This window comes from Canis lupus, chromosome 20 (genome assembly GCF_003254725.2).
Source record: "Canis lupus dingo isolate Sandy chromosome 20, ASM325472v2, whole genome shotgun sequence".
NCBI lineage: Eukaryota > Metazoa > Chordata > Mammalia > Carnivora > Canidae > Canis > Canis lupus.
This window is the reverse complement of record NC_064262.1, coordinates 12,628,196-12,746,754: the sequence shown is the minus strand read 5'-3', so window position 1 is coordinate 12,746,754 and position 118,559 is coordinate 12,628,196. Positions and strand designations below refer to the sequence as shown.

At 41.7% G+C, this 118,559-nt stretch overlaps 2 protein-coding genes, 1 long non-coding RNA gene and 1 pseudogene across 3 annotated transcripts; 3 read left to right on the top strand and 1 right to left on the bottom strand.

The window, feature by feature from the left end:
• Nucleotides 1-19,421: 19,421 nt before the first annotated feature.
• Nucleotides 19,422-65,237, top strand: ARL8B (ADP ribosylation factor like GTPase 8B). Its single transcript, XM_025451105.3, has 7 exons — nucleotides 19,422-19,749; nucleotides 51,486-51,566; nucleotides 52,761-52,834; nucleotides 53,359-53,452; nucleotides 57,271-57,338; nucleotides 57,736-57,806; nucleotides 62,917-65,237. The coding sequence occupies exons 1-7, from the start codon at nucleotides 19,627-19,629 to the stop codon at nucleotides 62,964-62,966; spliced, it is 561 nt and encodes a 186-aa protein (XP_025306890.1). The 5' UTR covers nucleotides 19,422-19,626; the 3' UTR covers nucleotides 62,967-65,237.
• Nucleotides 49,384-49,471, top strand: LOC112663000 (U6 spliceosomal RNA; annotated as a pseudogene).
• A 7,198-nt stretch (nucleotides 65,238-72,435) lies between the features above and the next one.
• On the top strand, nucleotides 72,436-100,763 carry EDEM1 (ER degradation enhancing alpha-mannosidase like protein 1). Its single transcript, XM_025451103.3, is given in 13 exon segments — nucleotides 72,436-73,046; nucleotides 79,185-79,257; nucleotides 82,143-82,246; nucleotides 83,495-83,666; nucleotides 84,863-85,046; nucleotides 86,699-86,873; nucleotides 88,437-88,557; nucleotides 89,062-89,103; nucleotides 89,105-89,233; nucleotides 91,053-91,126; nucleotides 91,998-92,094; nucleotides 94,082-94,285; nucleotides 96,841-100,763. Coding segments are annotated over 13 exon segments (1,974 nt in total). The 5' UTR covers nucleotides 72,436-72,537; the 3' UTR covers nucleotides 96,931-100,763.
• Nucleotides 75,723-77,992, bottom strand: LOC125753192 (uncharacterized). The gene is made up of 2 exons (XR_007404382.1): nucleotides 76,006-77,992; nucleotides 75,723-75,966 (listed from the first exon to the last, which is right to left on the bottom strand). It is a non-coding gene; the product is annotated as an uncharacterized LOC125753192 (long non-coding RNA).
• Nucleotides 100,764-118,559: the final 17,796 nt, after the last annotated feature.

Sequence of the window (118,559 nt, the reverse complement as noted above, 5' to 3'; positions counted from 1 at the left end):
TAAAAAAAAAAAAAAAAAACACCTTTAAAGGTTGATTTAAATGCTTCTGACGGGCACTGAGGGGTGCACTTGATGGGATGAGCACTGGGTGTTATGCTATATGTTGGCAAATTGAACTCCAATAAAAAATAAAATAAAATAATAATAAATAAATAAATAAATAAATAAATAAATGCATGCATCCATGCATGCTTCTGTTCCTTAGCCTATTTTTGGTCCCAGAGCAGTGTGCAGAACCCGATGTCATTGGCAGAGTTTCCTTTGGATGCCCCCATCCATCCTCCCAGGCGCAGCGGTGGAGCCGACCACCTGCCTAGGCCTGGTCAACGCCTGGGGTGGTTTGGCCGGCCGCGTCCATCCCGTGCATCCCGAACGCTTGCAGGCCGCCTTTGACCTCGGTTTGGCCACGGATGACGCCCTTCCAGTCCCCGAGCGCCTGCAGCGCGCCCGGCCGCCGGCTGGAGCTAACCGGCTGCGGCGCCCAGGCCCGGGGAGCCGCGCGCCCCTTCCCTGCGGGGGCCGGGTCATCCCCAGCTGATTTAGAGTTGTTTTTTTTTTAAAGATTTTTAAACATTTATTTATTCATAGAATTCATAGAAGATAGAGAGAAAGACACAGGCAGAAAGAGAAGCAGGCTCCATGCAGGGAGCCCAACGTGGGACTCGATCCCGGGTCCCCAGGATCACGCCCTGGGTCGAGGGCGGCGCTAAACCGCTGCGCCACGGGGCTGCCCTGATTTAGGGGTTTAATAAAACCAAACGGGAGCACTGTCGAGGCAGAGAGGCCTGGAAACCGGCTGTTCCTTGGCTCATTGGGCAACGCGCAACAGCCCTCCCTTCCAGATGTCAGACCCGGAGCTAGACGCTGGGATGCCAAGTTGAGTAAGATCATCCCAGCCCCAGTTTGGTTAATAATAGTCGAGTAAAAAGGTGGTGGCAATGAAGCCATTTGGTTCTGCTTTGGGCTGAAGTGCCAAAATAATAGATGTCACATGGCAACGTGGTGCTGCGTGAGGTCGCCTTGCAGTCCTTGCAACAGGAAGGGCTGTGAGATGCGGAGCGCTTCCTCCAGAGAGGGTGGGCCCAGAGGGGGAAATTAAAGGAAAGGACCGAAGTGCCTGGGTGGGTAAGATGGTTTAGCATCTACCTTCAGCTCAGGTCATGATCCCGGGGTTCAGGGATCCATCCCCTACATCTGGCTCCCTGCTCAATGGGGAGTCTGCTTTTCCCTCTCCCTCTGCCTCTCCTGCTTGCTCTCTCTCTCTCTCAAATGAATAAATAAAAAATCTTAAAAAAAAAAGAGAAAGGAATGAATAGAGTTTGGAGACAGCTGTTGGTGAGTTGAGCCCTTCCTCCATCCTCACCCCAGTGAGGGGGTTTGTGAAGGCACCTAATTGTCATCTTAAAGTTGTGGAAAGAGGCTTTAAATGAACCACTCAGAGAGGCTGGGCCATGCAGTGGACTCCTGCTTGTGTCATCTCAAAACATGTGTCACTAGGGTCGGCTAGCTGTTCTAACTAAGGAGCAAAAAGATACTACCACACTAGGGATAGTCTCGTGTCCACGGTTTGTGAGGCCAAGTATGGTGAGTGGTTTCCAGGGAACTAGATCAGGATCATTTGTGAAGAGAACTGGGTTTCATCGTTGGAGGCTTCCTGGTGGTATGAGGAGACCTCAGCAGAAAATAGACTCCTGGATCCTCCGATGCTAAAGAAAGGGATCCTCAGGTCACCTGCTTGAATAGAGAGATGCATTGGCCCTAATCCAGTGAATTGGTGAGATATTGCCAGTGCTCCATGAGTTAAAGAGTCAGTGTGAAATATCTGTCACACCCAGAAAGTGCCAGCATCTATCAGGGTCAACACTTTCTGGCTCACATAACCCACTCCACCTCCATTCCACCTCCACTAGGTCTAATACTTCATAGGTCGGAAGACCATGTGCTTAGTTTGACCAGGAGAGTTCTGATTTACATCTGAGGTTCTGCTATAATTATCAACAGCACCTTCTTTCACTTTCTTTTTTTTTTTTTCTTAAGACTTTTTTTATTTATTTGAGATGGAGATCAAGAGAGAGGGAGCACAGAGGGAGAGGAAGCAGCAGACTCCCTGCTGAGAAGAGAGCCAGACATAGGGCTCCATCCCAGGACCTTGAGACCTTGACCTGAGCTGAAGGCAGCCGCTTAACCAACTGAGACACCCAGGCATCTCCTTCTTTCACTTTCAAAATGGTCTCATTTTGGATAATAAACTCTGTTTCATCCCACTGATGGAAGAATAGGGGTAGCCACTTAGGCAGGTACTATGGATTGAATTGTGTCGTCCCCACCCCCCTCCAAAAAATGTTATGTTGAAGCTCTAATCTCCGGTGCCTCAGAATGTAACCGTATTTGGAAACAAGATATTTACAGAAGCAATCAAGTTAAGATGCAGTCATTAGGGTGGGGTCCTTCTAAAAGGGGGGAATTTGGGCACAGAGACAGACACATACACAGAATGAAGCCATGTGAAGATGAAAGCAAAGATGGGGTAATGCATCTACAAGCCAACCAACATCAAAGATGGCTAGCAAATCCCCAGAAGCTGGGTGGAGGCCTGGAATAGAGCCCCCACCCCCACCCCCCAGTCACAGTCCTCGGGAGTTACCAGCCTGTCAACACTTCTAACCTCCAGGCTGTGAAACTATACATTTCTGCCCAGCCACACAGTCTGTGGTCCTTCATCCTGGCAGTTCTAAGAAGCAAATATATTGGGAAACAGAAGTAGCCAATCTTGTGCTATGTCCCTTCCCAAAGGTCCCATCTGCAGCTAGCACAAACTGAAATAAAGTTTTTGTTTTTGTTTTTCAGTTTCTTAAGACTTTACATATTGGAGTGTGTGCAGTGATTTAAAGGGACAGTGGGATGTTTTTGCTACATAAGAGTGACGGGCAGAGGAAGAATGGGCACATAGACCGATGGCATTCTAAGGGGACACTGGGCACAATAGAAAAGGGATGCATTGTCTGTAAAGAAGGTAAACGCAGGGGCAGCACAGGTGGCTCAGCAGTTTAGTGCTGCCTTCAGCCCGGGGCCTGATCCTGGAGACCCAGGATAGAGTCCCACGTTGGGCTCCCTGCATGGAGCCTGCTTCTCCCTCTACCTGTGTCTCTGCCTCTCTCTCTCTCTCTGTCTCTGTATCTCTCATGAATAAATAAATAAAATCTTTTGAAAAAAAGTAAACGCAATAATAAATCAAGAACAGTTTATTGGGGGCGCCTGTTAAGCATCTGCCTTCGGCTCAGGGCTGGGATGGAGCCCCCTTGGTGGGCTCTCTGCTCAACGGGGAGCCTGCTTCTCCCTCTCCCTCTGCCTGTGGCTCCCCCTGCTTGTGTGCACTCTCTCTGTCAAATAAATATATAACCTATTAAAACAAAACAAAACAAAACAACAATTGATCTGCTTTTTATTACCTCCGTGCTGGCAACATTGAATAATGTCAGTGATGAAACACTCCTTCTTCGTGGGAGGTGGGAGACCACTCCTCCCACCTCTAGAGTGGATTTAAAGGACAAGACAGCAAGAAATAGGGAATACAAAACAAAACAATTATTGAATACAGTGGTTTTCTACTGGAGGCAGTTTTGCCCCTGGAGAATATCTGGTAATGTCTGGAGACATTTTTGGTTGTCACAACCGAGAGCCAGTGTGTACTACTGGCACCTAGTGGATGGAAGCCAGGGATGATGCTAAAGATTCTAAGTGCCCCAAACACAGATGCCAGTAGTACAAGAGGTTGAGAAACCCTGGCCTTAACACAACAACCACAGGATGTATATTCTAAGTGTTCCTAGAGTGATTGTGAGAACAGCCGAGTGAGGACTCCCTGGGTGTGCTGTTACAGAATGTGAACTGTTAGGAGGGGATTATGTCCATCATTTTCTGGATAGCATGCCTGTCACAGGAAAAACCAGGAGGGAATTTCCATGTTAGGCATTGGAATCTTGGATGTGAGAAGTAAGAATAGCGGCATTTAATGAGCGCTTTCTATGGGCAGAGCACTGTGTTAAGAGATTTTATTGTATTATTGCATTTGACTCTCATGACAACCCTGAGAGGTAGATATGTTTTTTTTTAAAGCTTTTATTTATTCATAGAGACAGAGAGAGAGAGAGAGAGAGAGAGAGAGAGAGAGGCAGAGACACAGGCAGAGGGAGAAGCAGGCTCCATACAGGAAGCCTGATGCGGGACTCCATCCTGGGTCCCCAGGATCACACCCCAGTCTGTAGGCGGTGCTAAACCGCTGCGCCACCAGGGCTGCCCCCTGAGAAGTAGATATTATTGGCATTTTAGGCTCAGAGAGGTGAAGTAATTTGCCAAAAGTCAGAAGTGGGAGAATTAGGATGCAAATAAATACCTGCTTGACTTCAAAATGCATACTTTTACCCCTGAAATCATAATATTGAGTAGTAATCAAATCCACCAAAAAGCAATGATGACTTAGATAACAGATTTATTTTCTTTTCTCTTAACAAAACTGCATCATCACATCTCATATTTTTTCTTACCCCAAAACTCATTCTACCTTCCTTGCATACTTATTATTTCTGATAGCTTTAATTATGTATATTAATTATTATTTCTGGTAGCTTTAGTTATGTATGTTAATTAGAAACTTGGAAACTTTACTTTCTAGCAAGAACCAAGAAGAAAGCTTTCGTGTTGGGGTGCCTGGATGGCTCAGTCAGTTAAGCATCTAACTCTTGATTTTGGCTCAGGTCATGATCACAGGGTCCTGAAATTGAGCCTGCCTCGGGCTCCATGCTGGGTGTGGAGCCTGCTTACGATTCTCTCTCCTTCCCTCTGTATCCCCCCTCCAAAGAAGCAAGCTATTGTGAACTGTTACACCAATATTCTTTAAATTGGCAAAGTTATGAGTACAATTTCTAGAAGCCTATGCTTTTTTTTTTTTTTTAAGATTTATTTGAGAGAGCACAGTAGGGAAGGGCAAAGGAAGAAACTCAAGCAGACTCAGCATGGAGCACCACAGGGAGCTCGATCTCATAACCCTGAGATCATGACCTAAGCCAAAACCAAGAGTCAGACACTTAACGAACTACGCCACCCAGGTGCCCCTGGAAGCATATGCTTTTCATCATATTCCATTTCTACATGGCACAAGACATATTTACAAACAGAGTCAAATTTATCTTTAGTTTCTGTGTAATAAGACAAAAGTAGGTAAATCTATGCTTAGTAAATTCATGTTTGATTTGGAAATGATCTAGTCAATGAATTTACATCTTTAACTTAACTTAGCAAAACTCTGAGGTTTCAAGTTACCAGAATGTAGAGGTCACTTTTAGGCAACAGGCTTGAGCACTGAAAACCTGAATAAAGTAAAAGGATCAGCGGTGGACACTGAGCTGAATGCAGGCTCATTAAGCAACCCACCTCAAAATAGCCATAGGCCCTAACTGACGAATTACAATCAAGCACAGTTCCCAATATTATCAAAAAGGAGAAATTCCATATGTTTCCACACCACCACATTCTGCCCCATAACTGTAGTCCCTCATCACCACCCTATGGTAGCCTCTCCTTTGCTGTCCTGCCCACCCCTTCTTGCTCCTGGCTGGTATATTCAATAAACTTCTATTACCTTTGTTCTACCTTGAATGAATTCTTTCACCGCCCGCACCATAGGCCCCCACCCAATTGGGATGCCCCATATTTGATGGCCCCCATCTGATCAGGGCACCCACACAAAAAGATTTTTGGAAGTTAATTTTAAAGACATATACAATAACCATAATTATTGCACCTAAAAACTCCTATCCCACAGACATCTGTCTAAATCATTTGCTCCCAACAATTCTGTTTAGACTACTCAAAAACTTCATGAGGTGTTAGACAAAGTAAGACATCATCTCAAGCTAATTTTCTTGTGGACAAATTTTGCAACAGAGATAACCTGAACTTATTTGACCTCTGAAAATTGGTGATGGGAAAGTCATTAAAATGAAGCTGTGATGTGTGGGCACAGGGAGTTCTCACGCCTTACCACTCATAGTCAATTGGAGACCCAACAGGAAGAGGTGGACTTTACCTTACATGGACTTGATCTTGAACATGGATGCTACTCCAGCCAGAGGAAGAGAGGCTTTCCTCAACCCCCTGTGCAATAGCTCTGCCCATGAGAAGCCACCACATAGTAAACTCCCAGTTTACTCCAATGGATTTTTAGTTCCTAACAGCCTTTCCAACTTACCCCTTTTCTCCTCAAAAAGCATGTCTCTCCTTGGTTCCCTGGATTTGCATGTGGTTTGGCTGCACCTTGTTTATCCCATACTGCAATTCTTTTTTTCCCCCAAATAAACCCATCTTTTGCTGGTAAAATAACTGGCAGTGTCTATTTTTAAGGTTAACAGACTTTAGTAAGCCTATGCGGGACAAAAGTACTCTAATGCTAACTCTCAAGATACACCTTTTTTGGGGTGCCTGGCTGGCTCAGTCGAAAGAGAGTATGACTCCTGATCTCAAGGTCATGAGTTTGAGCCCCATGTTGGGTACAGAGATTATTTACATAAATAAATATATTTTTAAAAAGACATACCTGTTTTAATTAAACCAACCAAGTAGAACTAGCTTTAATATTGAATATTTTCCCAGATCATGTGAATCTGAAATTTATTAGGGTTAGTTCCTATCATATTTTTGAGAATTCAGTTTACTTATTTATTTTTTAAAGATTTTTAAAAAATATACTGCAATTTTTAAAAATTTATTTATTTATTTATGATAGGCACACAGTGAGAGAGAGAGAGGCAGAGACACAGGGAGAGGGAGAAGCAGGCTCCATGCAGACGTGGGACTTGATCCCAGGACTCCAGGATCACGCCCTGAGCCGAAGGCAGGCGCTTTAACTGCTGAGCCACCCAGGCATCCCAAATTCAGTTTATTTAAACACTTAATTTTCTTTAAGCCAACTAAATAGAGCTCTTTTACATATTAATTTCGGCAACACCATCTGGAAATAGATTATACCATGTATCTACAACACATACACATATAGACACCCACAAACAGATGTAAACAGAGGCTTTTTAGCTTCCATTTCAAAATTACTGCCATGAATTAAGTACAATAATACAAAACTCACTAGTTAAAAAAGAAGTTGTATCTAAGTTGTTTTTCTGGGAGATAGACTAGATTAAGTTTACTTGCTTAGATGATTACAGCTTTTTAATATTTGTGGAGAAGACATTTAATTTTTTTTTTTAGAATTTATTTGTTTATGCTAGTTTTGTGCTTCATGTCTGGATGTAACAATAAAGCTCCTGATTAAGCACACACACATACATATTTTTAAATTTTTTTGAGTTAGTGATTTTCTTTCTTTTCTTTAATTTTTTAAATTTAAATTCAACTTGCCAACATATAGTATAACACCCAGTGCTGTGCTCCTCACATCAGGTGTCCTCTGTAATGCCTATCACCCAGTTAGTTACCCCATCCCCCCCCTCCTCTCCTTCCACGCCCCTCAGTTTGTTTCCCAGAGTCAGGAGTCCCTCATGATTTGTCTTCCTCTCTAATTTTTCCCCACTCAGTTTCCCCTTTTCCTTTATAGTCCCATTCACTATTTCTTTTTTTCTTTAAGATTTTTATTTATTTATTTATTCATTCATTCATGAAAGAGAGAGAGAGAGAGAGAGAGGCAGAGACACAGGCAGAGGGAGAAGTAGGCTCCATGCAGGAAGCCCAACATGGGACTCAATCCTGGGTCTCCAGTATCATGCCCTGGGCCAAAGGCAGGCGCTAAACCGCTGAGCCACCCCGGGATCCCCCCTTTCACTATATCTTATATTCCACATATCAGTGAAATTATATAATTGTCTTTCTCCAATTGGCTTACTTCACTCAATGTAATACCCTCTAGTTCCACCCACTTCAATGTAAATGGTAGGTATTCATCCTTTCTGATGGCTGAGTAATATTCCATTGTATACATATACATATACATACACCACATCTTCATTCATCTGTTGAAGGACATCTGGCTTCTTCCACAGTTTTGCTATTGTGGACACTACTGCTATGAACATTGGGGTGCAGGTGTCCTGGCGTTTCACTACATCTGTATCTTTGGGGTAAATCCCCAGTAGTGCAATTGCTGGGTCGTAGGGTAGCTCTATTTTTAACTTCTTGAACCTCCACACTATTCTCCAGGGTGGGTACACCAGCTTGCACTCCCATCAACAGTGTAAGAGGGTTCCCTTTTCTCCACATCCTAGCCAATATTTGTTATTTCTTGTCTTGTTAATTTTAGCCATTCTCACCAGTGTAAAGTGGTATCTCCTTATGGTTTTGACTTGTATTTTCCTGCTGACAAGCGATGTGGAGCTTTTTTTTTTTTTTTTTTTTTGAGATTTTATTTATTTATTCACAAGAGACACAGAAAGAGGCAGAGACACAGGCAGAGGGAGGAGAAGCAGGCTCCATGAAGGGAGCCTGATGTGGGACTCCATCCTGGGACTCTGGGATCATGCCCTGAGCTGAAGGCAGACGCTCAACCACTGAGCCACTCAGGCACCCCTGGAGCATTTTTTATATGCGTCTGTTGTCCATGTGTATCTTCTTTGGAGAAATGAGTGTTCATGTCTTCTGCCTATTTCTTGACTGGGCTACTTACTTTTTGCATGTTTGATAAGTTCTTTATATTTATATTTCTTGGATACTAGCCCTTTATAAGATACATCATTTGCAAATATCTTCTCCCATTCTGTAGGTTGTCTTTTGGTTTTGTTGACTGTTTCCTTTGCTTTTGATCTTGATGAAGTCCCAGTAGTTCATTATTGCTTTTGCTTCCCTTGCCTTTAGAGACGGGTTTTGCAAGACGGGTTTTGAATGGCCTAGTTCAAAAAGGTTGCTGTCTGTGTTCTCCTCTAGGATTTTGATGGATTCTTGTCTCACATTTAGATCTTTCATCCTTTTTGAGTTTATCTTTGTGTATGATGTAAAAGGATGGTCCAGTTTTATTCTTCTGCATGTGGCTGTCCAATTTTCCCAACACCATTTATTGAAGAGACTGTCTTTTTTTCCATTGGATATTCTTTCCTGGTTTGTTGAAGATTTGATCATAGAGTTGAGGGTCCAGCTGGGTTCTCTATTCTGTAGCGTTGATCTATATGTCTGTTTTTGTGCCAGTACCATGCTGTAGAAGACACTTTAGATTTGTCCTCTCCAAGTCAAGTTCCAAACGACCTTTCCCCCTTTTGTTTTTTCTTTTGATAAGAATTACCTCCCTGAAGTTTGGGTATCAAAGAGATGGTCTAGGTAGGAATTCTAGATATGATCTCAGTAGAACATTTACATCACAAAGGCACAGGAAAAAAATAGTTCCTATACACCTTTTGAGATAAATAGGGAAGTTTGAAGGGTTGGTAAAAAGGACAGATAGACTGAAGTGTTTCTAGAGCCACCATCTCTGGTCCTGTAAAGACCAGATTTGTAAAACAAAACAAAACAAAACAAACAAAACAAAACAAAACAAAACAAAACAAAAAACACAAAAAAACAGCTGTCTTTAATTCCTCAAAGAATTGTGTTGCCACCTAAAGGATATGAAGGACTAACATACCCACTTGCTTCTGTTAGAATGTTTTCCTTGCCTGCTAGATACATTTAACTTAGGGGAGAGAAGACGATACAAAATTCCTATCAGGCTCTATATATCAGCTTCCAATTTGGCCAAATTTCTGACATAGAGTTATTAAATCCCTCCAAATATCTTATCAGTTTTTAGCGGGCACAAACAGTAAATATTTCTGGCAGTATTGCACAGCCATTAAATTTAATTTGTTTCCCCCTCACTGTTTAAGGAAATAAACAGCTTACCAGAAAAATCTCTCAGAGTCCCATCAACTTTGGTAAGTGCCCTCATTCCAGCATAGATATGGGGGTATTGAAGTAGATGTTAGGGAATTTGCATAGGACCTTTGAGACAATCTTTTTTCGGGTGTCCCAGTTGATTACAGCTGAGATGTTAATCCTTGGACCTGCATTTTGATGATGGACCCTTAGGTGCAATGGGGGAGGTCCAGGTATTATGCTAAGTGCCTTGGATCTGTGTGGTTCTAAAGCAAATAGCTGGCAGACCTTTGTTTACATTGTTGTTCCAAAGTCCTTTCATTTAAAAAGACTTTTTTTTTTTTTTAAGATTTTGTTTATTTGACAGTGAGAGCAAGAGAACACAGCAAGGAGAGCAGCAGGCAGAAGAGAAGCAGGCTCCTCGCTGAGGGATGCCTTAACCCACTGAGCCATCCAGGTGTCCCTCCAAAGTCCTTTCAAAGTACTCGACTGTGGCCTTGAGAGTTGTGTCAGGCTGATGGCCTCCCATCTTATTTTTTGCCCTTTTTTGCCAACTCACTAATCTCAGGAGATAAGCCATTTAAGAATAGGACAGCTAGAACGTTTGAGTGACCTTCTTTGTTGTATGGAACCAAAATGCCATGGGAAGAGAACTTCCAAACAGATCTTAAAGTCTGCCACAGATTCATCTTCCTTTTGTTTGCATGTTTCGATAATAGACCAATCAGTGCAGTCAGGGAAAACTCTCTGAATGGATTCTAAAAAATCAGCTTCCCCAAAAGCTTTGGCTGGTTCATGAGGGGCATATTAAAGATTAAGAATCTCAAATATCATCCTTGGGGGTTTGCCATTTTTGCTTCCTGTGCCCATTTTGGGGCATCATGCCAATACGCACATGAGTTGATAATGATCTGGGAGCCAGGGAGCATAATCCTGACGATGACTTGAAATTGTTCCAAAAATCAGCTTCCCCAAAAGCTTTGGCTGGTTCATGAGGGACATATTAAAGATTAAGAATCTCAAATATCATCCTTGGGGGTTTCCCATTTTTGCTTCCTGTGCCCATTTTGGGGCATCATGCCAATACGCACATGAGTTGATAAAGATCTGGGAGCCAGGGAGCATAATCCTGATGATGACTTGAAATTGTTCCAAAAACTTCTGGGATCCTCCCTAGGTTTAGGAAATTTTTTGCCTATAGCCCTAAATTTCACCTTTGACCAAGGAGTAAAAGATGCCTAAGGAGGCATCTGAGATTGGACCAAGGTTGCAGGTTGCATCCTGCAAATTTAGGGGGTTTTATTTTAAAAAGTAACTATTTAATAGTCTCTTAGAGTGGAAAGGCAATTCAGAGAGAGAATTAGGAAACTGGGAGCACTCTGGGAAAGGACAGAGGGAGTAGGAGGAGTCACATTAGTCTCAGGTACCTCTTGTGTCTTTAATTTTTCATTAGCCTTTTGTAATGACTCTTCAGTGAAGTGATTTTGAAATCTCGAAGCCTGTGGGAAGCTTCTGCATACCAGTTAAAATAGGTATTCCATTTGGTTTAATTCAGGAACTCTTCCTTTCAAGTGCACATCTCAAACAATCTGGTCCAATTGGCCTGTTCCCTTTAATGCCCATTGTAATTCTATGTTTTTAGATAAGATTTTGCCGTTTTTGTAGGTATCTACAGCTTTCTGGGACTATCATTTTTAGACATAAAATGAGCAGGTAAAACCATAAAATGCTGGAAGTAGTGTGCTTATCTTTTTAAAATTCTATTTATTCGTTCATTTGAGAGAGAGAGAACAAGCAGAGAAAGGGGCAGAAGGAGAAGCAGACTCCCCGCTGAGCAGGGAGTCTGAGTGTGGGGACTCTACCCTAGGACCTTGGGATCTTGACCTGAGCTGAAAGCAGACACACAACCCACTGAGCCACCCAGGCAGCCTGTGCATAACTCTTTAGATTTATTTATTTTTTTAAAGATTTTATTTATTTATTCATTAGAGACACACACAGAAAGAGAGGCAGAGACACAGGCGGAGGGAGAAGCAGGCTCCATGCAGGGAGCCCGATGCGGGACTCCATCCTAGGTCTCCAGGATCGCTCCCTGGGCTGAAGATGTTGCTAAACCGCTGAGCCACCTGGGGCTGCCCAAACTCTTTAGATTTAAAAAATCCCATTCCTTTTACCTACGAGTAAAAGAAGTTTCAGTGTCTCTTGAAGCTAGGCAAATGGATGTGCCTCTGGGTAGGGGATTGTGTGGTGTTTCAGTGTACCTCATTGCACAGAAATTTCCTTGAGGTTAGCAGGTGACCTAGTATCAATCTAACCCATCCCATGACCATCTCATCATAATATGGGACTATTTGGGTTAGGTGGCCAGCACTGTAACAGCTTTTAACTGTTTGATTCATGACCACCAATTTTGTGGCTCTTTTGGCTTCTGAGATTCCCGTTAGCAATAACCTATACTCATCGGACCCAGTTTAAGTCAGACTCAGTCCAATTTCAGATCTGATCTGGCTCTGGTACCTATGTTGGACCCAGACTGGGAAAAGAACTGAATCAGCAGACTCCAAAGAATCAGGATTGCAGTCTGATTAAAATGAAAACAAAACAAAACAAAACAAAACAAAACCCACAATAACAACAAAAACAAATGGAGAACTACAGCAGCCACCAGGAGTACCAATGTGAAATCTGGAATCTGGGGACAAAACCAAGGATTGGAATTTCCAACCAAGTAGGGAACAGTGGAAAGCAAATGAGACAAGGAGCTCAATACAAAGAACAGAGCTGAGAACTGAGAGAACTTAACCTGAGAAACAGGGAGACAGAGAACTCACAGTGTTCACCAGTGCCATGAGTGTGTTTCTCACTGTTTCCAAATGCCATCAGAGGTTCCTTTTGGATCCTACTGCTGCTACAAATCTGTTAAACCCAAACTCAACTGAGTAAATTTAAAGATCTGATTGGCTTTATTCAACAACTCATGAACTGGAAGTATCCCATCCCGCAAGCAGAAAAGAGCTTTGAGGAGCTGTGCAAAAAAGGAAGGCTTTTAAAGGCAGAAACAGGGGCGGGACAAGAGTTATTAGTAAAAGCAAAGATTGTTCCAGGTAAGGTAACCTTCCTTTGGGCCAGGGCCAGGGTCTATCATGCTGATGACCTCACTAGTGCTGATCAGGAAATTCCAGATTGACTGGTCAGTCTGGAGTTGATGACAGGAAAAGTCACATTCCTGCAGTTAAGTCTTGGTTTGCCTAAATGAGGGCAAGGGATTCCATTTTGGGCCTGCTGTCCTCCCCAACCCCCTTTCAAAAACAATCTCAATTGCCCCAAGGACTTTAGTTAGTAAGGTTGCAATATATTTTTTAAAGATTTTATTTATTTATTCATGAGAGAAAGAGAGAGAGAGAGAGAGGCAGAGACACAGGCAGAGACACGCAGGGAACCCGACGTGGGACTCAATCCCAGGTCTCCAGGATCAGGCCCTGGGCTGAAGGCGGCGCTAAACCGCTGAGCCACCCGGGCTGCCCCTAAGGTTGCAATATTGATTCATCAATTGTTAACAGCTGTAAGAAAGTTAACAAATGTAATTGGGGAAGGTGTGACTGAGGAAGGAGGGTTATGGGAACTCTTCGTCCTAGTTGCTCAGTTTTTAGTACACCTAAAACTCTCCTTCCCCAAATAAAGGCTGCTTAAAAAAAAGAATTATTTTCTCTTTCATGTAGGAATCCCTTCCTGAACAGTACAATTAGGCTGCTATGAAATTATAAGGTTTTAGAGGAAAGAGATTCTTAAATTTTATCTTATCCCAAACCTTTACTTCATACTAAGGAAGTAGAAGCCCAGAGGAGAGGTGACTGGCCCGAGATTGCACGGTAATTTAGTTTTTATGGCCAAAATTACAACTTTTATTTTATTGAACACAAGCCTTTTCCTTCCTAGCAGACTGCTCTTTGCACCACCCTACACTGCATTACGTACCTACTTTCTACCTACGGAATTCTCAAATGGTTGGCTTTTCTTAAACTGGGGTTGACTAGCTCAGGTTTAGAATGATGAGGAATGTTTGTTCCTTCTGTAGGGGCAAGGGCAGGCTGCACTGGCGTGATGATTATTCTGAGCTGAAGGCCACCTGGATCCTGCAGGCTCCACAGAAATTTTTGCACCTCTGTTACCTACCTAGAAGAATCAAAACTGGGGGTCTTTCCAAGAATAAGGATTATTAGCAGAGATAAATTTTATCCGAGTGACTCATTTGCATCACAGGGCTAACATCTAATTACCAAACTTCTGGGGTGCTCGACTGGCTCAGCTGGTAGAGCGTGCCACTCGTGGTCTTGGAGTTGTGAGTCAGAGCCCCTATCAAAAAAATGAAGTCTTAAAAAAAACAAAAACAAAACATCTCCTCTTCATATTGCTCTGTGAAGTGCATTCCTTTCCTCTGAAGTCCCAGCCCCCAGCCGCCTTCCACTTATTTCAGGATGACATATATACCTCACTTTGCCAGTCTTTGTGGAGTTTCCACGTCTTTGTGGATTCCCTGTAGATATGCTTTTGAATTTTATTTTCTCCTGTTCATCTGTCTCATGTCAATTTAATTCTGAGTCCAGCTAGAAGGATTTGTGAGAGGACAGGAATTCTTCCCCCCTGACACTTCTAAAGAGAACTCCCTGTTTCTTGCTTCTCTTTTCCTGAGGCCAACAGTTTCCATTTAAAAGGCAGAGCTGACACTCTTCCTCTTGCAGATGGGAGTGGGGGGGGGGGGCATCTATACGGCCTGGAGTGACATCCATGGCTAATGAAAAATTCTTAACTGACTGGGCTAACGTACAGAAATATCCCGTGGATGAGGTTCAGCTGCTGTCATTTTAAGAGGCTATGAGGCTGATAATGAGGTCAGTAGGAACATATGGAATGTGTCACACCCATTTTATTCCTTGGCCAAAGCTATTATCCTGTTAGACAAGTGTGAAGCTAACAAAACAGATGCCTAAGAGACTAGATTTCAGAATCCTCATACTGACTGCTTCATTTGCTCAAAATGACTTTATTGATTTAAGTAGAAATGGTCCCTGTCCTTAGGAGATTACAATTTAAAATCATGTCCCTAACTGTGATATTACCTCATCTGTGCCTCAGTTTTCTGATAGCTGAGACTAAAAGGGTCTTCAAGGATGCATTCAGCTCTGATTGCCTAGATTTTTATGTTTCTTATTACAACAGCCATAAGGCAAACTTATCAGTCCCTCTTATCTCTTATCCCATCCTCACCATCCACACTGCAGGACACTGGGATTCCTGACCTTTACACATGACTTTTGAATGTGTCTGAGCACATGATCCTGCATTCCTATTCTTTTAACTTAATTCTACACAAAGTTCAAAGGCAAGAGTGTACTAAATCCCATAGAATTTAGTACACTACTTGACTGAGTTCAGCAGAGAATGTCTCTTCAATTAAAACAACAAATAAGGGTGGTACCTTTATCCCTATTTTATTTTAATATTTTATTTGTTTATGAGAGAGAGAGAGACACAGAGTGAGAGAGAGGAGGAACAGTGGGGAGAGAGAAATGCAAGCTCCTCGCTGACCAGGAAGCCCCACACGGGGCTCGATTCCAGCATGCTGGGATCACAATCTGAGTGGAAGGCAGACACTCAACCGACTGAGCCACTGAGGCACCCCATCCCTATTTAAAGATGAGAAGCGGAGACCCTGAATTGTTAACAAAATGTCCTAAGATACTATGCCCTAGAAATAGTAACTAGCATTTAGTGAATATTAATAAATAGAGGCACAGAGAGGTTAAGCAACTTCGATAGTTCACACAGCTGATGGGCAGAGGAGCTGATGATCACAATCAGCCCTTCTAAACTATGTAGGCTATATGTAATAAGTATATCATCCTGCCTTTTGCTACCTTACTTAATCTAACTTAATGTAAACTGTTAAAATGAGTTACTTCAAAGATGAGGGGATTGAGGATTACCTTTTTCTTGTCACATTTCTGTATTATTTGATATTACAGCCATAATATTGTGCTTATATGATAAAAAAATCCCCCCATTCTTTTAATGGCAAACTAGAATTAGAAGGTAAGAATGACTTTTTCATTAAATGGTTTTAGAGGTGAAGGGAACTGCAATAATTGTAAAGGTTGAGGAATGTTCAATTTCTCATTTTCATATGTGTGTTTATTTGTTTCTTGTCCTTCCAACCAGAATGAAAGCTCTGGATGGTCAGCACCTAAGTACCTACCAAGTCATGGTTCCAGCCACCATCATTGCTTCCTAAAACTAATACAACAGCTTCCTAACCATCTCACCACTTCTATTCTTTCCCTCTGCATTTGTTTGCTACAGCTCCCATAAGAAAGAACCATAAACTGAGTGCTAAAAACCACAGTTTGTCCCACAGTTCTGGAGGTTGCAAGTGCAAGATAAAGATGTTGGCCAGGTTGGTCCTTTGCTGTAAAAGAGAATCTGTCCCATGCCACTCCTTTTTTAAAATTTTTTTAGAAGATTTATTTATTTATTCATGAGAGAGAGAGAGAGAGAGAGAGAGAGAGAGAGGCAGAGACACAGGAGGAGGGAGAAGCAGGCTCCATGCCGGGAGCCCGACGTGGGACTCGATCCCGGGACTCCAGGATCACACCCTGGGCCAAAGGCAGGCGGTAAACCGCTGAGCCAGCCAGGGATCCCCTCCTATGCCTCTCCTCTTGATCCTGGTGGCTTCCTGGCCATTCCTTGGTGTTCCCTGGCTTGCAGCTGCAACATTTCAGTGTCTGCCTCTGTCATCACATGGTCTTCTCCTCTCCTGTGTATCTTCTGCTATTCTTATAAGGATACCAGTTATTTTGGATTAAGAGTCGACTCTTCTCCAGTATGATCATCTTCACTGATTATGTCTGCAATGGCCCTATTTCCAAACAAGGTCACTGAGGTATTGGGGGTTAGGACTCCAACATACCTTGTGGAGGGACACAATTCAACCCATAATGACAATTCTCCTTGGAGCCACCAGAGTCAACTTTTAAAAATATAAATTGGTTAGCTCACCTGATTCCCCATCATACCAAGAGTAATATCCGAACTAGGGATACCAGGTCCTATTTCCTCTGGTCCCTGCCTATTTCTCCATCCACATCTCTTTCTACTCCCTGCCTTATTAATCTGAGCTAGGCACACTGTTTTTCTGTTTACAGAGCATTCCATGCCCCCTCTCCCACAGGGTCTTTGCTGTTCCTTCTGTTTGGGATGTGCTTCCATCAGATCTGTGCTTGGTTCTCTTTCTCACTTCCTCCCAGTCTTCCCATCCAGGGTTACCTCCTCTGAGAGGTCTATTCTGATTCTAACTAGAACAAGGGGCTACTCTTGTATCCTTCTATTGTTCAGTTTCCTTATAATGCTCAGTACTACATGGCATTATATTTTTAAAAGATTTTATTTATTTATTCATGAGAGAGAGAGAAAGAGAGAGAGAGAGAGAGAGGCAGAGACACAGGCAGAGAGAGAAGCAGGCTCCATGCAGGCAGCCCGATGTGGGACTCAATCCCGGGACTCTGGGATCAGGCCCTGAGCCAAAGGCAGATACTCAACTGCTCGGCCACCGAGGTGTCCCACTACATGGCATTATATCTTCTATTTATTTGTTTCTTATATTACATGTCTCTTCACTAGAATGTAAGCTCCATGAGGGCAAGGACTTTTTTTTTTTAGTATGAAAGACTTGCTGATATTTACATTTATTTTTTAATTAAATTAAACTTTTGAACATGCAACTCATTTCCATAGTGGAAACAGACAAACAAAAGACAGCTAGAGAAGTCTCATTCCCATTCCTGCCTCTGGCCACCCAGTTTCTTCTATCCCATAGGAAACCATTTTTACTGGTCTTCCAGCATTTCTTTATGCAGATACACTGGATACTTGTATATATGTACATACTTTGCATTTACAGTCCTTTAAAACATTTCTTGGACATCATCCCATATCAGTTTATAGAGAATTTCCTCATTTGTTTCTATAGCTGCATAGTATTCCCTTTTGGGGCCACACTATGGTTGTTTTTTGTTTTTCTAATTTTAATTTTTACAAAAGATTTTATTTTTTTATTCCTGAGAGATACAGAGAGAGAGAGAGAGAGAGAGAGGCAGAGACACAGGCAGAGGGAGAAGCAGGCTCCATGCAGGGAGCCCAACGTGGGACTGGATCCAGGGACTCTGGGATCATGCCCTGAGCCAAAGGTGGTGCTACACTGCTGAGCCACGCAGGGATCCCCAATTTAAATTTTTTTGTATATTTTTTATTGGAGTTCAATTTGCCAACATATAGCATAACACCCAGTGCTCATCCTGCCAAGTGCCCCCCTCAATGCCCATCACCCAGTCACCCCAACCGCCTGCCCACCTCCCTTCCACCACCCCTTATTCATTTCCCAGAGTTAGGAGTCTCTCATGTTCTGTATTTCTCACTGATTCTTTCTTTCTTTCTTTCTTTCTTTCTTTCTTTCTTTCTTTCTTTCTTTCTTTCTTTCTTTCTTTCTTCCTTCCTTCCTTCCTTCCTTCCTTCCTTCCTTCCTTTTTCTTTCTTTCTTTCTTTCTTTCTTTCTTTCTTTCTTTCTTTCTTTCTTTCTTTCTTTCTTCTTTTTTAAATATTTATTTATTTATTTATTTATGATAGACATAGAAAGAGAGAGAGAGAGGCAGAGACACAGGAGGATGGAGCAGGCTCCATGCACCGGGAGCCTGATGCGGGACTCGATCCCGGGTCTCCAGGATTGCGCCCTGGGCCAAAGGCAGGCGCTAAAACGCTGAGCCACCCAGGGATCCCCCTCTCACTGATACTTTCACTCATTTTCTCTCCTTTCCCTTTATTCCCTTTCACTAATTTTTATATTCCCCAAATGAATGAGACCATATAATGTTTGTCCTTCTCCGATTGACTTGCTTCACTCAGCATAATACCCTCCAGTTCCATCCACGTCGAAGCAAATGGTGGGTATTCATCCTTTCTCATGGCTGAGTAATATTCCATTGTATACATAGACCACATCTTCTTTATCCATTCATCTTTCGATGGACACCGAGGCTCCTCCCACAGTTTGGCTACTGTGGACATTGCTGCTAGAAACACCGGGGTGCAGGTGTCCTGCCGTTTCCCTGCATCTGCATCTTTGGGGTAAATCCCCAGCAGTGCAATGGCTGGGTCGCACACTCGGGGTTTTTTTAAATCGGTTCCCCCTTGATACAACACTTAGGGCTTCCCATCTTTTGCGACGACCAAAAATGTAGGAAGAGGTCTTCGCTGCATGGCGAGTGGCTCGCGCGTTGAAGACTTTCCGCGGAGAGCCGACTGTCCATAAACGGTTGCAGCAAGAGCGAGCTGACCCCTGTTAGGAGCCAGCCAGCAGCGCAGGTGGGGAGCCCTGGGGCCGCTCCCAGGGCCGCTCCCCGGTACGCGGCGCTTCGCGGAGGCTCCAGCAGGTGGCGCTGCAGGCGGCAGCCGCGCCCGGCCGCCCGGGCCACGTCGCTCTTGCCGTGGGCGCCGCCGGTGGCGCGGGGACGAGCGTGGGGGGCAGGGCGAGTCATATGACCCGCTCGGCTTCCTGGCTCCGGCCGCCGCCGCCCGCCCGTGTCCGCCAGTGGTGCGCCGCGGCCCCGAGGAGCCGTTGAGGGGTCGGGGCTGAGGCCCGCTCGAGTGGAAGCCGCCGCCGCCGCCGCCGCCGCCGCCGCCGCCGCCGCCGCCCGCCCGGCCGCCCGCGCGTTCTCCCTCCCGGCCGCCATCATGCTGGCGCTCATCTCCCGCCTGCTGGACTGGTTTCGCTCGCTCTTCTGGAAGGAGGAGATGGAGCTGACGCTGGTGGGGCTGCAGTACTCGGGCAAGACCACCTTCGTCAATGTCATCGCGGTGAGTGCCGCCGTCCGCGAGTCCGGCCCGGCGCCGGCCCGAAGGCCCGGGCCGGGGCTGCCGTCAGCGCGACGGGGCTAATGGGAGTGGGACGAGGGGAGGAGGTCAGCCGTTCCTGCCCCCTCCGCGGGCTGGGGCCGGGGGCCGGGGGCCGGGGTTCCCGCGTGCTGTGGTGCGCCGCGCCCGGCCGCCGCCTTCTGCAAAGGGCCGGCCGGGTCCTCCTCGCGGGCGGGGGCTTGGAAGGGGCACACGTTGGCCTCGTCGCGCCTGTAGGGATGGGGGTCTGCGCATCGGGTTTGCTCCGGGGCGGGGGTGGGGGGACACCTGAAGGCTTCGCTCCAGCCTGCACTTCCCCGAAGGGTGGGATTTGGCGAGCTGTCAGCCCCGTGAGAAAGCGTGAGGCTCGGAGCGTCCCTCAAGTGGCCGCTCGGGACGGGGAGCGCCGTGGTGCGGGGAGCAGCAGGCCGGCGCGGGGCGCCTTCCCGAGCACCGCGGACGGGATGTCTCCCTGTAACGCAGTTTACTGGTTTTCAGTGGTCCCCCTGGGGGCGGAGAGCAAGTTCAGCGCTGCCTGGGCTCGCCGGTAGGGACTGGGGAGGGGCGCTTCCAGCCCGTCCAGTGCTCGGTGGTCCGCAGCATTTATTAAGCCAAGCAGTTAAGGGGGGGGGGGGGGCTTCTGCTTCTCCAGGGAAAGGGTGTCTAGGAGGGAGCTTGCCCTGGGAACCTGTATTGCACGCAGTGTGGTGCTTATTTAGTCAGCCTCGGTTGAGTGGAAGGATGATGATTGAATTTTGCTTGGGTGGTTAGTTGCGGGGAAGGAATAAGAGAGAAAGATGCTCTTCCATCTCAGTTTAGAGGCCCGGAGTTGATGTGACTCACTTGTAGCTGATAGGTGCTCGTACTTGTCAGGCATGAGCTTTGGAACTGTTTTAAAGAGAGAGGGCAGCAGTTCTTCCATCTTTTAGAGATGGTGGTTGAAATCCTTATTTCATAGACCAGTGGCCCAACTGGTTTGGTTACAGGAATGATTCAAACACAGCTCCCTTGTGGGAGAAAATATGTAACGTGTGACTCTTAGTCCTGCAGTAGTGGAGCAGCAGGAGTGAGTAAGACTTGAAGAAAAAGACGAGCAGAGATCCAGACTTCCTTTGAGGAACGTTGCATATAAGTATAAAAGAAAATTTGCCTACTTGTTTGGCTCCTCTTTGGCTCCTCTAGTGATGTGGTGGTGGTGGTGATGTTTTGGGTTTTGTTTTGGCTTGGGATGACTAACTTTTCAACATATATAGTAGAGTGGAAAGTATATGATAGCACCAAAATTAGTTTGAAATCCCTGTGGAGGGATCCCTGGGTGGCGCAGCGGTTTGGCGCCTGCCTTTGGCCCGGGGCGCGATCCTGGAGACCCGGGATCAAATCCCACGTCGGGCTCCCGGTGCATGGAGCCTGCTTCTCCCTCTGCCTGTGTCTCTGCCTCTCTCCCTCTCTGTGTGACTATCATAAATAAATAAAAATTAAAGAAAAATCCCTGTAGATTAAATATTCATACTAGAGCTTTTATAGGATATGGGAAAGACTTAGTTAACTGTAAATTTTCTGGTGTTCTCTTGAGAGATAAGAATTGGAATCTCCTTGTAAACCTGATTTTTTTTTTTTTACAAGACTGAATTAATATATAGTGTAGATGTAGGTGTATTACTACAATTAATTGTTGTATTTGTTGCAGAGTAGTTATTCTTGGGAAACTTGAAAAAGTTTAGTAAGTCTTTGAAGAATTTCTAAAGGCCTGAGCATGAAAATTATGCTTATTATGTTCTTTTTTTTTTTTTTTTTTTTTAAGATTTTATTTGTTTACCCATGAGAGGCGGAGAGAGAGGCAGAGACACAGGCAGAGGGAGAAGCAGGCTCCATGCACCGGGAGCCTGATGCAGGACTCGATCCCAGGCCCCAGGGATCACCGGCAGAGGCTCAACCACTGAACCACCCAGGCGCCCCTTATTATGTTTTTCATAGATGGTGTAGTTTATTATAATGAGCAAGAACTTTGAAGTCAAGGAACTCTGGGTTTGCAATCTGGCTCTTCCACTCAGCAGCCTTGTATCTTCTTTCAGTCCTCCTTGATTTCTCATCTATTAAATAGAGATAATAATATGTTTCTTAAAGAGTTGTTCTGGGAAGTAAATGAAATGACACATAGTAAGTGACTAGCACCAAGCCTGCCCATAGAAGGGGCTGGGTAAGTGGTAGCTGTTGTTATTTGTAGCCAATACATTGCTTCTTTAATGCAGAAACAGTGTTTTGAAAAATATTCAGAAGGGAATTAGCTGGGTTCATTTCCTTCTTTGAATCTGATTTATCCAAATGTGTGCTCCAAGAGTGGATTTATGGACTGTGGCAAATAATCATATCATGTACTCTCCCCCCCCCCCCGCCCCGATTTAAAAAATATATTAGATTATTTTAACAGCAGAGCTTCTGGAACACTGTTGAACTCAAAGTGAACTAGTGTTTCCACTATTTTTTTTTTTTTTTTTTTTTTTTTACATTAGACAATTCTTTTTGAATTGTAGTGATATGGGTAGGTTTGGCTTAGAAAAAAATCTGGATTGTAATTGGTCATAGCCTTTAAGATCCTGAGAAAAAGAGACCTCAATAAAATTTATACCTTTTTAAAAAGAAATCTCAGACTCTAACTTAATCTGTGATTATTATCGAATATATTGAGGGTGAGGAAAAGTTTAGTAAAGTGATTTTTACAGACTTTTAGATAAAAACTGTTTCCAAGACAGTAATTTTAGCCTTATATTTAAAAAAATTAATTGAAAAAAAAATTAATTGAGCTATTCTTTATATTTTGTATAAGATGTTTGATTTATAGACTCAAAAATACAGATTGGTTGAATTTGATCTCACTTTAGAAAGTTGGCCATTTATTTACTCGCATTCAACAAGTAACTTGCCAGGTATGAAAAGTTTCAGGTGATGCCAGTTTTCTTTTGGTAAAAATCAACTTTTTGCATAAAATGTGTCTCTATATTCTGTCTTAAAAGTTAACACAAATTTCAGAAATGTCATTTAACTTACTCAAAAGGTTTGTGAAACTGAATTATTTATATGTAGGGTTTGGCCTTCTTCTGAAATCGGGCATTTTACTTACAGAGAGTTTCAATCCTAAAATTCATATTCTTGTAGTTTTAAAAATGGGATGATACTTTATTTTATCTAATATTTTTACATAGAGACCCTTAACATACATACTGTTCTCTTTGTTTTTAACATTAAACAAAGAAACCCCTCTAGTCGTTAATTTTCTCATTAGTGTTAAGGAATGAAATAATGCCCATTGCTAAGTATTCTGGCAGTTATTGCATAATAAATCATGTGTCCTATATGTGTAAAGTACATTGAGTAATCTTTATTTTTAACGGAGACTCTTACATGGGTTACAGGAGTTACTAAGAAATGTTTAATAGGATTTAGCAAAGTGTTATAAGCTACCTTTTATAGATAACTTTGTTTTTGAAATGAGTTGTATAAAAGTTTGTCTACATTTTTGTAAAGTATTGATGCTAAATTGGTTATTCCAAGGAAAGTTTATCACTGCTGAGAATTAGAAAAAGGAGATATTTGTAACGATTGTCGGAATTTGAACCTACAATCTTTTTTTTTTTTTTTTTTAATAAGGGAGAGAGGGGAGGGTACTTTTGAACATTGCTTGGGGGAGGGGCAAATGAAGAGAATTTAAAGCAGATTACCTGCTGAGCTTGGAGTCCTGCTGGGGTTTGATCCCAGGACCCTGAGATCATGACCTGAGCCAAAAGCAGGAGTTCAACGTTCAACTGATTGAGGTACCTAGGTGCCCCAAAGTAATTTTTTTTTAGGATTTGTAGAACTTTTAATTAGGTGGTTTAATTTTACTCTCATCTTACAGATGCAGCTAAAGGATCCAGAAAAGTAAGTGAAATTCCTAAGGCAGCTAACTCATAGCACAGATAAAATTAGAACCTAGGGTTAGTTCCCTTTCTACTTTTCTGGTCTACCTCTAAAATCCAGCTGAGATTAGAATCATATAGCTGTGGATTGGCAGGTCGTAATCCTTTAAAAATCTTTAAAAAATATATTTGTTCATAAATATACTCTTATGAATCTGGATAACATTTAAACCAAAGCGTCTTCAGCATGTTGATTAACATTTGAGGACTATTTGTGTGTGTGTGTGTGTGTGTGTGTGTGTGTGTGCGCGCGCGCGCGCACATGCATATCTCTGTATTGAGGATATGAATTAGGGGAAGGAATGATAATTATATAAAGTAGGAGTACTGGAATATTATATCATGTTTGGACATTTAAATAACTGGCTAACAAGCATTGTTGGGTAATTGAGCTATGTTTATTTTCCTTAAAAAGCAGAAATAATTCTGAATTTGATCGGAGTGTTTATTACTTACTCTGGAGTAAGAAAGGGGCAAATAGTTTTTAAAGAAACTATAATGTGGCTCACATCTATAGGTCAGTAAATTTGTAATTTTACTGTAAAAACTAGCCTTCCAATAAGGTAGTCTTCAAATTGACATTAGGAGTAGTAGCACATGAGGCATCCTGCTAGGGAGTTTCTCTTCTAAGTTCTTTACCTTCATCCCCATTCCCATTATTTTTGACATGCAGACCTAGAATATCAAAAGCTGAATGTTCTTGTTAAAAAGCTGTTAGAATGCAATAATATGTTTTAAATTACTGACTTAGAACATATCTCATAACTAAAGCATTTTTTAACTTTCTCAAAGATTAAAGTGGATGGTCACTGAACATAGATACAAAATGCATTGCACCTATAAAAACTAGTTACTTAAGTATTATTTTTAGATTTTTTTCTAATTATCAAGACAATTCAGGGTCATTAGAAATTTGAAAAGAATAAAGTAGGAGAAACCACATGTTACTGTTACCATCCAAGATTAACTGCTGTAAACATTTCAAAATATTTCCTTTTTTGTCCTTTTAGTTTTTTATTTTATTTTTTCTCTTTGTTTTTTTTAAATGAATATATCCAAACACTTTTTAAAAAAGTTTTGAGATATCTAGTTTTTCTGCTAATTATGGAATATGCATTTTTCTTGTGTAAAACTATTTTAATGCCTTTATAATTTATTCTGTTATGGCTTTATCTTGTGGCTGTACCATAATATATTTGATCATTTCCTCATTATTGGACATTTCAGTAGTTTCAGTAGTATACAGATTTGCCTCTCTATATCAATGTGCTCTGCATTTCCTAAGGATGAGTTACATCATTGGGTCAAACGATGGGAACATATTTCATGTCAAATGGCAAAATTGCTTTCCAGAAAATAAAGTATGTGCTCCTACCGAGAATGTCCTCTGAACAGATTTCATGTATAAAGTTGGACTTCAGCTAAGTACTTGTCCTTTGTTATTTTTAGGGCAAAACATATTTAGTTGTTGATAAGTAAACGTATTTTTAAACTATTCTGTTAGGTAATTGCTTGCTTCTGTATTTAATGTTTAAAGAAGTATCTGTTTCAGCAACTAAGACCAAGATTATAGAGAACATAATTCCTTTTCAATTTTCTTTTTTATTGAGTTTTTTAGGCAAGCCATATAAATACAGCTCATCCCCTTTAGCTGTTTTTTGTTTTAATTTGTTTTAAGCTTAATGGTGGTTTGCATTAAGGGTTGTATTCCAGGAATCTGGCATATTTCCATGCAGTCCTTACCTAATCTTGTCCTATTATAGTGTGTTGCTGCTTTTTCTTGCAGGGTTGGGGGGAGTTAAAAAAAATATTATTTTCTAATCAGAATCTAAGAAAGTTTGCCAAGTAGGGACTCCTGGATGGTTGGTTAAGCATCTAGCTTTTGATTTGGACTCTGGTCATGATCTCAGGGTCATGAGATGCAGCCCCTTGTCAGGAGCTTGCTTAAGATCCTTCCTCTCTCCCTTTGTCCCCCCACCTGTCTGTCTAAAAAAAAAAGGAAAGGAATGTTTGCCAAGTAGACCGTTTTTTGAAGCTATAGTATATGAATTTTTAAAATTAATAACTTGTGTATCTTTTATAATAATAAAATTGATTCGTGTCCTTTGTGCTCATATAAGGAAAAAACCAAGGAAAAAATATTAACTTATCTACTGAATAGGTCAAAATTAAATGATAATTTAAGGCATTTAGTTTTTCTAGGATGTGACAAACCAAAGTTGGAATCTCTAATGGAATAATTTAATTTCTTTCTTCAAAGTTAAAATCACAAGGCTTACATTGTATTGTGCTATTATTTTTAAAGGTTACACTGTTTCTTAAATTAGACATTGGATCTTGTATTTGGATCCAGTTTCATAGTTTGTCTAGTTTTATACACTAGAATAACATTCTTATTTCATATCCCAAAAGGCAATTCTTTTTACATTTAAAAAAAATCAAAGCTTTAGAGTTCATTTTAAAATCATCTCTAAAAATACTGTATTTAAAAAAATTGTAATAGTATCTTTAGGTTTCAGGTATCTAAGTTGTGATATTTCTGCTTGAAAATTGGAAGATTTCCCTTTGAAACTGGGTTAGAAAAATAATCATTTGTTATTAAAACAAAAAGCAAACCTTGGATGATGATTGGCAAAATGATCCTAAAAATGTCTTTTTTTTTTTTTTGCCAGTTTACTTGATGATAATTACTTTAGCTCTACCTAAGTAGTAATATTGTAAGAATATATTCTGAGCCTAAATTTGTTGGCATATGAATGTGGTATGAATGAGTTTTTTTGGAATATGTTTAAATGGCTGGTTGCATGAATTAGAATGGAATAGAGGTTAGGTACTGAGAGCCAGACTATTGAGGTTCAAATATTGACTCTTCTTTGACTTGTGTTATTTTTGACAAGTTATTTAACTCCTCAGTGTCTGTTCCCTTACATGTAAAATGGGAATAACAGTAGTTTCTACCTCATCTCATAGAGTTATGAGTTAATCCTTGTAAAACATTTTGAACAGTGTTCAAAGCAAGGCATGCGATATGGAAGTACTTCATAAATGTTAGCTGCTAGATTACTGTAATGTGCTCACCTTCAGGTCAGGGATTTCTGTTGCTTTTGTTCACCGATGTATTCCAGTTCTTACATACTAGGTGCTCAAATATATGTCTTTATGAACCCATATTTCCATTTTCATATTTCAGTATTTAAAGCTTGGAATAGTGTTAAGAATTAAGAATGCATCTTTATGGTAAAAGAGAGGTAGACTGATCCCTATAGGAAGGAAAGAGGGGCACTTGGCAGTAGTGTCTGCCCTTTAGAATTTAGGTGCCCTATACAAGTGTATGCTTAGATTGTAATTTTAAATTTGGATAAAACCATAATATTGGTATCCATTTGGGTGTGTTTGCTTTAATTTTTAAACCAGGATTTAAGATTAGAGTGGGTTTAATCACTCTTGACAACCATGAATTTGTAAGCTGCAAAAGGCAGTATGTTGTGTTTGTGGTAGCCTGTCCTCTCCTAGATGAGAAGTGGGCTCCTGAGACTGTATGCAGGCTGTACCAGAAAGAGCTTTAGGCAGCGTTTCTTCTCTGAAAATGGTTTAAGGTCTGGTTTAGACATTGATTACTAGATCTACTTTTTCTTGAAAGCTTGTTTTGTATGGAGAGTGTTTGAATGCAGATATATAGACTTCATTATTTTTGAATAGTTCTTATCAGAGGAAAAACTAGGAAATGGAAGAAACCTACTTTTTCTGCCTCCAAAATCTAGCTGTTTCACTCCTACCTTTTGGTTTATTTTGATATTACTGTTTTCTTCATTCAATGGCTGAATGTCCGAAAAACTTAAAACTTTATTATTAAAAAGAATACACATAATCCATATTGTTTCAAAAAAGCATTAGATATACAAACAAAAAATATTTTTAATACCATTAGGATTTAATGACTATTAACATTAAGCTGTATGTCCTTCCAATTTTCTCCCTATCCTTTTATATATACACAAATATTTGCTTTTTTTAAACATTGAGCTATAATTGACATACAACATATTAATTTTAGGTGTATAATATAATGATTGCATATTTGTATGTACTGCAAAATGATCATCATAGTCTAACTAGTTAACATCCATCACCATGCATAGTGAAAATTTTTCAAAATCTTGTGACGAGAACTTTTAAGATTTACTTCTTTGACTTTCAAATAGGCAGTATAGTATTATTAATTATGCTGTACATCACCTTTTATTTATTTTATAACTGGAAGGTCATACCTTTACCTGTTTCCTCTACCACCGTCCTATACCCTCTGCCTCTGGCAGCCACCAAGTCTGTTCTCTGTGAACCCCCCCCCCCCCTTTTTTTTTAAAGATCCCACATGTAAGTGTCTTTCTCTTTGGACTTATTTCACTTAACATAATTATGCCCAATATATGCTTTCTTGATAACAGTGACAGGATCATCTTGATTACGTGCTAAGTGGTCTCATGTAGTCTATTTGACTTACCTACTTTGATGGCTAAAAGGCAATTCAAGTTCAGCCAGTTCAAGATGGAGCTTTTGATCCCCTTCTGCCGTAATCCAGGGAACCAACCTCTCTTCTTTTGAACATATGTCATAGGCTTTAATCAATCTGTATATGTATATTTTGGTTGCAGGCATTATTTTCCATTATTGACTGATTGAAATGTTTGTGCCTAATGATTTTGTAATTTTCTTCAGAGTTCTAGAAGATGGTCCAGTTTGACAATCTTTTAACCTTTACATATTCCTCTCTTCCTGTCGAGAGCATGTGTCTTCGCAAGTTAGGATTGATCATATTTCCATTGTAATTTTCACCACACTTGCTCAGGTTTTTTTTGGCAGGGGGTTGAAGTAAGATTTGTTTTCTAAAGGATGAATTTAGTAGCAAATATAGAGACCAATGAAATAGAGCTTGATCACAAGGTTATTACAAAGGTCTGATTAAGAGATCATAAAGGTAAGAGTTAAGGAAAAGATGGCTTTATTATGGCAGTAGAATGAGTGCAATTTAATGGTTGCATCAGATGTGCAGGACAAGGGGGGGTTGTTGTCAAAGACTTTTTTTTTTTTTTTTAAAGATTTTATTTATTTATTCATGATAGTCACACAGAGAGAGAGAGAGGCAGAGACACAGGCAGAGGGAGAAGCAGGCTCCATGCACCGGGAGCCCGACGTGGGATTCGATCCCGAGTCTCCAGGATCGCGCCCTGGGCCAAAGGCAGGCGCCAAACCGCTGCGCCACCCAGGGATCCCGTCAAAGACTTTTTTAAGGAGTTGAATGAATTGAAGAATATGCTTGTACCATCAAGTAGTGGATATGGGATGGATAAGGGGGAATAAGTTGAGAAGAGATAGGTATGAGTTGAGTATAAAATATATGGTTAATGAAATAAAGGGAATTTATATTTAGGAAGGGCATTCATGCTATTATTTTTAGATACAGTGGGACTAAAACTGAGAATTAGAATTTCATCAATTCATATCTTAATCTTAGTAAAAAAAACTTAGGAAGTAGTTGAGAATCCAATCCTGGATTCTCTTCAAAAGAATGTTGTAGAATATTTTCTTTCTTGTGATTTGTGTTATCCTACTCTGCTTATTACTTATTTTGCAAACGTTTTTTTAAGCAAGAAGTCAACAGAATGTTCTCCACTACTCCAGAATTGCAATTGGACTATCTTGATTTGTTTATGGTGCCTGTGTACATGAGTCTGTGCCCAGATTGTAGCTGCCCAGAAGAGGTCCTAATCCACAGACCCTTCAGGCAGCTGAATGAAGGCTGTATATTCAAAGTGGCTCAGGCTCTTGTAGGCTTGGAAGCCTTCACTCTTTAATTTGGAGAGGAATATTTCTATCCCTGGAAAGCATCTGGTTTAGTTTTGTGTATACATACTGTCCTTCTACTGAAGAGAAAAGTTGATCATTGTAATTTGTTTTGCTTTAAACATAAAGGATATTTGATCTCTTGGGCTTTAAGTTGTGATTTTTCTTCGGTACTGGGTAAACATGAAGATAGTTTTAGACTCAGAATATCATTTTTTTTTCTCTTACTGGGTTACATTACTGATTATTTTACCATATGATTGGAAAGATGGTGTGATCCTCAGTCCTTCTATTCCAGTTAGGCTGTTAGATATCTGCTGAGAGATTCATTTAGAATCAGAGGGAGAGGGAGAAGCCGACTCTGTGCCATGTGGAGCCCAGCATGGGGCTCAGTGTCAAACCTTGAGATCATAACCCCTGGAGCTGAAATTAAGAGTTTAATGGTTAAGATGCTTAACCAGTAAGCCATCCAGGCACCTCTATGCTATGTCATTCTTAAGGATAGTTAACACAAAGACTGTTCTCAGACATTCTACTGTTTCTTAATCATACTTTTCTACTATCTCCAACACACAGGGGGTGTTCAATAAAAATGTTTTGGCTTATTTTTTTTATAATGAAACAATTGTCTATTTTACGAAGTGCATTCACATACAAAGCATTGTATGATTCTTTTGGCCCCCTTGTTAAGTAGATACCCACTGGCTTATAAAAGGAAAAAAGAGGTTAAGTGACAGTTTTGAGATGGGCCTGGAATGCAACTGTAACTCAGCCTGAATGTCCTGTTCCGTTGAAAAGATGAGGTATGATGAATCCTTGTTTACAGACAAATCCTTTAGGACCTTGCTTTGCCACTTGATATAATATAGCTCTTCCAAGTCCTGTGACTGAGACTAGTTTGGAAATCGGACATCACCTCTGTGGTGTTTCTTAGCCGTTTTTAGCTTTCTTTGTCAATTTGTTGCCAAATACTTTAAGTCTACTTCACTGGTGGTTTTAATATTTCTCTGTGTTACCCTTTTTAGGAACACTTGTAAATTTTAGTGGTTTTGTTTTGTTTTGACTTGGAGTTGGGCTTAAATTTGCCAGTGACAATTAGCAAGATGGTTGTGGGGAGGAGGAGGAAGGCCATAAAATACGTGTTAGATCGTGTTAATGATGGAGAATGAAACACTCAAGATACCAAGCTATTTTCCTTTGTCTACAATACATTATCTACTGGTGCTCCTTTCCCCTTAGACGACACCGTCTTACATATTGTTTAGATTCCGGATCTATGGAGCCTTTCCTTAACTCTTCTCCAAGGCAAAGTTAATTGCTCTCTGCTCTCTTTTCATAGCACTTTGTCCAAAATTGTATTTATTTGGGTCTGTTATCTATTTATCTGTCTCTACTTCCAGACTGCAGACTTTCTTATTTATGTCCCCTAAACGTAACTCTGTGCCTGACTCAGAAGGTGCTCATAATTATTGACTTATTAGAGTGAAGTAGTGTAGAGCATTGTTTAAGTATGTTGGGTCAGACATAACCTAAATTTGAATTCTAGATCTGTCAGAGCTCTGTGACCCCCTCAAAATTTCAGTTTCTTCATTGGTGGTTTGGATTTGAGAATAGTTGTTCCATGGCTCTTGGTGTGAGGTGAGATAAATCAGCATAGTGCCTGGCATAAATGCTCTGCAGTGGATAATTACTAGTGTGGCTCATGTAGTATTTGGGGGTTAGGACAGGAACATGTGTTCCAGTATTAGAGGGCAGATGAAATGGATCTCCTCTCAGTCCTCATTCAGTGTTAAAGGAGGGTGAAAGGTTTCTGAGTTCCAGAATGGAGGTTATGCTTGCCTCCAGTTTCTGTTCTTGATGAAGGTTCTGTCATTGTGAGAGAGAAGCTAAAATCCCAGACTGTCCTTTGCCATAATCCATTATAGATGTGGTAGGATGTTTGGGGCAATCTACTGAAAAATTTGCTGGTTAATTGGGTTTATCTTCCTGTTGGTAAATTTGGTTGTAGTTGCTAGTTTTGGCTTGGTGGAAGAGATTGTGATTGGTCCTAATTGGTATTTTACTATATATTATTAGTATAGTATCGATTTATAATCTTTCAGCTAACCATTGAGTTTGTATTTTTTGTTCCTGTGGTTGAGCAACCTAAAATAGACTTCAAGCTTCCGTACGAGTAATGACTTTCACTTATTTATCAACAGGTAACTCTCAAATGCCTGAAGCATTATATTCCAGTAGAAAGTAACATTAGGGTTTTGAAATTCAGACCTGGGTCTAAATCCCAGTTTTGCTGTTACGTGTGTGACCTTGTGCTGTTGATCTCAAGCTTCCTTTTCTGTAAAATGAAGCAGGTAAGGTGAATGGTGTCATGTTGCTATTATCATTATTACTATTGTTATTAATAGTGTAAGTCAGTGACACGTGGCCTGGCTAATTAATAACGGTGATATATTCTTGATGCAGGAATCACATATAACGGGAAAACATTCTTGTCACTCTAGCTTTTTTCTGTACTTCTAATTCTCTGCCAAGCTCCCCACCTGGAAAGTAGTAAGTGGGGTTGTAGACAGCTACTGAATAAATAATGATGCTAGCATTTAGAAGACACAGCAATTTGGAATCTGAGCACTGTACAGTGACTCAGTATTTCATGACTGCCCATCATTTAAGAGTTGCGTTTCTGTATGAAGCAATGCTCATAACACTGACTGGGCTAATGGAGTAGCTTTACAATGTTTAGTGTTTCTTCAGGGACACCCAGAGAGAGCCAGAGGGTGAAAAGCAGCCACTGAAAGAGAAATATATTCACACTATGGCATTTTCTGCAGCCACACACTATACTGCTAAACTGAAAAATGTAGAAACAGAGATGTCTCTGTTGATACGTAAGTTAACAGATAGCTAAAAGACTTGATATATCCTGGTTTAAAATGTGTTCAGGAAATTAGTAATTTTAATATTTTAAAAAGTAAGCAGTGTTACCAAAGTTTTTACAGTGGGGAAAAGCATGAGGCAATCCACATGATGTTATTAGTGGAGGAGATAAGGTTGCAAATCTACAAGGCAGGAAAAGGCTACAAGTTGGAGATAAAGAACTAAGAAATTAAAATCCAGATTTTAATGTATCCTAATGATAGGTGCCAAAGTTTGCTTCCTCTAGAGTCTGACATCAGAATTATATTTATAAGTTGATTCCACTACTGCTGTCAAGGATGCCTGGGCTAGTCTTTAAAAGATAAGGAAGGGAGTATTGCCTATCTGTTTTATGATATACCTGTGGAGCAGGGTTTCAACAGTTTCATTTATCTTCTAGTTAGAAAAGAGATCTGATAAGAGGTCATGCATATGCTGTCATCTGGCATGATATGCTCTAATCCTTGGTTACATTTAGAGGCTTTTTCATTCTAACATTTAAAGGTTCTTTTTTTTTTTAATTTTTATTTATTTATGATAGTCACAGAGAGAGAGAGAGAGAGAGAGAGGCAGAGACATAGGCAGAGGGAGAAGCAGGCTCCATGCACCGGGAGCCCGACGTGGGATTCGATCCCGGGTCTCCAGGATCGCGCCCTGGGCCAAAGGCAGGCGCTAAACCGCTGCACCACCCAGGGATCCCACATTTAAAGGTTCTGAGTAGCAGTAGGAGTTATGGGTTAAATTCTAAACTAGGAGCCACTTTCTGGATAACTTCTCTGTAATGTCTCTGACATTTGTTTAATTGCAGATCTATATAGCTACTAATGGATGTTATAGTTTCAGTGAGCAGTGAAGTTTATCATCTTGGAAATAAAAAGAGGTAGATTCAGAAAATTATATAAAATTCTCATCACCAGTTAGATTTCTTAATAGCCCAGAAAAAAACCCTGTATAACTTCTTTTAAAGAAATGGAGCTGAACGGGAAGCAAAAGTAGTTAATGGATGATGTTGGACTTGGGAATTCTGAATGAGTCAGTTCAATCCTACAGGGTGTCCTGTCTCAAAGAAATTAGGGCAATATGTGATATAAAGCTTGCACGGCTCCCAGTGGCCTACCTAGTTGTATTCTTTCAGAGGTAGCAGTGGTCAGGGCATCTTCCCATACAAGATAATGGTTAGCTTTTTTTTTTTTTTTTTCCACTTTGGGGACTCTGCACGGCAGTTTTAAAAATAATGTTCCCTGGTTGGTTCCTCAGGAACTAAGCCTCATGGCTAAATTCCAACACAGACTAATCTTCTAATCTTGTCCTTAATTCTCTATTTAGTGAGTGTTGGAACAGGTTTCCAGACTGCTTAAAATGAATTCAAGGGTACAGTAAGAAAAGACAACCTGAGGGATGCAGCTCTATGTGTAGAAGTGTGGTTTGTTGTGTTCTGAAAATTTTTAGCTACTCCAGCATTCTTTTGGTCAGTGGCAGCATGATGTTACTCTTTCCATGCTTTTACTTTTAACCTTCCTCTATCATTATGCTTACAGTAGGTTTCTTGGAGACAGCATTATGAGTCATCTTATAAAAAAAAAAATTCTGACAATCTTTGTTTAAGTGGTGTGTTTAGATGAGCATTTACTTTTGCTATAGTTATTGACCTGTTTGGATTTAGTTCTACAACTTAAGTATTTGTTTTTATTCCTTTGTTTCTTTTCTATTTTCAATTGGACTGTTTCACTATTTTAATTTATTGCAGTTTTGACTCATCTCTCTTTATGGCTTCTTTCGTGGTTCTAGGGATTACAATATATATACATCTAGCTTACTTAGAATTAATATATTAACACTTCATGTGGAAGTAGAAACCTTGCCACCATTTAGGTCCCTTTGCTTTCTTCCCTATAGGGTGCATTTGTCATATCTACTGAAAATTGTACCAGATAAGATTGTAATTTTTGCTTCAACCATCAAACATTTTAATATTCAAGAGGAAGACAGTAGTTACTTTACTTTTACCCAGATGTTACCATTTCTATTGCTTTCCCTTAATTCCTGAAGTTCTAGGTTCCCCTGTTAGCTTCTTGTATGCCTGCAGGACTTCTTTTAGCCTTTCTTTTAGAGTATATCTACTAATACAAATTCTTTTAGTTTTCCTTCATTTGAGAATGTCTTTATCATCTTCATTCTTAAAGAATGTTTTGCTGGATATAGAATTCTAAGTTGATAGTTTTTTTTTTCCCCCTCAGTACATTTGTAAAGACCTTTATGGTTTCTTTCTTTTTTTTTTTTTTTTTTTTTTTTCAATTTGCTCAGAATTTTATTAGGATTAGGTTCACAAGGAACAAGGAGGGGCTTCTGGGGGAGGGGGGCCTTTATGGTTTCTGATGAGAAATATCATAGTCATTGAAGTTGTTATTCTCATGGGTCATGTGTTGTTTCTGGCAACTTTCAAGTTTTTTTTTTTTTTTTTTTTTTGTAGTTTAATTATGATCTCTCCAGGTGTGGATTTCTTTGAACTTAACACTGCTTTGGGTTTGTTGTCATTCTTGAATCTAAAGTTTATCTTTCCCCAAATTTTGGACATTTTGTTATTCTCTCTTTTTTTTTAAATTGAGGTATAATTCTCATATAACATTAGTTTCAGTAGTACAACATAATGATTTGATATTTGTATACATTATGAAATAATCACCACAAGAAATCTAGTTAACATCTATCATTTAGTGCAGTTACCAAAAAAAATTTTTTTTACTTGTGATGAGGTTTACTCCCTCAGCAACTTCCACATATTCAATACAATATTATTAGTGATAGTCAGCATGATACATTACATCCAATGACTTACTTATTTTAAAACTGAAAATTCGTACCTTTTGATTCCCTTTACCCATTTCTCTAACAACCCCCTCCCCTCTCCATCCCCTGCCTCTGTCAGCCACCAGTCTTTTTCTTTATCTGTGAGCTTAGTTCTTTTTAGATTTCACATGTGAAATCATATGGTATTTGTCTTTCTCTGTCTTATTTCACTTTGTTAAAATAAAAAAAAATTTGTTTGATTAATAGGTCTGTTTTTATGCCATAAATAAATAAATAAATAAATAAATAAAATTAATAAGATAAAGAGTCCATCCATGTTGTCACAAATGGCAAGATTTCATTATTTTTTAATGGTTGAATAGTCATATATATGAATACATATGTGAATTGATATGAATATACGTATATCACATTTTCTTTATTCATTTATCCGTTATTGGTCACTTAAGGTTATTTTTGTATCTTGACTATTATAAATAATACTACAGTGAAAGTCGGGTACATATATTTTTAATATTTTTACTTCCTTAGGTAAATATTCAAAAATGGAATTACTAGATCATATAGTAGTTATGTCTTTAATTCTGAGGAGCCTCCATACTATTTTCCATAGAGGCCAATAGTACCAATTTACATTTCCACCAAGAGTGCACAAGGAATAATAGCATGAGGTTTTGATTTGCACTTGGTTTTGCTTTTGCTTTACATTTCCCTGATGATTAGTGATGTTGAGCTCCTTTTCATATGTGTGATATCCATCTGTAGATCTCTGGAAAAACACCTTTTCAGGTTTTCTGCCATTTTTTTTTTAAACTAGATTGTTTATTATTGAATTGTATAAGTTTTTCATATTTTGGATATCAACCCTTTATCAGATATATGATTTACAAATATTTTCTTTCATTCAGTAAGTTGTCTTTTCGTTTTGATAATTGTTTTCTCTTCTGTGCCGAAGCTTTTTAGTTCAGTGTACTCACAGTTATTTATTTTTGCTTTTGGTGTCAAGATTAAAAAAATCATTCTTAAGATTTGTGTCAAGGAGCTTACCATCTGTTTACTTCTAGGAGTTTTATGGTTTTGGGTCTTATATTCGAATCTTTAATTTGTTTTGAGTTAAATTTTGTGAATGGTATAAGATAGTAGCAGTTTTACCAACACTGTTTATTGAAGAAACTCTTCTTTCTCCATTATAAATTCTAGGTCCTTTGTTGTAAATTTTTATATATATATATATTTTAAGATTTTATTTATTCATGAGAGACACAGAGAGAGAGAGACAGAGACACAGGCCGAGGGGGAAGCAGGTTCCATGTAGGGAGCCTGACGTGGGACTCAATCCTGGGTCTCCAGCATCACTCCCTGGGCTGAAGGCGACACTAAACCGCTGAGCCACCTGGGCTGCCCCCTTTGTTGTAAATTAATTGACCACATATATGTAGGTTTATTTTTGAGTCACTATTATGTTTCATTGTTTGATGGGTCTGTTTTTATGCCAATACCATACTCATTTGACTACTAGAACTTGAAATCAAGGAGTATGTAATTTGTAATAGAACTTGAAATCAAGTTTTGTAATAGAACTTGAAATCAAGGAGTATGAGGCCTTTTCTCACAGGGCCTTTACTTTGACTTTTTGGGGTCCTTTGTGGTTTCATTTTCTCTTATTCTGGGATTTCAATAACATGAATATTAGACCTTTTTATATTGTCCTACAGATTCTTGAGGCTTGGCTCTTTCTTTTTCCTATCTTTCTCTTTTTCAGGTTGGATAATTTCTTTTGCTTTATCTTCAGGTTCATTGACTTTTTCCTCTGTAATCTCTATTCTTCTATTGAGCCCATCTATTGGGCTCCTTCTATTGAGGAAAAAAGCAAAAAACCTTCTATTGAGGTTTGCTTTGCTTTGTTTTTGTTTTGTCATTATATTTTTCAGTTCTAAGATTTAAAAAAATTTTTTTTTTAAAGACTATTTATTCATGAGAGACAGAGAGAGAGAGAGAGAGAGAGAGGCAGAGACACAGGCAGAGGGAGAAGCAGGCTCCATGCAGGGAGCCTGATGTGGGACTTGATCCCAGAACTCCAGGATCATGCCCTGGGCCAAAGGCAGGTGCTCAACCGCTGAGCCACCCAGGCATCCCCAGCTCTAAGATTTTCATTTGGTTCTATTTTATGGCTTATACCTACCTGCTGAAATTTCATGTTATATTCATTCATCCTTGGAGCTGGGTTATGATAGCTAGTCTCTGTCCCGTATTTCCAACATTGGTGTCATCTTGATGTTGGCATCTGTTCAGTGACTTTTTCCCTTGCTAGTTGTTTAGTTTTCTTGAATCTCATATGTTCAGTTATTTTGGACACTTTGGATATTATGAGTCTCCAGGTTTTGTTTACAACCTATGGAGGATAACTTGTTTTATTTTAGTGTGCATTTGACCCAGTTAGGTTTAGGCCAAAAAATCCAACCTGCCTTCTTCTGTGAGCTTTGTTTCTAATGTTTCTAATGTTCTAAGTCCTGTTTTCAAAGCCTCAGTAGTACTGTTTGGATCATTCCCAGCTATATATTGTGGACATTAACTAGAAACCTGGCAAGTGGTCTACTTAATAGTTTAATTCTCAGGGTCTTTTATGTTATTCTTTAGAGTCAGATCCAAATATCACAGTTTAAGGATTAGCCCAGGAGTTCATGTACAACTTTGTGGGATCTGTTTCTCTAGATCTTTCCTTTGCAAATTTCCCCCATACTATGGCTCACAACCCTTTTCCCACTTTCCTGATCCTCTGTCTATAAACCTGGGGCTTCATAATCCCTCCTTTGTTATGTCTTTCCCTCAACTGAATCTATCTCAGGGGCCAAGAGAATAGACAAAAAAATAATCAACAGGGATTCCTCTTTCAATCCTCCCCACACTACCAAGCATTTTTTGGACCAGGGTTCCTATGGTTACAGAGGATCCTTTTCCCTCTGAGGAATACCTGACTGACCATAGCTGCTATAGATGCTCATTGCTTTTGGGCTTGGGTTTGTTTGGAGGCTATAGCAGGAGAAAGGAAAAAAACACGGAGGGGATTTTTCCTAATCTCCCTCTTCTTTCTTCCTCCTGCCATTACCCCCAACACACAGATGTGCTCCTCAGATCCAAAGAGGTGCTTCTGTTGAAGCCTTTTCTGTTCATGCCTGGTATGTGTTTCTGGCAATTGAATCCAGGCTGGGAGATTGGAAGTAAACAACACAACTAGGAAATAGCACCAGATTGCTTGTGCTTCAAGTTTTGATTTCCTTTTTTGTGTGCTACTTACTTTTTAGAGCCCTCAGCTGCTGCTTGCATTCTGTCCACAGTTTTTAGTCAGTGGAACGGATAAGATGCAGTGTGCTTACCTAATCTTAACCCTGTGTGTATTGTTTTTTAACATTACATTACACTTAATGAACTCTGTAATAATGATGGTAGCAAATATTATTGTTATTTTTTAAAATTTTATTTATTTATTCATGAGAGACACAGAGAGAGAGGCAGAGAGACACAGGCAGAGGGACAAGCAGGCTCCATGAAGGGAGCCCAACGCGGGACTCCATCCTGGGTCTCCAAGATCATGCCTTCGGCTGAAGGCGGTGCTGAACCGCTGAGCCACCCAGGCTGCCCGGTAGCAAATATTAAATGCTTTCCCTATACCTGTTTCTGAAGCAGGCATTGTTGTAAATAGTGTATGTGTTTTAATTTTTAAAATTGATTTAATTTTTAAACAACTCTGTGTGATAGACTGTTCTCTCCATTTTATATTTGGGGAAAGTGAGGTGCATTACAAAGTTAAGGAATGTGCAAGGGGGCCATATGGCTAGGCAAGTGGTTAGACCAGAGTTATAACCTAGTATAACTGTCTCCAGAGTCTCAGTCATAACCACCAGACTAACACTGTCTCTGTATTATTGTGTTTTAACATTCATTACCTGAGAAAATGAACAGGACCTCTTAATAGTAATTCCACAGCCTCTTATAGTAACTCCACAGTTATTAAACTGTACTGAAACGCTTATCAGCTCTTTTACTTATTTAGGATGGGCTTTATTAATTACATTAAAATTTTTACTTTTCTGAACGGTGCCTGAATGGCTCCGTCCTTTAAGCATCTGCCTTTGGTTCAGGTCATGATCCCAGTCCCTGGATCCAGCCTGCATTGGGCTCCATGCTCACTGGGGAGTCTACTTCTGCCCCTGCTCTTCCACTGCTCCCCCCTCCATGTTCTCTCAATCTCTTCCTCAAATAAAATCTTTTAAAAAGCTTTAAAATTTTTTTCTGATTCTGGCTTTCATAGATTTGATAAGGAGTAGGCTTCTTATCTTGTTTTAAAGAGTATGAAATGTACTGTTAGCAGATTAAAAATTTGATACATATGATGAAGCTATTCTATAAAGCAGTTTTCTTTATGACGGACTTTTGTTACACATATAACTTATTGATTTGGGTGGTTCTAGGAATCCGCCTTTTAATTTAGCAATAGAAGCCTATTTTGGGATTTGAAAGAAACTTTCTGCTAATTTCTTTTTTGAACAAGCTAAACATGAACACAGAGCAGGTCACGTGCAGCATTAAAAGAGGTCTCCTTCTCATTCTAGTTCTAGTTCCTTTTCCCAGAAAGAGGGAAAGAAATTTTAAATATAGAAAATGGCTTTCTTTATGAACAACTAAGTTAGAAAAGTAAAAATAAAAAAAAAGTAGTTGAAATGTCTAGAGACCAACCAGTAGAATAGTAGTATCAAGGCCTAAAAATGTGATTATATGCTAATTTTTCCCACTCTCACGTTTCTGACTTTAGAACCTGCTTTAGCTCACATGTGAAGATAAGTAGTAGTCTTTTTATATAAAGACACAGATGTTTATTAAAGATTTATGGTACACCCTTGGTGCTTATGGGAAATACATTCAGACATATTAGTGACTTGATTTAGCAAAACTATATTTGCTAAAGGTCTGTAGCACTGATTTCTTTTGGGGTCCATTTTCATGTTATTACTACATTGTGATAATTTCTGAGTAAGTGAGAATGCACTGTGATGTGGTCTCTGCGTGTTTAACTAGGGATGCTCACTAGTAAATTGTTTTACAGACAAGCAAGTTGAGTTTCCCTTCAGCAATTCTTTGGATATATAGATTTAGTAAAAAACCGTTATTAAAGTGCTGTTAATGAAAGCTATAGTGAACACAGAAAATAATCATTAGAGACCTTTTGAAAGGAATTTTCTTCAGGAATAGAGGTTAGCAGAGATGAGAGTTTTCAGGTTCCTAATTGAAACTGATTTTGAGAACATTTTAATCCTCAAGAGTTATCTTTGTAAAGGAGATTGCTGCAAAGTAGCCCTATTGGTGTTAGCAAGCAGTAAGGATTAATTAGTTGTTTAAAATGAGTTGAATTGGAATGACAGGTATTTAATAATTAGTAGTTAGAGAGTTCCCTTTGCCATTATGCTTTTAAAAAGTTTTCATTTGGAAAATTTTTGTCTGTTATGTTTAGTTTTCATAGCCTAGTGTCAAAACATAATGCCTTCCACTCATTGAGTTTAAAAAGAGATATTTTAAAATCCATGTTGCTACTGTTTGGGGTGTTATATATATGCTAATAATGTAAAAACCTACCAGTAATTCACTTGAAAAATAAGCTATTCACTTCCAGTTCTCCCAAGGCAAACTTGATTGCTTGCCAAATTACCATAAATTTAACAACATTAATAAAGGACAAAACAAACCAGACACTAGCAATTTTAATACTAATACCTAGAGACTTGTCTGGACACTTTTAGATTCAGGTGTGGTCCTTGGCGGAGAAGTGTAGTAAGAGCACCTCTGTGGGGCAGAGAGGCAGTGCTTGAGTGGTTTGTGAGGACCTGGACAGCAGTTAAGAGTTAAATATTACATCTTCTGAGTTGGAGTGGATTTATTTGCTTCAGACATGAAAAGAATGCACTTGTTAATAAAGACGTCCTGTTTGGGAGCAGAAACTCCTATCTACAGTAGCCTTTGAGACTAGGGAAAAAAGAAAAGCAAAGGGAAGGGAGTAGTAAACACTTAAGGTAATAGAGGAAGTGAAGTAGCAATAGACACTTAAGAGAAGCAGCTATTAAGGACAGGAGGTAGAACCTTTGCATTCTGAGCAAGAGCGTTCAAAGTTGTGTGTATCTATATGCAATTGAAAGTGTCATAGGTGGGACTGAAATTTACATTTCCTTACTCATATTCAAGTAGCACAATAATAGATTATCTGTAGAAGCTGGCCTATTATCCTATGTAGATTATAAATTATCTTTAGATGCTTAAATGTCTACTTCGGCAGTCTTCCTAGATACCCAGTCATCCATATTATCTTTGTTTTATTATTATTATTTTTTTTTTAGTTTTTTTTTTTTAATTTTTATTTATTTATGATAGTCACACACACAGAGAGAGAGAGAGGCAGAGACACAGGCAGAGGGAGAAGCAGGCTCCATGCACCGGGAGCCCGACGTGGGATTCGATCCCGGGCCCCCAGGATCGTGCCCTGGGCCAAAGGCAGGCACTAAACCGCTGCGCCACCCAGGGATCCCTATCTTTGTTTTAAATGGCATGTGTTTGTCATGCAATATTTTTATATTTGTTTCCTAATTTCTTTGTCTCTGTTATTTGAATAAGTGAGTGAATAAATAAACGAATGAGTAAGAGCAGAGGCAGAGTAGCTTTATGGGTTTATGACCAGAGGAAAGGGTAAACAATAGAGGTGTTTATGAATTGGTACAACACACATTCATTGTCTCTGTATGCTGTTGATGATTGGATCATATGTGAAACAGGCTTTTATCAGTGGCCTCCCTAGTCTAGAGATGATACATGCCAAGCCTGAGAGCTGTAACCACTTTTCCCTCATCTGTACAGACAACACAGACGGAAGAGCACATCCTCACTGAGCCCAGGTGGGAACCCCTGGGCTGATTTGAACTGCCAGACAAGATGAAAAGCATTGGCATCTAGACCGCAGTCTACACAGGGGACGTTTCCATGCAAGAGTCTAAGGATGTTATTTCTTTAGCTAGAGTTAGAAGTTTTTTTTGAGTTGGTATTTCAAGTTGCATCTTTTTTTTTCAAGGTTAATCTTGTGGGGGTGGCTCAGCGGTAGAGCGTCTGCCTTTGGCTCAGGGTGTGATCCTGGAGTCCCGGGATCGAGTCCCACATCGGGCTCCCTGCATAGAGCCTGCTTCTCCCTCTGCCTGTGTCTCTGCCTCTCTCTCTCTCTCTCTCTCTCTCTCATGAATAAATAAATAAAATATTTTTTTAAAAAAGGATAATCTTGGAATTTCATGATTTTGTAGAAAGTTTTTATTATTTGATTTGCTTCAGAGAAATAATTTCTAAGTTTAGTTTATTTAGAACAGTGGCCCATTTTGAGAATTTGGGCCATTTGAAGAAAAGAGGCCTTGATTGATTATGTTCCTGAGGAACCTGAAACTTAAAATTTGGGGATGGTTCTTTATTCTGTATGGTAAGTATTAAAGAGAATCCCTCTCTCTCCAAACAAAATTCAAAAACAAACCCACTGGAATTTTGAGAGAAGTTATTCCTTGGTTAATAAGATTCCAGCTGTCCAAACAAATTTTTTAATGTGTGCTTTCAAACTGGTGTCCTGTTGGAATGATTTATATCTGTAGTTGGAAGTAAGTCCAGATTTACACATAAAACTGAGAACAAATTGTCTTTTGGGAAATTATTAAAGGAGAGATTGTCCATAGTGTTCTAAAATTGGGAGAAAATTGAACGTTATATTAATGACTCTTGAAGGGCTACTGTAGTGAATGATTCTCTTTTCTAGCCCCTTAAAAAGAGTGTTTAGGGGTGTCTGGGTGGCTCAGTCAATTAGGCATCTGCATGTGGCTCAAGTCATGATCCCAGGGTACTGGGGTGGAGCCCTGTCAGGCTCCCAGCTCAGCAGGGAGCCTGCCTTTCCCTCTCCCTGTGCTCCTCTCCCCCACTTGTGCTCTCTCTCTCAAATAAATAAATAAATAAAAATCTTAAAAAAGTGTTGTAAGGGAGATTGCCTTAGACATGATGTCTGTGTTCAGTGATAATTACTGTATTAAGTGCTTAGAAAAGAAAAGGAAAATATGTTTCTCTTAGGAAAACTAAGAGAATCCTAGATGTAGAACACACTATAATTCATTTCCAGGTTGTAAATAAATACTGAAACATTGGAGTAGATTTTAAAATGCCAGTTTTAAAGCCCAGAGGATTTTACTTTATACCAAAATTATAAAATATAAAATATCAATTTTTCTATTAGAAGACATTTGTAGGGGCAGCCCAGGTGGCTCAGCAGTTTAGTGCCGCCTTCAGCCCAGGGTGTGATCCTGGAGACCCGGGATCGAGTCCCACGTCGGGCTCCCTGCATGGAGCCTGTTTCTTTCTCCCTTTGCCTGTGTCTCAGCCATTCTCTCTCTCTCTCTCTCTCTCTCTCTCTCTAATAAATAAAATCTTAAAAAACATTAAAAAAAAGACATCTGTAAATGAATTTCCTTTTAGAACAAGATGAGCAATGACTTGCTTCTCAACTTGTTGGAATTCCTTATGACTGAGTGTATTCATGAGCTTTAATATTGTAGGGAATAGGTAGTAGTGGCATGACTGATAATATCTTCTAAATCCAGTTGTCATTGATGTAGTATAGGAGAAGGTGATATTTGATTATCCTCATTTAAAAATTGTCATTTAAAAAATGAATTGTTTGGAAATAGCTTCAAATTCACAAAAAAGTTGTAGGAATAAAAGCATTACAAGAACATCCATACACCCTTTACAGAGATCAGACTATTAACATTTTATTTCATTTGCTTTGTTATTTGTGTAGTCTGTGTGTCACTTTACATAGGTAAAATACATGTACCATAGCCCTTTATTTCTATTTTTAAAAAGATTTTATTTATTTATTTGAGAGACATCAAGCGAGCATGGGGAAGAAGAGGGGCAGAGAGAGAAACAGACTTCCCACTGAGCAGGGACCCCAACTCTGGGCTTGATCCCAGGACTCTAGGATCATGGCCTGAGCCAAAAAAAAAAAAGAAAAAAAAAAAAAAAAAGAAGCAGCTGCTTAACCCATCGAGCCACCCAGCTGCCCCTTCCTCTCCCATTTAATAGAATGTTTCTCGTTTGGGTTTGTCTGATGTTTCCTCAAGATTAGACTAGATTTAGTTTATGCATTCTCAGCTTAAATAGTGCGACTCGGGGGATATTGTATCCTTCTCATGGTATCACTTCTGTGGGTACGTGATGTCCATCTGAGCCTCATCTCTTGATTTTGATCCCTCAGTCAAGGTGTCTGATTTCTCAATTGTGTCCTTACTAGTTTTTCGTCCTGTAATTAATGAGTGGTTTGTGGGGATATACTTAAAGACCATAGCTTGCTCCTCATCAAGATTTCCCCCTAGATCTACTTTTCATTTTAAGTACTTCACCATCAAAAAATAGGTTGTCGTTCTTCTCACTAATGTAAGTTGAAATCTAAGAGTAATATTACCAGCAATTTGGGCAGCCCCGGTGGCTCAGCAGTTTAGCGCTGCCTTCAGCCCAGGGCAGGCAGGATCCTGGAGACCCAGGATTGAGTCCCACATCGGGCTCCCTGTATGGAGCCTGCTTCTCCCTCTGTCTGCTTCTCTGCCTCTCTCTCTCTCTCTCTCTCTCTCTCTCTCTCTGTGTGTGTGTCTCGTGAATAAATAAATAAAATCTTTAAAAAAAAATATTGCCAGCAATTCCACTTAGTGAAATAAAAGAGGCGTAATAATACTACTAACTAGAAAAATTAGTATTGGTAATAATAATTTTATGTTAAAGGTTCTTGGAAAGAAAAATTACTAACTTGCATATTTATTGGCCATATATTCTCACTTAGCAAATGTGTGAATTTTGGCAATTAAACAATTGAGTCATAGTGTTTGTTGTTTAAAAAACAAAAGACTCCTGTTTAGCCTGTTACCAGTAGTGTCTTCTAGCTAAAAGTAGAAATTTATATTAGGCATTTGTCATGTTGCTTGCTACATTCTGTCTTTACAAAGTAGCTTGATAATCAAATCCTTTAAAAAAATTTTTTTGTTAGAGAATACTCTGAGATTTTGTCAAAGCAGGTATTTTTCCACTTGTCTTTTCAAGTTTATTAGACTGGATTGGATTGCTACTGTAGATGGACAGAACAAGCAAAGAGAAGCTTATTTTCCCATGCTGTTAATAGCTTGCTTTCTGCATTTTTGTGCATTTAAAAGAGCAACTGTAAAATCTAACCTAATTCATTTAGAATCCCTACTTTAAAGCACTGAAATGTTTATCACTGTGTTCTCCCCAGCTCTACATATGAGTTAGCAATAAAGGAAAAGTTTCTGGGACAAGATTTGCTTTTAGCCTTTGACATACCAAAGAATTTTGGGAAAAGAGAGCCACATTTTCCTACTGTTGTAGGCATTCATCTCTTGCTTAACTGTATTTTAAATGAGAGGCATATGAATAAAACAAAACTTTGGACATACTCTTCCAATTTCCTCTTCTAGATAAGGTAGCTTCATTCCAAAAGTAAAATGACTTGCATGTGGTTTGTAAGTTGCAAAACTGGTAATAAGATTCCCAGACTTGGAGGGTAATCTTCTTTTTGCCATCTTATTTGCTTCACATTTATTTTGCCCAGCTAAACAAATATTGCCTTGAGACTTTGGCTTATATGCTGTGTGTAGATGACTATAGTTCTATCCATCGTCACAAAATCAATGAGTGCTGCTTGTATAATATTTATTAAGTGCTGGGACGCCTGGGTGGCTTAGTGGCTGAGCATCTGCCTTCAGCTCAGGATGTGGTCCCGGAGTTCTGGGATCGACACCTGCATCAGGCTCCCTGCATAGAGCCTTCTCCTCCCTCTGCCTATGTCTCTGCATCTTTCTGTGTCTTTCATAAATAAATAAAATCTTAAAAAAAAATTACAAAAAATATTTTTAAGTGCAAAGAATGGTGTTTGGCATTATTTGTTAAATTTGCTAAATAGAATGATACATAATTAAGTTTAAGTAATATTTCTTGGTTCCATTTAAGTAACATCTATTTGGTTCCTAAATTGCTTGTTAGCACTAGCAACCGAATTAGAGAAAGTTATTGTTAGCTTCTATAACCAATAAGAAGTATTGGTGAAGGAAATGAAGAAACAACATCTAAGGAGCACCCTAAATGAATACTATTTTATGTTAGATATAATAATATATATTACAGTATAATGTCATCAAAGATTCATCTGTGTTTTAGCATGAATAAGTTGTTTTTTAAGGCTGAATAGTATTAAATTGTAGGAATAGACCACATATTGTTTATCTGTTCATCTGCCAGTGGCCTTTGGGTTTCTTCTACCTTTTGGCTGTTATGGATAATGCTACTGTGAACATGGGTATACAGCTATCTCTTTGAGTCCCTGCTTTCTGTGCTTTTGGATATATAACTGCAGTCTATTTGCTGGATCATGTGGTAATTCTATTTTTTAACCTTTTCAGGAACTTTCATACTGTTTTTCCTAGCAGCTGCACCATTTTACACCTGCAACCGTGCACCAGGGTTGCAATTTGTCCATTTCCTCACTGCAACTTACTTTGTTTTTTGTTGTTTTCATTTTTGATAATAGCCATCTTAATAGATATGAGGCGGTATCTTCTGTGGTTTTGATTTGCATTTTTCTAATGACTAGTGATATTGAGCATCTTTTCTTGTCCTTATTAGCTATTTGTATATTTCCTTTGGAGAAATGTTCTTCAAGTCCTTTGCCCATTTAAAAAAAAGTTTTTGTTAAGAGTTTTTTAGAGCAGTTTTAGGTTCACAGCATAATCAAGGAGGGGAAGGTACAGATCTTCCCATATACCTCCTGCTCTATACTCACAGCTTCGCCCGTTATCAGCATCTCGCAGCGGAGTGGTACATTTGTTACAAGTGATGCACTTCATTGACATAATCACCCAAAGTCCATAGCTTACATGACTTTTCACTCTTTGTGTTGTACATTCTTAGGTTTGCACAACTGTATAATGACACGAATCCATCATTACGGTATCATGCAGTTTTTCTATTGGCTAAAGATCCGCTCTGCTCTGCCTATTCATTTCCTCCCTGCCCCTCCAACTCCTGTCAACCGCTGATCATCTTACTGTTTCCATAGTTTTGCCTTATTCAGAATATTGCTGAGGTCATGTTTTCAGTCATTTTTTTTGGAATCATAGAGTATGTAGTCCTTCCAGATTGAATCTTCACTTAGATATGTTTTTAAGATTCCTCCGTGTCATTTCATGACTTGGTAACTCATTTCTTTCTAGTATTGAATAATACTCTATTTCCTGGATCTGCCACAGTTTCCTTACTGAAGGACATCTTGGTTGCTTCCAAGTTTTAGCAGTTATGCATAAAGGTGCTGTAAGCATTAATACGCAGATTTTTGTGTGGACTTAAGTTTTCAACTTCTTGGATAAATACTAAGGAGCATGATTGCTGGATTGAATGGTAAGAGTATATTTGGTTTTGTAAGAAACCACCGAACTGTCTTCTGTAATGGCTGTACCATTTTGCATTCCCACTAGTAATGAGTGAGAATTTCTGTTGTTCACATCCTTACCAACATTTGGTATTATTGGTATACCAGATTTCGGCCACTCTAATAACTGTACCATGAAATCCTGTTGTTTTAATTTTCATTTTCCTGATCACATAGGATGTGCAGTGTCTTTCCATATGCTTATTTGCCATCTCTATCTTCTTTGATAAAGTATCAGTTAAAGTCTGTGGTTCATTTTTTAGAGTGTTTCTTTTTATATTGTTGGGATTTTAAGAGTTTTTGTGTATTTTGGATAATAGTCTTATTGGATATCTGTTTTGCAAATATTTTCTCCTACTCTAATGCTTGTTTTCTAACTGTAACTACTCTAAATCTTGTTCATAGGGAAGTTTTTAATTTTAATGAAGTCAGTTTATTGTTGCTTTCATGGATATAGTGTCTTTGGTGATACCTCTGCCCCCCTTTTAATCAATCAGGTTATTTTTTTTGTTGTTTTGTATCATAACTGTTTTGATATATGTAGTTTTGATGTCATGACTAGATTTTCACATATAAATCATGTGAAAGTTTTGAGAATTATAATGTTTAATATAAATGAAAGCAGTGATTGTGGTTAACATCTTTTTTCTGAAATCAGCCTAATGCCTCCAAATGGAGCAGGGTGGGGGGAAGGTAGAACTTTGGAGTTAGTTATGTAGAGGAAATTAATTTGTAAAATTGGAATTCATTATGCTCAGGACTTGCAGACAGTTTTAGAATCATGTGTGGCTAGCATAAGGTCACAGCAAACAATTAGCCAGTGTTAAGGCCTTGAAAATAGTCCTATTTGTTCAACCATTCCTTTGTTGAGAGATTTTATAACCCTGGGCTGTTTACCTAAAAATAAGAGTCAAGTCAACTGAGAAGTTGATATTTGGTAAATAAAATATATAAATATGTAGAATGTATAAAATCAGTATTAGCTGTGACTCATTAGGTATAGTCTGTAATTGTAGTCAAAAAAATATAAAGGATACCTGGGTGGCTCAGTCGGTTGAGCATCCAACTCTGGGTTTCCGCTCGGATCATGATCTCAGGCTTATGGGATTCAGCTCTGCATTGGACTCTGCACTCCGTGCAGAGTCTACTTAAGATTCTCTCCCTCCTCTTCTATCCCTCTCCTTCCACCCCCACCACTTGCTCTTTCTTCCTTTCTCTCAAATAAATAAAATTTAAAAAAATATAAGAAATACAAAAGCAATTATGACACGATACTTTACTGATGGATATAAAAGATTTGAATGTTTATTTTTTTAAGATTCCACTTACTTACTTATGAGAGACACACAGAGAGAGGCAGAGACAGGCAGAGGGAGAAGCAGGCTCCCTGCAGGGAGCCCGATGCAGGACTCCATCCCAGGACCTTGGGATCATGACCCTAGCCAAAGGCAGATGTTTAATCAGTGAGCCACCTAGGCATTCCAGATTTGAATGTTTAAATGAACAAACCATGCGCCTGTGTGGAGAGACTTGATAGTGATTAAATATCAAGAACTGATATTTAGCATGGCCCCTGTGCAAGGATGAAATGCAGATTCATGAAGCATTCCATATTTTTGGAAACCTTCAAATGTGGTGGGAATGCAAGCTGGTGCAGCCACTCTGGAAAACAATATGGAGGTTTCTTAAAAAGTTGAAAATAGAGTTACCCTTTGAACCAGCAATTGCACTACTGGGTATTTACCCCAAGGATATAAATTTAGTCATCCGAAGGGGGCACCTACACCCCAATGTTTATAGCAGCAATGTCCACAATAGTGAGACTATGAAAAGAGCCCAGATATCAATTGACAGATGAATGGATGAAGGATGATGTAGTATATATGTACAACAGACTACTACTCAGCCATCAAAAAAAAAAAAAGAAAATCTTGCCATTTGCAATGACATGGATGGAAATAGAGGATATTATGCTAAGTGAAATAATCAGAGAAAGACAATTATATGATCTCACTCATGTGGAATTAAACAAAACAGGAGGTCATAGGGGAAGAGAGGAAAAAAATACGACGAAATCAGTGAGAGAGACAAACCATAAGTGACTCTTAATCAAAAGAAACAAACAGGGTCGCTGGAGGGGCGGGAATGGGAGGGGGGTAACTGGGTGATGAACATTAAGGAGGCTATGAGACGTGCTGAGCACTGGGTATTGTAAGACTGATGATCACTGACCTCTACATCTGAAACCAATAATATATTACATTGACAATTAATTAGTTGTATTTAAATACAATTTAAAAAACTTGATGGTTAAAAAAATTTGATATAGGACAGTCCTTCTCAAATTAATATAGTTAATATAGTTCTAGTCAATATTTTAACCGAAATAAGAATTTTTAGTTTATTTGGAATGTGTGATGAACCCAGACAACTTTGAAAACATTCCAAATTCTTGATCTTCTATATAAGAATAAGAAACTGTACAAGCTACAGTAATTCATCTAATTCTAATTTAGGAATAAACAGGCTAATGGAGAAGTATTGACTTAGATATAGAACTGTTTCTGTATGGCATTTGGCATATCATTTCAAATAGTTAGGAATGTGTGAATTTTTAAATGAGTGAGATGATTGAAAGAAGTAACTTTCTTGTACTATAAAATCATATTCCAGATGGATGAACATTTTAAATTTTAAAAAGGTTTTCAAAAACTATTATAAAATATTTTAATCTTAATGATAAGGTCATAAGAAAAAACAATTGATTACATAAAAGGAAAACCTATAAAATGACAAAATATTTTATAAGCTTGTAAAAGACAAGCTTGGAAAAGCTATTTAGCTGTAAGTTGTTAACAGTTATTGTCAAAATAATTTAAATCCTAAAAATAGAAAAGTTTGAAGTTTTGCTTCTGATTTCCTATTTTGTGTTAACATTTATGTATAGGTGGGGAAATGAATAAATTGTCATTTATAGTTACAGTATATTTTTTAAATTTAAGGAAATAATGTAAAAAGTTAATTTTTTAAACGGGGGAATATGTGTTTGTATGAACAAAATCATGTATCCCTTTAAGAATTATGGATATAAGGAATATTTTCTTTTCTGTGTTTCTTTTTATTTAAGGGGGGCAGGTAGGAGCAAGGGGAGGAGAGAATCTTAAGCAGGCTCCGCCCAACACCCAAGGGCTTAATTTCACAACCCTGAGATCATGACCTGAGCTGAAAGTGAGAGTTAACTATAAAGAAGCACCTATAAAGAATGTTTTCTTAAGACAGATTGTTACCCCCACTAAAAAGTTAGTTATATACTAAAATGGTTATAGAAGCATGGTTGAGGGCAGCCCCGGTGGCTCAGCGGTTTAGCGCTGCCTTCAGCCCAGGGCAGGATCCTGGAGACCCAGGATCGAGTCCCTCTTCGGGCTCCCTGTATGGAGCCTGCTTCTCCTTCTGCCTGTGTCTCTGCCTCTCTCTCTGCATCTCTCTGTATCTCTCATGGATAAATAAAATCTCTAAAAAAATATATTTTTTTTTAATTAAAAAAAAACATGGTTGATGTCTGAAGCTTATGCCATGTTATATGTCTTAATAAATATTGATTAATCTAACTTCACATGTTTTCTTTTATTCAGTCAGGTCAATTCAGTGAAGATATGATACCCACCGTGGGCTTCAACATGAGGAAAGTAACTAAAGGTAACGTCACAATAAAGGTATGTGATCTTGCACAGCTACAAATTTTTCTGTTTTTTTCTTTGCTTTTTACATATTTATTTGTACTTCTTATGAATATGTTCCAAAAGAATGTAAATCAGTTGTTTTTTTCTTTCTCTCATAAATCAAAATGTTTAAGTTGAAATGTTATTAAGTGCCATGAAAAAACTTAGGATATGGCTTGTCAGAATAAAATTTGGGATGTGGATATTCCTAGGAAATAAAAATCCCATGTTTGAGATCCCATATTTAGAATGTGATTATATTATTTCATGAACAGTATTTTATATTGAAAGGTAACCTATTATTTATAATATTGGCAATTTAGTATTATATTTGTGGTGCATATATGGTAACCTAGTTTTCACTTTCTTTGCTACCAAGCCGTAAAATTAAAACTATAAAATAGGAAAGCTAACTACTTAAACATAATTTTGTTTTTAGAATGAGTTTGATGGGTTTTAAATTATGGACTGTTGAACTGTTTATCAGAGGCCATATTTTTGTGTGTGTGTGTGTGTGTGTATGTTCTGTAGTTAATGGGAGTTTACTTCTAATTGTCTAGACCCTTACAGTGGTTTCACCCAATTTCTGTGGCTCACAGAAGCTGCTTACTGAATTCTTTCTGGAGCTCATCTAATGAAGCATCTCACTTTTCACATATAGGTCTTTTTATGCATAAAAAGGTGTCTATAGTTAAACTGGAAGCCCCTTGAAGGTAAATACCACGACTTAAGACATTTATGTAGCACTGTGTCCAGAATAGTATCTACGGAGTAGACATAATTATGAAATTATTGTGGGTAGTAGCTTTCATATGGATACAATAATTTTGTATCAGAAAAATCATTAGGCATTAATGCATTTCCTGTCAGACAATTAAACTTTAATAGGTTCTGAATGAACTGTTGTTTTCTCTTTTGGTATTCAAATCTGGATGATGTATGATTCTGTAGATGCTACAAGTGTTATCTTAAAGATACATTTTCACTTTGGAAATTTACTGTTTTACAAGCAAAGAAAGTATTGCACAAAATTTTTTTAGTAGAACTTATTAGATCAATTGTAAACATATTAAATACGAACTTCAAGTTTAGAAGTGGACCCCAGAACTACTACTCTTCTTCTGATACTTTTTCTTCAATGTATTACTTAAAATATCTTTATTAAGATTTGTCTGTCTTGATTTAAAGATTTGGGACATAGGAGGACAACCCCGATTCCGGAGCATGTGGGAAAGGTACTGCAGAGGAGTCAATGCCATTGTGTAAGCACTTTTTAAAAAGTCAACTTTGGTTTCCAGGAAAAAAGTTGTTTTTAATACTTCCAAAGGCTCAGTTTTTATTTCATGCAATTAGTAGTCTTTTTATTTTCTTAGGTAATCCCATTAATATGAAACTTTAAAAAATTTAATCATGAATGAGAATTTTATTTATGTTTTTGTTTATGCAGCTAAGAGCTAAGTGATGTAAGTGTTTTATTATCATGTATTTGCACCTAAGTATAGTCTGTTTGAAAGATTTTTGGGTACTGAGCTTTTCTTTATCTAGGTCTTTGTTTTGATTAACGATTTCAGTAGTGTGAGTCATTTTTTAAAAGTTTATTAAGTAATCTTTATACCCAATGTGGGTCTCAAACTCATGACCCCAAGATCAAGAGTTGCATGCTCTTCCAACTGAGCCATCCAGGTGCCCCTTAGTAATGTAAATATGAAAATTAAAAACTCTGTATTTTTAATTGTGGCCATCAGAGGTTTGGAGAAGACATATCAAAATTGCTTTTTTTTTTAAGTTACATGATAGATGCTGCAGATCGTGAAAAGATAGAAGCTTCTCGAAATGAACTACATAATCTTCTAGATAAACCACAGTTACAAGGAATTCCAGTAAGTATGGAGTTCTTATTTTATATTATATGATGGTAATATTTATTATTAAGATTATAATTATATGATTATATTATATTTGAAATCAGCTATTATGTCTTAAAGTCTTAAAACACTTACCTTTACTGAATATTAGCCATATACTGGGCACTGTGCTATTTATTTATTTCTTAGCCAGCTATATATTAGACTATCTGCAATAGAAGCAATGCTCAGTCCTGGGGATACAGTGGTGAACAGAAGTGAATAGAAATATGCTCACTCCCATCATGAAGCTTGTGGTTTAGTAAGAAAGGTAGATGCCATGAAATCATTTGAATAATACAGCTCTGTTAAGTACTATGAAGGAGAGGTACAAGGGGCCGCAAGAGTTGTAAATTAGAAGGGATATTTGATCTAGTTTGAGGGAAGATCTACGAAGGATTCCCTGAGGAAATGATGCTTGAACTGATTTTTTTTTTCTTTAAAGATTTTGTTTATTTATTCATGGAGAGACAGACAGAGGCAGAAACATAGGCAGAGGGAGAAGCAGGCTCCATGCAGGGAGCCTGATGTGGGACTTCATCCCGGGATCACCACCTGAGCCAAAGGCAGACGCTCAGCCACTGAGCCACCTAGGTACTTACTTGAGCTGAATTGTGAGGGATATGTAGACAAAGGCCTTTTGGTAGGAGGAAGCAAGGCACTGAGAGGAGGCCAGTCTCTAGAGCAAACAGCAAAGTAAGAGGGTGGGGAGAGTGGTGAAGCCATGTGGCAGTAAGGATCCTAGAGGAGACTGGGTATGGACTGTGTGGGAAAGCTCTTGTAGTGTTATAAAGCTTTTTTTCTGAAGGATTCCTTCCTTCCTTTTCCTTTTCCTTTTCCTTTTCCTTTTCCTTTTCCTTTTCCTTTTCCTTTTCCTTTTCCTTTTCTTCTTCTTGATTTTATTTATTTCTTAGCACACTTGGGTGGGAGAGGAACAGAGGGAGAGAGAGAAGCAGACTCTGCCCTGAGCTTGGAGCCCCACACAGAGGGGCAGGGAAGGATTGATCTCATGACCCTGAGACCAGGACCTGAGCCAAAATCAAGTCTGACACTCAACCATTCAAACCAACTGAACCACCCAGGCACCTTACTGTTGTAGTGTTTTAAATGATCAGATTTATTATTTAAGTCATTCTGATTTCAGATTAAGAATGGATTAAAGTGGCAAATGGGACTGTAAGATGGCAGTGTTAGGAAGCTGTTGAAGTTATGCTGACAAATTACAGTACCATGGATTAGGGTGTTGGTAGTGGACAAGATGGTGAGAAAAAAACAGATTTTAGGGATATTTAGGAACACTGTCCACCAGACTTGGTGGAAGAGGAGATCTAAAGTATAATTCGTAGTTTTTGGTTCATGAAGTTAGATGGAAGGTGGTGCCGTTTGTTGAGCTGAAGAATGCTGGAAAAGGACCAGTTCATGAATGTCAAATACTTGAGGTGTATTATCACATTTAATTCTTACAGCATAATGAGGTTCGTGGTTATCCCTCCTTTCTAACACTTGTTCTTCAGGGTTACATGGCAACATTAGTATGTTGTGCATCCAGGTTTCGAATCTATGTCTGTCTGACTTCATTTTTTTTTTTTTTTTTTTTTTTAATTTTTTATGATAGGCACACAGTGAGAGAGAGAGAGGCAGAGACACAGGCAGAGGGAGAAGCAGGCTCCATGCACCGGGAGCCCGACGTGGGATTCGATCCCGGGTCTCCAGGATCACGCCCCGGGCCAAAGGCAGGCGCTAAACCGCTGCGCCACCCAGGGATCCCTGTCTGTCTGACTTCAAAGTCTATTCTTTTTCTCCTGTGTTAGGACCTAGTTCCTAGTTCTATATACCTACCATAAGTAAAAATCAGGGATGCCTGTGTAGCTCAGCGGTTGAGCACCTGCCTTCAGCCCAGGGCATGATCCTGGAGTCCTGGGATTGAGTCCCACATCGGGCTTCCTGCAGAGAGCCTGCTTCTCCCTCTGTCAGTGTCTCTGCCTCTCTCTGTGTGTCTCTCATGAATAAATAAATAAAATCTTAAAAAAAAAAAAAGTAAAAATCAGTGGACACCTTATGGACACCGTAAGTCTTTTAGTTGCAAGCAATAGAAAGCTGACTTCAGTAGAAAGGAATTCAATGAAATAATATTGGGTAGCTCCCAGGGTCTCTGAGAAGGCTGCAAATAAGTAGGCTCGAGAAATAGGCTGGAACAAGGAAGCTAAGCAGCTGTCAGGGTCATATCCAAACTCCCACCACAGAGTAAGTCTGGTTACCACATGAAGTTTCTGAACACTAGACACAAATTGTTCTGATTGGAAGGTCATCTAGCTGATTGATTTCCTTTCCCTATCAAAATGGGTTCTCTTGGGAATCCCTGGGTGGCTCAGTGGTTTAGCGCCTGCCTTTGGCCCAGGGTGCGATCCTGGAGTCCCGGGATCGAGTCTCACGGCCGGCATGGAGCCTGCTTCTCCCTCCTCCTGTGTCTCTGCCTCTCTGTCTCTCTGCCTCTCTCTCTCTCTGTGTCATTCAGAAAGAAAGAAAGAAGGAAAGGAAGGAAGGAAGAAAAAAGAAAGAAAAGAAAGAAAAGAAAGAAAGAAAGAAAGAAAGAAAGGGTTCTCTATCCTGCTTTCTTACATCACTGACTCTTCATTGAAAAGTTTGGTTCATTCTAGATTATATGTCCATGCTCTTTTAGAAAGGAAAGCTAGGGAAAAAATTATCCATTGAACCAAGTAGCTTCATTGGGAGGCAGGTTCATAAGGTAGGAGAGTTCTTAAATGTAGTAAGAGGGCTAAAATGCCAGGCAACCCCAAACTGACAGTTGATCATAAATGACCGTGATAATTATTTTTAGAAATTCAGGCAGATCCAGCTTGAGAACCTAGTGTGACTTAAATAAGTATGGAGAGGGTGAAAGTTGGGGAAAGGGAGACAGGCTGTGGTTGAACATTCCCCTGTGAGCTCCCAGTGTCCTCAGCTCTCTGTGCTTCAGTCCTTGTCTCTTTGTCCTTTGTGCAAAGTAAGAATCTAGGTCTTATAAGTAGAATCAGTCAAAGTGTATGGAGTAGGGGTGTATTAAGTGAAAGAAATAGCTGTGGCAAGGTAGACATGACGTACTTTGTTGAGATGGATCAAAGATTACATGTTCTTAGAGAACACTGACCTTAGAGTATGGATATTCTCAAATACATTATATGTACTCATATTCTTTGTTTTCTCTATGGCAGAAAGAACATACCTGAGAAAGAAAGGGTGGTAATTGGGAAGCTGTCTCTGCTTTCCTTTCTTTTCAAATGACATCTCACAACCAGATGATGACATTAATTCATTCCTAGAGTTTATGACTACTATATTTATCCTGATCTCCAGACTTAACCATTGTCTTAGAATATTTATGCATGACATTCTATAGGATGGATCGATTTTAAAAGCATGTTTATGTGTTTGTATGATTAATGGCTAACAAAAAATGATTAAAAAATTATTCCCCCACTTTGGTTGTGTTAAGATCATAATTACATTTTGGTACAGATTTATTTAGAAATTTCAGAATGCATACCATAGACTTAAAATAATTTAAATAGAGGTTGGCAGCCACATTGAATTAAGTCATCTGTGTGGTAGAAGTTAAAATGAACGCTAATTTGAATGATTAAATAAATGAGATAGCCCACCAGTTACACAAATATGCCTCAATATTATGGCATGTGGTAGCATTCCAATTTTAATGTCTACAAATATGACTATCATATGCTTCTGTGACCTTTTCCTACATAAACGTTTATTGTTAATATCTCTTCTTTTTAAAGGTACTAGTACTTGGAAACAAGAGAGATCTTCCTAATGCCTTGGATGAGAAACAGCTAATTGAAAAAATGTATGTCTTAAGAATGATGATATTTTAAAAAACTTTTTTCTAAATTAGACTTTTTTGCCCACTACTTTGCTTAGCAACATTATATTATTATTTTTTAGAGATTTTATTTTTAAGTAATCTCTATACCCAACATGGGGCTCGAATTTACAATCCTGAGATTGAGTCATATACTCTTCTGACTGAGCCAGCCAGGCACTCCTGTTATTTAGTAATGATTACAGCCATGTTTTAAGGTAAACGTGGTAAATTTGGCCTACCAGTGACGTGAATTTCTAAAATTTTAGTAGTAGTAAAATAATTTCTTCAGTGTAAAAATATAAGAAAATTGAACAAAGAGTGATAGGTATGATAGTTGTTTTAAGCACAGACCTTATTCTCTTAATTCTGCTTCTTATAGGAACCTGTCTGCTATTCAGGATAGAGAAATTTGCTGCTATTCAATTTCTTGCAAAGAAAAGGATAATATAGGTAAGAAATGACTGTGGAAAAATGGATATCACTGGAAGGGATATCTTAGTGCTTCTTACTGTTTATTATCCCCATTTCTGTTTAAGTGACTTCCTTTATACAAGACTGTTGTTTTTGCCTTAGGAAAAAGAATAGATATTATATCTTTTGACAGCAAATACAACATCCTGAATGTGCTCTATGTTATTTAAAGTAGTAAGTGAAATAGACATGAAGTTAAACATTATGTGATATCAATTTATTGTATTAATTTTGGCAGAACTAGTATCCAGCTGTGCTTTATAACAAAATTATGTTTTTGAGAAAAGACTTTACAAAAATTGTTCTGTAGGCACTAAAACAATTGTTCATTTATTCAACCAGTATATTACTGCAGTATGTTAGTGCTCTATTGGAAGAATAAGCCAAAAGTATTCTTTATCTATTTAATGTCTGTGTTAATTTCCTAGAATTGCCATAACAAAGTACCAAAACTGGGTGGCTTAAAACAGCAGAAATTTATTTTCTCAAGTTCAGGAAGCTAGGCGTCCAAAATCAAGGTGTCAGCAGGGCCATGAAGGCTGTTGGGGAGTATCCAGCTTTGCCTTTTCCTAGCTTACTTTTTTTTTTTTTTTTTTAAAGATTTTATTTATTTATTTATTCATGAAAGACTGAGAGAGAGAGCCAGAAACAAAGGCAGAGGGAGAAGCAGGCTCCATGCACCGGGAGCCCGATGTGGGATTCGATCCCAGGTCTCCAGGATCGCGCCCTGGGCCAAAGGCAGGCGCCAAACCGCTGCGCCACCCAGGGATCCCCCTAGCTTACTTTTTAACACAGATACTTCACTCCAGTTTCTGCCTCTGGCTTCACATAGCCTTCTCCGTGTGTGTCTGTGTGTGTGTGTGCGTATTTTCTCTTCTCATAAAGATCCATATCATTGGATTAGGTCCTACCTTCATTCAGAGCAACTTTGTCTTTTATCTGTAAAGATAATTTCTGAATAAATTCTGAGATTCTGAGTAGGAGTGAATTTTTAGGAGACACTATCCAATCCAATACAGTGTCCTTAAAGAATTTAAGTATAAGAGCCTTTAGTTTCTTAACTAATTTGTGAGAGATTATTTAATAAAAGTGGATTGGAATGGGTGAGATGGGTCCAAAGGTAAAAAGGAAATATGAATAGAAGCATTTGACAAGATGAAAGGCTATTTAACCTGTTAACTGCTTGAGTGAAAAGACCTATAACAGTGCAAGAAAATATACTCACTGGTAAAGTTTACCTTCATGACAAAAGCTAGTCAGGCTGAGTCACAGTTTTTGTCTGGCATGACAGTCTCAACCAAAATGAGAAAAGAGAGTTTAATGCATGTACCTTGAAGCACCTGCATAGGAGCCTAGAGATTTTCATGGCACCTTTACCTCTCCCAGTTTAGTGGTCACTGGTGAAAAAATTGCTCTGTGGGTCACTATGGAAAAATGAGGCTGTCCATCATTGCTGCATAATGGGCTACAAACAGCATGGGCCTTGGGGTCAGGCAGCCTCAGGCCAGAACACTTGATCCTAAGTTACTTTCTGACTGGCCTTGGACAAAGCAGTTAACCTCCCTGATCTCCAGGTTTTACTCATCTATAAAATGGTAATAGCAGCAGTTTACAAATTATTTTGTGAGAGGGAACCTGAAAATGCATTGCAGCATTTGACATATGATGGACGTCACATGGGTGTATTGGTGTATTAGTTTTCTTTTTTTTTTTTTTTTTTTTTTTTTTTGGGTGTATTAGTTTTCTATTGCTGCTGTCAGTTAGAAGTCTGTCATGGTTCTCACTGAGCTAGAAATTAAGGACTAAGGTGATAGGTTGTGCTCTTTTTGGAGATGCATTTCCTTGTCTTTTTCAGCTTTTAGATACTGCTTGCATTCTTGGCTTATAGCTCCTTCATCCATCTTCAAAGCCAAAAACACCATTCTACCATAGTCATACCTCCAATTAAAAAAAAAAAAAAAACAACAAAAACTTGTATTGGAGTAAAATGTAATAGTGCCAAAACAGTGTGCTTAGAAGGTTGGGTTTTTTTTTTTTTTTTTTTTTCCCTTAATTTTTTTCCCCCATTAGCCTTCATTCAGTGTGTATTGGTTCTGGTCTATCAATTCTTTCCCCACCCCTCCTCAAACATGCTCTGATGGGCTCAGAGTATTGATAGTTTTCTGGCTAATTCTGGGCTTCCTTTATTTATTTTATTTTATTTTATTTTTTTAAGATTTTATTTTTAAGTAATCTCCACACCCAATGTGGGGCTTGAATTTAACAACCTTGAGATCAGAAATCACAATCTCCATTCCCTGAACCAGCCAAGCATCCCTGAGTTCCCTTAAAAGAGCACCCAAAAGCAATCTGAGCCTAGTACTTTGCTTATGGACACAAAATCTTCTCTAAATGAATAGAATAAGTAACTTGTTACATTGTAAGCATTTAGTTAATTTGAGAATAGGCTCTTCAAGCACTAGGGTTACTTAGAATTTATTTAACAAAATTTTCCTTCTGGGACACCTGGGTGGCTCAGTGGTTGAGCGTCTGCCTTCGGCTCAGGGCGTGATCCTAGGATCTGGAATCGAGTCCCATATCGGGCTCCCTGCATGGAGCCTGCTTCTCCTTCTGCCTGTGTCTCTGCCTCTCTCTCTGTGTCCCTCATGAATAAATAAGTAAAATCTTTGAAAATTTCCTTCCTTTGTTAGGAGGAATTCTTGTTAAGTTTTGTGTCTTTGTCTTACTACCTTGACACACTAGCCAGATACTTTCCTGAAAAAATCTTGTGAGCTCATTTAGGAGGTAAATGCAGGAGAGCTGGTGAGGCTGATCTTCATGGTCTGTCATAGGGCTCCATAGTCACCAGTTTGTGATTGTAGAACTCCTGCTTCATTTAGTTTCAAGCCCAAGGAAGTAGATCTACTCTAACTAGATTCAAAATGAGTAGTTTGTAAATCAGAATGCCTATTAATTTGGAGCAAGAAATACAACTAACAGCCAAGATTAGACTTCTTGGGTAATCAAATCAGAATATCCTCCTTAATTTCAGCTTTTACAACATATTTTGGAACTAAATTTATGAATTTACTAAATTGTCCCAAAAGTATCTCCATGCACATGGGTTGTATATTCTTCCAGCTTCCCAGTGTGGTATATGAAATACTTTGGTAATGTGTCCTCAAACCACACATAGAACAGATTACTTCTGTGAACATGATCTTTGCAAAGATGACTCATACTTGTGGCCCTTTATGTCTTGGAAGATGACTGCTTCATCTGAGTATCTTACTTCTTTTCTGCTTTTTAATCTAGTCTTAAGGATCCATCTGTCTTTAGGATGTAACTTCTGTCCAGTGTCCACAAGTTTTGTTTTTGTTTTTGTTTTTTTAAGTGAATTTCTTAAATATTTAAACCTGGGCATTTCACTCTTAGATTTACCTTTCCCCCATTCAATTCTAATGAATGTAGCTTTGCTCTTACTACGTACTGCTGTCCTCCTTTTAAAAGTACACATGATCTGGTTCAGCAAGCAGGTTAATTCATTGCTTCCACAACTCTGAACAGATTGTGTTTGTTCAGATCTCAGCTCTTGGCTGAGACTCTTCATATGTGTGTCTATTTTCTGTAATGTATATTAGCTGGGAAATTGAATTTGCACTCATCTTTCAGGCTTGGAGAATAGAATGCTACTTCTGGTAGATGCTCACATACCCTTTACACGGATGACACATTTTAAAGAACTCAAGGACAGTAATTCAATGTTTTGACTTAGCTTCCTTCTCTTGTCAGTCTAAGTGCTTTTTTTGGCTGATCTCTGCTACGGTAGCTTCAGCTGTCACCTCTTTGGTGACATCTTGCTAGTCCCCATCGCCTTCTGAGATCCATGTAGCTAAAATTACCTGTTGGACATCTCCATACCTGTTACCTTCTGCACCTCAAACTCAGTGTGTTTCACAGCTAAATTCTTAATCTTTTTTTCCTCAAGTCTGTTCTTTCTTTAGCCACTGTGTTTGTCAACATGACCAACGCAGGTCATTGAAGCCAACAGATTCTTTCTTACCCACTACATACTGTCAGTCTCTCTATTCTTTATCTTAGTCAACTCTGCATTTTCCTTCTACCATCGCTACAGCACTTGTTTGCTTCAGGCCTTCATCCATTTCCTATTCTTGTTGTGATAGTGCTACTGATAACTCCAAGTTGTCTTCCTCTATTGCCGTTGTTAATCATACTAACTAAACTAATAATTTCCTTGCTTAAAATTCTCTAGTAACTTCCACTTGAGAATAAAACTCAAATTTAGTAGCATCCTAGAGTGGTATACAGGGTTATTGGCTCTGTCTAGCCCATAGATCTCAGTTAAGGACATTTTTGCTCCTCAGGACATTTGGCAATCCCCTGGAGACATTATTGGTTGTCACAATTGTGGGTGTGTGGGGGAGTTATAGTGGCATCTAGCGGTAGGGGTCACGGATGCCGCAAAATAGTCTGCCATGCACAGGAAAGGCCATCATCCCTGTCCCAGCAAAGAATTACCCGGTCCAAAATGTCAAAAAGGTGAAATTGAGAACCCCTGCCTTAGCAATAAGCAACAGTCCCTTCTCCCATTCCTGTCCTTCATCCATATCTTATCACATATAATCCATCCAGATCTCCACACCATTCATGCCTTTGTTTCTTGTTTTTGTTTCCTTTGCCTGGAAATCTGTGGGGCACCCCTCCACCCAACTGCAAATGAGTTTTAGGTTTTTCAACTTAGATACTAAAAGTTCCTTGAGAGCAGGGGGATTCTCCTGTATCTTTGCATTCCTGGTACTTCACATACAGTACTGATCTTAACAGGCAGTCTGTAAGTTTTTCAATGAAAAAAAGGTGGTACAAGCTGTCCTGAGCATAATTTAACTTTTAGATCAGAGACTCTTTAGTCTCAATTCCTTAGAATGTCCTCTTGAAGTTTAGGTAATGGAGAATAGTAGTTTAGATGCAGAAAAGCAGAAGAGGGCAGACCCAGCATGTACTTTGAAGTAGCTGCATTTTAAATACTATCTCTGTTTAGTGTCTTAACTTGGTATCTTAACGCCTTCAATTTTTTTCCCTCCATCTATAGATATCACACTTCAGTGGCTTATTCAACATTCAAAATCTAGAAGAAGCTGAAGCATCTCCTGAAGTCTTCCAGTCCTTCCTGGCTATAATTCTAGAATTATTGTCCGTTCCTCTGAAGTACTTCCCAGAATACGGTCCTTCCTAAACCCAAGAAATTGCCTTTTTCAGAGTTTATTTCTCTTGTGCACTGCTGAAGATGTGTATCCCTTATCCTTCATAAAGAATCAGCTAGAGTTGTCATGATAAAGTCAGCACACACACAAAAGCTTCTTATACATACTTGTCTTAAACAGTGCGTAGAGCTTTTTTTTTTTTTTTTTTTTTTTTAAAGAAAACACACATTTGACCATCTTAAATCAAGAAAATTGCATATTTCTGTTTTGGTCTTTTTGGGCCAGATTTTTATATTGGTTTTCAGTAAATGTCTATGATATTTCATTATAGAGTCCATTAGCTTAATACTGATACTGACTTGATACAGCATGAAGTTTCTAGTGCCACACACAGTATTTAGAAAACCTTTAGCCTGACTCATGTGGGATATAAGCAAAATGTTTACATATCTCACAAATGCATGTGAAATGTATAATTACACCTTAGGAATTTAAAAAATGGTCTGCAAAGAGCGAGCGGAGGCACCAGATCAGTGTTGTTATTGGTTCTTTAGACTGGCGAGATTATATATGAATTTTAAAAACATTCTGCTTTCTGAGAATTCTTCATCACCAGATAGCAGTTGGGGATATGGGAGGAACTAAGGCATGCTGTTGTGTATCTGTCCAGATCATTATTTCTCTATTTTCCTTCTTTTCTTTTTTTCTTTCTTTCTTTCTTTTTTTTTTTTTTTTTGGTGTGTGGGGGGGCAGGGTTCAACACACTTTTTTAAAGGGTTGGGAAGGAAGATTTTTCTCAAAGGCTTTCATGAATTTAGAGCATTCCAGCCAATATAATAAAATGTGTAAAGGATGTCAGACTTTGTTCAAACACCTGTTCTTTCTATCTCTAGTCCTTAAATCAGTGCTGCTGCATGACACTCTAACTCTTGACTTTTTATATCCAGTCATAGACTTTCAGCACAATAGATACTTAGAAACAAATAAAAATTCTTATTTTTCTCTCTTATTGATGTAAAGTTTGGCACTCTTTTGTCTGGTGCCATTAGACATCTTGATTATTGTGACAACTCTAGACCTGCCTGCTCTATCTAATGTAATCATGCGCAACGTCTACAGGTTGTTTAATAATCAATCACATGGAGAACTGAGGAACTGATGCTGTGTATTGTTTGCTTCTATGATACGGAGATGTATAAAAACTAAAAAACGAACATGTTTTGTAGTTTAGTGATGTCCATATACATAAAGGGACATATTAATACTGGTTCACTTGTAAATTGTTATTCACATAAACCACTGTAGTAGATAAAACTTTATGCTACACCCGCTTATGTGTTGCCTCACACTGTGTGTGATTTTGTTCCTTTTGTTAAGCAGCACTCATGTAGACAGTGCATTTCCAAACATGTTGAGCACTCAAAAGTGCAGTCAACAGTAAGTTCTTTTAATGAATACCAGTTTTAATTTATAGACTGCCATGGCCTTAACAATATTCTGTACAAAATACTGCACTGTGTTGCACAGATACTACTTGGTTTTCCTCCATTCATATTTTTATGAGTAGAATCTCAGCTTTTAAAATTCTGTTCTTATTCTTTGAAGCATGTTGCATACTTCCCTGATGGGATGAATGGTTCTGTAAATGAAGGGATATTTAAACTTGCTACCGTAGTTCAACACCATTAATGGTTACCATGAACCATTACAAATAATGTGGCAATCTGCTCGTGCCTAAAAGGAGGAATTGGAACTAAAATGTGTGACTGTGTGGGGACCGCATAGGTTCATTAATTGACCTATAGCTAAAACTTAATGTGTTTCTCTGTCTGTTCATTGCTTTTAGCATTCAAGACATCCAAACTCTATTACCAACATTTTCCTGTGCATTAACTTCTGCATGTGAAAACCTAACAGTTACTGAACTTTGTAAATACGTGATTTTTTTTTTATTTAGGTGATGCATTTTTTTTGTCTGTTTACTGCTCTTCTCAGCTTTATTCAATAAACTTGCATTTTGAGGGTTGTATTGACAATTTTAACTTAAAATGTGCATCATGATGGAAGGTGCTGACTTTTTTTGGAAGGGGATGGGAAGAAAGTTACCATGAGCAAGGTCCATAGACATTGTGCTAGAAAGAAATCAGCTCATTTCTCAAAGAATTGGGGCTACTGGCTAGTTAAAATAGAAATAAACTTTTAAAATATCCACAGATTGATATTGCGATTTTTTTGGGGGGACAGGGTGGAAGAGATGCTGTTGCTTGCAAGCTGTCATAATACACCAAATTTAGGACTTATAGAAGTGGCAAGAGCTAGTTAGGCATTTTTTATAATCTATTTGTTTTAAAAATTCTAACAAAAATCTAATAAACTGAAAATTGCAAGGCAGGCCTACTTACTGACTTTAGTTCCAGAATGAAAAGATTTTAAATAATTGAACATGGCAGTTTTCCTACAAAAGCATATTTTTAAAGCCATTTGGCCTACTTTACATGTTATCTTTTGCATTATAAAAGTGGACACTTAGTTCATCAGAACTATTGTAGAAATGATTTTATAGTTTTAGTCAGGAAAATTCAACTTGGTTTTCTCTCTATATGCATACTGTTACTGTGTACAGCCAGACCTTGTTGTCCAATTAGATGTATGATTTAGCATTTCTAGGACAGAAGTCCCTAGGATATCCAGTTTCATTTCTTGTATGGAATTAGTGGAGGCATTTAGTCAGACAGTTAACTCGGTTCTCTTCTCCTCACCCTCCTACAAACGACTTTTGAAGGAGTGTGTAAGTCAGGGGAGGGAGTGGGCGGGGTGGATATAAGTTTAGTTTACTGTATCCTTGATTTTAAGTTTATTACTGCTTTCAAAAATGGAGACTTCTAAAATCCCTTTGATTCTGTCAAGTAAATTGGATATATTGAACTGTGGCTACTTTAGTATTCATTGTTTTGACTGAGGAACTAACTGCCTCTTGTAATTCTATCCATACAGGATCCAGTTACACTGAAATCCTGTTGATTCGGTAATTCCAGCCTCATGGTCTGGCAGTGTAAGAACTGGAGGGGAAATCTGAATTCACTGTAGCCAGTATTGTAATGTAACATCCACTTGGCCACATACTTTACTTTAAAAATGCCATCGCGGGGATACCACCATATTGAGTATTTGAAATATTTTATTCTCTCACAAACTTTAACTGTTGTGCCCTCAGCAACGTATATGCCTGCGAAGATACTTGAAAACAGTAAAGCAAACACTAGTCTTCTTGCCAACTTCCCTTAAGCTTGCAGTTCTACAATATGTGGCCCACTGCAGGTGTTTCCTGTTGATTAGTAAATAGCCTCCACATAATTTCTGTTTAACACTCAGCTATTAATAAAAATGGGTGCTTTTTAAATTGCTGCTTCTTGACTGTTCTTAGGGAAATAGAAGCAGGTCATTGACGTGCTAGATAGATTGCAAAGGGAAGTTCCTTAATCTAAGCAATAGCAGTAGTCATTCATTATTCCATTTCATTAACAAGCCCTTTCTTCAGTAAGGTAATTTCTATTTTAAAACTGCAAGGCAGCCGGTAACTTAGGTAATGCAGATATCCTAGTAAGAATTAGAGGGGGAAAGGTATTTAAGTTCTTTTGTTGGGGCTGGTAGGTCTTACATTCATAAAAGGAATGGATGTGGTAGGAAAATAGTTTGTCATTTGAAAATACTAATGTAGTTTGGCTCTGTCGGGAGTGCTGGATTGACATTTGAGAAAATGGGTCCCTTTCTTTGTTATTAACTGATTGTGTGAGGAGTTGCTGAATCCCCTCTGGCTCTGCACTTTTCCTAACTGTAAAATGAAGAGTAGATGATTCCTAATGTAATATCTAACAGACTATGGTGTTAGCAGCCAAGAGATGTGGATGGTGGTAAAACAGCAGAGAAGACAGATGAAAAGGCCCACTTGTCCTAGTGAATATGTTAACTTTGCATGTTTTTCAGCTTGGAAATAATCCAAAAGCAATCCAAAAACGTAATATTTACATTTTATCACTTTAACACAGTTAAGGGCTGGAGATCACAGACATTTTACAGAATGATACAATAACTTAGATTTTGTTTGAAGGAAATGCTGTAATAAATACAGGCTTATATTTTGAAAGGCATTTAACAATTTTAAAGCATTTCTCCCAGACTGCAGAAAAATGTTTATTCTGGTATACAATGTGGAAAAATATGTAACCTACTACCAATTTGGGGGTCAACTAGAGCTAATGTTTAACACTTTATAACTGCCATGTTACTGGGTTCTGCTAGAATTTATTTGGAGCTTGGAGAAAACTTAGAGCAGTTAGAAAATACTGCTTTTCAAAGTAATGAGAGGGAAAGAAAACCCCCTATAAAATCAATGTATTCCCTCTTGAACATGGGAAATAGAACATTAATAGATTGCCAATTATGGTATTTCCTCCAATCAGCTTTTATATAATTTACAGCTTTGGCCTACTCTCAGTTTTTGTTTTCGTTTTTTTAAGATTTTATTTATTAATGAGAGACACAGAGATTGAGGCAGAGATACAGGCAGGAGGAGAAGCAGGTTCCATGCAGGGAGCCCGATGTGGGACTCAATCCTGTGACCCCAAGACCAAGCCCTGGGCCTAAGGCAGGGGCCAAACCGCTGAGCCACCCAGGGATCCCCTACTCTCAGTTTTGTACAGTCTGTATCACACAATTTGATATCTTGTTTCTACATATTAAAAGTCACCATTACTATCTGTTACCCAATATTTGAATTAACTCCTTTTTCCTGTTTGTAATTGAAAAAGAAATTGTTAATATTTATCATACCACTAACTGATTTATGAAAGCACAAGCTGTCCTCACCCTTCAAAGAAGGTTAAGAGTTTTTATGATGCCTACTTTCTCTGAAAACCAGTAACCTAAAGGGTGAGGCACAGCCTATGAATGGTGAATATTAATTCCTGATGGATAATCACTGCATTTCATTTGTGGTTTAGTAGTTAGAACAGGTGGGGAAAAGAAGCTTACCACTTTTCTTTCTGGGTTCCATTTATTTTTTGAATGATTTTTAATAGGTAAGTCACATGATTCAAAAATTGAAAATACCTAAAGAAACATGAATACTTGGTTCAACCCATGACTGAGTAACCACCCTTCCACCACCACTCTGGCCCTACAGGTAATCAATCCTTACATCACTTAATTTGTTTTTCTAGTGTTTATACAAAATAAAAAGCAAATAGAAATACATACACCTTTTTTTAAAAACCACTTTCTTACACAGAAGGTTGCATACTAATTTGAACATGGCTTTTTTCCAGTTACTGTGTCCTAGCGATCTTTCCATATCAACATATAGAGAGTTCTTCATTCTCCTTCATAGGAGCATGGTTCCCATTTCATTGTGTATGTGCTTTTTCGCTGTTTGAGATTCCATAGTTTACCTAACTGGTCCCTTGTTGATAGACATTTGGGTTGCTTATAACCTTTTGCTTTTGTAACCAGTACTGCAGTGGATTACGTTAAGTTTGCCACAATTCACAGAAGCATATCTATGTCAAAGGGTAAATGGCTTTGTACTTAGGCTAGGAGTTGCCAAACTGCCCTTCACAGAGGATGTGCCAATTTTTATTTCTACCAGTTCCTGTCCCCTGTGCCTTGTCAGCAGTGTGTTAACAAGCTTCTGGATTTCTGCCCATTAAAAAGGTGGGAATGATGATTATATAATTTTAAACACATGAAGTTTGGCTTTTCTTAATCAGCTGAGGAGACTATTTAATTCTGCAGTTAGATTTCCACCCAATTAATGTGATTATAGGTAATTTCCTCCTTGTCTCCCCCCCCTTTTTTTTTAATTTTTATTTATTTATGATAGTCACAGAGAGAGAGAGGGAGAGAGACAGAGACATAGGCAGAGGGAGAAGCAGGCTCCATGCACCGGGAGCCCAATGTGGGACTCGATCCCGGGTCTCCAGGATCGCACCCTGGGCCAAAGGCAAGCGCTAAACCGCTGCGCCACCCAGGGATCCCTCGTCTCCCCTTTTTTGCTTCTCCCCCTTTTTTGCTTAAGTCTCCCTCCCCTCGCCTTTTACAAAGCAAGTATATAATGCTTCAGAAAGAAGCAATACTGTTTTAAAAGTCATCATTATGTCATTTGTTTTACATTATTGCTTTGGATAATCAATTTCTTAGAGCAGAAAAATCTTCCTTTTAATAGACTGTTTTAACCCTGATTTAACGTTGGAATCTCTGGGAGTACCCTTATATCCTTTGAGGTCATTATAGGGCCACTGCTATTTTTTGGCTTTGTAGTTTTAGGAACCTAGTGCACTGATTCACTCAGACTCACAAGATTGATTCGGAAAACTGGAATGTCCTATTTATTTACAATGGTGGATCTCTTTTAAAGGCACCAAAATACATCTCCTAGGTCACTTCCTTCAACTATCAAAGTAAGAGGGAGATTGACTTTGGATTGCCTTGTAGGATATAATTCCAAATTACAGAAATTTAGGATCATGAGGTATAGAAGCTGGAACAGGTTAAGTAGAACTGATATTAGACATGAGGATTCAAAGCTCTTTCATCTGGTCTTGGACTGTGGTGAGTTTTAGTCCGTGTCCTGTCTTATATTTGGTTTCTTTAGACATTTTTCTCCTAAAATAGTGCTTTGAAAATAGGAGAGGCTTACTTGTTTAATTCATCCAACAAACCTCTGGTTCAAATGTATCAGGTACTTTGACTAATGCTGGTCAGTTCACAGAGTTCATGAGTAGTTAAGAATAGGGTTCACTATGGAACACTGTTGTAGGTACGCTGTATATATTGAATATTTCAGTTCTCAAAACTGCCATATGCTCTAAGGACTGTTCTTATCACCCTCATTTCACAGATGGGAAAACCAGGTCCAGAAAAGTTACTTCCCAAGGTCACTCAGGCCAGAGCTGTGATTTGAACACCTAGCAATTGGGCTTCTCGGGCTGGGTTCTTAGTTGTCATCTCTTTGGTGTCCCCTAGAGTGAAGCCATTTTTACCATAGAACATGAGACTGTGCAGAAAAGACTATCAGAAAACTGTTTCGTAGTTGATTTTTAAGGTTGAGATTTTCTTATTAGAGGGGGGGTGTTATCCCAATCTTAGCAGCCACATTTACCTTGAGGGGAGTCCTAGGCTAATCTAAAAGGCACAAAATAATCCATTTTCTTTTGGTTCAGTTTAATTCAAGATGAAACACTTTCCGAACCTGGCCTCTAACTCTTCGGCTGTGCCTAGCAGAGGCTAATGTCAATAATGTTGCCTTTGGAGTGGCTTAGGAAGAGTAGGAAAACCAGTCTTCATTTGCTTTGGGGGCTAGCTAGTTTTGATAGATTCTGCTAAAGTTCAGGAGACCTAGGTGATAGCTCTTTTTCTGGCTACAGTAAGTAGCTCAGAGAACCTGAGCCTTCCAACCTGATTTCTTCCCTTAGGGCTTGTGAATAGGCCTCACAATGCTTTCTGTGAAGATTAAACAACGAACACATTTTGAAAACCGTAAGACATATACGATTGGCAGCTATTATCAGTTTTACCAGGAAAAGCATCTTTCAGAAGTTGGATGATTTTCTCTGGTTATGAAAAATTTGTTTTTATTTTGATTAGAACAAATGTCTCCATTTGTGAGAATAGGGGCTGTGTTAATGTGGACTGCCCTTGACCATGGTGCAAGATCAAATTTGAAACTTTAGAAATTTGCATTAAAATAGCTTACGAAGGGGACGACACATACCTTAATATTCGCATTCAGTTTGCAAGTTCTGGGAAGGCCGACCTGAAAGTCCAGGATCAAGCCCTAGGATTGGATTTCTAGCAGAGTTCCTAGCTGCCTGTCACAGAGAAGTAAAAGCAGAATCTTTGTAGGCAAAAGACCTTGGTCCAAGCTCTCTTTATACTCTTTAATGCTTGGGCAGGCCTATCTCTCAGGATTTGGCAGGGAGGAGTAAGTCTCAGCCAACAAAAAGGGCCTTACTAGGTGCCAGTTACCTTGTGTCATAATAAAATGTTTTCTTTGGGCTCCTTCTCAGTCCCTGTTACATACACCTCCTCTATGTTGCAAAAAGTCCCCTGACTCTGAAAATGTGAAGATTTTTGCCACATGACAACTTCATCATCCTCTTAATCACTCCTTTGGTCACCCAGCCAATTTCCGATTTGGGCCATGGCATCAGGCTTTGCTTCCCAAGCTCTTCAGAAACCATGGTGTAACAAACACATGGTCTAAATTTGAGGGAACACGTTAACAGACATCTACAAATGTAGCAAACAAAACCCCTAAACCTTAGCTGAATCGTTACATGAGAGCCATAGCCCTTCAGAGCGGACACCTGCAACTTCCTTAATTATAGGAAGTAGATACAGAATGGGTAAAGTAATTTGACCAGGGATCCGTTCTACACCCCAAAGGTTAGGTCTCTACTGTGTTGCAGAGGAGACACAGTGGGAGTAGGAGGGGCGGGAGGGGACTCTTATTGGTGGTAGCAGCAGCCTTGACTCTCCCTCTTCTCTCTCTCTCTCTCTTTTTTTTTTAAACTCCTATTTCTGAGACAAAAGCAATAGAATTTCCTGAAACTGCCCCGGATGCTAAGAACCGCCCAAGAGCACTTGTTACACACAAATTCCCAGGAACCTCCATTGGCTAGGTCTCGGACAGGATCTGGGAATATGGGTCTTACAAGCACAGTGAGCGATGCTTACAGATTAGGGTGTTCTGGTAAAAAGAGTAGGGTTCAGGATACCTTTTTGCGCCATCCGGAACCACAAGGTAGTATCCCATCCCCGCTGTGAGCAGCGATCTGGTTAAAAACCCTGCCCTTAGCAATGCAAAAGCAGCTCCTGGCCTACGGAATGCCCCTCTCCCTCCTGTCCCTTACGTCTTTTAGCTGGCAGCATCCCTAACCCGGGGCTGGAGGCGCTCTCTCCGGCCCCGGCTAGGCGGGAGACGCGCGCTCCCCAGGGCCCGGCGGCGAGGGGGCCGCGTCGCGGTCGGGTGTCTGCCGGTGCTCCCGTGCCGCGCTCCCATTGGCTGCAAGTTTCCTCGCCAGTAGCCGGAGCGGCCCCTGGTCGCCACGCCAGCCCGTCCGGACTCGGACCGCCCAGGGGGCGGGGCCGGGCCTGGCCTGGGGGCGGGGCCGGGCCTGGGGGGCGGGGCCGGGGCGGAGCCTCGCGGCGCTGCGGAAGTCCCGGCGGCCTATGGCGCAGGAGGGAGTCCCCGGCCGCGCCCCACGAGGCCGGCCCGGGCCGGGCCAATCCCGGGCGATTGGGCGGGCGGACGCGGGGCCGGGCGGGCCGGCCGGCCCGACTCGCCGGGGGTGGGGGACAATGGGCCGGTTCCCGGTGCGTCACGGGGGAGTTCCTTAAAGGGGAAGCGAGCGGGGCTGCGGCGCGGGTGCGGGGCGCGGGGCGCGGGGTGCGGCGGTCCGCGGGGCAGGCCCCCCGCGCTTTAAGAGAATGCCCGCGGCGCCCGCGCGACCATGCAATGGCGAGCGCTCGTCCTGGGGCTGGTGCTCCTGCGGCTCGGCCTCCACGGAGTGCTGTGGCTCGTCTTCGGGCTGGGGCCCAGCATGGGCTTCTACCAGCGCTTTCCGCTCAGCTTCGGCTTCCAGCGCCTGAGGGCCCCCGCCGGCCCCGCGCCGCCCGCCCTGGGGCCCGCCCGCCGGCCCGGGACGCCCGGGGGCCCGTCGGGGCCGTCGTGGCTGCAGGCTCCGGGCCCGGGGGCGGGGGCGGCGGGGCGGGGGCGGCCGGGGCCGGCGGTGTGCGGCCCGGCGCACTGGGGCTACGTGCTGGGCAGCCGCGGCCGCGGCCCGGACGAGTACGAGCGGCGCTACAGCGGCGCCTTCCCTCCGCAGCTGCGCGCCCAGATGCGCGACCTGGCGCGGGGCATGTTCGTCTTCGGCTACGACAACTACATGGCGCACGCCTTCCCCCAGGACGAGCTCAACCCCATCCACTGCCGCGGCCGCGGGCCTGACCGCGGGGACCCGTGAGTAGCCGGCGCTGGCCCGACGGCCCGGCCGCCCCGGGTGGGTGCAGCCTCCCGACCTCCGGGTCCCGGGCCACGCCCGCCCGCCCGAGCCGCGGCCCGAGGACCCCCAGGACCCGAGCTCGGGGGGCGGTGCGTGAGCGGGCGGGGCTGGCCTCCTGCCTCCTCCTCCCGGCGTCTCCCCGTTCCGGGACAGCTGGCCAGCGGGGAAACTGAGGCTCAGACCGGGGGGGGGGGCGGGGGCGGCAGCGGTGCCACGGGGCATCTTCGGGGGCTTTAGACTCTCATCTCCTGCACCCCCTTCCCCAGAGGAACACACGCACACGCACACAATCAAAATGAAGTCCCTTGTAAACGCAGCTTCACAGCAAGCCCTCGTGCCCATCGCTGGCTTTTATACCTAGAAATTGGGGAGTTGATCCCGGGAAAGGACTTCTCCAAAGCCAGCCGGTGACTGACGGAGGCAACGCGGGGCTGCAGTGTCCTGTCCTTCGTTTATAGGCGCTGCCCCCCAGGCTGGGGATACTTACGCGAGACGGAGGGAGGGACAGGCGCCCTGGCCCCGATTTGGGGTCCGGATCCTCAGGGCGTGATTCCTGGGCCGCGGCGTTGACTGTCACCATGATCTGCCCCATAAATTCCTCCACTCTGGTGGCGGGACTGTCCAGTAAGCTGAGCCCGTCCTCCCCTTCCACCGGCCTTGCCCGTGGAGGCCAAGCTTCCAGGGTCACTGCTGTTGACATCAGAGTCCAAGAGGACAGCACACCCAGCTACGGACCTTCCCGCTGGAGGGAATGACCTGTTGGACGGGATGGGGGACTCCCTCCTCTGGGCGGCGGCGGCGGCGCGGGGGGCGCGGGGGGCGCGGGCTGCCCAGGGCCTCGGCCGCACATCCTGTGGGTGCTTTTGGACTTTGGGGGATGTATCTTCCTTCACCTAGCAAAAGGAAGAGTCCGGCCCTTAAATTCTGAAAAGGAAGCCCATTTACATTTACTAAAGGGGCTTGAAGAATTTAGAAAATGGCTTGGCAATCTACAAAATCATATCTTACATGGCAAATTGAGGAGCTTGAGTTTTAGTGAAGCAAGGGGCACAGTCCAAGCTAGTTTCAAGGGACTGGGCCTTTTGTTTTGTTTTTCCTAAAGAATTTTATTTATTTATTCATGAGAGACACAGAGAGAGAGAGAGAGAGAGGCAGAGACAGAGGGAGAAGCAGGCTCCATGCAGGGAGCCCGATGTGGGACTCGATCCCAGGTCTCCAGGATCACACCCCAGGCTTCAGGCTGCGCTAAACCGCTGCGCCACTGGGGCTGCCCAGGACTGGGCCTTTTAAAAAACTGTAGGAAATGAGTTATTTTCTCTTGCTTCACTATATCAAGGCTTTATGCGTGTATTTTCTCAGTTTTTTTTTTCTTTTTGAGGAAAAAATTTATTAAGATATTAGGAAATTAATGAGTTATTTGTTGGTATTTACCTGTACCAGACTTTATGCCTATGTATTTTCTTTTGATCTCATTTTTTGTTGTTACTGTTGGAGGAAAGAAAGATTAAAATTTGGGGGCCCCTGAGTGGCTCAGTGGTTGAGCCATCTGCCTTCGGCTTAGGTCATGGTCCTAAGGTCCTGGGATTCATGTCCCTCACTGGACTCCCCGCAGGGAGCCTGCTTCTCCCTCTGCCTGTGTCTCTACTTCTCTCTCTCTGTCTCTCATGAATAAATAAAATCTTTTTTTTTTAAAAAGAAAGATGAAAATTTGAAAAAATAAAAAAGCCTAAATCCCCACCAGACAGTTATTTTTAATTTATTTTTCCTGCCAGCTCCCGCCCATATGCCTACACATTTTTTACATAGTTGAAAACAAAGTGTGTGTACATATTTTGGATCTTACTTGTATTTTCTCACTAATGCTGATGGCATTACAGGGAGGGAGAGGATACTTTGAGTACGTGTCCTTATTCTCTCAGAGACTTTTACCTCAGATTGCTTTTTATGGCCTGGATCTAACGAAAACAGTTTAATGAGGACTTGTGATAGTGCCTTCAATGGGGAATGTGGTGGTCAGGAGAGTGAGTTGATGACATTTGGATGCTTTTCTTCGTGAACCTTAGGACCTCTTGGGAGAGTTGGAGCCCCTCTGCTGCAGGTGACGTGGCAGTTGACTAACTTGCTTGTCCCTTTTGGTAGTTCCGGGTGGCTTAGACCTTTGTGGCAGGATGAAGTCTGCTGATGAGTGTCGTGGTCTGGTTGATTGTACAGTGGCGGTGTGGGTAAACTGAGGTCAGGTTGCTTTGAGAGAGAGAAATCGCTGTTGGAAAGATGGGGTTTGAAAGATGGCAGGGTCGTGTGAAGCCTTGTGCCCCGAGGTTAATAATCTGTTTGGTGGATAAACCTTTGGTGTCTGTGAGGAGGTGAAAGAACTCAGGTTGGGGTGGCCTTGACTAGACCCTCACACTGGCTGCTTCCAAGAAGTGGAAAGGTTCGTTTTGTTTTGTTGTTTTACTCCCCTTTCTTTAACTTAACTCCTTTCAGAGTAGTATTTTCGAGGAAAGTTTACAACTAGACCTTGGTCATGCTGGCTCTGAAACAATAAGATATGTTTATATCCCCAAAACAAATAACCGGAAATAAAAATTTCTCAGATTTTCTTTTATTTGTTGGATATCTTTTTTTTGGTAAAGATTTTATTTCCTTGAGAGACAGCAAGAGTGAGAGTGAGAGAGCACAGAGGGAGAGGGAGAAGCTGGCTCACCGAGCCTGATATGGGACTTGATCCCAGGACCTTGAGATCCTAAGCTGAAGGCAGACGCTTGACTGGACCACCCAGGCGCCCTATAGTTTTTTAGATTAAAAAAAAAAAATCAAATGTATTTTAATGACAATTGTCAAGTGTATTCTAATGATGCATTTAAAATATAGAGTGACCTAAAAAAAATAAAATAAAAAAATAAAATATAGAGTGACCTAATCATTAGAATATTATATAAAAAGTACAGAAACAAAATATGGGTGCTAGAGCTGTGTATCTTTTTTTAGTCACATTTATTTGAGGCTTGTCTTGCCTGTCTTGTCTGACTGTAGGTATGGTGAGGAGTTCATGTGACGTAAATGAAACCTGAACGCTTCAAAATAGCAAACTTTTCTGTCCAGCTACAGATTACTATGCAAAGTCAGTACTCTCACATCCCTAGTTTGGGTAGGAGGATCCAAGCTCAAAAGTTTCTCAAATGAATTTGGATATTATATTTTTTGTAATCTTGTAAATTAAAACAATAGTTCAAGACTTGGGCGCACGATCCTTCTTTGCTTCCTCCCTAGCCATATTGCTGTTCAGGTAAAAAAGCAAATCTGTGAACAACCCCAGCTGATGACTTGTCAGCAAGTCTACCCATTCATCTTAGCTTAACATGGCTTCCTGTGCATTCTTTCTAACATCCTGTCCCTCTTCAGAGTCAGACCTAAGTCTTTTTCTCCAATGCTATTGAACTTTTGAAGACGATTTTTCGTGGTCTACTTGGTTCTCCTTTCAGTTCCTTTCCTTGGAGCTACTGTTCACATTTCAACATTGCTTGAGAATTGAGTACTGTTGTGTATTCCTTTCCTTTTGTCTTGTCTCCCCAGATTATCAATCCCTTGACACAGAGACTGTTTCTTATATTACGTCTGTGTCTACCCAGTACCAGGTAGATTTCTGAACAGCTGGTACAGGTTAATTGTATGTGGGAGATTTTTTTTTTTTTACCATATGTTTGATTTTGTTAGTTACATAATCAAAAATTATCTCTGTCAAAGGTTGTAGCTTTTTCCAGCTCTGTTTTGGGGTAATAAGAACCTAACAGATTGACACTGGGGCAAATGTCATGAACGGTCACACATGGTAGGTTAAGTGGAAAGTCTAATTCTGGGACATTGTGGTTCAGCCAGCTGGTGATGTGGAAAGATGTGTACTTGTGAGCCTGGCCTTGTACTGGAAGATTAAGTTCTTGGCTTGAGGCACTTAGCAGATACGAAGTCAGGCTGGCCATCCATCAAGAGGAGCTACAAGGAACAAGGCCACAGTCTTACCTACATTGTGGGCTTGTGTCAATGGAATCACAGTAATATGCTGCTGTTAGGCCAAGAGGGTTTTATGGAATCTACATTTCCCTTCACACCCCTCTTTCTTTTCTCCTTTCTATTTTGGCGCATTTTGAAAGAGTATATAGCAATTACTTGGTAGAAGATTATTGTTTTTTTACTGTGACATTTTTTACAATTGTTCATTATGAGTGGCTGCTTGGGCACTGTATTGAGAGGTGTTTTAAAACTGGGTCCATTTTACTTATAGCCTAAAAGGAGAAGTACAATAAAACATGTGAAGGAGTGCAGTGATTAAAATCTGCGTACTACCTTCCAGGGGCCTTTGCAGTGGGAGAGGGTGACCTTGGCCCTGACGAGGTTACAGCTCAGGAGAGGGCAGCTCTGTGTATTTTCCACATCCTCCAGGTTGGATGCGAAGTGGTGGGGGAGCCATTTTTTGATGAGGTGGGTCATTGGAACCCACTTTGCTCTGAGCTGCAGAGCAGTGCAGTTAAATATTTAAACCCAACAGAATGTTCTTGAGTTGGCAGACTTAGCGTGACATCTCTGTGTCTACTTTGACCTCCTTCAACTTCACGCATTTCCTGTATCCTTTCTGGCTGGCATTGCCCTTGACATGCTTATTTTAACTCACAGCTCTCGTCTTTAGAGGACCTTTTGCAATTATACAACTTTATTTAGAAAGAATCTACAAATAGAAGAAGCAGATGCACTTTTCCATGCCTGCTGAGTGCTGGCCTCAAGGCTTGTGAGGGACAAGATAGGCCGGCTTCCTCGATAGCCCCCTTCTGTAGAGCTTTTTTGGGAAAAAAAAAAAAAAAAAAAAGGTCCCTAAAAGTTGGCTCTGAATTCTTTGTCCCAGATCCAGTGGGGTGACACAGCATACGGCCAAGCAACAGGAAGGCTCACGTCAGCCCAGATGTGAAGTGTTGAGCTGGCGTGGGCTGCTTCACGTGAGGCCGTTCACCCACCCGAGGCACTAGGGAGGGGGTACTTTCTGAAGGACACGGGAGGCCAGAGCAGGCCCTATCAGAGGGACTTAGGGAGAAGCTCCAGTGGCCTGGGGCTATGCTGGAAGATGCCATAATGTCAGTGAACCTGCTGTCGGAGATAAAGCTAGGCCCTTCCACTTTGGTCTTTAATAAAAGTAAACAGCTGACCTCTTTCTCTCCTTACTTTCCATCTTTTCAGGCTTTCGCCATTTACTTTCTGGGCTTGTAGGAATGAGACAGGGAAGTAACTGACATCCCCGGGATTTGTCAGGCTGCCCGGTTGCTCCATCCTGGCCCTTCCCGGACCTCATCGTTGTCCTTGTCCATCATTTTTGGGGTTATAAGGAGCTGTGCGAGGGACTGGGGAGCTTTACCCTCACCACAGGCCTGAAGTCGGTGTCTTCAGATTGCTTCAGGGAGGGAAAGCGAGTGCTGACTGTGGGGACAGGAGGTATGGGCAGAAATGTGGATGCAGCTCCAGCACAGAGGAGTCCTGCCTTGGCTCAGCTCTTGAGAGTTGGTAGAGGTGATGGGGATTCTTTGAGATGTGAATGAGAAAATGGGATCAAGAGGTTAATTTATTCCCCCAACCAAAGCACAGCTGAGTGGTAATCAGACCTAACTGAGGTATTTCCTTCTTTTTGTATGGAACCTGCTGGAGTGTCTGATTTCTGTATTAAAGGGTCATGGGTAGGTCACATGACAGGATCTTTCTTTTTTCATTTCTAATGATTTTTGAAATCAGAACTCTTTGGAGCTGGTTAGAGAGGTGATTTGTGGTGATAAAACTACCCCAGAGAGGGCACACGACTCTGGGTCACCATCTCCGGACTTCCTTTTGCATGTCCTTTTGCACAATAGTGTCATCACTGTTGTTGGGTTACTTGGGTCCACTTGTAGACACTATAGAAAGACCACTGCCATAAGACCTATAAGACACACCTATAATTGTCCCTGAATAAATACGAGTTGCCAGCAGTTGTGGTTTCTGATGGGTGTTTAGTTTTACTATCCTTTTTTTCTTTTAAGATAAAGTACCTTTCTTTAATTTTAATTTTATTTCTTTTTCAGTTCAAATCTGAACATCAATGATGTCCTAGGGAATTATTCATTGACTCTTGTTGATGCGTTGGATACTCTTGCAGTAAGTGTTTAGCCTTATTATTATTTTTTTAATTAATTAAGGTATTTTAGAGTTGATTATCCTTAGTTTCTTCCAGGGAAACCTGACACTCAAAATGTATTCATAGCTCTGATAGCCATTGTTTATTTTAATGACCCCAATGCTGAGAATGAGAAGAGCATTCAAGGTTAAAGGAAAAGAAATGTGATCCCCCTAAAAAAATGGAGAAGACAGTATGATTGTTTTGGGAAAACCAATTTCTCTCTCAGTGTCCCACTGTTTTATTCCATAAAGGAATCAGTAGAGCATTGCATTCAAGTTCAGTACCGTAGTTAAGATCTTAGAAGTAAAAGGGGTCACTAGGGCCCCCGAAATAGCATCCAGCTATATGCTCCCCAAGAGTATGTACTGGGCCCTGCTCCCGGGCCCCCACACAAGACCTTCTCTAGAAATGCTCCCTTCTGCGTGCCGCTCCGTGTTCTGTCCACGCTCGGGCTGCCAACTTGGGTGCTGCCTTTTCCTCCATCATCCCATGGTTTCCCTCATGGAGTCTGGGGAGCTGGAGACCTTTGAGCAGATTTGAAGAAGCACATTGCAAGCTGGATGGCACCGTGGCATGGTCCTTACCATCCCACTGTGCGTCACATGTGCTTGGTCTGCTTCTCCTACTCTGCTTCCAAGGGACCGTATTTCAGTGTAGCGTGTTAAAACCTCCTTGATAAAGGTGATTGCACAACCTCTTTGCTCCCCTTCATTGTCCAGTGCCTTTACCATTGGAGAATTCTTACCCGTAGTCGAGCCCAAATCCTGCATTTAATAATGTACTCTTGTCTGTTTTAACTTCCTGAGAAGAGTTTAAAGCTGTCAGGGGCTACAGGTGGGTAATGCTAGCCAAATGTGCATCACAGCTGCCCAGGAGTTTGCTGGAGAAAACTGACTAGGACTTGGAAGTAGCTCGGGCGATAGCTCTGCAACTTCCTAGGCCCGGGGTATGTGGGGCCTTCAGGCTTTCATTCCCCTGTGGTGGCACGATGTTTTACTGGGCCAATTTCTCTTCTGGGGTTCTCGCTGTTCCACTTCAGTCATGTATCATCGGAGATCACAATGTGCCCAGACAAGTCTGTGCAGCCTAATTAGAGCTAACTTGTTGAAGATACCAGAGGCTGACTCAGCCTTACAGGTATTGCTTAAAAAAGAGTCTCCCCAAACTCATATACATTATGGAAGAGCACCACTTGTCCATGCTCTCTCTCTTTTGGCCTCCATTGTGTCTTTGTATCCCTCTGCTGTGCTCATTAAGTATGGAGATCTAATCTCTATTGTTCACTGCATTCTCCACCTAAAAGTGTCTGATACATAGTAGAAGTGCAGATATGTGTTCAAAAAAATGAGTTTCTACAGATTCAGCATTTCCCAACACTATTTCCAAGGTTATATTCCCTAAATGAAGAATTGCGTTCCCAAATGAACTTGAGAAATTCTGCATGCCTGTCCCATTATTAGTGACAGAATACACCAGCATTTTAAAGGCTCTGAGAGGTCCTGCGGTAAAGAAGGCGATTTAACCCTTTTGTCCAATCCAGGTTTTCTTAAGCCTGAGTGAATGATTTCGCAGCCTGCTTACTGTGTTCTCTAGCTGTGTAACTAAAATGGTAAATTAGAATATGTAATTGAAAGTTACTGGCTTCCTTCAGCATCATCCTCCACTTGATCTGAGATCATATCAGCCTCTGCAGCTGCTAACAGATACTGTTGCTGGTAAGCATCTGTAAGGAAACAAAGCTACTTCTGTGGTTTTCATTGTAGAATATCCGGTCTTCAGTGTGCTAGCACTTCAGGCTTATTTTTCAGGTGTTACTTCAGTTGAGGTTTTCTTGTTCTCTTGCTAACATTTTAAACAGGCTTTAACAGATGTGCTGTGGAATCATTCAGAAGATAGCAGTCCCCTGACCACTGGCTGCAACTTGTAGCATTATTGCATAATCTTTTAAAAAGAAAGAACTATAAGTCAGGAAAGAAACGTCTGTACTTGCCCTGCATATTTATGGCAAAATAACAATGAAGAGGGGAAAAAAAAGATGTATTAGACCAATAAATACTAAGAGATAAGGCATACTTGAAATAAATAGTGTCTGGATGAAATTATTTGTTTTTCCTTTGTGTGTGTGTCCTTATGATGTCCTTAAAGTCCCAGGATTGTCCTAGATTTTTGAACAGAATGAAAGCATTTTGGTTCAGTTAATCCATAAAATTTTATACCAAATTTGCACTTCAGATAGGAGAGAGCAGCTTAGTATGAGATCATAGTCATGTACCCAAAATAGGAATCATAATTTTAGATTACTGTTTAAAAAGGACATGGAGCTGATTATTTGTATGTTTTGTTTGTTTGAATGCTGTATTCCAAAAGATCATGCTACTATTTCTCAAAGTGTTAGACATCTGGATAACCAGCAACAAGTCACTTTTACAGATGTTTTGGTCTCCTGGAAGCCCAGCACCCAAGCTGTCGATTTATTTGAGGAGCATAGGGAAAGCTGTATTTTTGTTGCTTTGGCTTTTGGATTTATTTTTACTCATTTCAAGAGTTTTAGGAACTCTGGTGCCTTGCATGTTAAATCATATCAGACCGAAGTTTGAGGGAGAGTCAAGTGGGAAGGTGAGGGGTACTAATGATTCAGGAGGAATTATTTCACAGTTTGACCATTTGGAGACAGGATTCTTGAATTGCAGGAAATGGGCTTGCCATCTGTCCCGAAATATATTCTAAGAGGTAACCATGCCTTTCTACCTTTTGTGTTTCCGGTCCTCCCATGGATGGCAAGACCGCATACAGACATTTAGATGAAGTGGTCCCTCAGTGTCCTTTCAGGCTGTTGTAATGGTTTGTGTTCCTCTTTTTAAAGATAATGGGAAATTCATCTGAGTTCCAGAAAGCAGTCAAGTTAGTGATCAACACAGTTTCATTTGACAAAGATTCCACCGTCCAAGTCTTTGAGGCCACAATAAGGTAAAATAGTACATGAAGTATATTGAAGGCTTTTTTTGTGTGTGTAAGCAGCAGAATTCCTGGGAGGCTGTCCCAGGTAGCGTCTGTGGGGACCTTATGGACGCTGTGTCCATTTTTCCTCTGCCTTGTGGGCTTTATCAACAGTGGAACAATTGTCATTTCAAAGTAATTCATTTTGGGCCAAAAAAGAAAGACTCATGCATTAATAAAGGTGGGAGATAGGTGCCCTTTTAAGGCAGATTTTCTCTGTCACTTTGTGTCTGGTCTCCTTCACTGCGTCCTAGGAAAACCCCTACGTATTTCTGAAGGAAATGAAAGTTTCCCATCTTACCTACCACCCACAGAGAACCCCTTCTTATCATTTGGGTGTATTTCCCCTCTGGAGCCACTCTCTCTTCTCTCCCCACCCCACTGCCCCCACCCTGCCTCCCTCCTCCCCTCCACTCCTACCACCAAGGTATTGGGCACATGTTCCATACCTTGTCTCTTGCCTCTTTAGGTTGTTGTATTGTGACTCTTTTATCATTTCATTTAGAAAACTGTATTCCTGCATACCATTCTAGATGTCATTTATTTAAAATTAAAGTTATGACAACATTTGTACCAACACACTGTCACAGTCCATTTGAGATCATTGAAGTGTCCCATGATTCCTGGCCCATGGAGACATAGATCTGAGCCGGTGGCCTTCTGCTACCTCTCCTCACCTTCTCCATCTCTTCCTCTTCCTCACCTTGCCTCCTCACCAGAAGGTGGAGAATTTCTCAGCTGCTTGGGAGCCCAAACTAGAAAAGCCAGTTAGTATTTGTTCTCTTGACCTTTATTTATTCTCTTGACCTTTCCTGTTTCCGGTATGGTTAAGTGTTTTCCCCGTGTGAGAGAAATCAAGAGTCATTTATGAATACGGAAAGGTAATGTTTATTTTGAGAATGGCTAGGACCCTCCCTTCTGATGAGATGTTGGAGACTGCCAGCCATTAGTTATTACTTTAAGTGAGATTATTCTTGGCAGCCTCAGGTGAATGGTTCTCTTTCTCCTTTCCAGTAATGTGGTTAACTAGAATCGGTCACTTGTTATCAGGGCTGGAAAGACCTTCAAGGAGCCATTCAGTTCAGTTCCTCTGATTCTGGGCAGCTCTGAGTTCAGGGGATTTGAAGCTGTCACTCTAAACTGGTTTGTATGCCCTGACAAACAACATGCTTTTATTATTTTTGTATTCTTGTCATCCTGTCTTTTACTGTCTTTTAGGGTCCTAGGAAGCCTCCTTTCTGCCCACAGAATAATAACTGACTCCAAGCAGCCCTTTGGTGACATGACAATTAAGGATTATGATAACGAATTGTTGCACATGGCTCACGATCTGGCTGTGCGCCTCCTCCCTGCCTTTGAAAACACCAAGACAGGGATCCCCTATCCTCGGGTAGGTAGACCAGTTTGACATTTCTGCATCTTCCTGAATTAAAACTCTTTTTTGATTAATTTATTTGGGGGAAAAGGGGAGGTAATGTGAAAGAGGAAAGCTGTGTCCTTGAGAGAATTTGGCCCTAAATATGATATATTTTTTAATTCCTTTAGCATTTACCAAGCACCTACTGCATGTCAGGCATACAGTGACATATTTTGATTCTTCCCTTTAAGAATCTTTTGTTCCTGTGCTCAGTATTCTGAAGTTCTGCTGCATGTGAGATTTATATCTCCTGCTATAGAATAGCATGGGGAATTTGTCTTTATTTCTGGCTCGAGTACATTTCCCCAAAGACCCTCATGTGTGTACTTTAGGGTCCTGGTGAATGTTCTTGGGAATGCCTCACTGTGGATCTTTCAAGTAAAAGCCTGCACAGCCCAGCCAGTTAGCTGCTGACTTAAATGCAAGATCTGGAATGAGATTATATCTTTGTGGCATGCAATTTGCTGAGCTCAGAACTCCTTTGGGAATTGAGTCAGGCTTTTAGGTAACCAGCAGAGAATTGCCAGCCCACAGAGCCTCAGTGATGAAAGAGGCTGTCACATTCTTCCTGTATCTCCCTTGTCTACTAGTCCATGATTTGTTTATGTTCGCTGAGCAGGGGATGAGTTCCTAGTAGCTCACTTAAAATTTATAAGGGATTCCACAGCTGGCCTTTTTTTTGAATGCCAAAGCCTGGTGCTAGAAAGAGGTAGATTAGCGAATAGCATTGTAACCATTCCCCTGACACTTGCTCTTATTCAAACAAGGTTCTGGTGTCCTTATTGTCTTGTTTGTGTCTTTTATTTTATTTTTTTTTAAAGATTTTATTTATTTACTCATGAGAGAGACAGAGAGAGAGGCAGAAACACTGGCAGAGGGAGAAGCAGGCTCCCTGCAGAGCCTGATGTGGGACTCGATCCCGGTACTCCAGGATCATGCCCTGAGCCAAAGGCAGAGACTCAACTGCTGAGCCACCCAGGTGTCCCATTGTTTGTGTCTTTTAAGCATTAACTCCCTTATCTATCTCAGGTGTGACATGGGAGGCAGTGAGCTGAGTCCACTGTAGTAAGTTTGATTCATTTGTTGAATCTAGTGGCTATGACCTGGCCTTCTAGCCCTGAGGGTTCATCACGCCTTGCCACAAATCCTTTGTCTCTTCCTGTCCCCAGGTGAATCTAAAGACAGGTGTTCCTCCTGACAGCAATAATGAGACGTGCACAGCAGGAGCTGGTTCCCTCCTGGTGGAATTTGGGATTCTGAGCCGACTCCTAGGGGACTCTACATTTGAGTGGGTGGCCAGACGTGCTGTGAAAGCCCTTTGGAACCTGCGGAGCAATGATACGGGATTATTAGGTATGATGGCACCTTCTCAGGCCATTGGGACTGTGTACATTTGGTCCCCTTTCCTTTCCTCTTCTCTAGGGCTCTACGTCCTCTCCACTCTTTCTGTCTGTACTGCTGAACTGGACAGTTGACACCTCAGGAAGAATGGCCCTCAGTGTCTTCATGTCTAGTTTCTGTGGGACTTTCTGCTTAGAGTGAGGCTGTAACATTTGATGGGAAAGAATAATGCTTTTGCCATTTGAGGGTTCCCTCTGATTTGAATCCCCTGGCATATTCTACTTGAAAATAATTGTTAATAGAAGTGCTATAAAAAGAACTGCCTCTAAGGCAGGTTATATTATTTTAACATAAGGCTCTAAATTAGGAATTTAGTGTTACTGGTAGAGTGGCTTTCCCCTTTAAAAAAAAAAAACCCTGGGCGTGTGGTAGTAGGTTGAAAGGCCAGATTAACCTATATTAGGTGGGATTTTTTTTTTTCCTCTTGAGAATGCTAGTCAAGATATTAAACTATTTTGGAATATTTCAAACCTATACACGCAGGGAGAAAGTAGAATAAATACTGGATCCCTATGTACTCCTCATTTATCTTCACTAATTACTAGTTTTTTGCTATTCAAGATGTTATTTTAAACTGTCTTACACTAAGAAAAAACCTATGGCTCTAGGACAACCTGATTGGTTGTCCTAGAGCCATAGAGTGTCACTGCAAGAGCATTGCTTTTTGAAAGTGTTTTTTTTTTTTTTTTTTTTTTAAGTAATGTCTGTGCCCAGTGTAGGGCTTAAGCTTGTGACCTTGAGATCAAGAGTCCCATGCTCCACTGATTGAGCTGGCTAGGGGCCCCACGAGTGATTTTTGATTATGCCTTAAGTTATTAAACTTATTGACATATTTGTTGTGTTTAATAACAGTAGTGGAAATAAAAAAGTTGCCCAAATTGCTACCCTACCACCAAATGGTTTGCCAGTGTCACCACAAATTGTCACCTTTTAAATTTCCATACACTCTGTCAGTCTGGCATGTGCAAGTGTTTATATACCTTCAACCTATAATATAAATAAGCATTTTTATTCTGTCTTACATTTGGCAGTTCAGGTTTTCTGTGTCGTTACCTTGTTTTCAGAGCTATTGGTTTATTTCTTTTCTCATAGCTATTGTTTTTAAAATCTACATATAGTCCATTAACTCTTCCTGTGTTGGACACTTGGATTATTTCTGTTTGTTCTCCCCCCTCCCATTTTACAGATAATATAAATCATACAATTCATAATTCTTGATGAACAGCACAATACTTTTTCTTAAAAACATTTTTTTTTCACAAAGGATAAGTTCCCAGGAATGGCATTACCAAGTCAAAGGTTTGAACACTCAGTTGGCGTTTGAAATGCATTGTTAATCTGGAAAGGCAAAATGACAACTTTACTTTTCTTGTGTCTTAAGTGTTTTTCCCAGTTTTATCCCAGTATTTAAACACCTTATATTCAGAAAGATTTCCTGGCTCTCTGTGCCCCTGATGAGACTGATACAAACGTGAGGGCTAAGCGTTCTCTTTCTGCCTTCACTTTTTTGCTAAGCACAAGGATGTGGAAGAGCAGTGGGGGCTGGAGTAGGAGGGCACCCTGGCGTGTAACTGGGGCCCGACGGGCTCTCTTTGTTTTTGCAGGCAACGTGGTGAACATTCAGACAGGCCGCTGGGTTGGCAAGCAGAGCGGCTTGGGCGCCGGCCTGGACTCCTTCTATGAATACCTCTTGAAATCTTACATTCTCTTTGGAGAAAAGGAAGACCTAGAAATGTTTAATGCAGCATACCGAAGTATTCAGAACTACCTGAGAAGAGGGTGCGTCTCCTCTCTTGCCCTGTAAAACAAACCCCTGTGGCGTTCTCACCATGATTCCACAGCACTGTTTGGTCTCGGCGTTCATCTTCCCATTTCCTAGTTGTTGATTGGACCTTTGGGGGTGAAGAGCTATATTAGCTATATTAGCCTTCCACTGTGGCATTACAAATTACCCTAGCACTGGGTGGATTAAAACAACACACACTATCTCACTCAAGAGAAGGTTCCGGAATCCAAGAGCCACGGAGTGCCCTGAGTCTCACAGGATTGTTACCAGGCTGTTGGCAGGGGCTATGGCCCTGTCAAGGCTTGGTCAGGGCCAGAGGACCCACTTGTAGGCTCATGCCTCTGCTGGTTGGCAGGTTTCAATCCCTTGCCATGTGGACCTTTTTGTAGGCAGGTTATGGTGGCAGCCTTCCCCCAGAGTGGGTGATCTGAGAGAGGTAGAAAGAGAGACCAAAGGGTGCTGTCATGACCTACTGTTGAAATGACAAACCAGCACTTCTGCCTGGCTCTATAGGTCCCACAGACGAACCCTGACACAGTGTGGAAGGGGGCCGTACAAGTCACACCCTTTGTGACTGCCAGAAGTCAGGGATCTTTGGGGCCATGGTGGAGACTGGCTGTCCCAAGGAGTGACATGTGCCTATGTTTCACTGGGGCTTTAATTGCAGATGGAGCTGTAATACAGGACAATTACTGAGTTGTTTTGTTTTTTTTTTTACTTTCAAAGACTTGTTTGGATTGGTCTTTATACCTAATGAGAGGAAGGACAGTTACCACATGTCCCCCCTCTGTTGATTAAAACAGCATTATTTGCTACTACTCATGTACAATCAGGGGGGCAGGAGAGGAGTGCCATTCAAAGCTACAGCGGCTTCTACCCCGATGTCACCTTACTTCCTTGGGCCTTTCTTTCTTCATATGCTTTTATTATTAAATGTCCATTGCAAGTAATAGCTACTGAGTTTCTGCATCTTAGGGTTTTCTTAGACTCATTTCTATGTTAGCTGTTGTAGGAACCCCTTATGTGAGGGCTGTGTTTTAGTAAGAGGCCGTCTGGCCAGGGTTTAGTCATTTTTGCTTTTTAAAGTCCCAAACTAAATTGAGTGATGATCCCTGAGCATCTTGCTTATGCATTCAGTTCCTTTGGGCCCCTGGTATAGGACTTTATCAGAGAAGAGACTCTTGTGTGGAGAAGTAACCAGAGGCTTTTCCACTCCAGTCAAATCCAGCAAAGACCCATGCTAGATACCATATTATGTGGCAGTATTCGTAAGCCTGAACGTCCAAGTGTTTTCTGCAAAAAATATGGTGAAATCCCTGATGAGTTACAACGGCTAAATTAAGAACTTTTATTCTATGGTAGATGTTACCTTATGCTAGAGTCTGGTATCAACAGGTAGAGGCAGTTTATCTCCAAAGGTTTAAAGAGTGAGTTAGGAGAAAGCGTTAATGTTGATTCCACTGAAGTTTAACCGCGAGGAGCTGTGGGAGGAGCTGGGCTGGAGCTCTGTCAGTGATCTTTCTTTTCACCTTTGACCACTCTGCTTGGGTCCTTAGTCGGGAAGCCTGTAATGAAGGAGAAGGAGACCCCCCGCTGTATGTCAATGTGAACATGTTCAGTGGGCAGCTGATGAACACTTGGATCGACTCTCTGCAGGCCTTCTTCCCCGGGCTGCAGGTATCTTGTGATCATGTTTACCAAGAAAAAGCTGTCATTGGAAAGCGTTTGTGTTTTTTTTTCTCTTTTCTTTCTCTGAGACCAGAGCATTCTCTGGCTCCTCCGGATTTGGGAGGTTAGTAGCACAATATATGTCCTGATTATTCTGTTTGTGGGATCAGCCCCAGAATATTGAACAGAGCCATACTAAGTAAGTGTAAAACCATGGCTGGAAAGTGTGATTTTTGAATCATCTGTCTCTTAATTTTGTTTGTTCTTTGCTCATAAGAATGGTAAACCTCTTGTCCCATGCAGTTTGCATCAATTTGGAATTGTGAGTCAGTTAGGGAGGGCATCCTTTTTCCTGGGTTGCTCCTTTTGGGTTGATTTTGTCTCCAACCATGTTTTGTCTCCAGTCAGGTCAGATGAGAACCGGGGGGCAGAGGGACAGCCCAGGGCCTTGCCACTATGTCTTGCCGCTCTGAAAAAAGATTCTTAGCCTGGTGACCTGTGTCTTCTCCGTAGGTTCTGATAGGAGATGTGGAAGATGCCATCTGCCTCCATGCCTTTTTACTACGCCATCTGGAAACGCTACGGGGCCCTCCCTGAGAGGTATAACTGGCAGCTCCAGGCCCCCGATGTGCTCTTCTACCCGCTGAGACCAGAGCTAGTGGAGTCTACATATCTCCTCTACCAGGTACTAGAGTTTGTTGATCAGTAGTTTGTATTTAAATGTTAGCAGCTGGTTTTTAGCAAACATTGGCTGAGTGGTGTAGAGGTGTGTTGTTTCCTAGTGACACGGTTGCCACCTAACCATAGGCTTGTCGGTGTTTAGTGTGATTCATGGTTCCCTGGGACAGAGAAGGTGTCTGCAAGTCTCACACCAAATTGTTGGATCTAATCTTCTCCAAAGCCCATTGTGCCTGTACCATGGGGCTTTTCTCTCCCACCCTGACACATGAAAGAGGACTTAGTACTCAATGTTTTCTAGATCTGTTTGGCCAAAGAACTCTTTTTTGGGATATAGTTCTGTATTCATGTGCTGTGGAACACTGGTCTGTGTAATAATTATTCAGACGAAAGGAATTCTTTTTCTGGGTAAAGGAAATCATCTGGGATTCATCCGAATGCCTATTTTTGTTTAACGCTTAAAAAAACATATAGTGTTCATTTTTCCATGAAATTTAATGCCAGAGAGATTGTCACTTTAACTGTGAAGTCTCCCCCGCAGCCTAAGGCAGATATTTATACTTCTGGGCCTGCCGTCCGTCTATACACACTGGGAGTGTGCATCCATTCACAAACACAGCAGCTTTCTACAAAGCCTGTCTTCAGTGCACCTCAGGGGACCTGTGACAGATGCCTGCAGGGAGCAAGCCTAGACAAGAAGATACTTATTTTTATGAGTTTTGGTAGTAGGATTAGTACTGGGGTTTGGATTTAGCAAAGATAAAATGAACACTGAATCGTGCCATTTGCTTCTAGAGGAAAAAGGGAAAAATCCTATGAAACTGGTCAAAGTCCTCACGTGTAAAGAGAGACCGTGTGAGTCTTAGATGACCTCTCAGAAGAGGGCAAAGATAGCCTCCGGGCTTTCTTCTCTGAGCTGGGTGTACAGTCAGGTTCCATGTGCTCTGAGGATGCCATGCCTGGTGCTACCGGAGTTCTCTTAAGCTTAGGTCTGTTGCCTTTGGGTTTATACCTCTTCATTTCTGTCACTTCTTCTTTCCTATTTTCAGCTTCTTCTCCCTTTGACTATTTTCTTAGAAGGCAGAGAAACCTGCAGCTTTCTGGCTCCACCCTCGGAGGCCACTCCCTGTGCTCTCCTCCCACACAGACTGCTGCCCTTAGACAGAGTAGTTTGCATATGCTGCTGCAGGTTGGCACTAGGCATGAAATAAAGACGATTCCCAGCTTTTGAACTGGATGTGGTGGACAGGTCTCATTTTCTCAGAAAATTGGTTTCCTAATGAAACCATATAAGAGCATGGAGCAGAGTAAGCGACCCTAGGGACTGAGTTCATCAGGCAATTTGAGAGGAAAGTGTGGGGGCCTCCTGTTTGAGAGTCTTGTTCTTCTCAGCTTTTCCTCTAAAGGCTACACATGGAATGGGGGCTGAGTCCTGTGTCCTTAGGCTTGCATCTTATGTTTCTAGGGAGTTCTGAGGCAAGAAAGAATAGATTTGTTCTCACATATGGTACTCTCAGTGAGGCGTTATTTCATTTCTGATTATGGTGGGGAGCTGGAGAGCCAGAGCGGGGTATTGTTCTATCCCGGGGCGGACTGCCTCTGACCTGGTTAAGGTTAAACACACTGTAGATGGACTTTGACGTGAACCAACAGAACATCTTAGTTCTTGAACATTTATGACCCTTCAAGATCAAGAGAGCTGGGCGCTGTGCCTGCCTTTGGCCAGTGACTCACCTCCTCGGGAGATTCCTGCAGTCACCGTAATGTTTATTGATGGCATGTTTTCCAGGCCCTTGCTGGATCACACTCTCTCATGTTCTCTCTAGGCAACCAAGAATCCCTTCTACCTCCATGTAGGAATGGATATTCTGCAGAGTCTGGAAAAGTACACAAAAGTCAAGTTAGTTTCCTAAGTTCCTTCCTTTTTCTGTTGGCCACTTTTGATTTCTTTTCAGTTGTTCTGGGGAAGTATTCTGTTTTGCACTTTAATTTATAGAACAGGTCATTAATGTTTATTCTTTAGGGAATTTGCTTATTTTTTGCATAGCAGGACAGGTCCATTATGTGGGAATTACTTTTAATTTTTTTTCACTTTTTTTTTTTCTGTAAGATTCTAGTAGACTATGTATATTCTTTTTAAGTAACTTATTTTCCCTAGTTTTACAAATAATACATGTACTAAAAATTTAGAGATTACAGAAAATATGGAGGTGTAGACTATTATCACCATAATCTCCATGTTCAGATAACCACAATCAGCATTTAAGTTTATATACTTACAATCATTTTCATATATTTGTATGTATAATGTGTGTATGTATGTATATATTAAAAAAGAACTGTATTTCAATTTTGGGACCTGCTTTTTTTCAACTTAGCAGCATATCTTAATTATTTTATTACAAAATAGTATTTTAGACTACCCATTAAGTCAGTTCTACAGATACTGGGACAAAAAATTTCAATCAGTTCTAAATTTGTTGCCAGTCCTTTTCTTGGTGTCATGTTAACTCTTGGCAGATACCCTCCACCACCTCCACCTTCTTTCCCTCCACAACTAACCTGATGATTTTGCAGCCAAACCACTTTTTAATGAATTTGCAAATAGTCTAGGCTGTAGAAGGATAGCTCTTAAATCTAACCTAATTTGTTTTTCATATGGTATTTGATAATTTGGTTGATTTTTCTGTTAATAGTCTATTTCTGCTTCTTAAATTAATAAGCAAGCAGGAAGGAGCAGAGGTAGGACTAATAGGGCAATTGTTTTGCAGGTGTGGGTATGCTACATTGCATCATGTCATAGACAAATCCAAAGAGGACCGGATGGAGAGCTTCTTTCTCAGTGAGACCTGTAAATACTTGTATCTGGTAAGTGTGTTAGAAGGTTAACCCCAAAAATGTTTATTACTGCTTGGAGCATGCATTATTTGATCTTCCATCTAGCATATATTCGCTGGGCACTTCTCCGTGCTGGACATGTGCTGGCCCAGGGACACAGTACTATCAAAACAAAAGCATATTGCTGTCATCCGCTGTGGTTTCTAACCTCATGGGGGAAGTGTCGTCAAGTAAACAAACAAATGAACTTTCGATTGATCACGACCAACCGATAAGCCATGGTCACGGTTAATAGAGGACCCGCCCACCTGAGTGGTGGCAATCAGGGAAGGCTTCTTTGAGAAAGCGGCAGTATCTACAGCTTTTAAGTCTTTTGATGTGTGTGAGTGTGGCTAAGACCCCAGCCTGGTTGGCTCTCTGTCCAGGCCCACATTTCTCGTGTGTAGAAAGAGACAGAGTCACAGGACCTGAAGGAAACCTTTAAGGTCATTTGTCAGCATTCATTTTTTTTCCCTAATGGGAGCTGCTATCTGCACGGAGTGGTCAGGTGACTTGCCTGGGTTTTTGGGGTGATTGCATGGCAGAGCTAAGGCTTCACTCCCAGTGCTGACTTCTGCAGTGCTCTTGCCTCTTTCCTACTCTGCAGCATGCACACATGGTATGAGTGGCATGTGCATGTGGCTACTCTACTACCTTCTCTACTGCTGTACTTAAGGATACTTCCTCAAGGCACAGAGGGTCAGAAACAGTGTGGAGGCTGAGATTCTAAGGTAAATGAGCTGTAGTGACAGGCCGTGTTATTGAGGTCTCTGGTTCCCAGGCCCAGGAGCCAGCCGGATCAGAAACACCCTAGGCCCTTGTTAAAGTTACAGCCCTGTTGAATCAGAATCTTCAGGAGTAGGCTCAAGAATCTGTAATTTTGACAATGGCTTGTGGTTTGGTACAAAGCCACGGTTTGGAATTACCAGTCTAATCTGGTGTGGCTTTTCAGGGGACACTGCGCAGGAGGTGTGCCCACGGGAAGATGGCCACCCTGCCGTCCCATCCCTGTGGGGGCCTAGGTTTCTCCATCAGTGCATGCGTCAGGGCCAGGTGGGCCACTGCAGGCTGATAGAAGCCCTGCGTGCGTCCCCGTTCTGCAGCCCTCAATGCCTGGAGTGTTCACAGGGCAAGTTCTAGAGCAAATGATGGAGACTCCTTAGGCTGTTCTAGAAGGAAGAACATAGGCTCTGGGGTGAAAAAACCTAGGCCTACCCTATTCTTCTCCTGTGAGCTGTGGAAATGGACAAGTTGTGCTGAGCCTCTTTTTTCCTCATCTGCCAAATGCTTCAGGGGACTGTAAGGTTTCTTCCATCACTGACATTTCCGTTCTAAATGTTTGCTCATTTAACACTTACCTGACACCTGCCTTCTCCACCCACTGACCTGTATTCAGTTAGGTGTTCTTTCTGGATGCTCCTGTCACACGCCTACTGTTGAAGGAAGGCACTGCCCTGTGTGCCTCTGTCCTCACAGCCTGGCCTGTGTTCTGACGGGAATCAATGGGATGGTGGCACAGGTGTCTTGCTCTACCAGGCCCTGGGATGTGGTGAAAGATAAAGTGTATGCTTCTTCCCTTCCAGCATTTTCCAGTTCAGGGCCTACGTGTGTGTGTGAGTTGGAGGTAGTTCTAGAATCCTAGTGCCAGAACTCTCAGGGGAGCATATGGGGGTCATCCAGAGAGCAAGTTTGGGTCTCAGCCCTGGAATTTCTGAATCTTTAGGTTTGAGCAGGGTGGGATGGGATGGGGGAAATTCAGGCATTTGAGTTTAAACAAAACTGGTGATTCTGCTTTGCAGCCACAGTTGGGAATCACCTTTTTACCCATTTGTCCCGGAAAAGCCTGAGGACCCAGTAAATTCTACTCCCTGAGTGGTCTGGGACATACTAGTCTGAATTTGTTACAAATGTGCTACAATTATCAGTTGTATCTTTTTTTTTTCTTTTCTTTTTTTTTTTTTCTTTCCTTTCTTACCAGCTATTTGATGAGGAGAATCCAGTCCACAAATCTGGAACCAAATACATGTTTACAACCGAGGGACACATTGTATCTGTGGACAAACATCTTCGGGAATCTCCTTGGAAGGAATTCTTTTCTGAAGAGGGAGGGCAGGACCCAGAGGGGAAGTCTGTGCACGGGCCAAAATCACCCGAGATAAAAGTCATTAACTCCAGCTCCAATGTAAGTTGCTTTCTCCAGGGGAGGCTTGGCTTGCATGTGGAGGAGGAGAAAATAATACAGACTTGTCATCCAAAGTCCCTGAGAGAAAAATTGGTGGCCTACTCAGACTGGGTCAATTGGAGGGGAGTTTCCCAAAAGGCCATTGACGTGGATCTCGTCAGGATGTGGAGACCCCTGGGGGCAGCACCACTTCTCTCCTAGCTGTAGGGGCTGCAGGGGCTCCAGGGGCTCATGGTCATGGGAACCTGGATGGGGAGAGGTGTGCAGAGCAAGGGGGTCTCCCAGCGAAGTCTTGTTCTTAGCTGGCTTCAGTGACCTTGTGGGAAAGAGCCAGCAGAGTAAGCCCTTGACCATCTTCCCTTCTCATCTACTGGAGCTTCTCATTGGCAATGCTCACCAGAAGGCAGAGGCCACAGGGACCTTTTGGTTTAATCTGTCAAATTGGCCTTGGGGGCCAGAGCAGGATGGGAAGGGCGGAGAGCAGAGCTGGAAGGACAAATGGAGGAGGCCCAGCCAAATCACCCACCAGCAGGAGAGGGGGAAAAAAGCATTCATCAGTCATTGTGACTTTTAATGAAATGCTTTTTGAAGTGCAGAAGAAACTCGGTTTCATTTAAAGCAGGGTTTCACTGAGCATGCTTCGATCGTCCTGATGAACACAGGAAAGATTTGGAAACAAGTCCTGGAGTTTGTGGTAGGAGTCCGAGATAGTTGTATTGATCAGAGTCAAATAGGATGGTTTGAAAGTGAGGATGGGGAAGGAGACCCTGCATCAGTTGAAAGTCAAACCGTGTTATGCCACCTCTCTGCTCAGAAAAAGCTATGCTGTCAAGATTTCTCCATCTTCTTCTAAACTGCCCTGGTTAGTGGACACCCCGCCCTCCCAGGCTGTGCTTCTGTACTTGGCCTTCAGCATCCCAGTGAAGGGCCATGAGCTATTATTGATGGACCAGAGCAGAGCAAACTCCCCCAAATCGCCATAAGGCCCTGCAGTGTAGACCAGGTGAACACAGCTTAAGTAGGAAGGAAATGGAAGGAGGAGAGCTGGGGGAGAGGAATAGTAACAGTTAACATTTGTGTATAATACCTACCAAAGCCCAGGCCCCGGCATCCAACCGGTCGTGCACGTTAACCTCTCACAGCAGCCCCATGAGGGTAGGTGCCTCTGGGCTCCTCATTTCACATGTGGAGAAAGGGAGGCACAGAGAGGATCCTGGCTCTTGTTGGAACCAGCGGGTGGCCAGGAAGGAGACACTCATCTTAGACCTGATCCTGTGCCTGGCTCTTGCTATGTCGGCCTGTCCCAGGGGTTCCGTTAGGCTCATGGCCTAGTGGGGAGACCCACTCCTCCTTGGGTGTTTGTTGGTAAGGCACTGTGTGAAGTGCTTTTGCAGCACACGGGAGGGAGGAGTTAATCTGCCAGGGAAAATACAGAGGGTTTCTTGGCGGAGGTTGCTTTTCTGAATATCCTTGAAGGATGAGGAGGAGCTTCCCAGGAAGTGCTGTTCAGGCAGCAGGAATGGCACCTACAAATGCACAGCTGGGAGAGTTTGGGGCCAACTGAAGGACCTGTTTGTTGGCCTTGATCTTACAAGGCTGAGGAACAGGGCACAGAGGTAGTTCAGAGGGGTGGGAATGTGTTTCTTTGGGGGCAAGTGTGTAATGAATGTATGTGGAAACTACAGATAAATGTGTTTGGTTCTCAAACTTGCATCTCCTTTGCAGGGGGGAAAGGGCTTTTACTTTAAGAAAAACAAAACAAAAAAAACTCTGTCAGGCATTTAGGATTTTAGCTGTGGATGAAAAGAGCCATAAACTCAGAAAAACCACAGGACAGTTGACCCTTGACCATTGCAGATCTGAACTGCACATCAGTGTTTCTTGACAAAATATAGTACCATCCTGGAAATGTATTTTTTCTTCCTTAGGATTTTCTTAATAACATTTTTTTTTCTCTAAGTTACTTTATTGTAAGAATAGACTACATACAGCATACAAAATACATGTTAATCAGCTGTTGATGTTATCAGGAAGGCTTCCAGTCAACAGTAGGCCATCAGTAGTTTTTAGGGAGTCAGAAGTTTTCTGTGGGTTTTTGACCACACTGGGGGGCAGTGCCCCAATCCCTGTGTTGTTTGAAGGCCAGTTGTATCTTCATATAGCTAGAGTATTTTCTAAAATTCTGGATGGATTAAGTTAAGGACCCAAGGGACAGATGTTTTTTAGCCTCCCTAGGTCTCTACTTCTTCACCTCTGAATTGCAGATATTAAATTTTTTAAATTTTGTGATGGGCTGTCCACTAGGGATGGTTTGCTCCTCAAAGAGCATTGAGCAATGTCTGGAGACGATCTTGGTTGTCACGATTAGGGGAGTAAGGGTGAGGGGGCATCTAGCGGGAGAGACCAGAGATGCTGCTAACCATACTGCAGCACACAGGATGGCCCCAGATGTCACCAGGGCCCAGGTTGAGAAATCCTACTTTATTCCCTGAGCAATTAATACCTGGATTTTTAATTTAAAGTTTACATTTTTCCTCTTTCTTTTTTCTTTCTAGTGCAATCGTGTTCCTGACGAGAGGAGATACTCCCTGCCCTTAAAGAGCATCTATATGCGGCAGATTGACCAGATGGTTGGCTTGATTTGATCTACTCTCCTCTGTGTGGCCTCATCTGATACGGGATGTAAACAGCTGAACCCGCGCCGTGCAGAGATCCAGTCTGAGACAGAAGAGGATGGAAGTCTGGCCATCTGCAATGATGTAGGAATTTCTGTCCCACTCCTCACACACACCTAACAGAATCTTGCATATATTAGTGTTTCTTTTCTGTTCAATAAAATGCTCTGTTTTTCTTAAGGATATAATTTAAAGTAAGAAGGTACATAGAGATTGGCTTCTTATGACATGCTGGTTTTATAAGCACAGTGTGGATGAGGCATCTTTGAGTGGATCTTCATAGCTTCACACTTTGGAATCCAACCAGTGTGTTCCTGTCTCCGGCACTTGCTGTGACTGCAGTATTGCTACCTCTCTGTTAGAGGACTGTGAACGAAATTTCTGTGCGAAGGGCCTGAGGTTCATCCCTATTTATTGCATTTTGTTTTCCTTTCTCTCTCTCATTAAACAATTGGCTCTCCCTCACTGACGGTTTTGGATCACACGGGGGAATATCATTCAGTTATTCATTTGCACCGCAGGTATCTTCACAGTGTTACAAGTTAATTGCTTATGAATAGCTTTTATCTGAATTTCAAAAGGCAGTGTCTTAAGTTGTCACACAGCTAGGTCTTTTGGACGCTGTATTACATTTATTTTGAACTTACCTGAGGAACTCTCATAGTTCCAGAACCAGGTGCCTTTTAGAGAGAGAAAAATACCTAAGAATGTCTGAGCTTCCATCTATTTCATATTTACTAACCAAGGATTCTCAATTCTGACCGGATTTGGGTTAGAATTTTATTTTGTTTTTGTTTTCTGTGTCTTGTGCCAATTAATTAAGTCAGGGAGAAAGAAATGATCAGATGACTCTCTGGCATCCCTGAGCCGTTTCTCTGTGTAATACAGGCTTTAGATTAGTGCCTTATATGATTTTGGTAGGGGCTGCTGAATGTCACAGCTGCTGCTGGGTTTTAGCAGGCATGTTTCATATTGTCACATGGTGGGACCACAGTGAAAAAGGGGAAGGGATGAGTGTTAGTAAGGCTCTGGAAAATTCTTGGCCAGTCCTTGCCTTCCAGCCTGATATTTTAAGGAAACCTGCATTAGGAGGAAGTTGTGCTAGAATGGCTTCTTTCTAAGAACAGAAGTGTCTCTCTTTGAACTTAGGCTGAATGTTCATACAGAGCAGAGGTGGATTTGAACCCTCAGCCTGGCTTCTGTGTAACATCTGAGGTTGAAATGAATCCTGGTACAAAAGGTAGAAGTCTCTTAAGAACCTCCAGCCATACCTGTCCTGTTGCTCACCTGTCTCTGCTTGCCCACTTCAAATGATTTCCTGTTCATTTTTTAAAACCAGAAGTGTGGTCTGAGCCATTGCATACCAATCAAAGGGAGAAGTTTTATTCCTTCTTGAAAATTTCAGTGTTACTGTTTTTTGGTTTTTGTTTTCTTTTTTAATAGATACAGAATTCAGTTTTTGGTGATTTTTATTTTATCTTTTTAATTTTTTTTCTTGGTGATTTTTAAAAAAGGGATTTTCAGTAATAAATGTATCACCTCTGTCATTTAAATATTTACTATGCAAATTGTAAAGTAAAATCAGATGCTTCTGTTTTACCTTTTTTCTTTATTTCAGAAGCATTCTCTTTATCAACCTTGTCTCATCTACTGAATAGAACATTTTGAGAATACTCTATATTTTAAGTGTTTTCATTGACTTGGTAAAATAAAAATGCCTCATTTTACTTATGCCATGTGCATACAGGCACGAGTGTCCCCATAGCTTCTGTCCAGGCACACTGAGGTGGGACCATGAACGTCCCATTTGGGAGGATGGGGCACGTCAGGGAAGAAAGTGGGCCCTCCGTATCCGTTTTCTCTCTTGTGGTTCTGCTGGATTCTGTCTCCAGCTTCTGTGACATCGATATGTAGCATTCCAACACTACCCTCTCATCCGGGCCCGTAACCTGTCACCTGCTCTGGCATTCCATCCCCCTCATGCTCAGACCAGGGACCTGTGCCTCAGCACCACTGCCATAAGCCAGGGGCCACAGGCTGGCAGGAGATGTGTTCTGTATGAGTCTCAAGCCCCCTTGACTTCTGGGCTCTGACCTGTACCAGGTGGTGAGCCTGAGGGTGAGGGCCTTACTGCAGACCAGTCCTGCTGGTTGAGCTTCTGGGCTACCTGGTCGAAAGTTTGATGTTACCTAGCCCATTATCTATGGGACTAGAGGCCCAGTATTGTCTAGTGCCAGTCGTGAAAGGAAGGTTCTCTGAGCCAAGGTCAAAGCTTACTTGTGTTCTTTTTGGAAATCAGAGTGTCAACACCTGTGCTGTATCTTGCAGGACAGTTGCTGTTTCTTCTCTTCTGTGTTGCAGGATGTCAGGTAGGGAAGGGCCAAGGAGGGGAGTGTCTTGTGCCAGGACTGCCCTGATCCCTGAACAGATGTCATCCTTTGGAACAGCTGTGAGCCTGCCCCCTCCTCCAGTTCCCTGTGTAGCAAGTGTCTAGAGTCTGCTTTGGTCAACACGGGGGAAAATAGTTTTGCAAAACTGTCGTAGAAAGCTGCCCTGCAGTTAGGCTTGGCAGAGTCTGGATCTCCCACCACAGTTCTCAGTCAGCACAGGGCAGGCACTGCTACTTTGGGTGATGTGACCAAGGAAGTCCATTTCTGGAACAGTAGGTGACAAAGGAAGTGTTGGCTGGCTTCCGGATGTGCTGGCCTTGGTGAAGAACCAGCTTCCAATTTTCACATCTTTCTACAGTTTGTTCCAGCTCTTCTACCCAAACTCGGTCTGTGCCTCCAAATCCCTGGTCCCAGGCTATCCCGGATTCGAGGGGCACGTGCCATCACTGAAGTCATTGTGTGTCTATGCACGAGGGCTGTGTCTATGTAGGTGAATTGTAGAGGAGGCTCTGTATGCGATCTGAGGGCCTGAACGTGGTTCCCCCTACCTCCCTCCCCCTCTCTCCCCTCATTTCCCCTCCCCTCCCCCAGCAAAGAAAAATACCCTCTTAGCTATTTTCTTAGCTCAGTTTACCGAATGATTGCAAACTGTAATCCTTTGCTTTGAATCTTGTGGACTGAACGTCAGACATCCTTTTCTTCTCTCTGGAGGGCTCCAGAGGTCTTTCTCTATTGACACTTTGAAATTGAATGCTGGTGAAATGGTAGGGCTGAATGATGGCTCTAACCAGAGTACCTGAGCAGGGACTTTTGAAGAAAATCTTCTTCTTTCCTTTTCCATTCCCAGACATCCAGCTCCTTCTCTAGTGCCTCTTCCCTGCAGGGCAGGGACCCTTGTGAAAGAGGGAAGGTGGGCTGGCTGGGCTGCGCGTCCCTAGGTGTTGCAGGGCTCAGGGTTCTGTTCCTGCTGGAGTTTGGATGTGAATCCGGGAAAATGTACCTGTGGACCTTCCTGATTCATTACCCCCTTTCCCTCTTTCTGAGAGGCAGAGAAATAATATTTTTAAAAGGTATTTTGTTTTAGTTTTAAATGGCAAAACACAAGCTGCATTTTTATTTATTATGCACAAAAAAGGTAAATCTGTTTTTACAAAAAAATCTGGAGTTGGAAACTCTGGGAAAACCTATTGAAATATACACATGCTTCTCTCTCTGTAATGTGCAATATGCTTTGCAACTATAGATGATATTTTATGTTTAATCTGTAAATAAGAAGTGTATTTAAATTAAGAGGGAGCTTTTTGTAAAAGGACCAAATGTTCTTTTATAAATGTACTAAGAAATATCTTGTTCTTTGAAATTTATTAGGATTTTTATGAGTAATTTTTATTAAAAGATTCTTTTTTTTTTGAATTGTCATTTTGTTTCTCATTTATATACTCACACATGTACATTACACACAGGACAAACTATAAAACTAGACAAATAAAAACATTGTGTTGTTTTTTTTTCCACAGCTGAGCCCTGAGTAGTACCGTTCCATGTCTGTCTGTCACACCTTCTATTGAACTGTCCTTGCCATGTGGTTTAGTCCTGTCCCCCACACCCTCTCCCCTCTGCATTAGCCTCCTTTCTCTCAGGCACTGACTCATTCGCAATTCTTGTTGCCATTTATCTGAATCTCTCTAGGTTCTGGAACCAGTTCTCTGGTATCTTAAGCAAGGCGATTCATTTCTCCTAACCTCACAGGCTAAGCCGCACATGCAGTCAGCTTGGGGTGCGCTGGTGTGGGGGAGGCCTGAGGCGGGAGGGTTTCAGCGAGATGGCCTCCATCCCTACTGCTACCATCTCTCTGCTGACCCTGAGATGGGGTCTGGAAGGAGATCGCTGATTCTGCCCCTGAGACCCCTTGATGGGGCTTTTGAAAAACTGTGAGTTGCAACAAGGAGAGAGAGAGAGCCCTGAGATCGGAAGTACCTTGCCGGTAGTAAAGCACACTGGCTTGGGACACCTGGGTGGGTTAGTTGGTAAAGGGTCTGACCCTTGATCTCAGCTCAGGTCTTGATCACAGGGTTGTGAGTTAAAGTCCCCCACTGGGCTCCACGCTGGGTGTGGAGCTACTTTAAAAAAAGTACACTGCCCCTTTGTAAGGGTTGGTGGTGGTTGTTTCTATGAAGTCTTGTGGGTTTGTAACCCTCTTGACAAGGCTGGGTGGGGCCCTTATGCCCAGGGGGCACCTGAAGAGCCTTGGTATTGGGAGCACCCATGCCCTTGATCAGTGGTGGTGAGAGTCCTGGAGCATCCTGTCCAGATGTTGCAGGGGAGCGCCAGGGCTGAGAGTGGGACTCTGGACCCACACTGTTTGAGGTACATTCCATTCCTAACTCCACCCATGAGCCTTGTGCCAAGTCATGCAAGGTACACAATCTTATCAGACCTCAGTTTTCCCATCTATTATATAGAATGACAACAGCAGTCCATATACATGGGGTGGACAGTGTGGATTCAGACATGTAGAGTACTTAAAGTGGCATCTGCACATAGTAGCTGTGTGTGTGCATTTCCTATAATTATAGTCAAGTTGGATTTGATGGCCAGGATAAGCTGTAGGACTTTTACACAGGGACCCTGGGGAGCGATAAGGACTTAGATTGGCCTGAAGAGGCCAGAGCCGGAGCCCGGGCTTGTCCTGGATCAGCAGCTCGCATCAGAGTCTCACATGATTTCCACTTCCAGGGTTCTTGTGAGCAGAATGAGCCACATTTTATCAGAGCCTGTTACGTGCCAGCTGCTAACACCTTTACATACCTTACTTCTCCAGAGTTTAATCAGGCAAATAGGCTGCTGTCCTGTCCACCCTAAGGAGCCAGAAGGTGAGGTGCAGGGTGGTTAGCAGTGGTGCCTGTACCCCACACGCCCCAGGGAGTTGTGGGCAAGTGCCCAGCACAGTCTGCTCCTCACTGGCTCATCAAATAAATGATGCTCCAACGTGTGTGTTTGTGCATGTGTGTGCACATGCTCACGTGGCTTAAAACCTACCACATTCAAGCCTCACCAAAGTCCTGGGAGGTGAGTTCTATTTTTCCATTTCTCCAGCTGAGGACACTGGAAGGTAAGCAACCCCGCCCTAGGTCACAGTTGAACCACTCTGAACCTGTGACCTCAAGCTCATGTAAGTACCAGAATGAATAGTTTGGCTGGAGAGAAGGGGGTCTTTGCTGCGGGGAATACCGTGGGCCATTTCCAGAGGGGTGTTCCTCAATCGTTGGTCTGAGACCCCCATGGCCCCTTCCACAGGGTGGGAGGGAGGAGGTCGGGACAGGGCAGTAAGCCTGCTTCCGGATTCCTGAGACCCCAGCCTGAGGCACCATGGCCCTCCCGCTTCTGAGAATTGAGACATCCAGAAACAGGACACCTGAGGGGCTCAGCGGTTGAGCATCGGCCTTTGGCTCAGGGCATGATCCCAGAGCCTCAGGATCAAGTCCCACATTGGGGTCCCCAGGGGGAGCCTGCTTCTCCCTCTGCCTATGTCTCTGCCTCTCTCTCTCTCTCTCTCATGAATAAATAAAATCTTAAAAAAAAAAAAAGACATCCAGAAGCTGCACTGCATTCCATGAATCAGAACATTTTCTGTGCCAGTGTGGAGGTGTGAAGGAAGTGGGGAGCCTGCCCTCTCTCCAACCAAGAGAAAGCCCCTTTGCAAAAAGGATTTGTTATTCAATTAGAGTCATTCACTTTAATAAAATATATCCCAGAAATGCCTTCCGAGATTTATCAAATGATTATTCATTATACCTGTTTTTTTTTTTTAAGATTTTATTTATTCATGAAAGACACACAGAGAGAGAGGCAGAGACATAAGCAGAGGGAGAGGTAGGCTCCCCGCCAGGAGCCCGATGTGGGACTCGATCCCAGGATCATACCCCGAGTGGAAGGCAGACACTCAACCACTGAGCCACCCAGGTGTCCCTGTACCTGTTATTTTTAAATTTAGAGGCACCTTATAGAACCTGAAATACTCAGAAAGTGCTAGAAAATTAATCTTAGGGGCACCTGAGTGGCTCAGTTGGTTAAGTGTCTGCCTTCGGCTCAGGTCATGATGCCAGGATCCTGGGATTGAGACCCACGTTGGACTCCCTGCCCTGTGGGAAGTCTGCTTCTCCCTCTCCCTCTGTCACTCCCCCTGCTTGTGCTTTCTCTGTGTCAAGTAAATAAAATCTTTAAAAGAGTAATATTAACTTTGGCATATATCTAATAATACATTTAAAAATAAGTGCCTTTATCTTGTCACTTCCCTTAAATATATTTACATCAAAACCCTGGAACTGTGTAGTCTTAACACATTTGGGAGGAAATACCCACCATATAACCTAATTGGCTAAGCTGGTCCTTGTTTTCAAGCTATTCGTCCCTAGCAGGCTGATTTGCTGATGGAAAAAGTCTGATTTCATTTTTCAGTCCTAATAGACATGTTGCTTAACACGAGCCCCCCCCCCCCCCGCATTCTAGCGCCGAGCGAGGAGGTGCGAAGATTTGCTGTGTTTGCTGCGGGAACTGAAGGAGGCGCTTGAGTCTGGATCGAGGCTTTGTTGCCAAGAGGCCACGAAGGGAAGAGGCAGTTTGTTTCCTGAGACGTGTTTCCTGTGGGCCGTTCGGTGCTCCAGAGGTTCCTATAGGTCAGGGCCGGGCACACAGCGCAGTGAGATTCTGGATCTGTGCCACGTGTCCCCTCCTACCAAGGCGGACAGGGGTCATGGGGGCTGAGGACTGGCCGCTCACAGGTCAAGCCACGCCATTTCAGGGAAAGTACACATGTGTACTTTTATGTTGCATATGGTGAGGATTTGGAAATTGATGTGTTTAAAGACAGTGGTTGTCAGACTTTAAAGTTCCCTGGAGTCACTTGGAGTGTTTGTAGCAACACCGATCTCTGGGCTCCACCCCAGAGCTTCTGACTCAGTAGGTCTGAGGCTCTGCACCTGGGTGAGCCTGATTGCTGCCAGTCTGGGGACCACAGTTTGAGAATCCCGCTTAAAGCTTTCCCCTTGGAGAGTCTTAATACGAAGGACACTCTTAACTTTCCCATGTTTTGCAGGGGACTGTTCGGAGGATGTCTTTTTTTTTTAATATATTTTTTAAAATTTTTATTTATTTATGATAGTCACACACACACACAGAGAGGCAGAGACATAGGCAGAGGAAGAAGCAGGCTCTATGCACTGGGAGCCCGACAGTGGGATTCGATCCCGGGTCTCCAGGATCGCGCCCTGGGCCAAAGGCAGGCGCCAAACGCTGCACCACCCAGGGATCCCAGTTCGGGGGATGTCTTTATGAAAAATAATATAAAATTATGAACACAAAATTAGAAATGCAAAAGTAAAAAATATGTCTGTAGAATGAGAAAAAAATCACAACAAATCACAAATATTAAAAAAGCTAACAAATACTACAATAACACACATTCCATGAAAATCACAATGGTTTAATTAAAATTACCTCACATTTTTTGGTTATATACTCTTCAATTACTCTCTATATTTATACTTATATCAGTCTGTATATATGTTGTGTCTCACATTTGTTTGCCCCTTCCCTGACTCCCAACCCTCCGGTTATAGAGCCTCACTTCCTAGCAGTTAGAGCAAAGAAGGAAAGTAGTTGGGTTCTTGCCTCTCATTGTCTAGTTACACCAAACCTACTTCTTCACTAGAAGAAGACAAGTGGTTCTGAGCCTAAAGAGTTTAGTGTAGAGTTAGCAAAGGGACATTCCACTGTACTCCGGATTATACTGCAAAAAATCCTAAAATCATAATAGCTAGCATTTCTTAAATTTCATGCCTGTACCATAGCAAGATTTTACTAGGTATTATCTCATTTAAAGCATGGACTAAGTCGATGTGGGACTTGTATTTTGTTTGTTTTAAAGATTTCATTCATTTATTTGAGAGAAAGCACAAGTGGGGTGAGGGGCAGAGGGAGAAGCAGACTCCCCGCTGAGCAGGGAGCCCAATGCAGGGCTTGATCCTGGAAGCTCTGGGATCATGACCCGAGCCGAAGGCAGCTGCCCAACCAACTGAGCTGCCTAGAGGCCCCTGATGCGGGTGTTTTAATCATTACTCCCATTTTGCACATGTGGGAACAGATTCAGAGAAGTGTAGCATCAGCCCAGCGTTCCCCAACCAGTAAGTGGGAGAGTCAATGTGGGTACCCAGGATTCGAACATTTGGCTGTAGCACCTAAACTGAACCATGGGCAGCATCATATAGGCTCTACGTGGGGCAGTTTTTGTGTTGGCTTTCTGTCAGTTGCTGAACATGGAACAGTGGTTTGTACTCTTTTTAAAGAGCTTATAAAATTCTTCAAATAAAATATTATGAAGTGGCTGACTTTATAAAACAGAGGGACACCAGGGTGACTCAGTGGTTGAGCATCTGCCTTCGGCTCCGGTGATGATACTGGGGTCCTGGGATCAAGTCCTGCATCAGGTTCCCCGCAGGGAGCCTGCTTCTCCCTCTGCCTGTGTCCGCCTCTCTCTGTCTCTCATGAATAAATAAAATCTTAAAAAAACAAAAACAAAAACAACAGAAAAAGAACCCTGTAGACCTGTAGCCCTGGTTAAGTATGGAAAGGAGTGGGAACCCTGAACCTCCCACTCCTCCAACCAGGTCTGTTTTAAAAGAACTAAAGGTCCCCCCAGGAACACGGAGATAGCCACTCACTCTGCTTCCTTCACTAGTAGGGTTTGAATTTTTCAGGTTTTAATATGGTCTGTGGTCTTCCACAAAACAATAGCATCAGCCTCAACCACCAGTCTTGGTTGCCTGTCTTTTGTTAGTAGGAGGATCTTTTCAAGTTTAAAGGCATAATTTAAATGATCAAAACAGTTGCTTCAGCAATGTACATATACATTACGTATATATTGCCTCCGCGTGGATTTTGGGCAAGGGGCAAGAGGGAGATACAAAACCATGTGCTTCTGCCACTTAAGTGCCCAAGGAGAAATGTCTTATCTTCAATGTACAGGAAAATAGTATTTCCGTCAGAAAATAGCATTTCTGAAATACAAATTTCTGACAGAAATGTCAGGACTCAGCTACTTTTCAGCAAGTTGCAAAGCAAAACTCTTGCACACCCATGGATTTGGCAAAAATTAATGATACCAGATACTGGTTAGGATGCGAGTGTTGGGGACGTTTCCACACTGCTCATGGGAATGCAAACTTGTGAGTCCACTTGGGGGGAAGCGCTTGGTGTTACCCAGCGGAGTTAAGTGGAACATGCCCTCTGTCCCAGCAGCCAGGGCTGCAGCTCCCGGCTGTGCCAGGCCGGGCGCCGCACCACTTGGGGCTGCCGTGCAGTTGTGCGACGGAGGGGCCTTGGCATTTCACTCCTAAGGAAATCCTCTTTAAGAGGAGTCAGCAAACTTTTGGACCATGGTCCAAATCCAAAGCTGCCACTGGTTTTGGTTTGCTTTTGTGTCTTTGAATAAAGTTTTATTGGAATGCATTCACGTTCATTTAGTTTACATACGGTCACGTTTGCTTTTCTGATACAGTGACAGAGCTGAATAGTTGCGGGAGACCATCTGGTTCACAAACCCCCAAATATTCATGGTTTGACAAACATTTGCTGGCATCTAGTTCAGAGGATCCCTGGCATGTGAGAACCCAGCGACACTTAATGAGATAGATGGTTGCCAAAGCAAAACGTGGAGACACCACGCAAATGTCCAACAAAAGGCCTGATCTGTACAACCGCATATTCCAGAGCAGAGATGCACTTCACAATGGTCTATATAGAGGTCAAAAGCAACCAAAATGGAATTTATTGCTTAGGTGTGTAAACACGTGTGCAAAATTATAAAGAAAAAAAAGGGAATGATTATCTTAGAAGTTAGCATACGTGTCATCCCCGGAGTGATGTGGATGTGAGGGTGGAGGGGCACACAGGGGTGCTGGCAATGTCCGGTTTTATCCTGGGTTCATTTGTAGCTGTATGGCTGCTTCAGTTTTAGTCTTTATTTGGTCCATATGTTTTAGATCCTCTCCAGTGTGTGTCAAGTTTCATAATAAACGAATCTTAACATTCTGTGTGAAACTGGTTTCCCAAATTACGAAAAATAAGTCACAATTCAGTTTGTTCTGGTGCAGTGTCAAAAGTGGCAAAATGTTTGGCAAAATAGGGAAAAATAAAATCACGTGCATGGCCTTGTGGACAAATGTCCCAAGGATTTGGGGCCCCTGAAGACTTTTAGTTCAGTTATTCCTCTGCTAGCCTCAGCCTTTCTTTTCCTTATGAGGATGCAAACCTACGTGAGGGCTCATCAGTGGGTTGGCTGACTGTTTTTGAATGGGAGTCTAGGAGGGAAGGTCTTTAGTTTTCATGCCCCCCTACTCCAAGGGCTATTGGAAGAAAGCAGTGGTACATACCACACATGCCAATAAAGCTGCTGGAACACCGGATCTCAGCATGTATTTCTTGAACACCTGCTATGGACTCACCTGGGTGATTGAGGAGCATGGGGTAGGAAGGCTGGTGGTGGACAAGAGGGGTTCAGCTGTTCATGGCCTCGAGGAAAGTCTGCTAAACATGGCCACAGGTTTTAGGTATGACCTTCAACCACTCACTTTGAGGAGCACCCGGGTGGCTCACTGGTTGACTGTCTGCCTTTGGCTCAGGGCATGATCCCAGGGTCCTAGGATTGAGTCCCACATCAGACTCCCTGTGGGGAGCCTGCTTCTCCCTCTGCCTGTGTCTCTGCCTCTGTGCGTCTCTCATGAATAAATAAATAAAATCTTTAAAAACACATATACACAAACCCACTCACTTTGAAAAAGGACCGTTTCCCTCCAGCGGGCTTCAGAAGATTCTGTGCCATTCGAGCTCTACAAATCGCTGTAGATGTCATTACTTCCACAAGAGGCCACTCTTGCTTCACTTTTTCTAATGCTGCCTCTAAAAAATACAGTTTTAACAACCAGGGGTACAGAAAAAAAACAGTGTTGGCATGTTTTAAACTCGGTGTGCAAAAAATGTAATTTCATGGTCTTTTGGAATCTTGTATCGAACTCTCGGTGTGTGCTGCTAATTGAAACATGAGTAATAGTGACGATGACAATGATGGCATTGGGTGTCTTCATGGGGTCTTCCTCCTGAGTGCAATCTCTTTCGTATGGGTTATTCGGTGAAGACTCACAATGCCTTGTGTCTTGGGGTTCTCATTTTTTGTTTTGTTTTGTTTTGTTTTCTTTTTGACACCAAGACTAGGTAAATACCACAAGCTGCCGAGTTAGATGGTGATATTTCAGAACAAGGGGTAGGGAAGAAAAGGGAAAATGAAGACTTAGTCTTTGGGAAGTGCACCAGGTTTTCCTCAGCACTCGGGTGGGTGGCTTAATTTTCGTCTTGTGAAGTTGCCTTGGGCTCGCTACTTGGGAGGGTGTCTCTGGGCACCCACAGGGCATTGCACAATGGAGAGTTAGTTTCCCAGAGGATGGCTTCCTGAGGCTCTCCTTCACGGTTCACGGTTTCTCACCTTGAACCTGTACTCTGGATGTTGGACACGTCTGGGTCCTGGTGAGCCTTCCCTTCTGGTTACTGCCCTGCCTTGGTTTCTGTTGTCCGATCTGGCAGACAGAAGGTAGTATACAAAGTCGACATTGTAGTTTTGCATCTGGATTCTGCTCCTTATTAGCTGGGTGAGTTATTAACCCTCTCCGAATCTCAGTTTACTCATCTGTAAAATGGGGCTAATTAGGTCCATCAAACAGGGGCTAGTGGGGATATCCTTTCCTTTCTTCCTCCCTCACCTTCAGATTGGCTGCCCCCCTGTGCTTGTGAGCCCTGGTTTGGAGAGGATTCACAGAATATTCGTTACTGACCTCATTTGTTCTGCTACACAACCCTGCAGTCCTTGAGGCAGCGGTTCTAACATTTAAATAAGAATCCCCTGTTCAATTGTAAGACGGCTGGCCAGGCTGGGCCTCTGCGGCAGTCTCCCTCATGGACGGTGGCTGGCCCTTGGCTGTCGCTGCCCCCGCTGCCCCCGCTGCCCCCCCTGCCCCTGGTAGGTGGCTGAGCAAATAGGATCATCCTACACATGCAGGCAGGCAGCCAATCTGCTAAAGGTCTGAATGGAACAAAAAGGCAGAGGAAGGGAACATTTGCTCTCTGCTGAGCTGGGATGTCCATCTCCTCCTGCCCTCAGACATCAGGACTCCTGGCTCTCAGGCTTCGGACTCTGACTGGGAGTTCCCTCTCGGCTCCCCTCGCTCTCAGGCTTTTGGGCTTGGACTTGAAACTACACCATTGGCTTTCCTGGGCCTCTAGCTTGCAGTCGGGGACTGGGGGGCAGGGGGGAATTTAGCCTCCATACTCAGGTGAGGCTAATCCTTCATAATCTTTCTAGATATCTAAAAAAATAAAAAATAAAAAAAATTCCTGGTGTGGTTGCTAAACAATTCCTGATGGCCCTGAGTCAGAGTCTGCCTTTCAACCCACTGTCCCAGGCTTCCAGGCTTGTGGTCGGAGGGTCACAGTTTGAAAGCTGCCTCGGGAGTCTGCTGGGGGGGAACTGCAGCACATCCTGTATTTCAAGGCTTACCTTTGGGACTAATTTAATAAAATTCGCAAGTGCAGCTCATTGAGGCTGCTTCCTGCTGTACCCTTCTCCGGACTCCTGCCGCCCGGGAGCTGCCGGCCAGCTCTGCAATGCAGTTAGGAAACGCTGTCTTTGTGGGAAAGCTCATCCTCACGATGCGGTCCCTAAAGCGGCGGCTGCAGCACCTGGGGACTTGTTAGAAACGTGAGCTCAGGGGCAGCCCGGGTGGCTCAGCGGTTCAGTGCCTGCCTTTGGCCCAGGGCAGTGATCCTGGAGACCCTGGATCGAGTCCCGCATTGGGCTCTGCCTCTCTCTCTCTGTGTCTCTCATGAATGAATAAAATCTTAAAAAAAAAGAAATGCAAACTCCTAAGGGCCCCTGGGTGGCTTAGTCCCCTGAGCGGCTGCCTTCCCCTTAGGTCAGGATCCCAGGGTCCTGGCATCAGCCCATCCTGCTCCCTGCTTGTGGGGAGTCTGCTTCTCCTTCTGCCCCTCCCTCCTCGTGTCGATCTCTCTCAAATAAAGAAATAAAATCTTTTTTTAACATTTTATTTATTTATTCATGACAGAGAGAGAGAGAGAGAGAGAGAGGGAGGGAGAGAGGCAGAGACACAGCAGAAGGAGAAGCAGGCTCCATGCAGGGAGCCTGACGTGGGACTGGATCCTGGGTCTCCAGGATCATGCCCTGGGCTGAAGGTGGAGCTAAACTGCTGGGCCACTGGGGCTGCCCTAAAGACATAAAATCTTTAAAAAGAAAGAAAAGCAAACTCATGGGCTCTACCCAAGACTTAAAGAACGGGACTCTCAGGGGAGGAGGGTGGATTTGGCAATTTGCTTTAACAAGGATTCTGGATTTTGAGTGGCCGGTGACCTTCCGGGAGGGCCTGCTGGTCTTCCTGCCACCTCAGGGGGAGAGATTTCGGAAGCCATCCACTTCCTGCCCTTCTTGAGCCGAGCGTGGGCTGATCATTTATCATCCCCTCTAACGAGCCCTATCACCTGAACCAAGTCATTACTGGTTGAGGGGCAGGCTTGGTGTTCCTGATTCATTTGTTCTTTTTATTGAACAAATAAATACTCAACAGCTATTAGGTGCCAGACACTCTTCTGGATACTAGGGCAGAGTGAGAGGATTGTGCCTTTACAGAAATCAGCTTATGCTCTAATGTCAGAGCACGGCAAGACATGGGGGCAGAGCCAGGAGAAAGGCTAGTACGCTGGGTGGAGAAGGGGCCCTATTCTTTGTTTCTTGGATGATACAGAGAACCATATTTTACCCTTTAATCTTGATCTTCACTCCACCCCATTCAATTCAAAAGGTTTCACTCTCCTTCCCTACAGTCTTGGGGGTGGGCACATGACCCAGGTCCAGACAATCAGCGTTCACCTCCCTGATCCCCCAGATGGAGGCTTTGGCACTGCCTGAGATCTTAGGTAGAGCTGAGGGCAGCAGAGAACCCAGATCTCATTGAAGTCCTAAATCCAGCCATGTCAAAAATCCTCTTGGATTTTTTTTTTTTAATTCATGAGAGACAGAGAGAGAGAGAGGCAGAGACACAGGCAGAGGGAGAAGCAGGCTCCATGCAGGGAACCCGAAGTGGGACTTGATCCCAGGACTCCAAGATCACGCCCTGGGCCAAAGGCAGGCGCTAAACCGTTGAGCCACCCAGGCGTCCTCTCCTGGACTTTTTAGCTTGCTGAAACAATCCTTTCCCTCTTTGTCTGGAACTTGCTTCTGTCTGTTGAAACTAAAAGGGTTATCATTCAAAGCTCAGGGAACGTGGGTTCGAGTTCCAACTCTGCCCCTTTCAGGCTTCGTCTTCACCTCTTCTGTTATTTCATTTATTTATTTATTTTTAATTTTTTTTCCCCACCCCTTCTGTTAAAAGGGTTGAAGCTTCAGCAGGGGGAGAGAATCTGTGGAGGTGTTCAGTGAGGGATGGCTGGACTGTAGAGAAAAAGCAGCCTCGAGCTGATTACTTTTGACCTTAGCTTAATGGTGTTCGTATTTTGTGTTTCAGGAACATGTGACTGAATTCCCAATGACGGGGGTGAGTGTCTGTTCTATTTTTTCATCTTTATTCTGACAGTCCAGATGGTATAGTGCTCTTGCTCCTCGTCTTTCCCTTTCTCCTCACTCAGAGGCACACAAGTATGCCAGGAGAGACATTTTTCCTTTTCTCAATGAAATACAATTACATTGAATTCATGGCATTGATGATATTCATTGTCTCAAATTACACTGTTTCCTGGTCTGGGTTGAGAGCTACATAATAAAGTACTGATAAGGATTTTCTTTTTCTAACCCAAATTGTATGTGGATAGATGACACCTTCAGAGGGCAACACTTTCTTTCTTTCTTTCTTTCTTTTTTTCCCCAGAATTACTGAAAAATCAGTCATTTTGAGGCTAATTTACATTGCATGTGTTTTTTACACATCCATCCGTTTCAAAATAGATTTCAAAGAGGAAAAAAAGTAAAATTCTCTCAGCTCAGACATTCAGATGATTTGGTTTTAATAATATGTGAAACAAGGATGGGGATGAGGCCAGCCACACATAAAGGTGCTGCCAGCTGAGGGAGGTAGGAAGCATTTCCCCAGCTGAGAATAGCCTTACAAGATCACACTGACAGCTGAGAAGGGGGTGGGTTTTTTGGCAAAACAACCAGGCTGACCAGTCCCTAGACTGGGATACTAGGGATACCCAAGTCACAGAGCCCATTTCCATGTTTCAGGCCCTCAGAATGGTGGAGCTGTGTCACCACCATCACTGTAGGTGACCTTATCTACCTTATCTAGGTCAGTGTTTGTCAGCCTTTTTTTTTTTTGCCTCCTCAAAGGAGCCTTTTAGAGTTTTTCTAATCCTCCCCATTATGAAATGTTAATACTATAGAAATACTATTTACCTGTTTATATACTGGATATAAATCTTGATACATAACAATTTTAAGTCTTTTTTCCTTTGCCTCTAGGAACCATTTTTGCCCTCTTGGTGATACTGTCTCCATGGAGGATGTGCAATCCAGTGCTTACTCTGTGTGTATCAGGTTCTCTTTGAGTGCTTACCTATATTAACTAATTCGATTCTCACAGTGATCCTATCAGGTACCCCCAGTTTGGAGTTGGGGCACTGAGGCACAAAGAAATGCCTAAAGTCATAGGACTAGTGGGTGTTTGTTTCAAGTTAACCAAACTATAAAGGTTGCTGTGAAAATGTTGGGGTTTGGGAGTGAATGGTCAAGAAAGAATTCTTAAGATGTCTTCAGTGCAAAAAGGTGGTTTTATTAAAGCACGGGACAGGTCTTATGGACAGAAAGAGTTGCATTGGGGTTGTGAGGGGTGGCTGATTCTAGACTTTCAAGTTGGGAAGGGGTTAGAGAGAGCCCATTAGTCTCTAAGGAATTTGGAAGTTAGGTTCCTAGGACCTTGAGGGGCTAGTGTTGTTAGGAAAAGATCATTTAGTACTGTCCAGTAAACCCTTAGTCATGAGATCCTTTAGATGTCTATCAGTGCTTGGAGAATGATGGCTCACATGAATCTTGGTTGGGGGGGGTAGAAATAAAGGAAGTTTCCAAAGAAATTTTTATATATTAAGGAAGACTTACAGGTTCCTGGAGTTTAGGCTAATGGTAAGCTAAGGTTGCCTTTTGCCTTTTGCCTTTAGTATTAAGCTAAAGTTGCCTTTGCCCTTAGCAAGGCAGTTGAGTTCCTGAAGCAAGGTCACTCTGCCTCTCAAGGACTTGTCAATAAGTGTAAGTTGTAAAGAAATTTAATTTTTCTCCTTTTGCCTTTGTTCTCCAAATCAAGGTTAAAAGAACAGTTTCTATGCAAGACTTCCTTCACTTCTGACACCAAACATAAGGAGTTGTGAGCAACTACAAGGTTAAAAGGAGAAGCCCCCTTCCCAAACCATCCTCAGATTTGATAATTAGCTTGAAGGACTCACAGAACTCACTGTGAGCTATTATATTCATGGTTACAATTTATTACAGTAAGAGGATACAGATGAATCAGCCAAAAAAAGAGAGGCATTGGGCACTCATCTGGAAAGGTTTCAAATGGGAAGTACCTATTGTCCTCAGGGTGCATCACCTTCCTGGCATCGGTGTGTGGTAATACTCATGCAGTATTGCCAATCAGGGAATGTTTACCCCACACTTTGGTGTCCGGTTTTTATTGGGACTTCATTACATACATGAATGGTTGATTGATTAATTGCTCCTGTGGTTCAACTCAGTTGTAGGTCAACTGGTACAGCATGATGAAAGCCCCCACTCTAAATCACATGGTTTGTTTCTCTGGCATTGGTTATCCCTCATCCCATGATTATCAGGTATGGCCAGCCCCACTCCAAGATCCAATATGGCCAGTCCCTACCCTCAACAAAGACACTCCTATCAAGTACAACATGGATTACATTCCAGAAGTTAAGGACAAAGTCTAGAGCTCTCTTAGGATAAGGCCAAATTTTTTACTTTACAGTGGTGGGACTGGGACTTAAAGACAATTTGGATCCTTGTGGAAGAGAAAAGGCCTATTATTGAGTGTTATGATCATTAGAACAATACCATGAAGAGACAGGCATATTCCTACTGCATGGAAACTGAGTAACTGAGTATGGTAGGCTCCCCCAAATCTAGGTGCTAATACTTGGAACCTGTGAACATTACCTTTTATGGCAAAGTGGAATTCACAGATTTGATTAGGTTAGGGATCTTGAGGGTGGGGGAGTATCCTGGATTGTCCCGGTTGTTCCTGAATGGAATCACAAGTGTCTGTATGAGAGGATGGCAGAGGGAGATTTGGCTCAGAATAGGAGGAGGTGATGTGAGCAGAGAAAAGAGTGATGAGTTTTGAAGTTGGAGGAAGAGGCCAAGAGGTTCCTCCAGAGGAACCAGTCCTGCCTCCTTACAGCCTTGGTGTAAGCTCTGTGTAATTGACTCTGTGGCCTTCAGAATGGGAAGAGAGTATGTGTGTTGTGTTAAGCTGCCAAATTGGTGGTAATTCGTTACAGCAGCCATAGGAAACTAATGTGTTGAGACAGAGGAGTTGAGTGTTTGCTTAAAGCTACAGGAAGTAGCTTGGGGCTAACAGGAAGTTGGTTCAGAGTTCTAACACAGGTCTCTCTGACTCCAAAGCCCGTTCTCACTTTTGCAGTCCAGAGAAAGCTTTTGTTCAAGGCATACAGTGTTGGTACTTCGCTCCTGTGTTGAGGTTGACTATTGCTAATTGATAATGCTTCTTTCTTATTGATCTGAGGGTGAGGAGCAGAACCCTGATCAACATGATGCTCTTGGTGACCATGGTGCAAAGATGGCCTAGGATTGATACCTTAACCTACCTGCTTGAGACCCTTAAGGAGACTATCAGCCACATTCTCCTGTTTTTGTTTTGTTTTGTTTTGTTTTTTAATACCTGAGTTTGTTATGCCAACTCAAATACAGCCAATACTCCTTACAGGGCCCCTGTTTTTACTTCCTCAATACCAAGCCCTTTTGCTTGGTTATTTGGTTTTTGCTAACTGCCGTAGTGTTCCAGCACTTGTCACATGTCCTGGAGGACCCGTCCTTTCAACAGTGCTCTGCATCTTGTAGCTTTCTTTCTTTCTTTCTTTTTTTTTATCTCGTAGCTTTCATCACTATTTTAGGTCAATCCCCTGAAGCAAAACTTGAGACAGGAATTTGGATTCCTTGAGGAGGGTGGGGACTCGAAAAGGAAGGAGGGAAGCAGGATAGTTAGGAGGAAAGAGCAAGGCAAGGGTGGAGATACAGGGAGTCTGGCCCTGGCACCACAGCACCATCTCCTGGCCAGACAGTAGGCCACCTGTGTGTGGGTAAGACATGCACACAGCTTCCTGGGAGAAGGGATTTCCACAGGAGAATTGTACTATTAGGGGCCAACATTTCTATGGGCAGCAAGGGGGATGAGTGCCCCTCCCAGGCCTCCTGCTCTGTGTACCTGGCTAAGGATCCTGTTTTGCTTCTGAAGAAGTCACTTCTGGCTTTGACTGAGGCCCTGGTTCTGGGGCTAAACTTGCATGAGAGACCTAACTTTCCTCGGGCTGTTTCATCTGTGCTTTTCTACTGTTTGTTATCTATAGTCTTGGTGTTTACATAAGATGGCTTTTCCAAATGTTTCATTCTTCACTGTTTGCATCTGCTTATTTTATGTTCTCCTTGGTGTCTGCCTCAAACCATCAGGTGCTTAGAGTCTTTTCTGTTCCCTTGGCATTGATGAGGGTGATGGGAAGGATGAGGTAGGCTTCAGGCTGCAGGCCTCTGGCTGACTATTGAAGGTGAAGCAGGCTACTTCTATGTGGGCCCCAAGCAATCCCTGTCTACTGGTATTCATGGCCTTGTGTAGTCCTTGCCCCTTGTGTGCAGGCTGGACCTAGGGGTCCCTGTAACCTTGCTGGGATCCTAAGCCTAATCTACTAGTACAACTCCTGAGGATGGTTGAGCTAACTCTCAAGCACAGGAAGGAACTGTGACATTGACTGCAAGACGTTCACAGAGTGGTTACTTGTCAGCACAGGCTTCTCATGAGTAGAATATGACAGAATTGATGGGATAGCCCTTTTAAGTTTAAGTTATAAAGGACTGTGGCTTCTGTCTTGCTGGCAGTCTTTCTTGCTTGCTCTGATGAGGCAGGCTGCCATGGTGTGAACTGCCCTATGTGATGAGAAATTGAAGGAGGCCATTAGCCCACAGCCGGTGAGCAGCCAAATCATGGCAATAACCACCAGAATGATCTTGGAAGCTAGTCCTTCCTTAACTGAGACTTCATAGGACTGTAGCCTGGTGAGAGAACCAGACTCAGAGGACCCTGTTAAGCCACTTTCAATTTCCTGACACACAGAAACTGTGATATAATCAGTGGTACTGTTTTAAGGCATTACGTTTGTGGGTAATTTGTTACACAGCAGGAGCTAACTAATACAAAGAGTCTGGGAGATAATAACTGAGGCAGAGCCAATATTGTACTTCTATGAAACTTAGTATCGTATGGTAATCATTTTTTCAAAGCTATTAAAAACTAGTCATGAATGTGATTTTTCATGAATGAATCATAATTTATTTAGCTATTTTCCTATTACATTGGCTATTCTGATTGCCTTCATTATTTCTCATGATGAGCAATGCTACCAAGATTTATATGTAATCTTTGAGCCATGTCACTGTTCACTTCCTAGGAAGTTTTGGTTTTAGAAGTTGAATTAATGGGCCACAGAGATACTTATGCTTCTTGGTATATATTGCCTGTTTGCTCTCCGGAAGTCTTGTATTCTTTCATAATCTTATCAATAGAATGTGATAATGCATCTATAAAGCTCATTCTAGACCGAAAATCTCTGGTTCTGTATGACTAAGATGGCTTTGTATTTGTCTCTGGATATGCAGAATCTAGCTTAGTACTTGACACAAAGTAGGACCCCTGAGGGATTAAGAAATGATGGGAAGACATTTATAAGTGCTGGATGGTCCTCATTTCAAGACTCTGTTTCTAGGAGTGACAGCTCATTGTACCACCAGCACTCTTCAGTTTATGACTTCTGACCAAATGGGTAGAAGAGTGCAGTGGGTCTCAAACTTTAGTATGCAGAGAATCACCTGGCAGGCTTCTTAAAGCAGAGATTGCTGGGCCCCACTCTTAGATATTCTGAATCAGTTCATCTGGGATGGGGCCTAGGAACCTGAATTTCTCATGAGCTCCTAAGGATTGCCTGATCCATGTACCACACTTGCAGTAGCATTAGGTAGTGTCTGTTCTTTGTTGTTCTCTTTGAGTACCTTTGCCTCCCCACTCTCTGTGTTTTTTTTGGGGGGGAGTTGCTTACTAAGGGTGACTGAGCATCTCTGCCCTGGAGATCTCAGGGTCTCAGGTTGGTCAGGGAACTGGGGAGTGGTCCATGAGTTGATGTTTGGCTTGGGCAGGGCCTTCAGACATTTTTTGGAGGTGAGATGATGAAAGATGATATTTCTCTCCTTGTGATGCTAGAAATACAAAGGATCAAGTGAGTCTTGAATTTGTCTATGAAGTCACAAAGGGAAAGCAGCCAAGGAAATGGGGAGAGAGACCTTCACTTGAGGATGAAGTTTGAGTCCGATATCTAGTCATGCTGTAGTCTTCCTAGAAATGGGAACAGGCAGGGGCACCTGGATGGCTCAGTCAGTTAGGCAGGTGACTCTTGATTTTCAGCTTGGGTCATGAACTCAGGTCATGAGTTTGAGCCATGTGTTGGGCTCTGCACTCAGTGTGGAGTTGTTTGTGATTCTCTCTCCCTCTCTTCTGCCCCTCCCCCTACTCTCGTGCTCATAAATAAATAAATAAATAAATAAATAAATAAATAAATAAAATCTTAAAAAAAAGAAATGGGAATGAGCAAACCCCCCTTTTTTTTTTTTTTTTTTTAGCTTGCTTGAGTTGGATTTCTGTCTTTTACAATAGAAGAGCTCTGATTCAGGAGTCCTATACCCTGGAATGTGGGAGGATATTAACGTGGACATAAGTAGCCATGTTCTGCTCACAAGAGTCTCTCTGTAAGCTTACATGTAAAAGAAAACTTTGGCACTGGATGCTTGTTACAAATGGCAAGGCAGATTTCATT

Excerpts from the sequence above, each read along its gene's own strand:
- ARL8B (XM_025451105.3), top strand. The coding sequence starts at position 19,627 with ATGCTGGCGCTCATCTCCCGCCTGCTGGACTGGTTTCGCTCGCTCTTC. Across the intron at positions 19,750-51,485 it reads CCTTCGTCAATGTCATCGCG|TCAGGTCAATTCAGTGAAGA; the intron begins GTGAGTGCCGCC and ends TCTTTTATTCAG. Across the intron at positions 57,807-62,916 it reads CAAAGAAAAGGATAATATAG|ATATCACACTTCAGTGGCTT; the intron begins GTAAGAAATGAC and ends CTCCATCTATAG.